The sequence below is a fragment of the Sphaerodactylus townsendi genome, linkage group LG04 (assembly GCF_021028975.2).
Source record: "Sphaerodactylus townsendi isolate TG3544 linkage group LG04, MPM_Stown_v2.3, whole genome shotgun sequence".
NCBI lineage: Eukaryota > Metazoa > Chordata > Lepidosauria > Squamata > Sphaerodactylidae > Sphaerodactylus > Sphaerodactylus townsendi.
Window position 1 is genome coordinate 146,734,153 of NC_059428.1, and position 131,345 is coordinate 146,865,497.

The following is a 131,345-nucleotide window of genomic DNA, read 5'->3' on the forward strand; positions in this document are numbered from 1 at the left end:
GCAATTAGAGCATGCATCGCTGATGAAGCCAGTATGTCAGGAGAAGCCGAAGTTTTCCCCAATTCATGTGTTCCCCGCAGGGAGGGTCCAGTGAATTCTAAGACGATCCTTTCTTTCCAAATGAATTTTAGTTCATGCAACAACAACCATGGCATGCCCAGAACTATGGAGTGTTTGGCCACTGGCGCCAGAATAAAACTAATTTTCTCCCAATGGTCCAGCGCAGCGAGGAGAACCGGTCATGCGTTTTGAACTGGGCCGGGTCGCCGATCCCCGAGGACTGCCGTCCATTTTGGGTGAATGGTATGGAGCTTAGCCAGGGGGGACTCGGTCTAGACCTAGTTCCTGCGCCACCTGGGAGCCGCATTAAACAATGTCGGAGCACCCAGAATCTACAAGGGCTGAGGCTATAATGCGAGTATGTATAGCGAGGGTTGGCCAGAAGCGGCTTGAATCGTAACAGGGCCGCTGCCTTCACTCCCCACCGCATCTGGAGTCGAACCCCATATCCATGAGGGGCTGAAGAGAGGCAAACAGCTGCTTCCCTCCTCCTCTGGAGTGCGCCTTCGGTAACTCCCTTAGACGAGCCCGTTGAGGGCGGCCAGGATTTGCGTGGTGGCTTGGTAGATGGTAAGGGTGCGTCGGCGGGCTTGGTTGGCTTCTGTTTTTTTTCGACAGTTGGCGGCTAGATGACCCGGTCCTCCGCAGGTAAAGACACAATCCCAGACGGGCGACGGCGCTCGGAGGTGAAGTCTCGGTAGAGGCTGCTGGGCTTTGGCTTGGGAGTCGCAGCAGGAGTACTTAGCGGCGGGTTTTGGGCGTGGGGCGGCCTGCACGGTGAGCTGCATTCTCAAACGAAGACGCCACCTGGGACCCTGCAAGCCGCATCCAATCAGCAATAGTGCGGGGAACTGTAATTAGAAAAACACCGCTTCACGAAGTTTTGCCGTCGACAGCATCCTGAAGTATTCGACATTTCACGCGTTCAGGGCCACCTAGGAGGGAGCCGAAAGCAGTCAGCCAAGCACGAAATTCATCGGGCAAATTTCTGCAAACGAAGCGGTTGTCTTTGCTGGAATGGATTTGATGGTGCGGATGGCTTCATTTTCAGCACCCGGATCTTGGAAGCTTAGCCCTTAAGGTTTGGAGGAACGCCGGCACCGCGGCGCAGTAAGGTTCCTATCTTGTAGGTTCAAAAGAGTCACAAACCAGTCGGCTGCTGCCCCATCCAGGACTGAGCCGATAGTCCCGTATTTTTCAAAGCGCTCAGACCGGTATAAATCATCATTGCGAACCTCCATGTGGGCATCGAAGCTGCAAGATGAAGCGTAGGGAAGTTTGGAAGCGGTCCCATCGAAACGGGCAGGTATTGGAGGTCTGTAGAAAATCTCCATGGCTCTTTACACGGTGAGGGGCGGCGGTTATGCAGGTTGAGCGGGTTGAGGCAGCGGTTGCTGGGGCCGGAATCGGTGGAGGTATCAACGCCGGTGCCGCTGGTGTTCCGGTGGGAGCCGGTCCTTGGAAGGTGGCTGGACCCAGCAGCGCCGGGCCTCCTCTCCATACCGCCTAAAATCGCGTGATAGCGTAGACTCCAACTTGGGCTGTCCTAACTGCTGCTTCTTCAGTTCCCTCTCCAAGGTTGCCAGCTCTCTCTCCAGCGAGTCAATGTATCCTGGTGTGCATGCAAAGCTGCTTTCTCCCGCTCCAATTTAGCCAGTTCCCGTCCCGCTGAACAGCTGCAGTAAGTTCCACTTTGTGTAATGCAAGGCCTGGAACACTTTCGTGTTGACGCTAAAGTTCAGTTTGGAGTGTTCCAGGACTTTATCATGGACTGATAGGATTCTGCGCGATATTGCCGTTGGAGTGCCTCTTTGGCAACGGTCCAATTCGAAGTTGGACTTCGGCGCCTGCTGCTCCCCGGCTCTCTGCAGGTTTTCAATGCCTTCTTTGCTGCAGCTGTTCCCGTTCCTCTTCCCATAGCTGGCGTTCACGGGCCCATGCTTCTTGGGCATCTCGCAGTCGGCCCACTTCCTCATCCCAGCTCTCTTTCGATGGGAGAGGGAACAGATCCGGCTGGGAGAGTGCAGGCTTTCCTCCGGACTCCTCGCCGCCTGGACGCTGGTGTACCGTGCCCAACTGTGGCTCCACGGGGTATCTCAGGTGCCGCCGTTGCTCCGGGATCAGGGGGGTCCCATCGGAAGACCTGCACGGATACCCCTCCCAATCCCCTGGTATAGTCCCAGTGTCACTGGTGGTCTTCGATCGGGCCCCAGTGCTGTGCCACGGTGGTTCCTTTTTTGGGAGCATCACCCTCCAAAATAATACCGGAACTTAGGAATCGCTCACCGGACTCCTGCTGCCGCATGAAAGCAGGTCAGGCCCGTCTCCCTGCGTGACAGGTTGCATCTGAGGCTTCGTAATCCATACCGAAACGGGTAGATATATCCGATCCACAGGCGCTCGATCCATAGACAGCGCCCTAAACGACTCATGTACAGTCTCCATGGTCGCCTCCTCGTCCCTCGCCCCAACGAAGGGCGGGAAGACTCGTGGTTGATAATGAAGACGGGAAAGAGTTACCAGCGAAATCTGCTCTCCCGCCGGGTTCTCCTCCAACTCCAGAAGGGAAAGCTCGGAGCCCTCTTTGGGGGCTACCGCACCTTCCACAGAAATATTCAACCTCTCCATGCCGAGACACCAGAGGTCCACTGCACTAGGAAGATAGATGAACTAAGATTCCTGCCACAATGTAAGGAATTCCATAGAAGCAGAAATAAAAGGCTTTTTTGGTGTAAAAGACCGTTTATTCAGACATCCTAGAAAGCTCACATACACGACGCTGGCAGGAATAAGGTCTTCCGGGCCAGAAACACAGGTTATAACTCTGTTCATCCCATCCCTCCTCCCTCGGATTCTATGGGAACGGGAGGTTCCCAGCTCCCCTTCCAGAGATAAGGTCTCCGCTGCAGAAGCTGGCCCATCGCCCGGGTTGTGGAATGTAGTCAAGGCCAGGCGGCTGACCCGATCATCAACACCATTGAATCCTTTACACTCGGTCTCAAAAAGGTTCGCCATCACTGACTTAAATGGAAGACCACCAGGGTTGCTAAGCGGAGGCAGACAACGGCAAAACACCCCCTGTTTGTCTCTTTCCTTGAAAATCCCACCAGGTTGCTTTGAGTCGGCTGTGACTTGATAGCACTTCATACCCAAACATTGTCTGCACGTCATGCCTTCACAACAATTAAGCTCTTCTCCATTGTGTGGCTTTCAAGCTCCTTTCCCTTCCTCTCCCCACAACAGACACCTGGTGAGGCAGGCAAGGCTGAGAGAGTTCCAAAGAACTGTGACTAGCCCAAGGTCACTCAGCAGGAATGTAGGAGTGTGGAAACACATCTGGTTCACCAAATAAGCCTCCACCACTCAGGTGGAGGAGTGGGGAATGAAGCCCAGTTCTCCAGGTTAGAATCCACCTGCTCTTACCCACTACACCCATGGTGGCGAACCTTTGGCACTCCAGATGTTATGGACTACAATTCCCATCAGCCCCTTCCAACATGGCCAAGACCACCAGGGTTGCTAAGCAGAGGCAGACAACGGCAAACCACCCCCTGTTTGTCTCTTGGCCATGCTGGAAGAGGCTGATGGGATTTGTAGTCCATAACATCTGGAGTGCCAAAGGTTCGCCACTACTGCACTACACCATGCTGGCTCCCACTGCAAAAGTTATGAGGAAGCACACTGTACAGTAGCCCCCCAGTATGAATTGGATTACTAGAATACCATCACATTAACTAGCCAAGGGAATACAGGGATGTGTCAATAATTCTTTATGATGCAGTTCAGGGTGCCAGTTAGTGATAATCTTTTCATTTTGTATAACACCAAGGACACACTTTGTGTTAAACGGCACTCCTGTGTACCAATGGATTAATTCATTTATTGACATTTATATACCACTTTCTACATTTGAAAAGATTTCAAAGCTGTCTCTACACCCGATCTCAATGGTCAATAAGAGGGAAATAAATGTATAAAGTTGGGTTGGGGCTAAAATTCATCATGGTAGCCATCATCATAACTAGACGTGGAGAATATGCGGAATGCTTAGTTGCCAGACTTGGCTACAGGCTACCAAGAGGCAAGTGATGAGGGATGACCTGCTGATTTGATTTATCTGTCACTTTTGCCAAAAAAAAAAGCACTGAATGATTTCCATTCTTGAAGATGACTTGAGAATGTAAGACAATATGTAGGTGTGCATGGATGTACAGAAAGAATACAGAACGGGGAAAATATTCTATACCATCCCATCTGCGGAAGCGGTATTTACAACCAGTGGGAGCCTTGTATGGGTACTGGGGGTCCCAGATTTAATGCAGCCTGAGTTTACACTTCTGGTGCTGATTTGTACAGTTGCTGCTCATGTTGCTCGTATAACTTCTTCAAAACAGCTCAGAGTGGCATATATGGTCATCTATCCTCTCTTCTAGCCTCACAACAATCTTGTAAGGTAGACCAGGCTCTGTGTGTGTGTGTGTGAGAGAGAGAGAGAGAGAGAATTCCATGACATTTACGGAGAAGTTAAGAGCATAAGAAAGAACCTGCTGGATCAGACCAGAGTCCATCCAGTCCAGCACCCAGCTACTCGCAGTGGCCCACCAGGTGCCTTTGGGAACTCACATGCAGGAGGTGAAAGCAATGGCCTTCTGCTGCTGCTGCTCCTGAGCACCTGGTCTGCTAAGGCATTTGCAATCTCAGATCAAAGAGGATCAAGATTGGTAGCCATAGATCGACTTCTCCTCCATAAATCTGTCCAAGCCCCTTTTAAAGCTATCCAGGTTAGTGGAGTAGTAAAGGTACGTACCTTTCATCAAACTTGTTTTGACAGTTTTTGGGGGGGGGGGGGGGGGGGGGGGGGAGGGGGGGGGGGGGGGTGGGGGGGAGGGGGGGGGTGGGGGAGGGGGGGGGGGGGGGGGGGTGGGGGGTGGGGGGGGGGGGGGGTGTGGGGGGGTGGGGGTGGGTGGGGGGGTGGGGGGGTGTGGGGGTGGTGGGCGGGGGGGGGGGCGGGGGGGGGGGGGGGTTTGGGGGGGGGGGGGGGGGGGGGGGGGGGGGGGGGGGGGGCCCCCGGGGGGGGGGTGGGGGGGAGGGGGGGGGTGGGGGTGGGGGGGGGGGGGGGGGGGGGGGGGGGGGGGGGGGGGGGGGGGGGGGGGGGGGGGGTTGGGGGGGCGGGGGGGGTGGGGGGGGGGGGGGGGGGGGGGGGGGGGGGGTGGGGGGGGGGGGGGGTGGGGGGGGGGGGGGGTGGGGGGGGGGGGGGGTGGGGGGGGGGGGGGGTGGGGGGGGGGGGGGGTGGGGGGGGGGGGGGGTGGGGGGGGGGGGGGGTGGGGGGGGGGGGGGGTGGGGGGGGGGGGGGGTGGGGGGGGGGGGGGGTGGGGGGGGGGGGGGGTGGGGGGGGGGGGGGGTGGGGGGGGGGGGGGGTGGGGGGGGGGGGGGGTGGGGGGGGGGGGGGGTGGGGGGGGGGGGGGGTGGGGGGGGGGGGGGGTGGGGGGGGGGGGGGGTGGGGGGGGGGGGGGGTGGGGGGGGGGGGGGGTGGGGGGGGGGGGGGGTGGGGGGGGGGGGGGGTGGGGGGGGGGGGGGGTGGGGGGGGGGGGGGGTGGGGGGGGGGGGGGGTGGGGGGGGGGGGGGGTGGGGGGGGGGGGGGGTGGGGGGGGGGGGGGGTGGGGGGGGGGGGGGGTGGGGGGGGGGGGGGGTGGGGGGGGGGGGGGGTGGGGGGGGGGGGGGGTGGGGGGGGGGGGGGGTGGGGGGGGGGGGGGGTGGGGGGGGGGGGGGGTGGGGGGGGGGGGGGGTGGGGGGGGGGGGGGGTGGGGGGGGGGGGGGGTGGGGGGGGGGGGGGGTGGGGGGGGGGGGGGGTGGGGGGGGGGGGGGGTGGGGGGGGGGGGGGGTGGGGGGGGGGGGGGGTGGGGGGGGGGGGGGGTGGGGGGGGGGGGGGGTGGGGGGGGGGGGGGGTGGGGGGGGGGGGGGGTGGGGGGGGGGGGGGGTGGGGGGGGGGGGGGGTGGGGGGGGGGGGGGGTGGGGGGGGGGGGGGGTGGGGGGGGGGGGGGGTGGGGGGGGGGGGGGGTGGGGGGGGGGGGGGGTGGGGGGGGGGGGGGGTGGGGGGGGGGGGGGGTGGGGGGGGGGGGGGGTGGGGGGGGGGGGGGGTGGGGGGGGGGGGGGGTGGGGGGGGGGGGGGGTGGGGGGGGGGGGGGGTGGGGGGGGGGGGGGGTGGGGGGGGGGGGGGGTGGGGGGGGGGGGGGGTGGGGGGGGGGGGGGGTGGGGGGGGGGGGGGGTGGGGGGGGGGGGGGGTGGGGGGGGGGGGGGGTGGGGGGGGGGGGGGGTGGGGGGGGGGGGGGGTGGGGGGGGGGGGGGGTGGGGGGGGGGGGGGGTGGGGGGGGGGGGGGGTGGGGGGGGGGGGGGGTGGGGGGGGGGGGGGGTGGGGGGGGGGGGGGGTGGGGGGGGGGGGGGGTGGGGGGGGGGGGGGGTGGGGGGGGGGGGGGGTGGGGGGGGGGGGGGGTGGGGGGGGGGGGGGGTGGGGGGGGGGGGGGGTGGGGGGGGGGGGGGGTGGGGGGGGGGGGGGGTGGGGGGGGGGGGGGGTGGGGGGGGGGGGGGGTGGGGGGGGGGGGGGGTGGGGGGGGGGGGGGGTGGGGGGGGGGGGGGGTGGGGGGGGGGGGGGGTGGGGGGGGGGGGGGGTGGGGGGGGGGGGGGGTGGGGGGGGGGGGGGGTGGGGGGGGGGGGGGGTGGGGGGGGGGGGGGGTGGGGGGGGGGGGGGGTGGGGGGGGGGGGGGGTGGGGGGGGGGGGGGGTGGGGGGGGGGGGGGGTGGGGGGGGGGGGGGGTGGGGGGGGGGGGGGGTGGGGGGGGGGGGGGGTGGGGGGGGGGGGGGGTGGGGGGGGGGGGGGGTGGGGGGGGGGGGGGGTGGGGGGGGGGGGGGGTGGGGGGGGGGGGGGGTGGGGGGGGGGGGGGGTGGGGGGGGGGGGGGGTGGGGGGGGGGGGGGGTGGGGGGGGGGGGGGGTGGGGGGGGGGGGGGGTGGGGGGGGGGGGGGGTGGGGGGGGGGGGGGGTGGGGGGGGGGGGGGGTGGGGGGGGGGGGGGGTGGGGGGGGGGGGGGGTGGGGGGGGGGGGGGGTGGGGGGGGGGGGGGGTGGGGGGGGGGGGGGGTGGGGGGGGGGGGGGGTGGGGGGGGGGGGGGGTGGGGGGGGGGGGGGGTGGGGGGGGGGGGGGGTGGGGGGGGGGGGGGGTGGGGGGGGGGGGGGGTGGGGGGGGGGGGGGGTGGGGGGGGGGGGGGGTGGGGGGGGGGGGGGGTGGGGGGGGGGGGGGGTGGGGGGGGGGGGGGGTGGGGGGGGGGGGGGGTGGGGGGGGGGGGGGGTGGGGGGGGGGGGGGGTGGGGGGGGGGGGGGGTGGGGGGGGGGGGGGGTGGGGGGGGGGGGGGGTGGGGGGGGGGGGGGGTGGGGGGGGGGGGGGGTGGGGGGGGGGGGGGGTGGGGGGGGGGGGGGGTGGGGGGGGGGGGGGGTGGGGGGGGGGGGGGGTGGGGGGGGGGGGGGGTGGGGGGGGGGGGGGGTGGGGGGGGGGGGGGGTGGGGGGGGGGGGGGGTGGGGGGGGGGGGGGGTGGGGGGGGGGGGGGGTGGGGGGGGGGGGGGGTGGGGGGGGGGGGGGGTGGGGGGGGGGGGGGGTGGGGGGGGGGGGGGGTGGGGGGGGGGGGGGGTGGGGGGGGGGGGGGGTGGGGGGGGGGGGGGGTGGGGGGGGGGGGGGGTGGGGGGGGGGGGGGGTGGGGGGGGGGGGGGGTGGGGGGGGGGGGGGGTGGGGGGGGGGGGGGGTGGGGGGGGGGGGGGGTGGGGGGGGGGGGGGGTGGGGGGGGGGGGGGGTGGGGGGGGGGGGGGGTGGGGGGGGGGGGGGGTGGGGGGGGGGGGGGGTGGGGGGGGGGGGGGGTGGGGGGGGGGGGGGGTGGGGGGGGGGGGGGGTGGGGGGGGGGGGGGGTGGGGGGGGGGGGGGGTGGGGGGGGGGGGGGGTGGGGGGGGGGGGGGGTGGGGGGGGGGGGGGGTGGGGGGGGGGGGGGGTGGGGGGGGGGGGGGGTGGGGGGGGGGGGGGGTGGGGGGGGGGGGGGGTGGGGGGGGGGGGGGGTGGGGGGGGGGGGGGGTGGGGGGGGGGGGGGGTGGGGGGGGGGGGGGGTGGGGGGGGGGGGGGGTGGGGGGGGGGGGGGGTGGGGGGGGGGGGGGGTGGGGGGGGGGGGGGGTGGGGGGGGGGGGGGGTGGGGGGGGGGGGGGGTGGGGGGGGGGGGGGGTGGGGGGGGGGGGGGGTGGGGGGGGGGGGGGGTGGGGGGGGGGGGGGGTGGGGGGGGGGGGGGGTGGGGGGGGGGGGGGGTGGGGGGGGGGGGGGGTGGGGGGGGGGGGGGGTGGGGGGGGGGGGGGGTGGGGGGGGGGGGGGGTGGGGGGGGGGGGGGGTGGGGGGGGGGGGGGGTGGGGGGGGGGGGGGGTGGGGGGGGGGGGGGGTGGGGGGGGGGGGGGGTGGGGGGGGGGGGGGGTGGGGGGGGGGGGGGGTGGGGGGGGGGGGGGGTGGGGGGGGGGGGGGGTGGGGGGGGGGGGGGGTGGGGGGGGGGGGGGGTGGGGGGGGGGGGGGGTGGGGGGGGGGGGGGGTGGGGGGGGGGGGGGGTGGGGGGGGGGGGGGGTGGGGGGGGGGGGGGGTGGGGGGGGGGGGGGGTGGGGGGGGGGGGGGGTGGGGGGGGGGGGGGGTGGGGGGGGGGGGGGGTGGGGGGGGGGGGGGGTGGGGGGGGGGGGGGGTGGGGGGGGGGGGGGGTGGGGGGGGGGGGGGGTGGGGGGGGGGGGGGGTGGGGGGGGGGGGGGGTGGGGGGGGGGGGGGGTGGGGGGGGGGGGGGGTGGGGGGGGGGGGGGGTGGGGGGGGGGGGGGGTGGGGGGGGGGGGGGGTGGGGGGGGGGGGGGGTGGGGGGGGGGGGGGGTGGGGGGGGGGGGGGGTGGGGGGGGGGGGGGGTGGGGGGGGGGGGGGGTGGGGGGGGGGGGGGGTGGGGGGGGGGGGGGGTGGGGGGGGGGGGGGGTGGGGGGGGGGGGGGGTGGGGGGGGGGGGGGGTGGGGGGGGGGGGGGGTGGGGGGGGGGGGGGGTGGGGGGGGGGGGGGGTGGGGGGGGGGGGGGGTGGGGGGGGGGGGGGGTGGGGGGGGGGGGGGGTGGGGGGGGGGGGGGGTGGGGGGGGGGGGGGGTGGGGGGGGGGGGGGGTGGGGGGGGGGGGGGGTGGGGGGGGGGGGGGGTGGGGGGGGGGGGGGGTGGGGGGGGGGGGGGGTGGGGGGGGGGGGGGGTGGGGGGGGGGGGGGGTGGGGGGGGGGGGGGGTGGGGGGGGGGGGGGGTGGGGGGGGGGGGGGGTGGGGGGGGGGGGGGGTGGGGGGGGGGGGGGGTGGGGGGGGGGGGGGGTGGGGGGGGGGGGGGGTGGGGGGGGGGGGGGGTGGGGGGGGGGGGGGGTGGGGGGGGGGGGGGGTGGGGGGGGGGGGGGGTGGGGGGGGGGGGGGGTGGGGGGGGGGGGGGGTGGGGGGGGGGGGGGGTGGGGGGGGGGGGGGGTGGGGGGGGGGGGGGGTGGGGGGGGGGGGGGGTGGGGGGGGGGGGGGGTGGGGGGGGGGGGGGGTGGGGGGGGGGGGGGGTGGGGGGGGGGGGGGGTGGGGGGGGGGGGGGGTGGGGGGGGGGGGGGGTGGGGGGGGGGGGGGGTGGGGGGGGGGGGGGGTGGGGGGGGGGGGGGGTGGGGGGGGGGGGGGGTGGGGGGGGGGGGGGGTGGGGGGGGGGGGGGGTGGGGGGGGGGGGGGGTGGGGGGGGGGGGGGGTGGGGGGGGGGGGGGGTGGGGGGGGGGGGGGGTGGGGGGGGGGGGGGGTGGGGGGGGGGGGGGGTGGGGGGGGGGGGGGGTGGGGGGGGGGGGGGGTGGGGGGGGGGGGGGGTGGGGGGGGGGGGGGGTGGGGGGGGGGGGGGGTGGGGGGGGGGGGGGGTGGGGGGGGGGGGGGGTGGGGGGGGGGGGGGGTGGGGGGGGGGGGGGGTGGGGGGGGGGGGGGGTGGGGGGGGGGGGGGGTGGGGGGGGGGGGGGGTGGGGGGGGGGGGGGGTGGGGGGGGGGGGGGGTGGGGGGGGGGGGGGGTGGGGGGGGGGGGGGGTGGGGGGGGGGGGGGGTGGGGGGGGGGGGGGGTGGGGGGGGGGGGGGGTGGGGGGGGGGGGGGGTGGGGGGGGGGGGGGGTGGGGGGGGGGGGGGGTGGGGGGGGGGGGGGGTGGGGGGGGGGGGGGGTGGGGGGGGGGGGGGGTGGGGGGGGGGGGGGGTGGGGGGGGGGGGGGGTGGGGGGGGGGGGGGGTGGGGGGGGGGGGGGGTGGGGGGGGGGGGGGGTGGGGGGGGGGGGGGGTGGGGGGGGGGGGGGGTGGGGGGGGGGGGGGGTGGGGGGGGGGGGGGGTGGGGGGGGGGGGGGGTGGGGGGGGGGGGGGGTGGGGGGGGGGGGGGGTGGGGGGGGGGGGGGGTGGGGGGGGGGGGGGGTGGGGGGGGGGGGGGGTGGGGGGGGGGGGGGGTGGGGGGGGGGGGGGGTGGGGGGGGGGGGGGGTGGGGGGGGGGGGGGGTGGGGGGGGGGGGGGGTGGGGGGGGGGGGGGGTGGGGGGGGGGGGGGGTGGGGGGGGGGGGGGGTGGGGGGGGGGGGGGGTGGGGGGGGGGGGGGGTGGGGGGGGGGGGGGGTGGGGGGGGGGGGGGGTGGGGGGGGGGGGGGGTGGGGGGGGGGGGGGGTGGGGGGGGGGGGGGGTGGGGGGGGGGGGGGGTGGGGGGGGGGGGGGGTGGGGGGGGGGGGGGGTGGGGGGGGGGGGGGGTGGGGGGGGGGGGGGGTGGGGGGGGGGGGGGGTGGGGGGGGGGGGGGGTGGGGGGGGGGGGGGGTGGGGGGGGGGGGGGGTGGGGGGGGGGGGGGGTGGGGGGGGGGGGGGGTGGGGGGGGGGGGGGGTGGGGGGGGGGGGGGGTGGGGGGGGGGGGGGGTGGGGGGGGGGGGGGGTGGGGGGGGGGGGGGGTGGGGGGGGGGGGGGGTGGGGGGGGGGGGGGGTGGGGGGGGGGGGGGGTGGGGGGGGGGGGGGGTGGGGGGGGGGGGGGGTGGGGGGGGGGGGGGGTGGGGGGGGGGGGGGGTGGGGGGGGGGGGGGGTGGGGGGGGGGGGGGGTGGGGGGGGGGGGGGGTGGGGGGGGGGGGGGGTGGGGGGGGGGGGGGGTGGGGGGGGGGGGGGGTGGGGGGGGGGGGGGGTGGGGGGGGGGGGGGGTGGGGGGGGGGGGGGGTGGGGGGGGGGGGGGGTGGGGGGGGGGGGGGGTGGGGGGGGGGGGGGGTGGGGGGGGGGGGGGGTGGGGGGGGGGGGGGGTGGGGGGGGGGGGGGGTGGGGGGGGGGGGGGGTGGGGGGGGGGGGGGGTGGGGGGGGGGGGGGGTGGGGGGGGGGGGGGGTGGGGGGGGGGGGGGGTGGGGGGGGGGGGGGGTGGGGGGGGGGGGGGGTGGGGGGGGGGGGGGGTGGGGGGGGGGGGGGGTGGGGGGGGGGGGGGGTGGGGGGGGGGGGGGGTGGGGGGGGGGGGGGGTGGGGGGGGGGGGGGGTGGGGGGGGGGGGGGGTGGGGGGGGGGGGGGGTGGGGGGGGGGGGGGGTGGGGGGGGGGGGGGGTGGGGGGGGGGGGGGGTGGGGGGGGGGGGGGGTGGGGGGGGGGGGGGGTGGGGGGGGGGGGGGGTGGGGGGGGGGGGGGGTGGGGGGGGGGGGGGGTGGGGGGGGGGGGGGGTGGGGGGGGGGGGGGGTGGGGGGGGGGGGGGGTGGGGGGGGGGGGGGGTGGGGGGGGGGGGGGGTGGGGGGGGGGGGGGGTGGGGGGGGGGGGGGGTGGGGGGGGGGGGGGGTGGGGGGGGGGGGGGGTGGGGGGGGGGGGGGGTGGGGGGGGGGGGGGGTGGGGGGGGGGGGGGGTGGGGGGGGGGGGGGGTGGGGGGGGGGGGGGGTGGGGGGGGGGGGGGGTGGGGGGGGGGGGGGGTGGGGGGGGGGGGGGGTGGGGGGGGGGGGGGGTGGGGGGGGGGGGGGGTGGGGGGGGGGGGGGGTGGGGGGGGGGGGGGGTGGGGGGGGGGGGGGGTGGGGGGGGGGGGGGGTGGGGGGGGGGGGGGGTGGGGGGGGGGGGGGGTGGGGGGGGGGGGGGGTGGGGGGGGGGGGGGGTGGGGGGGGGGGGGGGTGGGGGGGGGGGGGGGTGGGGGGGGGGGGGGGTGGGGGGGGGGGGGGGTGGGGGGGGGGGGGGGTGGGGGGGGGGGGGGGTGGGGGGGGGGGGGGGTGGGGGGGGGGGGGGGTGGGGGGGGGGGGGGGTGGGGGGGGGGGGGGGTGGGGGGGGGGGGGGGTGGGGGGGGGGGGGGGTGGGGGGGGGGGGGGGTGGGGGGGGGGGGGGGTGGGGGGGGGGGGGGGTGGGGGGGGGGGGGGGTGGGGGGGGGGGGGGGTGGGGGGGGGGGGGGGTGGGGGGGGGGGGGGGTGGGGGGGGGGGGGGGTGGGGGGGGGGGGGGGTGGGGGGGGGGGGGGGTGGGGGGGGGGGGGGGTGGGGGGGGGGGGGGGTGGGGGGGGGGGGGGGTGGGGGGGGGGGGGGGTGGGGGGGGGGGGGGGTGGGGGGGGGGGGGGGTGGGGGGGGGGGGGGGTGGGGGGGGGGGGGGGTGGGGGGGGGGGGGGGTGGGGGGGGGGGGGGGTGGGGGGGGGGGGGGGTGGGGGGGGGGGGGGGTGGGGGGGGGGGGGGGTGGGGGGGGGGGGGGGTGGGGGGGGGGGGGGGTGGGGGGGGGGGGGGGTGGGGGGGGGGGGGGGTGGGGGGGGGGGGGGGTGGGGGGGGGGGGGGGTGGGGGGGGGGGGGGGTGGGGGGGGGGGGGGGTGGGGGGGGGGGGGGGTGGGGGGGGGGGGGGGTGGGGGGGGGGGGGGGTGGGGGGGGGGGGGGGTGGGGGGGGGGGGGGGTGGGGGGGGGGGGGGGTGGGGGGGGGGGGGGGTGGGGGGGGGGGGGGGTGGGGGGGGGGGGGGGTGGGGGGGGGGGGGGGTGGGGGGGGGGGGGGGTGGGGGGGGGGGGGGGTGGGGGGGGGGGGGGGTGGGGGGGGGGGGGGGTGGGGGGGGGGGGGGGTGGGGGGGGGGGGGGGTGGGGGGGGGGGGGGGTGGGGGGGGGGGGGGGTGGGGGGGGGGGGGGGTGGGGGGGGGGGGGGGTGGGGGGGGGGGGGGGTGGGGGGGGGGGGGGGTGGGGGGGGGGGGGGGTGGGGGGGGGGGGGGGTGGGGGGGGGGGGGGGTGGGGGGGGGGGGGGGTGGGGGGGGGGGGGGGTGGGGGGGGGGGGGGGTGGGGGGGGGGGGGGGTGGGGGGGGGGGGGGGTGGGGGGGGGGGGGGGTGGGGGGGGGGGGGGGTGGGGGGGGGGGGGGGTGGGGGGGGGGGGGGGTGGGGGGGGGGGGGGGTGGGGGGGGGGGGGGGTGGGGGGGGGGGGGGGTGGGGGGGGGGGGGGGTGGGGGGGGGGGGGGGTGGGGGGGGGGGGGGGTGGGGGGGGGGGGGGGTGGGGGGGGGGGGGGGTGGGGGGGGGGGGGGGTGGGGGGGGGGGGGGGTGGGGGGGGGGGGGGGTGGGGGGGGGGGGGGGTGGGGGGGGGGGGGGGTGGGGGGGGGGGGGGGTGGGGGGGGGGGGGGGTGGGGGGGGGGGGGGGTGGGGGGGGGGGGGGGTGGGGGGGGGGGGGGGTGGGGGGGGGGGGGGGTGGGGGGGGGGGGGGGTGGGGGGGGGGGGGGGTGGGGGGGGGGGGGGGTGGGGGGGGGGGGGGGTGGGGGGGGGGGGGGGTGGGGGGGGGGGGGGGTGGGGGGGGGGGGGGGTGGGGGGGGGGGGGGGTGGGGGGGGGGGGGGGTGGGGGGGGGGGGGGGTGGGGGGGGGGGGGGGTGGGGGGGGGGGGGGGTGGGGGGGGGGGGGGGTGGGGGGGGGGGGGGGTGGGGGGGGGGGGGGGTGGGGGGGGGGGGGGGTGGGGGGGGGGGGGGGTGGGGGGGGGGGGGGGTGGGGGGGGGGGGGGGTGGGGGGGGGGGGGGGTGGGGGGGGGGGGGGGTGGGGGGGGGGGGGGGTGGGGGGGGGGGGGGGTGGGGGGGGGGGGGGGTGGGGGGGGGGGGGGGTGGGGGGGGGGGGGGGTGGGGGGGGGGGGGGGTGGGGGGGGGGGGGGGTGGGGGGGGGGGGGGGTGGGGGGGGGGGGGGGTGGGGGGGGGGGGGGGTGGGGGGGGGGGGGGGTGGGGGGGGGGGGGGGTGGGGGGGGGGGGGGGTGGGGGGGGGGGGGGGTGGGGGGGGGGGGGGGTGGGGGGGGGGGGGGGTGGGGGGGGGGGGGGGTGGGGGGGGGGGGGGGTGGGGGGGGGGGGGGGTGGGGGGGGGGGGGGGTGGGGGGGGGGGGGGGTGGGGGGGGGGGGGGGTGGGGGGGGGGGGGGGTGGGGGGGGGGGGGGGTGGGGGGGGGGGGGGGTGGGGGGGGGGGGGGGTGGGGGGGGGGGGGGGTGGGGGGGGGGGGGGGTGGGGGGGGGGGGGGGTGGGGGGGGGGGGGGGTGGGGGGGGGGGGGGGTGGGGGGGGGGGGGGGTGGGGGGGGGGGGGGGTGGGGGGGGGGGGGGGTGGGGGGGGGGGGGGGTGGGGGGGGGGGGGGGTGGGGGGGGGGGGGGGTGGGGGGGGGGGGGGGTGGGGGGGGGGGGGGGTGGGGGGGGGGGGGGGTGGGGGGGGGGGGGGGTGGGGGGGGGGGGGGGTGGGGGGGGGGGGGGGTGGGGGGGGGGGGGGGTGGGGGGGGGGGGGGGTGGGGGGGGGGGGGGGTGGGGGGGGGGGGGGGTGGGGGGGGGGGGGGGTGGGGGGGGGGGGGGGTGGGGGGGGGGGGGGGTGGGGGGGGGGGGGGGTGGGGGGGGGGGGGGGTGGGGGGACAATTCCCATCAGCCCCTGCCAGCATGGCCAATTGGCCATGCTGGAAGGGGCTGATGGGAATTGTAGTCCATAACTCATGGAGTGCCAAAGGTTCGCCACCACTTATCTAGGGCAAGAGCATTTTAGCGGCCATCACCACCTCCTCTGGCAGCAGATTCCAAACACCAATCACACGTTGCATGAAGAAATGTTTCCTCTTATTACTCCTAATTCTTGCCCCCAGCATTTTCTTAAAGTGCATGCCCCCTGGTTCTAGGATTGTGAGAAAGTGAGAAAAAAATTCTCTCTGCCAACATTTTCTACCCCATGCATAATTTAATAGACTTCAATCTAGACCCCCCCCCAGCCGTCTCCTCTCCAAACTAAAGAGTCCCAAACACTGCAGCATTTCCTCATAAGGAAGGTGCTCCAGTCCCTCAATCTTCCTCGTTGCCCTTCTCTGCACTTTTTCTATCTGTTCGATATCCTTTTTGAGATGTGGTGACCAGAACTGAAGACAGTTTGCCTTTTTCGCAGCTGCCATGCATTGAGTTGACATTCCCCTGGAACGATCAACTAAGACACCCAAATCCCTTTCCTGGTCTGTGACTGATAGCACTGATCCCTGTAGCGTGTATCTGAAGTTTGGATTTTTTTTGCCCCTATGTGCATCACTTTACATTTTGCTACATTGAACTGCATTTGCCATTTCTCAGTCCACTCCCCTAATTTATAAAGGTCCACTTGGAGCTCTTCGCAATCCTTTGCAGTTCTCACCACCCTACATAATTTGGTATCATCTGCAAACTTGGCCACCACGCTACCCACCCCTACTTCCAGGTCATTTGTGAATAGATTAAAGAGCAGTGGTCCCAAAACGGATCCTTGGGGGACACCACTCCCTACATCTCTCCATTGTGAGACCTTCCCATTTACACCCACCCTTTGCTTCCTGTTTCTCAACCACTTTTGAATCTATAGGAGGACTTCCCCTCATATTCCCCTCTTCCCTCTACCCACAGCCAGCCCACCTAGTCTTACCCCCCCCAACTCCCTTGTGCTGCCTGCCCCACTGCAAACAGTGTCAGTCAGGGTTAGTTCTTGGTTGGTCTAGGACAGGGATCTTCGTCTGGTTCTTCCAGGATAGTTTGAGTGGATTGGCCTCCTATCAGCCTCTGCCAGTACGGCTTGGCGGCATGGGCTATTGATGGGAATTGTAGTTCATGAACATCTGGAGGGTAACTATGCGGAGGCAGGAGATGACAAGCGGCCTCTGTCAGTCGGTTGCCATGACAGCCCCATGGGGGGTCAGCATAAGTCATCTGCAATTGGATGCCACTTTTTAACATCAGAGGCAGATTCTGCCCCACACGTTGGTGACTGGAGCTGTTGCTGTTGAATCTGGATTCATAGCCACAGGTGCTTGAAAGGCAGCAGTGTGCTGGGGTCTGGTTCATGTAAAAGGGCAGCCTGAGAGAGGGAAGGAAAAGAAATTGTGGTTGGGCTGTGTGGCGAAACATATTTGTGTCTCTGGAATGTCTAAATCCTCCCAATCTATGGTACCTGGTTGGAGAAGGGGAGGAAGCAAAAGAAAAAAAGGGGGGGAGGAGCCATTTCTCCGCAGGCTGCAAGAGAACAGGTTATGTGCCCACTTTGAAATGTGTCTCTCTTGCCTTCCAACGGTTCACTGGAGCCCAGGAGTCCGACAACAGAGCAAAGCGAACAGAAAGTGAGTTGGAACCTCAGTTCTGGGTTACAGCTGAGATCCTCCACAGCTGTGGGCGAAAATTTTTCATGTTCATCGGCAAAGAGGTCCCTGCTAGCAGACTTGGGGGTGGAGAGTTTCAGGTTTTGTTTTAACAGGGTTCATTTAGCATTTCATTTCATAGTTCATTGAGCCTTAAATGTTTCCCAAGGCTTGAAAACCGTCGCAGGGTTCGCGGTGGGCAAGCCTTTGTGATCGTCCCGCTTCCGGTAGGCAGGCTGAAGGGCAAAACTTTCTAATACTTCCAGTGCCAGGTTCTTAAAACCTTTCAATTCCTTTTCTGACACCTGCCCCCCACATAAGACTATTTTCCCTTGTACAGATCGCAAGGCCTTCATGTAGGAGAACGATGCTCCTCTAAAGGGCAACAAATACCTGTATGCCTATGTTTTAAATTTTGTGTACACATGGGCACCGATTCAGCAATTTCATATTAGGGTTTGTGTGGCTGCACAGAAGTGAATATCATCGACTCATAGAGTTGGGAGAGACCCCAAAGGCCATCCAGTCCAACCCCCTGCCATGCAGGAACACACAATCAAAGCACTCCCGACATATGTTCATCCAGCCTCTGTTTAAAAACCTCCCAAGAAGGAGACTCCACCACGCTCTGAGGCAGTGCATTCCACTGTCGAACAGCCCTGATGGTCAGGAAGTTTATCCTGATGTTTAGGTGGAATCTCTTTTGCTTCACTTTGAACCCATGACTCCTGGTCCTGGTCTCTGGAGCCGCAGAAGACAAGCTTGCTCCATCACCAGCATGACATCCCTTCAAATATCTAAACATGGCTATCATGTCACCTCTTAACCTTCTCTTCTGGCTGCCAGAGAGGTAGTTGTTTATTTTAAAGTGCCAGTCTGGTCAGTCAATTATGAGACAATCTATCCTGATGCACTATTTCTACTTTGAATCTATCAATTCTGTCCTCTAGCTTTTTCCTGAACCCAGCTGCCCTATGGGGCAGGAGAGTTTATGTAATGCGAGTGCTGTGGTGTGCCACTGAAAACTGGGCCACGGAAAGACATATCTTGAGACGGCATCTGTTCAGTCCAGGATATTTAGAAACGTACTGGAGGGGACTGAGACACCGCTTAAAATTTACTTTAGGAAATGAAAACATTAAAGAAAATGACACATGTCTCCCTGTATGAATTCAGTTCTGGAATAATATGGTTCTGTGGCCTTTTCTTTAAAAGGCAGCATTCTGTGTCCTAAATACCTCTGGGTTGAGCATTGGACTCTCATGGAGGTTTCTGACAATCACATGTATTTAAAACATGCTTGAAGCACCTGGAGAAGAATCTGGTGGCTGAGGATGAAAGTGATCAGTTGAAGGAAATTGAGGCCCTGAAGGTAAAAGGGGAGGGGAGGTTTGTTTGGGGCAAAGACAGTTGAGCACCAAGTGATGACATTCCCAGGAAGGCTCTATGGCTTCCTCTTAGACCAGGGGCCCCAACCTTTCTGAGCCGCCAAGCACACTTGGAATTCTGACAAGGCATGGTGGATGCGGCAAAAAATGGCTGCCACATAATAGGCGTAAGCAAGAGGTGGAGCCAACCCCACAATGAGTGCCAAAGCTTTAACTTCAGTCACACAAGTGACAGCAGCTACTGCCAAAGCTACTGCACAGCCAATCAAATCTCCAATAATGACCAGTAAGGAAATCCTCAAAGCTAAGCTAAAAAATCCCTACCTGTCTCCCCCCTCCTCCTGGGTAAAACAATTCTGGTGGCTTTCGCCAGAAAAGGTATCAGCAGTGGGCAATGGGGCCGCCTGCGTCTACTTTCATATACCGGAGACCCCCGTTTTATTAATACTCCAAAGTACACTCCCAGGAAACGTGTATGTAAAAGAATTTCTGCTGGGATTGCACTTCAGTATCTCAGCTTCGATAGTGAGAATGCTTCTAAGGAATAATTATGTACATTGATATTTTGTACCAAGGACCACATTTGGTGTCCTCCCATCATGCAGCTGGAACGCATGGGGTTGTTTCCTGAATGAGGCTGTGTGGACCTAGTTGTAAGCATCTGATTGAGAATCTTGCATTGCAATGCTACTAGTGGCCTGGTGGTGGTAGCAGAGAGTCAACTGTATTTGTGTCAGACAGAGTCCTCAGCCTTTGTGAGCCTGGGAAGACCTGTGGAATTCTGATCCAGGGCCACAAAATGGCTGCCATGAGAAGCAGAGCCAACCACAAAATGTCAGGGAGCGAGGTTACGCATAGCTCTTAGTGGTAACTTCACCACTGACAGGATGTCTTTTAGAATTACAGCCTTTTCTCAAAGTCTTGACTTGGATAGCACAGCCTAGCGGCCAGTGGTGGCGAACCTTTGGCACTCCAGATGTTATGGACTACAATTCCCATCAGCCCTTGCCAGCATGGCCAATTGACTATGCTGGCAGGGGTTGATGGGAATTGTAGTCCATAACATCTGTAGTGTCAAAGGTTCACCACCACGGGCCTAGCCTGATCTCATCAGAGAAGATAAACCTTGGCAAGTATTTGAATGGGAGACTTCCAAGAAACACCATGGTCGTGACTTAGGTTGAGCAATACCTTAGATATTCGGTAAAATTCGGATTCAGGCTTATTTGGGCATAAAAGTATCTGTTATCTTTTCCTTCACTGAGTAAATGGTTTAGCTCAACACAGGATATATATTTTTTGTATGTGTGTCTATGATTGTAGCAGTAGGACTGGTGGTGTTTTGTTGATTCTGTTCTCAGAGTCAAGGAGGATCTCCCAGAAGAGGATGAGGAAACTGAGGAGGAATCTGATGATGAAGCAGAAGAGAAGTCTGACAATGGAGCAGAAGAGAAGTCTGATGATGGAGCAGAAGAGAAGTTTGATGATGGAGCAGAAGAGATGAAGTCTGATGAAGATGGCAGTGGTAAGGAAACAGGCAAAGAGAGTGACTGTGAAGATGACGAGGATTATGAACCAAATGAGACCAGTCATGATTTTGATAGGGTGATTCCTGTGGAGCTAGCTCTTGAAAACTTTGGAGAGTCTTTGGACTTTAAGATCTGGGAAACAATGCTGGAGGGTATTGAACTCAGGAAAAAAAAATAATTCTTTCCCCAGGACAGTAAAGTGCTGTTGGTAATGAGAAAACTAAATTCTTGGGTCAAACCAGTGACTTTGGTTTTGTTACCTAACCTGCCAAAAGGATCACCAAAGAAAGCTAGAATATTAAATTGAAAATACAGTTTTGCTTTTGCATGCCTTTATGCATCTCCAGTTTCTTTAGAAGATTATTACTGCCTTAATGAGAGATTGGCAGAGAGGGCCGAAGGCAGGGGCCCTCGGGACCCAGCAATTTGAGGACATCCAGGACATTCTGGTTTCTGTATGGTGGCAACGGAGGAAACAGGGGCTACTCGCGTGTGGTGAGAGCACTCAGGGGAGACGAACTCGGCTGCAGATTAAGACCTGTTTACAGCAGCAGCAGCAAAGCCCTTTCCTTCGACCCCTAGGCGGCAGCGCGGGGTCAGTGGCAGAGTCCCTTGGCTGGCACCCTATAGAATACCTTCAAGTAGGAACCCTCGGGCGGCAACTCCTGGAGGACATCCAGGCTTCCATATGGTGGCAACGGAGGAGATGGGGGCTGCTCATGAGTGGTGAGAGCACTCAGGCAAAGCGAAGCACTGCAAGTTAAGACTCTGTTAGCCAGCAGCAGCAGCCTCCTTCGACCCCCTAGGGTGGCAGCAGTGGGTCAGTGTGGTGGCAGAGTCCCCTGACTGGCAATCCCATCGAAACTCTACTAGAGTCTGCTACTGCTGAACAAGAATCCATGTATGACAGCTGCAGAACTCTTGGCATTACTTTGTTGTCAAGGAAGGGTTAATCTCATATAAGTGTCCAAACAGCTGTGGACACTGGTTGAACTAAGATCTTTATATTCTGCTACTCCCTTCCAGTCTTCTGTATACAAGCTAGGAACTCTGTTTCTAAATTCTTTAAGACTAAACTCTGCAAAGGGATAGAATCGACTGATGAATAGCGGAAGATAGGGTGTAAGGTGGTCAGAACAGTTCCCCTTCAGTTGTTATATAATATTTGTTCTTATGGTGGTAATGGGGTAATAAGTTGTTTAGTGCTAGCTTAAAGATGGAATTAGCTTAGCTTAGTATATAGGATTTGGTATTGGTTACTGAGTTAGGTTTGTATTGTGTTATATTGTTTTTAGGTTATTGGCTAGTTAGTGGGTTTTGGATTTATTAGTGATTGTATTGTGTGGAAGCACACGAGTCACAAGAAAGCCATCTTTTAAGAACTAATGTTCCTAAATTTAACATATTGGTCTTCCTTTAAAAGAGGGATAAGATGCAGGAATAGTATTGTGGTGTTATGTCTTGCTGTAATGTGTATGATGTGTATGATGCAGTTATATTTTATTCATCATTCAGCCTTTATTTGGCATAAACAGTATAAAATCACATCTAAATCGCATCAAAATACAAACTTGCAACATATAACAAATGAAGTTGATTCATGCATACTGTTGCTTATGGGATATTTCCAGCAGAAAGTTTGCAGCCATTTTTCAGAATGTAACATTAGAATTGTTTAATAAGAACAATCGTCTGCTTAGTTCATCCAGCTCGCCAGGTATCATAGAAAGCAACCTAGAGTATTTGACTCTAATACTTGCCAATTTAGAACAACGGAATAATTGGTGAGTTAATGTTTCTAATTGATTTGCACCACATGAACACACCCTTTTGCACATTTCTAGATTGTTATATCTACCTCGTAGTATGGCAGAAGGGAAAACATTGAAGCGAGCGAGTGAAGTTATATTTTATGCTAAGTGCTAATATGCTTTTGCTGTTTGTTATTCGGTTAAGAAATGTTAATATTATCGACATGCTGTTTCGTGATGTTTGATAAGCTGGGGTTATGGTTTTGGTGTACTTGTGGTTGTTCATATTTATTTATTGCTCATATTTGATTCTGTTATTCTGTTTTGTTGGTTGTTAGCCGCTCTGAGCCGTATGGGGGAGAGCGGGGTACAAGTCCAATAAATGAAATGAAATGAAACACTCTTTGAGGATTTTTGTTTTATTTTTTGTAACTTCATTTAAGGGTAATTGTGTTATATTTTTAACGTTATGCAGGGAAAGCCAATAGAAAGTCTTCATTGGGAGTTAAATGTCTACAGCTGGTCTTGAAAATCTTCTATTGGTGATGGTGTCTTCTATGCAGTTAAAATGTTACAGGCACTAAGGGAAAACTCTGTGGGTCTGCATAACATTTGTTATTTCAAGAGGTTAAATAAAGCATCAGATGTGAAACAAACTGTTCACGGGTACTTTGTGTCAAGGTTCTCACTGCCATTTTGGCCTTGCCTCAGCCCTCTGAGGCAGGGTAGGAGCCGGATAAATATGCGTGCATTTTCTCTACAGAATTATGGCACGATTTTCAATATGGCTCATTTTAAAACACAAGTCTATAGTACTGACATGTAGAGAAGCAGCTGAACAGCACTTTAAAGAATTGTAACATCCCTTTGGATAGTAGAAATCCTTTTGGAAAGGAAGGCTGTGATTAAATTCTTTGCAGTTCTTGACCAAGGAAATGAATTATAAGTTTTAGTTCTCTGGCAATACTGAACAGCCTGTCTCACCATTCATGCAGAATTATGCAAAACATTGACTTCACTGGGTCTGGCTGCATTTACGTCCGCACTGTATTGGGGGCCTTCCTTTCTGCCTCCATGTTGTTGGTAAGCATAAAAGCTAGGAAATGTGGAGACAAGGAAGAGGGTTACATTGAAACTTAGTGATATTAACCTTCTCTTACTGCTTGTCTGTCTCATGAAACAGTTGGGCTACAACTGGGATCATAGCAGCTACAGATAAAGCTGGAAAGGGCTTTAGATAGACTGCAGGCCCCTATTTCCCAAAGTGGAGGATGTATATTGCGTGCACCTGCATGTTACAATAATAGGTGGAGGTGCAAAGGAACTTCCTGGGTAAAGTTATTTACACTTCAGTTTCTTCAGACATGATGATTCTATGTGGCCTCTTGCTAAAGCCACCTGGCCAGGGAGGGGGGGTCTCCTGGGTCCAGCTGGGCGCCTGGGGGGGGGGGCAGGGGAGGCGGGCCACAGTGGGGAAGGAGCAGCAGTGGCGTAGGAGATTAAGAGCTCGTGTATCTAATCTGGAGGAACCGGGTTTGATTCCCAGCTCTGCTGCCTGAGCTGTGGAGGCTTATCTGGGGAATTCAGATTAGCCTGTGCACTCCCACACATGCCAGCTGGGTGATCTTGGGCTAGTCACAGCTTCTCGGAGCTCTCTCAGCCCCACCCACCTCACGGTGTTTGTTGTGAGGGGGGAAGGGCAAGGAGATTGTCAGCCCCTTTGAGTCTCCTGCAGGAGAGAAAGGGGGGATAGAAATCCAAACTCTTCTTCTTCTTTCAGTTTTGCGCCACAGACTCATCTGGACCTGGTTGGGGGGCGAGATTCAGCTGGAAGAGGGTGTGTGAGCGTGTGTGCGCGAGAATGCTTCTGGGGGGGGGGGGGCATCCAGGCTTCCCTCCATTTCCCAGGACCCACGAGCCTCCCAGGGCGCGGTTTCCCTGCTGCTACTCGCAGAAGTTGGCGCCTTGTTTTGTGTCTTGGCTGTTGTGGAAGTTACTGGGGTGCAAAGGGCTTTGGACTTCTCCCTTTCCCTGCTCCTTCGCCCTTCACGGTAGATCTTGGGTGGGGGGGGGGGAGGAAGAAACTCCCCTTTCCTGTCCTTTTCCAGAGCTGCCCTCTGCTTTTGCCTCTTCCAGGACCGGGTATGGGGTTTTTTGTTGTTTAAACGTTTTTTTTAACAATCCTCTTCTTCTGTAATGAACCAAGGAAAGTCCAGTCAAAAGTAACTTTAGAAAAGTTATTTAATAGCTGGCAATCAGTTCTGAAAGCGTGACAGGCGAATTCTGGCTACCCAGAACTCAGTAGCAAGCCTTTATTGGCATAATAGACAACAGTAACATATACAATGCAGAAGATAAATGTTAAGTGGAAGGAAATCTACTGGCATTTCGTAATTTCAAGGAGAAAGTCTGCCACTATAGAGGAGAAGGAGGAGGAGGAGAAGAGGAGGAGGAGGAGGAGGAGGAGTTTGGATTTATATCCCCCCTTTCTTTTCTGTAGGAGACTCAAAGGGGCTGACAATCTCCTTGCCCTTCCCCCCTCACAACAAACACCCTGTGAGGTGGGTGGGGCTGAGAGAGCTCCGAGAAGCTGTGACTAGCCCAAGATCACCCAGCTGGCGTGTGTGGGAGTGCACAGGCTAATCTGAATTCCTCAGATAAGCCTCCACAGCTCAGGTGGCGGAGCAGGGAATCAAACCCAGTTCCTCCAGATTAGATACACGAGCTCTTAACCTCCTACGCCACTGCGAGAGAAGGATCAGGATTGTCCAGCAAGTAGTGTAATCTAAATAAATCGGGGGGGGGGGGCTACCCAGAACTCAAGCGGTAACTTAAAACAGCCCGAACTCCTCTTCCCACTCCATTAAAGAAAACAATTCATTTTCGTACAGAGAAAGTTTCCCAGCAGATAGCAACCAGACAGTGAGTAACCAGGTCTGGGCGAACAGATTTTGGCGGCCGAAGAGTAAGATCCAAGGACATCCTGAAGGAAAACACCAGCACCTGACATCTTCCTCCCACCTCCCTGACTTGCTCAGAAAAAAGGGACTTGTGGAGGGGGGGTGGTTTACCTGGAGGCTTGTGAGTAAAGGGGACACTGGACTGGTTTGGGCAGCAGGACTTTACATTTTCTGGAATCAGGATCTCAATTTTTTATCTCAGAACTCACCCAATCCCCGTCAAAGGTAAACTCAACCATCGCAATTAAACAGTTGCCCCCCAAAATCCCTCTTCTAGTCAACTAAAAACAACCTCTTGAAGTGCAAACCTGGAAGCGTATACTCTGAAGTAAATCCCACTGAATTCAGTTACTCCCAAGTAAGTGTGTTTAGCTGGGCTGTTAAGAGGGGGTCAGCTTTTCTCCTTTCATTCTCCCCACAAGGCTGCGCTTTGTAAGGGTTCAAATAAATAGACATGTTTCCCTTAAAAAGGAAAGGGAAAAAACGTAATTAAAAAAGAAACACACTGTTCCAATTGGTTGTAATATGAAATATTTCCACTTTCCCTCTGGGTGAGAGAGTAGAAAAAATTGGCTGTGTGGGATCGTGCTGAAGGAAAAACACTTCCAGATAGGCCAAGCTTTCATTTTTTCCCCTGGGCCTTTTATTAGTATTATAGTTCATTCTGTAACTGAAAATCTCATTGCAGATGAAATATTAATTGCAATTGGTCTGCACAGATAAAAGTGAAACAGCACAAGTGGTTAACCACAAGAAGTTCACATTTAGTAGCTTTTTGCTCAGCTGCTGCTAGGCGGATCCTTGGAAAGGAACACAGAAGAAGAAGAAGAAGAAGAAGAAGAAGAAGAAGAAGAGGAAGAAGAAGAGGAAGAGGAAGAAGAAGAAGAGGAGGAGGAGGAGGAGGAGGAGGAGGAGTTTGGATTTATATCCCCCCTTTCTCTCCTGTAGGAGACTCAAAGGGGCTGACAATCTCCTCGCCCTTCCCCCCTCACAACAAACACCCTGTAAGATAGGTGGGGCTGAGAGAGCTCCGAGAAGCTGTGACTAGCCCAAGGTCACCCAGCTGGCGTGTGTGGGAGTGCACAGGCTAATCTGAATTCCCCAGATAAGCCTCCACAGCTCAGGCGGCAGAGCTGGGAATCAAACCCGGTTCCTCCAGATTAGATACACGCGATCTTAACCTCCTACGCCACTGTGTATATGTATGGGGTGGGGGGCTACATTAACAAAATCACACACATAATTTTTTTTAAAATATAGGCATATGCAATATTTATATAGTTATGCCATGCTTTAAAAATAACTTGCATGGGGGCAAGAAAGTTGGTCATATCCACTTGCCACATTATGTAACTTTGCTGGGGGAGGGGACATTTATTGTTATCATAATACCCATCATTAGCAAAAAAAATTAAAAAACAGAGCCCCCCCCCCCATCCCTGGGGACCTGAAATGGCCTTAACATAACTTAGACGCAGGCAATTTGACATGTGATCAGAAGAATGGTTTTTCTTTTTCGATCCCTCTGGACTTTGCAATGTGAATTTCATTTGGATCATGAAAGTGAGTGGTACCTCTTTCCATATCCTGTTCTATGGGAATCAAATTCATAAGTGTTTTTAAAATCAGAGATGTCTGGGGTGAATAACTTGCCTAAATAGGTTCCACATAAAGCCCCCTTCCCCAGGCCAACACAAATGTAGTTATGCCAGCTTTCAATGGGCTAAGAGAGTGTAGTGGTCAGAGCATCAAACTTGCACGTGGGAAACCCTGGTTCAATTTCAAAACCTTGGGCCAGACCCTCTCAAGTAGGTTCTAGCTCACAGAGGGTTGCTGTGAAAATAAAATGGAAGAAAAAAAGGATAATGTCAGCTGCTTTGGATACCCATTGGGGGAAAATGTGAAGTATAAGTGAAGTAAATAAAAGGGAATTCAGAAAACATAACTAGGCACTGCAGGTTTCAGAAACCTAGTTATGTTTTCTGAATTCCCTTTTATTTATTTATCCATGTCTGTGTCTGCGTAGTTATCTTCTTTAGGACGAAAGGCTTAAATCCTAAGGGCAAAGTATGGGTCGACAAGGTCAAGAATGGTTTTAGAGCTGGCAAAGGTGTAAAGGGATTGTATCTGAACGTGCAAGCACATCTATCTGTTGGAATGGGTGAGTGGTAGGTGGTAGGTTTAGGTCAAGCAAAATAAACGTCACGCATGAATAAAGCTTGCATGAACCTGGAGGACTCCTTGCCACTGGATGGTATGAGACTTGCTAGCTCAAGTTGCTCTTTGAAAAGACTGATGGCCGCAGACTTTCGCCCCCCTCGCCTCTCACAGTCATGGTGGCCCCCCCCCCCACAGTCCTCGGGGAATAGAGGAGGCAAGCCAGGAAGTTTGCTCTGCAAGGGAGACGGGGCCTCCTGCCCCGTTCCTGGTCCCACACACACCCCGCCTGGGCTTGAGACCGTGGAGCGTTGCCTGCACATGCTCAGTGAGCTTTAGTGAAGTCCTGAAGTAGGAGAGCCAGCCCTGACTTTGCTGCTCCCCATGGATCGAAGATACGAAGCCCAGTGTGGTTCCTCACCCCTTCACTAAGTGCCGCCTAATCTCTTTCATACAGTTGGTTCATATGTTGTGGTGACCCCCAACCCTAACATTGATCCATTTTACAGATGGAGAACACTGATGCAGAGAGTCTTAGGTGACCCCTGGGAAAGGGCCATTCGGCCCCCAAAGGGGTCCAGACCCCCAGGTTGAGAACCACTGGTTTGGTGGCTCCTGGATTTATCTAGGTCAGTGGTTCTCAACCTTCCTAAAGCCAAGACCCTTTAATACAGTTCCTCATGTTCGGGTGACCCCCAACCCTAACATTGATCCATTTTACAGGTGGGGAACACTGATGCAGAGAGTCCTAGGTGACCCCTGGGAAAGGGCCGTTCGGCCCCCAAAGGGGTCACGACCCACAGGTTGAGAACCACTGGCTTAGCCCTAAATCGGGAGGCATTTGAATGGTCACCAGTGGCGTATTTGCAACAATTTCAGTCACGCGGGGGCGCCAAAATGCCCCCCCCCCGACTGCATCAGTTTAAGCAATGGCCGTGGCGGGGGGGGGGGCGGGAAAGGGGTCGGGGTCGGGGGCCTTCGGCAGGGGCTGCTGCTGCTGCTGCTGCTCCCGTTGCTGGAGGTTCGTCGTGGTCGTCGCTGGGGGGACTCTGGCCGCCAACCCTCCCTCGCTGGGAGGGGAGGGGCTGGCAGTGGAGGAGCGCTCGGCTGGGGGGTCCTGGGGGGGGGAGCGGTGGGTCCGTCGCTTGCAGGGGGCAGGAGGAGGGGGCAGCTGCTGGCTGGGTGGGTGGGGGCAGTTCTGGTCCCGGGAAAGGGAGACATGCGTGGGGCAGATCTTTGCTCAATCAGGAGGAGGAGGAGGAGGAGGAAGGCTCCCTGCTCGCGCTGCTGGAGGTTCGTCGTGGTCGTCGCTGGGGGGGACTCTGGCCGCCATCCCTCCCTCGCTGGCCCTGCTGGACGGGGAGGGGAGGGGCTGGCAGTGGAGGAGCGCTCGGCTGGGGGGTCCTGGGGGGGGGGAGCGGTGGGTCCGTCGCTTGCAGGGGGCAGGAGGAGGGGGCAGCTGCTGGCTGGGTGGGGGCAGTTCTGGTCCCGGGAAAGGGAGACATGCGTGGGGCAGATCTTGTGCGCCCCTTCGCTCAATCAGCAGGAGGAGGAGGAGGAAGGCTCCCTGCTCGCGCTGCTGGAGGTTCGTCGTGGTCGTCGCTGGGGGGACTCTGGCCCAGCCCCACTGTGCATGGAGGGTGCCCCGCCTCCCAGTGCCGGCAAGCCCCCAGAGCAGGAGGCCGGGCAGCTCCGCCCCCCTCCAAGCCAGCGCGTGGCCACTCGCCTTCTCCCCACCCGGCTGGCTGGCAGCACAGAAGTGGTACCTGCAGACCCAGGTAAGCGCAGGCCGGCCTGGCGATGGGGCGGGGCGCTCTGCTCCGGAGGGCATCGGGGTCTTCAGGTGGGGTGTGAGGTTGAAGGGGCAGCCTGCTCCCCTCCCCTTCGGGGGGAGTCCCTTCCCTGCGGAAAAGAGGCGCTGCCCACTCCCCTCCATGCGTGCCAGAGGCCAGCCCGTATGGGGTGCTTCCCCCCCCCCCATGCATTTCCCCAGCCCCAAGAGCCTCCTTCCCCTCAGCTGGTGCAGGGGGCTTGGGAAATGCAACCCCCCCCCCCTCCGTGCACCGGCTGAGAGGAAAGAGGTAGTTTTGCGCGGGGTGTTTTAAAACTTTTGCAAGCCTCGTGGGGCAGGGGGGGGGGTTGCCAATCCTCCCCCCCCCCAGCTGCCCCGCGAGGCTTGTAAAAATTAAACCCACCCCTCAGCTGGTACACGGGGGGGGGGGGCTTTGCATTGCCCTAGCCCCCTGCCCCAGCTGAGGGGAAAGAGGTGAACTTGCGGCTGGGTTTCCTCTCCTTCCATTAAAAAAACCAACCAACAGTAGAAGGGCTCTTTTCTCCTTTTTGTGAATGGAAGGAAGCCTCCTGCCAGAGGGGAGTGCTGGGCGGGGGCAGGGGCTACCCCTGCACAATTGTATCTCTCCCCCCCCCCCCATTACACCATCTTGATCCAGTCTCGGCTGCCCCCGCTTTGTTTTAACGCAACTTTCTATTTTCATCCCACACTCACACACACTGCAACTGTAACCTCAGCTTGTGGGTTCAGTGGGGCAGGACTTGGAATGAGTTTGCAGCAACAAATTTTAAAAAAACAAAATGGTGTACTTTCTCAACATATAACATCAAACATCAACATTTAACATCACACTTCAAGGTCCTGTTCAGGTTGCATTTTCAAGTCCTTATATTTACAGTCTACTGATAACTGCCAAGTCCAATTCTTCTCTGCAAGTGGGTTGGCTCCTGAGGACTCCAAGGGCTTGATGAACAGGATTCAACACGATGAAGGTTTCCAGGAGAACCCTCACCCATTACAACCACAAAAAGAAACCCTTAACAAGGTGTTAAGGGCTTATACAACCAAGGTCCGAGTCTGGTAGCCTTGTCTCCTCCAACTACATGAGGTCTGCTGAAGCCTCTTGCTGCTTTGAGTCTCCACCCGTTACTGGGTCAATGTAAAGGTTTCAGTGGTGTTGATTCTCTTCACAGCCAGCTATTGGCCTTGACTGGAGTCTCCAAGATCTTCGGGCGGGGCAACCAGAACATAGCGAAAGCAACCACACTGTTAGAAGGCTTATCTCACAGAGCGAGATGAGAATTCTGTTCCCATGAGAATGGGACTGGCGAAACCGGGAGGGGGGATGGAACGGGGAATGTTATAACCTGTAGTTTTAGCTGGGAGATCCCATCTCCTCACGCCCGTGAAATACTGCAGCGTGAAGCTTTCTAAAGATGCTCTGGAATAAACGGTCTTTTAACCAAAAGCCTTTTATTTCTGCTCTATGGAATTCCTTACATTGTGACAGGAATCTATCTTCATTTTTCTTTTAAATCTCAGTGGATCTCTGGTGTTCCGGCATGCAGAGATTGAATATTCCTGAAACTGTGGAAGGCACGGTAGCCCCCATAGAGGGTTCCGAGCCTTCCCTTCCTGATTCGGAGGAGCCAGCGGGAGAAGCAGGGTCTGCGCTGGTAACTCTCTCCCGCCCCTCGAATAATCTTCAACACGAAGTCTTCCCCTACTTCGTTGGGGATGAGGGATGCCGGATGCGACTCGATGTAATGGATTTGCATGGAGGCGTTTTGGGGCGGCTGGCTGTCTATGGATCGCCGTCGGCGCCTCGTGGATCCGGATCTCTACCTCGTTTTCGTGGATTACAAACTCCCAGATGCAACCTGTCTCGAGGAGATAGGTCTGACTCACTCTTCATCGCGGCAACTCCAGGAGTCAATTGAAGCCATTCCTTGACTTCGTGCTTTTCCGATGATGCTCCCAAAAAAGAGCCCACAGTGATGTAGTATAAAGCGCTGGGGCCAGCACTTCAAGATCCGGATGCTGAAAATGAAGCCATTCGTATTCATAAAATCTATTCAGCAGGGCAACCCGTTCTTTTGCCGCCAATTTGCTCAAACGTGACTTTTCGTCGGGCGGGCCGGCTGCTTTCAAAGCTTCCTCCTATGAGTGGCCTGAACGCATGAAATGTGAGTACTTCTTTGACGCTTATCGATAATTAAACTTCGGGAAACAGTGCTTCTATCCGCATCCCGCTGCAGAGCGTCACTACTGAATGGATCGATTTGGGATCGTTATAAGTAGCGGCTCGTCTGGATTCACGCTTCGCTCGGTATCACGCCGAAACTCCCGCTACTCTGACCGCAAAACTACCGCGAAGTCAAACCCACGGCCGTCTCCACCGTAAACTACCTCCTCGAACGCCGCTTCGACGCTTGGGATTGTGCCTCCATTGTGGAGGGCCAGGCCATCTAGCCAACTGCCCGAAAAAAAAAAACAGGAAATCCACCCGCTCGACCCCATAGCCCCGCCACTCTCCCTCTGCCAAACCAATTACCGAGAGTCCGGTCCTCCACCGATAGCCGGGCTCTCATCCAAAGCGCTTCCACCGAAGATGGCTTTTCGAGGAGGGGGAAGTAACAGTTTTGTCTCTTCTTCCGCACTCCATGGACATGGGTCCTACTCTCAGATCCCGGGGTGAGTGAAGGTAGCGCCCCATTACTATTCAGCTTCCCTGGCTAACCCGCTACATTGTCAGCAGATCACCTAGCCCTCAGCCCTCGTTGATTCTGCTGGCTGCTCCCATTGTTTAATGCGACCCCAGGTGGCGGCTGAAGAGCTTCGGCTTAGATCGGATCCTCTTAGTGAAGCCCATCCGTTTACGCTTACTCAAATGGATGGCAGCTCCACTTTCGGTGAAAGGCCCAGGGCCTTCGATTTAAAACGCAAATCCGTGTTTCTCCTCGCTAAGCTGACTATTGGGAGAAGAGATTCGGTTCCTGTACTCGGTTCTGTTCCGTGGCCAAACACTCCATTGTCTTGGGCATGCCATGGTTGTTATTACATGAGCCAAATATCATTTGGAAAGAACGAATTCTAGGAATTTACGGTGATCCCCCTGGGTGAGGGAACATATGAAGTGGGGAGAAAATCCACCTCCCACAGAACTTGTATCTTTGGTTTCCTCTGCGTTGCACACCTCAATGACTTCCAACCCCACAGACATTCCACAGGCTTATCGAGATTTAGCCAGAGTGTTTCAGGAACAGGAGTGCGATCAATTACCCCCCCATAGAGATACTGATTGCAAAATTATACTTCAGCCCGAGCCCAACTACACTCAAAAGGTAGAATACCATCGTGATGAGCCCCAGCTAAGAGAAGGAGCTCGCGTGCCTTTTTTCCAGATAAAAACCTTGCTCATAGCGGTTTCATACGACGGGCCACCAAACACACCCACGCCGCCCCTGTTTTATTCGTGAAGAAAAAGGACAGCTCCTTGAGACTGTGTACTGATTATCGTGGATTAAATGCTGTTTCTATGTCCAATAAATACCCTTTGCCCTTAATCAAGGACCTTTTAGATGCTTTGGGCAAGGGCCGGATTTTTACTAAGTTGGATTTGAGGGAGGCTTATTATAGGAGTCCAGAATCGCAGAAGGCTGCGAACATTTGACAGCATTTAATACTAAATTTGGACAATATGAATACTTAATAATGCCCTTCGGATTAGCTGGAGCCCCCGAGCTTCATGGCCTCTTTATCAACGTAAGTTTTGCATGATTTATTTGTATAAGGGGGTGGTGAAATTAGGTGGTAATTTAGATGATGTCTTAATTTATTCGCAAACTATGGAAGAGCAACTGTAGGACCTTGGATTTAGAAGTATTGCAACGCTTAATACTTGATCAACTCCCTCTTGCAAAAATTATCCAAGTGCTGTTGTTTCATCAATCCTCCATAGACTATTTGGGCTAGTAGGATCTCATCCGGATGGTTTAAAAAAATGGATCCTGCAAAAATAGAAGCTGTCCTCCAAATGGCCTCGCCCCCACCAACAACAGGAAGGAACTACTGAAAATCTTTCCTTGGTTTTGCTAACTTTTATCGTGACTTCATACCCCAATTTGCTGAACTGGCCCTTCCACTTACAGACCTTTTACGCACCAAAGGCAAGGATTCACAGGCTGCCAAGCCCGGGGCCCCCCTGCCTTGGTCTCAGGAATGTCAATCGGCATTCCAAGCGCTTTGAAATCGGGGCCACTTCACGTGAGAACTCTATCTTTGAAACATTCCCCGACTCGACCTCCCTTCGCGGTGGGGTTCAATGAGAGATGCTGGCCGGACAAAGGCATTGCCGGCGCGCAGCCCTCTTGCCAGAGAAATAAAAGATGGTAAGGAAACTTGTTCGTGTGCTTATTTATCCAAAAAACTTCTCCCGCCCGGAGCTCAACCGACCGTAGGGACATGTAGGGACAAAGAGACGCTGCTATCAAAAGGTTGCTCCTTAAAGCACTTTGGCGCCATCTACATTGAGGGCGCCAACACCCTTCCAAGTTTATCGGATCACAAGAACTTTACGCCTCTTCCACTTCAAAATGTTCGCATGGGCAATCCGCGCTTGGCTGATTTTTTTCTCCTGTTTCTCGCTCACTGTTCATTTCTTTTTTTCCTGGAAAACTAATGTAAATTGGTTGATGCGCTTATCTCCGCTTCTCCCCCGTAGGTGGAGGGGGGGGGGGTGGTTCATCGCTACGTGATATCCTCACGCGACTGTGGCCTCTCTCCCCAGTTAGGGTTGGCTGTCACTGGTCTCTCTGTGACCTCCTCCGGCTTCCTCCTTCTTCAAGTTCGGCCACCTCACTACATCGCCTCCCTTCCCTATATGGGAAACTCGAGGGATAGGCGGGGCTCCGCTAACTACCAGAGGGAGGAGTGGTGACTCCCAGTTGGCGCTTTGTGTGGATGGGCGCTTGGAAGTTGCTGGGGATTGTTGGTAATGCGCTCTCCCCCCCCCTTCGTGAAGCAGGATCTCGAGAGTTCGCCATGATGCCTCGCCGGGCTGGACATTTTGGCTTTCAAAACGCGGCATTTAGCTCCGCCGCCAGCCTTCACAAGCCTGGTGGCGGCCATGCTAAAGACATTGAGGCTTATATCAAGGGGTGTTCTGTTTATGCAGAGGCTAAATCCATTCCGGGAAAGCCCCATGGACTGTGTTAAAGCCTCTCCCAGTTGCCTCCCGGCCCTGGGAGGTTATCTCAATGGATTTCATTACGGATTTGCCAGAAAGCCAAGGCAACACAGTTTTGTGGGTGGTGGTGGACCTGTTCTCCAAACAAGCCCATTTCATCCCCTGCACCACCATTCTCCGCGCCCTAAATTGGCAATTTACTGTTTATCCAACATATCTATCGCCTACACTCTCCCTCGCCAAGGTGGTGTCCGGATCAATGGGCCCCAATTCATCTCCTAAGTTTTGGAAGGCTTTCCTTGGGGTTTGTTGGGGCTACCAATTCGGCGTTGCCGCCTTCACCACGCTCAAAGTGACGGAGAGTCAGAGAGGATCTAAACAGAACTCTGGAACAGTACTTTACGCTTGGCGCACAGCACTATGACTAATCACCAGGACAATCCATTGGTGTGATTTAATTCGCTTGCTTTGCAGAATATGCGCGCATAACAATGCCATTCATAGGTAGCACGCAAAACCCCTCTTGAGTTCATTCGTGTCTGGTCGCTTTCTCCTTCCCACCACTGCCCCAACTACCCATGGAGGCGCTGCACCCTCCGGAGTTCCAGCAGTGGATTTCATCCCTGGCTGAGGGGTGGAAGACGGTCCAGACTGCCTTGCAGCAAGCCAAAGACTCTCAAAAGTTCCAAGCGGATAAACATCGTTCTGATTTCCTTTTGCGCAGGTGGGGGCTTCTGGGTTTATTTGTTCTACCAAGAATCTTCTCAGAGACGACATATACCCTTTCAAAGCTGGGTAAAAAATTCGTGGGACCTTTAGGAATTACAAAAGTAATCAATGATGTTACTTTCGCCCGCTTGATCTACAAGGCTTCCACCTCTTTAAGTAATATCCATCCCGCTTCATTCCTTTCCAGTTTGCTCAAGGAGGCTCCCGCTTCCGATGCTCTGGCACTGGTATCCTCCGGAGATACCCCACTGACTATAGTAATTGATGGCCACAAGCACTGCTAAGTGAAATTGACGCTTATTCTGACTCCTCGCTTTAACCGCAATCGCTTTGCAATATTTGGTTTCCCTGGTGGGGTGGGTATTCCTCTGGCCATAATCAATGGGTGTACTCGGAAAATATCAATGCCCCCTCCCTTGTTTCTGCTTTCCATCATGCCTACCCACAGAAACCCGGGGGGGGGAGGGATTTCTCTTAAGGGAAGCAGAGTGTAAAGGTTTCAGTGGTGTTGATTCTCTTCACAGCCGTTTGGCCTTTGACTGTCTCCAAGACTCGGGCGACGGGCCAGAATCCGCAGCAACCACACTGTTAGAGGGCTTATCTCATACAGAGCTTAGAAGATGAGAATTCGTTCCCATGAGAATGGGACTGGCGAAACCGGGAGGGGGGATGGAACGGGGAATGTTATAACCTGTAGTTTTAGCGGGAGATCCCATTCCTGTCACGCCGTGTGCGTGAGCTTTCTAAGATGTCTGAATAAACGGTCTTTTAACCAAAAGCCTTTTATTTCTGCTCTATGGAATTCCTTACAGTCAACCCATTCTGAGCATGGGGGTTACACAACCACTACTAAAGTGCAAGGCTTCCGTGTGATTATTTTACTCCTTGCCCGTTGCAGGGGCTCTTTTTTAGGGGTTACTCTCCCCTCCCCAGCTGCAGCCGGAGAAAGCTCGCACAATTGCCCCGGGGGGAACGGGTAAAAGTGGGCAACTATATAACCAGAAACGTGCGGTCTCTTTTCTTCATGGGTTGTGTCTCCTCATCTTCCTGCCACTATCTAGGTCAGTGGTTCTCAACCTGGGGGTCGGGACCCCTTTGGGGGCCGGACGACCCTTTCACAGGGGTCACCTAAGACTCTCTGCATCAGTGTTCTCCGTCTGTAAAATGGATCAATGTTAGAGTTGGGGGTCACCACAACACAAGGAACTGTATTAAAGTGTCGGGGCATTAGGAAGGTTGAGAACCACTGCTCTAAGCTGTGCAGTTTTGGTCAGAAATTGGTATGTGTGAACTGCTTTGGAGCCCCTGTAAAGGTTTGCTAATCTGTAAAAGCAAGAAGGGAGATAAACCTGGGACCCCCTTCTCCTGAGCAACCTTCCACAAGAAAGGCTGCAGGGTTTCCCAGTGGTTCTTGCCTGAACACTCACCCCTACCTATGGAGACAGGTAAGGAAGTAGATAGGATAACAAGGCTCTCGGTTGAGGTTCCTGAAGAGAGTCCAGGTGGGGGAGTTCCCTTCCAAATGCTCTTCTCACAAGGTGTTGGTTTGCTGGCTGATCCTGAGTACACTTTTCTCCATCATCCTTTTGTGCTGTGCAAGTAAATAAAATATGCGCCTTGAATCCAAATTGCACTGTTGCGCATTTCAAACGATGCCTTTGAAACCCAGGCTTCTCTTAAGTGTACTGTATACATCATACATCGATGCTTGCTGGGACGTGCCAACAGATATTGGCCACTGCTTCTGAAATGAAAGCACTGAAGATGAGAAACAGACAGATGGAGACAGGCAAGAAGAACGTGAAAACTAAATAAGACAGTCACTTTCTTCAACTTTTAGTCCTGCAGAGAGGGGGGTGTGCGTGCGTGCGTGCGTGCGTGCGTGTAATGGACAGGTTCTTCAGTTAAGCCTTCGTCTCTCCCCCCAAATAAGAACATAAGAACAAGCCATCTGGATCAGACCAGAGTCCATCTAGTCCAGCACTCTGCTACTCGCAGTGGCCCACCAGGTGCCTTTGGGAGCTCACAGGCAGGAGGTGAAAGCAATGGCCTTAAGAACATAAGAAAGAGCCTGCTGGGTCAGACCAGAGTCCATCTAGTCCAGCACTCTGCTACTCGCAGTGGCCCACCAGGTGCCTTTGGGAGCTCGCAGGCAGGAGGTGAAAGCAATGGCCTTAAGAACATAAGGAAGAGCCTGCTGGATCAGACCAGAGTCCATCTAGTCCAGCTCTCTGCTACTTGCAGTGGCCCACCAGGTGCCTTTGGGAGCTCACAGGCAGGAGGTGAAAGCAATGGCCTTAAGAACATAAGGAAGAGCCTGCTGGATCAGACCAGAGTCCATCTAGTCCAGCACTCTGCTACTCGCAGTGGCCCACCAGGTGCCTTTGGGAGCTCACAGGCAGGAGGTGAAAGCAATGGCCTTCTGTGGCTGCTGCTGCTCCCGAGCACCTGGTCTGCTAAGGCATTTGCAGTCTCAGATCAAAGAGGATCAAGACTGGTAGCCATAGATCGACTTCTCCTCCATAAATCTGTCCAAGCCCCCTTTAAAGCTTTTAAATCTGTCACTTGCTTGCCTCTTGTATTATCCCCAGATATTCATCATAATTTTATTTGTGAGCTCTTTTCCTAAACCAAACCCCTATATATTTGTATTATCCCATGTTTTAAAAATCCAATTGATCCCTTTATTTTAAATGAAATCTGCCATGTTATGCAATAGGGGGTTGGCAGTTATGTTGTGTAAGTAGGATTTGGTGGCTAAATTTTTGACAAATCACACTGTGCAGTGCTGTCTTTTAGAGAACAACTGATCACACACATCCCCCCCACCCCCTAACCTCCTGATCTCATCTTTTCTCAGAGGTTGGAGTTTTTATCCTTCTGTAGAACTTGTTCCACATTCAAAACATGTATTGCCTTTGAAATGTGTTTTTTCCAACTCTACTGGTCCACATAAAATACTTAATACTTGAGTTGTGGAGGCTTATCTGGGGAATTCAGAGTAGCCCAGGTACTCCCACACATGCCAGCTGGGTGACCTTGGGTGCTAGTCACAGCTTTTTGGAGCTCTCTCAGCCCCACCAACATCACAGGGTGTTTGTTGTGAGAAAGGGAAGGGAAAGGAGATTGTAAGCCCCTTTGAGTCTCCTATAGGAGAGAAAGGGGGAAAATAAAAACAAACTCCTCCTCCTCTTCTTCTTCTTCTTCTTCTTGTTCTTCTTCTTCCTCCTCCTCCTCCTCCTCTTCTTCTTCTTCTTCTTCTTCTTCTTCTTCTTCTTCTTCTTCTTCTTCTTCTTCTTCTTCTTCTTCTTCTTCTTCTTCTTCTTCTTCTTCTTCTTCAGGTTTGGCTACAGCATCAATTTTCATACTTAAGAGGCGACATGATAGCCATGTTTTGATATTTGAAGGGATGTCATATTGGTGAGGGAGCAAGCTTGTTTTCAGCTGCTCCAGAGACTAAGACCAGGAGTCATGGGGTCAAGGTGAAGGAAAAGAGATCCCACCTAAACCTCAGGAAAAAACTTCCTGACAGTCAGGGCTGTTGGACAGTGGAATGCCCTACCTCGGAGTGTGGTGGAGTCTCCTTCTTTGGAGGTTTTTAAAGAGAGGCTGGGTGGCCAGCTGTCAGGAGTGCTTTGGTTGTGTGTTCCTGCATGGCAGGGGGTTGGACTTGATGGCCCTTGGGGTCTCTTCCAACTCTATGAATCTAGTTCAGTGGTGGCGAACCTTTGGCACTCCAGATGTTATGGACTACAATTCCCATCAGCCGCTGCCAGCATGGCCAATTGGCCATGCTGGCAGGGGCTGTTGGGAATTGTAGTCCATAACATCTGGAGTGCCAAAGGTTCGCCACCACGGAATTCTAGTTGAACACATGAAACTGTCTTCTACTGAATCTGGCTATTTTCCCAGCAAAGTCAGCATTGTCTACTCAGGCTGGCAACTGCTCTCCAGGGTCCCAGACTGAGGTCTTTCCCATCACTCACTGTGTGTTCCCTTTAACTGGAGATGACCAGGATTGAACCTGGAATCTTCTGCATTCAAGTCAACCTGCCTTTACCGAGTTAGAGCCAATGTTTTCAACCAAAAGCATGACAAATGTCATATTCAACATCAAAATATATTGAAACTATGTATTTGGAGGTAAAATGCTGGGGGTGCCTGCTGGCGGCGGGTGAGGCGGCCTCAAGAAGAAGAAGAAGAAGAGTTTGGCTTTATATCCCCCCCTTTCTCTCCTGCAGGAGACTCAAAGGGGCTGACAATCTCCTTGCCCTTCCCCCCCTCACAACAAACACCCTGTGAGGTAGGTGAGGCTGAGAGAGCTCCGAGAAGCTGTGACTAGCCCAAGGTCACCCAGCTGGCGTGTGTGGGAGTGCCCAGGCTAATCTGAATGCCCCAGGCGGCAGAGCTGGGAATCAAACCCGGTTCCTCCAGATTAGATACACGAGCTCTTAACCTCCTACGCCACTGCTACACCAAGAGGTTTAATACCCACTTGCACTGGCTTGGAGCTGTTTCTCAGGTTAACAACCTACCTCATAGGGTTGGTGTGAGGACAAAATTTAGGAAAGAGAGTTGGTGGGGAGAGAGCCATGTATGTTTTGCTGGGTGTGTGTGTGTGTGTGTTTTGTGAGCTGGTGCAAAAGAAATCATTGTTTGGGTGTAGTGTGGGAGGGTGGCCGCCCATACAGGGAAGGGGGCTTTTGTCCCCGGGCTCCAGTTTGCCTAGATACGTCTCTGCCTCTGATGCTCCTCTGCTGGGTGTCAAACTCCAGCCTGACGTGTGCAGCAGCAGCAGCAGCAAGCCTCTATTGGCACAGACAACAGTACAACAATAGCACAAAACAGGTTTAAAAAACACAGATCTGCAGTATAGGAAATAAATATTAAATGTAAGGAAATCTACTGGTGTTTAGTAATTTTCAGGAGAAAGCCTCTGCTATCATACAGAGAGAAGGATGTGGCTTGTCCAGCAAGTAGTGTAATCTTAGGCTCATTCCGCACATGCAGAATAATGCACTTTCAAACGGCTTTCAGTGCTCTTTGAAGCTGGGCGGAATGGCAAAATCCACTTGCAAACAGTTGTGAAAGTGGTTTGAAAATGCATTATTTTGCGTGTGCGGAAGGGGCCTTAATGAATCGGGGAGATCGGGTAAGTGTAAAAGAGTAAGATTCACACTGAGCCCATGCATGATATGTATGGGGGGGGGAGAGGGGTTGGGGTGTTTACTCGTGCATTTGTCATTTCATTTGTTACTGAAACTAGGGAGAGCGGAGCCACTCACCTGACTCACCAGCGACATGTCCGCAGCAGGTGGAAGTGCAGCCCCCCTTGACGGGAAATTTGCGCAAATGATCATCGACCGTGGTAAGTGTTTGTCTTTGTGTGGGAGGGAGCAGTGGTAGGATTCAATCATTTAACAGCCGGTTCTGAACTCCCAGTGGTGGGATTCAAGTCATTTAACGCCCGGTTTGCTGTTCTAATGACCGTTTTCAGTATAAAAAAAAAAATACCGAAAGGTCAAATCTTTCTGTCTGTTTTGTGATCATTATCCCCAGAGATCCCTAGATGTTGCCAAATTCTTGGCACTAGTGCAACACATTCGCCGCAGATTTTAGTGTATATGTATATATAAATATAAGTATATGTGTATATGTGTGTGTATGTGTGTATATTAAAAAACCATTGATAATGTCTGATTTATTGAACGTGATTCTCCTCAACCTCTCTGTTGTATTTTAAAGTCATGCCAATAAAAGGTTGATGATGATGATGATGTCTGAACACAACAATCACGCATCCCATGCCCCGTGATTAGAGGCTTAGCCGCAGTCCTCTCTATGACACGCACCCCCACGCCAAAATGTTGTGTTTGGTGCACATATCCAAACCACAGATCTGACTGTAGTGAGCATGCGAGCTGGCAGAAATGGCAGCATCTTTCCCTCAGTTTAAAACCTGGATGAATCTTTGTACGTAGGCCATCTGTGCCCGTGCCCCAAGCAAAGAACGGCCCTCCTGGGTCCGCCCCCTGCCAGCCAGGTGCAAGCCGGCTGTGACCAGACTCAGGCGCGCAGCTGCAGGAGTTCTCTTAATGATGCATCGCCTGTTCACAACCAATGTACAAGCAATGATGTAGTGCCCCCTCTCTGCTTTTTCCATCAGGGTAACCCTCATATTGAGGGGCCCTGCCGTCCCTCCTTTTTGGGGAGGGTTTTAAATATGGGTTTCCTGGACGCCTTTCATTGCATTAACTGCTGTTTTACGTGGAGTTTTAGTAAGTTTTAATGATTATTAAATGGATGGAGCTTATGTAATTTGTTATTGTGTATTTGTATGGTCTGCTCCTCTATTCAGAATTGTATTAATTTTATGTTTCTCCATCTCGGTTGGGCCTGATTTTTGGATACCAACACAGGCCCTCCTGTTTCCCTCCCACTCTTTTTAGCCGTGGATCGGGCGCCGATTTTATGAAACTGCTGCTGATATTTTATATTTTAAATTTTAAATGTTACACTCAAACTTTGATCTTAAACTGGTAATAGATTAAGGCTTACGTAATATGATTGCTGTTTGAATGACAGCCATGTTGTGAGCCGCCTCGAGCCCTTCGGGGGGGAGGCGGCCTATAAGTCAAATAATAAAATAAAAGGTTGTACACCGCCCGGAGCCCTTCGGGGATGGGGCGGTATAGAAATCTAAGTGATGGATGGATGGATGGATGGATGGATGGATGGATGGATGGATGGATGGATGGATGGATGGATGGATGGATGGATGGATGGATGGATGGATGGATGGATGGATGGATGGATGGATGGATGGATGACAGCGGTGTTCATCTGTTTGATTCCTACTTTGTTTCAACCAACCCCTCCTCCTTTCCCTTCCAGTGGACAAATTGGAGGAGGAGATTCGAGTGGACGAACACCGAATCTGGAAGGCAGCCATGAAGATTCAGCTGCTCTTGGGCAAGTTGATAATGTCTGAACTTATTTATTGAACTTGATTCTCCCCAGCCTCTGTGTTGTATTTTAAACTCATGCCAATAAAAGGTTGATGAAGATGATGTCTGAACACAACAATCCAGTAGGTTTGTTTATGGGAGACACAATCTAAGCATCTCAAAAATGAGACCCTTATTAGCCACGTACCTGAAAACCACTTACGATAACTCTTGTAGTTCCCTTACTGCAGTGCTGGGGGTGGGAAGAGAAAAGACAGAAAGACATTTCAGACTGACTGCACTAACTCTACCATGCAACACTCAACACGGCCACTTCACCAAGGGTGGGAGCAGGAAGGGGGGGGTCCGAAGCAGAGGAAGGTGAGTGGGTTCCTGGGGGCTGAGCCCATGCGTGGGGGATGTGTGTGTGAGTGAGTGATATCTATGGGGGGAGGGGTTGGTGTGTTTACTCGTGCATTTGTCATTTCATCTGTTACTGAAACTAGGGAGAGCGAAGCCACTCACCGGATTGCCAGCAACCTAATACTGTTTTCTGGACTTTGACAGGGCCCTCAGGAGAGCCCCCCAATGATCTACTTTGGGACATGTCCACAGCAGATGAAAAGGCAGCCCTCCTTGACTGGGGGGCTAGAGCAAACGATCATGTCCACAGCAGATGGAAGGGCAGCCCTCCTTGACAGGGGGCTAGAGCAAACGATCATCAACCGTTGTAAGTGTTTGTCTTTGTGTGGGAGCAGTGGTGGGATTCAAGTCATTTAGCAGCCGGTTCTGAACTTCCAGTGGTGGGATTCAAGTCATTTAACGACTGGTTTGCTGTCCTAATGTTTTCAGTATAGAAAAAAAATACCGAAAGGCCAAATCTTTCCGTCTGTTTTGTGATCATTACCCCCAGAGATCCCTAGATGTTACAAATTTGGCTTAGTGCAAATACATTCGCCGCAGATTTGAGAGAGAGAGAGAGTGTATTAAAAAACCATTGATAATGTCTGATTTATTGAACGTGATTCTCCTCAACCTCTCTGTTGTATTTTAAAGTCATGCCAATAAAAGGTTGTTGTTGATGATGGTGTCTGAACACAACAATCATGCATCCCATGCGACGTGGCGCCGCAGTCCAGAGGCATAGCTAAGGAAAATGGAGCCCGGTGCTCCCCCCATGTCCGTTTGTGGGGGGGGGGGTTTCTTAGTTTTTTTTTCAGTTTGTGGCCTGTAGGGCATGTTTTAGGATAGCAGCATCAGACTTCAGGATATTTTAGAGATTCTCCTGATGACAATTAACCGTTTAGGAGTTTGTTCAGGTTCATGCCATGGATCCCCAAAATGTAGCCCCCATCTCCCATTAGGGGCTTCCCATTGGAAACAATGAGGGATGGGGGCGCCCTCTTTGGGAGTCCATAACTTTGGACCCCCTGAACCAAACCTACCCTAGCTTGGGTGGTATCATCAGGAGAGTCCCCCGAAAACTCCCTGAAAGTTTGGTGCTGCTAGCCTAAAAACGGCGCCCCCTGCAGGCCAAAAACTGAAAAACACTAACAAATTCAAAAAACAAACCTGGAAATTTTACATGTTCTCCCCAGTCACAAGACTCGTGCAACGCCACTCCCTGCTCCTTGTAGTTGGCCTCTGCTGCAGTCATGTAGAAACCTGCTTGGACAACACGGATTCACACACATCCTCATTATTTTTGCAGTCATTCTTTCCAAAATCACCACCTCTCAGATTCCAGCTGAGCTAGTGGGTGGGGAGGAGGGTTGGGGAGGCTAGGAATGGGAGAAATGGGGTGGCGCAGGAACAGAAGGCCTCTACTGGGCACCCAAGGACCTAGCTGGCCTTTTGGGGTGGTTGGGGGAAGAGGGAAGGCTTCTGCCTGGCCCCCAACAGTCCGGGTTGCGCCCCCATGCCCGCTTCCACTCCTATTACCTTTTGGAGGCTCTGCTTCAGTTTAAGGCAGCTGACACCGCCTGAGGTTTCCCTCCCCCTCCTGCCTGGCAACTTCTTCAGCCTGGCCTCTTGTCCTCCCTTGGGGCCTCTTAAAGGAAGAAGTCCCTTTAAGGGAAAGGTCCTTTCCCTTTAAGAGCCTGGGTTTTAAGGGAGGGGCAGAGAGGCCAGGCTGGTCACAACCGGTTCTGCAAACTAGGAAAAAAACACTTAGCTGCAGGTTCTAGCGAACCGTCTGAATTCCACTTTCGGGTGGGAGGTGTCAGAAACGTTAAAGTGTATGGAAACAATCCCTTTTCCTTTCCCAGGGATTCTGGTGGCTGTTGAGGGTAACCCTCCCTAGGCAGGGGCCCAGCACAAACTCCCTGACCTTTGAAAAGATATCGCCATGCAACCCTCAGCTGGGAAGCCGCCAGTTTCCGTGGCACCCCTCCCTCTGACACGCACCCCCATTCCAAAATGTTGCGTTTCGTGCACATATCCAAACAACAGATCTGACTGGAGTCCTGTGTTCAGTTCTGGTCGCCACATCTCAAAAAGGATATTGAAGAGAGAGAAAAAGTGCAGAGAAGGGCAACGAGGATGGTTGAAGGATTGGAGCACCTTCCTTATGAGGAGAGGCTGCAGCTGCTGGGGACTCTTTAATGGAGAGGAGACGCCTGAGGGGGATATGATTGAAGTCTAAAATTATGCATGTAGAAAATGTTGACAGGAGAAATTCTCTCTCTTTCTCAATAAATACCAGGAACCAGCACTCCAGGCCACTGCGAAAGTAGCAGAGAGCTGGACTAGGATGGACTTTACCCATCCCAGCTGGCTTGTTCTTATGTTCTTATGACTGTAGTGAGCATGCAAGCTGGCAGAAATGGCGGCATCTTTCCCTCAGTTTAAAACCTGGATGAATCTTTGTACGCAGGCCATCTGTGCCCGTGCCCTAAGCAAAGAACGGCCCTCCTGGGTCCACCCCCCCTCACCAGCCAGTAGTCGGCTGTGACCAGGCTCCAGTTAACGCCGCACTCCAGTTCTGTTCATGATGCATCTCCTGGCAGCCCCCTCCAGGGCCTTTATACCTGTCACACCTGTTCACAACCAATGTACAAGCAATGATATAGTGCCCCCTCTCTGCTTTTTCCATCAGGGTAACCCTCATATTGAGGGGCCCGGCCGTCCCTCCTTTCTGGGGAGGGTATTAAATATGGGTTTCCTGGACGCCTTTCATTGCATTAACCGCTGTTTTACATGGAGTTTTAGTAAGTTTTAATGATTATTAAATGGATGGAGCTTATGTAATTTGTTATTGTGTATTTGTATGGTCTGCTCCTCTATTCCACATTGTATTAATTTTATGTTGTACATTGCCCGGAGCCCTTCGGGGATGGGGCGGTATAGAAATCTAAGGAATGAATGAATGAATGAATGAATGAATGAATGAATGAATGAATGAATGAATGAATGAATGAATGAATGACAGCGGAGTTCATCTGTTTGATTCTTACTTTGTTTGAACCAACCCCTCCTCCTTTTCCTTCCAGTGGACAAGTTGGAGTGGTGGATGAGAAGGATCAGACGGCTCACCAGGAAGCTGTAAGGAATTCCATAGAAGCAGAAATAAAAGGCTTTTGGAGTAAAAGTCCGTTTATTAAGACATCTTAGAAAGCTCAAATACACGCAGTGGCAGGAATGACACTTCCCTACTATGAAGCTACAGGTTATAATACCAGTCACCCTTCTTATCCCCCTTCCTGCTCCCTATGGGAACAGAGGCTTCATCTCCCCGCCAAGAAAGATAAGGTCTCCGGCCTGATGCATCTGGCTCCATCGCCTCGGCTGTGGAATGCACTTCCAAGGTTACCTCACCATCAACACCATTGAATCCCTTTACACTCTGCCTCCCTAAAGAAGACCCCTTCCCCAGGTTCTGAAAGCGAAAAGCGCCGCTGCGGAAAGCAGAGCAATAAGGGTGGGGGCTCTAGCCAATGTTTTCGGGAATAAAACCCATTGATTATAAATTCCAGAGGAATATCCCACTCAAGAAACTAAATATTGCAAGCTGCCATACATTAAAGCAGAGTCCAGGATAGCTGGCCAATTTCGTGAGTGTTTGTGGGCCATCAATAATAGTCGGTGGGGCCTTCTCCGGGCTGGTCGGTACAGTGCATCGAAGCTGGAGCCTCCCTTGAGCAAGCTGGAATGGGAAGACAGGATGGATGTTACTAAGAGAGTTAGGCAAATCTAAACGGCAGTGAGCATCATTAATCACTTTTAGTAATCTGAAAAGGTCCCACAAATCTCTTTGCCAAGCTCTTGGAAAAATTTATGCACGCTCTCTAAGATTTTGTAGATAAATACAATTCCAGGAGCCTACACGCGAGAGGGAAACTGAAAGCGGTAGTTTATCCGCCTGCAGTTTTGGGAGTCCTTGCTTGTTGTGGTTATGTCTGGACCGACTTCCATCCCTCGCTAGGGATGAAATCCATTGATGAAATTCTGGGGTCCAACGCAGCTGCGGGCGAAGTTGCGCGTAACGCGGAAGCTGAGCCATCAGACATAATTTCAAAGGGGGGTTTTCTTTGTTCTACTATGAACCGCGATTGTTATAGGCGCATTCGCGAACGGGAATTAAGTTCGCACTACAATTCGTCTTGGTGGTAGTTGCGTAACAACGTGAAATACTCGGCTCTAGGGTTCTGTTCGCTTCTCTCCGGCCTCACCGCCTACTTTGAACGTGCGGTAGGGCGGCGACAATGGCCGAATGGCCTCAACCCCAACAACCCCAAAACGCTTCCAAAACTTTGAGATGAATTGGGGCCGCTGGCCTGGAGACCACCTTTAACGGGGCGAATGGAGACGTAAACATGTTGAATAAACAGCCGCATCAACTTAGGATGCCGAGGGGATGGAAGCACATGGAATAAAATGGCTTGCTTAGAGGAGAGAATAAGTCTACTTTTCACTCACCCATAAAACTGTGTTGCCATGACTTTCGGGCAAGTCTGTAATAAAGTCCATAGAGATGACCTCCCACAAGGGCTGGAGGCTACCGGGAGAGGCTCTAACAGTCCATGGGGCTTTCCCCTGAATGGTCTTGGCTTTTCCCTGCACAAAACCGAGCAGCCTTTTAATGTATGCCTTCATAACGTTCTTTATGCATTAGCGCCGCCACCAGAACTGCTGCCGGGCGGCTAAATGCATGAGTTCTAAAAGCCAAAATGTCCAGCTGAACGGGCATCGCGGGCAAGCCCGCATGAACCTGCTTATGCGGAGGGGGAGGCATCGCATTCAACATTCCCCTCCGCCAAACTCCATTACTCCTCCTGGGAACGCAATTGGGAGTCTCCTTCGGCTGCTGGAGGTTGCAGGCAGCCCCGCTTCCTCCTCCAGTTCCCTGCAGGAAAGGAGAGACGAGATCGGGGAATGTCGGGGGCGGAGGAGAAGCTGACGCTTGAGATCGGGTGACAGCCAACCCCAACTGGGAGGGGAAAGAACAGTGCGCGTGGAATGCCTCGTAAGGCAGCCCCACCCTCCCCGGGTGAAGCGCCAGTAGCGCTGTCAGCTAGTTCTGTTGGTTTTCCCTGGGAAAAATGGACTGTAAAAGAGAACGACGAAAAGAAATCGGCCCAACGTAGTTGTTTCGCGGACATCTTGAGGGGGGGGTGGAAAGAGCTGCCAGGTTTTGTATGATCCCACTCAAATCCTTGAAAGGGTGCTTGAGCCCTCCAGCCAGTGGCTGCTAAGTGGGAGAGTGCGTTACTTTGATGGGCTGCAATCTCTCTTTGTCTCCCACAGTCCAGTTGAGTTCGCACCAGAGAACTCTTTTTTAGACAAATAAGCACACGGAACCAGCCTACCATCTTTAATTTTTCTGCAACAGGCTTGCCTCAGAAGTGCTTTGTCCAAGGCAATCCACGCGAACTACAAACGGGAGATCTGGGTCAGGGTGCTTTAGGATAGGTTCAGTGGTAAAAGCTAAGATTTTTTAACAGTTGAAAGGCTGTTTGACATCTCCTCAGACCAGAGCGTAAATTCTCGGCTTATGCGGGATAACAGTGGATCCTTACCTTTAGTGCGAAGAGGTCTGTGGAGAGGGAGAGTTAGTTCCAGCTGTAATTGGGGTATAAAGTCACGAGTAGAAAATTCAGCAAAAAACCAAGAAACGTTCACTGGAGTTCTTTATGTGCTGGTGGGGCAGGCCATTGAGGACTGGCGCCTAATTTTAAGTAGCAGGATTCATTTTAAGCTTCTCCCCTCAGGCGCAGATCCGGGTAACCCGGCAAATAGTCAATGGAAAGTCTGATGGAAACACGCATTTGGAGAGTTTAGCAAAGAGGAGAGTTGGTATCGCTGTTAAGCGCGCTTTCTAATACCTTCTCGGTAATCAACATTATTTCATGCTCTTCTATGGTTTGGTGAGTAAAATTAAAACGTCATCTAAATATACAACAACTCCCTCCTTTGTACAGTAAATCAAGTGGAGGAACTTCAGCTGATAAGGGCCATAAAAAGTTCGGGGCCCAAATTCACTTAACCTTAATCGGCATTATTAAATATTCAAACTGTCCAAAATCCTTTGTGTTACAACGCAGTCAGGGTGTCTCATAGCCTTCAGCAATTTTGATTCTTCTGTAGTAAGCTTCTCTCAAGTCCAAATTTAGTAAAATGCGCCCTTTGCCGAAAGTGCCATCTTAAAAGGTCCTTTGATCAAAGGCAAAGCGATATTTATTGACAGGAGACCGTGATTGAGACTCCTCGGATAATCTGTGCAGTCGTAGAAGATTCCATCTTCTTTCTTTTGACAAACAAAACGGAGCAGCTGCAGGTGTGTTTGGTGAAGCTCCGCCGTGATGAACCAAGCGAAAGCAAGGTTCTTCTTGTCTAAGAAGCTGCACGCGGAGTTCCTTCTCCTCATTGGGACTCATATGCGTAGATTCTACCCCTTGGGTAGTTGTGCCCCTGGTTGTATGACAATTCCATTACAGTCAGCGTCTCTGTGGGGTGGCAACTGATCGCATTCTCGCTGCTCCTGAAAAAATCCTCTGGCTAGATCAGCGATATGCAGGTGGGATGCCTTCAATAGAATCGGGAGCAATCACTGAGGAAGCCAGGGAGGGGATGTGTCCAGGGAGACGCTGGGCTTCTTCCCAATTCATGTGTTCACCGCAGGGAGGGTCAGTGGAATTCTAGGATTCTTTCTTTCCAAATGAATTCTTGGTTCATGTAATGGGAATAACCAAGGCATGCCCAAAACTATGGAGTGTTTAGCTACTGGCTTTCAGTAAAATAAAATTCATCTTTCTCCCAATGGTCGGCTAACGGAGGAGAACCGCTGCGGTTTTGTACTGGGCCGGTCCTTCGCCTCGGTGGGCTGTCATTCATTTGGGTGAAAGGTACGGGCTTAGCCAGGGGAATTCGTCCAGACCTAGCTCCTCCTCCGCCTACCCAAATGCGATTACAGCAATGGGAGCAGCCGGAATCTACAAGGGCCGAGGCTATAATGCGAAAGTGTGTTTAGCTGGGTTGGCCAGAAATGTTTGAATAACAGTAATGGGAGCTTCTGCCTTCACCTCACCGCTGGCCATAGGAGTCAACGGCCCATGTCCATGGGGCTGAAGAGCAAGGCAACAGCCGTTTCCTCCTCCGGGTCGCCTCGTAACTGCTTTAGACGAGCCAGTGCGGAGGCGCTGCCCCTGACCCGGCGGTGGTTCTGGCAGTGACTTGGAGGCGCTGGAGCTGAGCCGTTGGTTTTGCTCTGGGACAGTTACGGCTAGGATGACCTGGCCTCTCCGCGAGTAAAGAGCACAATTAACCCCAGCCTCGGCGACGGCGCTCAGAGGTGGTTTCGGGGAAGGGGCCAGTTGGCTTCGACTTGGTGGATACAGTAGTGGTTTTGCCGGGCGGCCTCCTTGACGCAGCTATATTCCAAACGACGCTTTCACTTGTGGACCCCTAACTGGATCCAATCTGCAAATGGGTAATGAGGAACCCAATTAAAAAAAGAGACCGCTTTCAATGAAGCTTCTTTGCCGTCCACAACATCTGAGAAGGCGCATTCGCATTTCATGCGCTCCAGGCCACTCCAGGAGGGAGTCGAGCAGCCGCCATCGCAAATTCAATGGGCAAAATCTGCAAACGGGCGGTTGCCTTGTTGGATGGTTTTGATGGTGCGCGGATAGCTTCATCTCGGGCGCCTCTGGATCTTGAAAAGCCGCCTTAAGGCTTGGAGGAATGCGGGCACTGCGCGAGAGTCCTCATCCTGCGGATCCAAAATAGTCACGAATCCAGTCGGGTTGCTGCCGGCTCCCATCCAGGACTGAGATTTTCGATGTCCCGTGATTTTTTTCGCTGGCCAGACCGGTATAAATCAATCAGTAGTCTTCCCATGCGTGCATTGAGCTGCAAGATAAAAGTAGGGAAGTTTGAAGCAGTCCCATCAAAACGGGCTGGTATCGGAGGCCGATAGGTATTCCGCTGCGGACGGCTCTTGCGCCTTCGCTGGGGAGGTGGGTTGCGCTGGCTTGAGCAGGTTGGGCAGGGCAGCTGTTGTACGGGGGAGCCGGAATCGGGCACGGCGGCATTGTCACATGGGTTAGTGGCAGGACCCAGACACGTGGCCCCTGGCACCGGGCATGATCAGGTAACAGCATAAACTCCAACTTTAGTTTCCCCGGGTCTGCTGCCTCTTTAGTTCCCTCTCCAACGCAGCCAGCCCTCTCCCCTTGGCGCAGCCATCGCATCCTGGTGCGCATGCAAAGCAGCTTTTTTCTCGCTCCAATTTAGCCAGTTCAACTCCGCTTAAGGGCTTCCAGTGAGCTCTACTTTGGCGCATGCGCAGAGCCTGAACGCTGCTAAGCCGCTTGTAAATCCAGTCTGGAACGCTTCCAGGACTTTGCTCATGGACTGATCGATTTCACATATTGTAGTTGGAGCCGCCGCCCTGGCCCGGTCCAATCTCGAGCTGGACTTCTTTATGCGCTGCTGTTCCCCGTCCCTCTGCAGGTTTCAAGGCCTTTGCCGCAACTGTGCCCTCGCTCCTCCTCCCATAGCTGGCGCTCCACGGTTCCATGCCGCCATGCGCCCTTCTGCAGAGTCGTCTCCACTTCTCATCCCAGTCCTTCTCGGGATGGGAGAGGAAACCGGTCCGCTTTCGGGAAGGGCAGGTTTCTTCGACTTTTCTGCCGTCTGGAAGCGAAAGGTAATGGAGGCGGCATCAGAGTCAGGGCCAGAAAGCCACCGTGGTGTATTCCTCGAGAGGGCACCCTGCGGTGCTGCTGCTGGCCCGGATTAGGGGTCCATTGACAGCTGTAATGGATACCCCTCCCAATTCCAGGTTTATCCCGTGTCCTTTGATCTGGCCCCAGTGCTAGTGCCACGTACGGCCTCTTGGGAGCATCACCAAAATACGAGTCCAGAAAATCGTTCCAATGGATTCCTGGCTGCCGCGATGAAAGGCGGTCAAGCCTGCCCCTCTCCATGACAGGTTGCATCTGAGGCTCTGTAATCCACACGCAGAACGGTAGATCCGATCCACAGCCGGATCCATAGACAGGCTTCCAAACCACTCATGGAAGTCCCTATGGTCGCCGCCACGCCCCTCGCTCCAACGAGTAACGGAAGACTCTCTCGTGCTGGATAATGAGACGGAAAGAGCCACCAGCTTAGGCCCGCTCTCCTGCTGGTTCCTCCAGATCAAAGAAGGGAAAGGTCGAGCCTCTCTTTGGGGCTACCGCATCTATTCCGCAGTAACATTCAACCTCTCCATCGCGAAGACAAGAGGCTGTCCACTACATAGAGAGAGTAGATGAATTAGGATTCCTGCCACAATGTAAGATGAATTCCTCCATAGAAGCAGAAATAAAAGGCTTTTTGGAGTAAAAAGAAGTCCGGAGCTATTAAGACATCTTTAGAAAGCTCAAATACACGCAGGAATGGCAGGAATGAAACACTTCCCGCCAGAAGCTACAGGTTGAATGTATTACCAGTCAAATTCTATCCCCTTCCTGTTTTTTCCCTACATGCGTAGAGACAGAGGCTTCATCTCAGCGCTAAAGATAAAGGTCTCTGGCCGATGCATCTGGGCTCCATCGCCTGGCTGTGGGAGATGCACTCAAGGTTACCTCACCATCAACACCATTGAATCCCTTACAGAAGCTAACCAAGGATGCTAAACAGCATCCGATACTGCGGGTGGGACAGCGTACAACTTAGCTTGCACCTCTATTGTGATGCCACCAGCACAGCTATTTTCGTAAATTTTGGTTGGGTTCGTTCTGTGCGGGTGGGGTGGAGCGATGTTTGGGGAGTTTTGCGGTCACTATTTTGAGCAATTGTTGAATTAGTAAATAAAGTTTAACTGATTTTCCAAACCTGTTCCTTTTTTTTTCCTGAAAAAGGGGGGGGGCACCAATCACATCACACTCATCGTCACAAAGTAGGCTAATTCATAAGAACGTGACCAGGCTCAGGCTCAGGCCCCCCCTCGCATTTTCAATGTATGCCCCCTGGTTTCAGTATTGTGAGAGAGAAAAATTTCTCTCTGTCGACATTTTCTACCCCATGCATAATTTTATAGACTCCAATCATATCCCCACTCAGACGTCTCCTCTTCAAACTACAGAGTCCCAAAGGCTGCAACCTCTCCTCATAAGGAAGGTGCTCCAATCCCTCAATCATCCTCGTTGCCCTTCTCTGCACTTTTTCTATCTCTTCGATATCCTTTTTGAGATGTGGCGACCAGAAACGAACACAGTACTCCAAGTGCAGTCGCACCATGGCTTTATATAAGGGCATGTCAATCTTTGCAGCTTTATTATCAATCCATTTCCTAATTATCCCCAGCATAGAGTTTCCCTTCTTCATAGCTGCCATGCATTGAGTTGACATCCCCTTGGAACTATCGACTAAGACGCCCAAATCCCTTTCCTGGTCTATGACTGATAGCACTGACCCCTGTAGCGTGTATGTGAAGTTTGGATTTTTGCCCCTGTGTGCATCATCAATTTTACATTTTGCTACATTGAACTGCATACTTTAAGCCATTTCTAATAGACCACTCTCACCCTAATTTATCTCAAAGGTCCGTTTAGAGCTCTTCAAGCCAATCCTTTCGCCGGTTCTCACCACCCTACATAATTTTGATATCATCTGCAAACTTGGCCACCACGCTACCCACCCCTACTTCCAGGTCATTTATGAATAGGTTAAAGAGCACTGGTCCCAAAACGGATCCTTGGAGGACACCACTCCCTACATCTCTCCATTGGGAGAACTTCCCATTTACACCCATCCTTTGCTTCCTGTTTCTCAACCAGTTTTTAATCCATAGGAGGACTTCCCCTCTTATTCCTTCATTGCTGAGTTTTCTCAACAGTCTCTGGTGAGGAACTTTGTCAAAAGCCTTTTGGAAATCCAAGTAGACAATGTCCACTGGTTCCCCCTTATCCACATGCCTGTTTACACCCTCAAAGAACTCTAGTAAGTTTGTAAGGCAGGACTTGCCTCTACAAAAGCCATGCCGACTCTTCCTCAGCAGGTTTTTCTACATGTTCTATAATTTGATCTTTAATGATAGATTCTACTAATTTACCAGGAACAGATGTCAAACTGGCTGGCCTGTAATTGCCCCTAGATCCTTTCTTAAAGATTGGGGTGACATTGGCCATCTTGGGGAATATTTCTTGCCGTGATTCTCCTGTTCAGCCAATCACAACTAAGTGTTTGGGGCATGTGCAGAAAGGGAGACCCACGGCGGGGAAAAGACGCCTTTAAAAAAAACTTGTATACGAAACAACGAACATACATATAAACGGCGCTTAGTTATTACACACTGCTGATAGCAACGAAGTGGCAACATTTTTCCCATGTAGCGACGTAACGGCCAATCAATTACATTCCCTCCCAGTAGTTCCTTAATGTAGAGATCAGCTGTAATTTCAGGAGATGTCCAGGCCCTGCCTGGGGGTTGGCAATTCTAGATGACATGGCTTAGAGCGCATCATTCCCTTGTTCCTTTGCATCCTGACGCACACAAAAAAGATTCCCCCCAAGCCCTGAAACTAAACAAGCACCCTGAATAGAAGTCTTTTAATTAGACCCATTAGCCACAAAATGGCACTACAGTGCAAATATCCACATAAGAACATAAGAACATAAGAATGAGCCTGCTGGATCAGACCAGAGTCCATCTAGTCCAGCTCTCCTTATGTTCTAGTCCAAACCTGTTCCTTTTTTTTCCTGAAAAAGGGGGGTGGCACCAATCACATCACACTCATCGTCACAAAGTAGGCTAATTCATAAGAACGTGAGAAAGAGCCGCTGGATCCAACCAGAGTCCATCTAGTCCAGCACTCTGCTACTCGCAGTGGCCCACCAGGTGCCTTTGGGAGCTCACAGGCAGGAGGTGAAAGCAATGGCCTTAAGAACATAAGAAGGAGCCTGCTGGATCAGACCAGAGTCCATCTAGTCAAGCACTCTGCTACTCGCAGTGGCCCACCAGGTGCCTTTGGGAGCTCACAGGGAGGAGGTGAAAGCAATGGCCTTAAGAACATAAGAACATAAGGAAGAGCCTGCTGGATCAGACCAGAGTCCATCAAGTCCAGCACTCTGCTACTCGCAGTGGCCCACCAGATGTCTTTGGGAGTTCACAGGCAGGAGGTGAAAGCAATGGCCTTAAGAACATAAGAACAAAAGGAAGAGCCTGCTGGATCAGACCAGAGTCCATCTAGTCCAGCTCTCTGTTACTCGCAGTGGCCCACCAGGTGCCTTTGGGAGCTCACTTGCAGGATGTGAAAGCAATGGCCTGCTGCTGCTGCTGCTGCTGCTCCTGAGTACCTGGTCTGCTAAGGCATTTGCAATCTCAGATCAAGGAGGATCAAGATTGGTAGCCAGAGATCGACTTCTCCTCCATAAATCTGTCCAAGCCCCTTTTAAAGCCATCCAGGTTAGTGGACATCACCGCCTCCTGTGGCAGCGTATTCCAAACACCAATCACACGTTGCGTGAAGAAGTGTTTCCTTTTATTAGTCCTAATTCTTCCCCCCAGCATTTTCAATGCATTTTCAATCCACATTGTACAATGTAAGATTTCAGTGGCAACCTTCTTCCCCATCGATGGCATTATTTGATAAGGCTTTTCAGAGAGTTAAATAGGGAAGAGGAAACACTGCGTGTTCTCATCCCATTCGTGCCTTTGGCCAAACAGAGGGGGGAGGGTTTTGTACAGTTCCAAAAGCATGCAGAACCTGATTGATCAGAGGTCATATGGGAACCAGTGGCGTAGTGCCCAAGGGAAGGAGGGGGGACGACGCCCCGGGTGGAGCAGTGGTGGAGACGTGGCAGGGCCGTGGCAGGGGCAGGTGACGCTGCAGCAGGGGCGCGGGGCGCGCACACGCCCCAGCGCAGTTTCCCTTTTGCTCTGCTTCTGTTGGGAACTAAAGATGCGAAGGGAAGAAAAGTCTTTTCTCAAGCCAGCTCTTAGAAATGATGCTTCTGCAAACGCGCTCTCGACTCTCCCTACTCGAAATAAATGTCTTCAACACATGGTATAGTTTGCAAATGTATAAAATGTGCTAAAGACAGCAAAGGGATAAAAAGGGCTTTGAAAATGGGAAGGCGAGGAGTGCGGAAACACATCTGGTTCACCAGATAAGCCTCTGCCACTCAGATCTAGGAGTGGGGAATCAAACCTGGTTCTCCAGATTAGAATCCACCTGCTCTTAACCACTACACCGTGCTGGGCATGAAGCTGACTGGGTGATTTTGAGTGTGGCCTACCCCGATGGGTCGTTGCAAGGCTAAAATTGGGAAGCCTTCCCGTCTCCGCTCGCAGGCTAAAACTGTCCTTGGGTTGCTGTCTCTGCCTAACGTGAGATCTACAAAACTGGGATGGAGCTGGATCCCATCCACATCTCTTTGTTTTAATTCAACAAGCTTGAAGATCGGGAGTTGCGCCTCTGCCCCAGGGCAGCTCCGAATGCCTGGAACCGCTATTCTCATTTTTGGTTTAATTCAGTTTATTTGGTTTATCAGCTGTCCTTCCCCAAGTGGGGTTAGAGCAGCGTGCAATATCCATTCCACCCCAATGAAATCAATGAAACACTTCGATGATATGTCAGCGCCCATTCAAAGCACCCCAACCCAGGTTCCCCCAGACGCAACAAGGAACAGACCGAGACAGATGTTTTCTTTCCAACAGGAAGGTGTTTACTTAGCTCGGGGGTCTGCAACCTGCGGCTCTCCAGATGTTCATGGACCACAATTCCCATCAGCCCCTGCCAGCATGGCCAATTGGCCATGGTGGCAGGGGCTGATGGGAATTGTAGTCCATGAACATCTGGAGAGCCACAGGTTGCAGACACCCGACTTAGCTTGTTGCTTCACAGGAACAAAACAAAAACCGCTGTGCAGATAACACAAGCTCCGCTCTCCAACTCACTCCTCTCTCCAACTAAGCAACCACACACACACTCTGTCTGAAGCCCCTGTTATATAGGTATGGCTCAGTGCCAAGGCACATACCTCTACCTGCACCTGGCATCCGGCTGGACCTTTTCCTTATCTTAGCTCATCTTAGCTTGAAGGTCTTTTGCCTCGGGGGCAGCGAATGCTACAAGTTTATTTCATTTCCTGACATTATATCCTGGCGCCATAAACTTCACTAAGGGATAACACTATGAATGAAATGTTAAAAGAGGCCAAACCAGTCTGATTTACAAGAGTGCAACTTTTTGAATCTCCCTCAGTGCCAGCTTTTTTCCCACACGGAGCCAAGCAAAGACATCCCTCTCTCGGGAATTCTCCTCCTTCATCTGATGGCTTGCTGCCTCCTTGATCCTGAAGATTTGGGGCAAACTTTTCCTAGACAGCTGAGTTCCTTCTCATTCCCTGCTCCATGAAAGAAAGAAAGAAAGAAAGAAAGAAAGAAAGAAAGAAAGAAAGAAAGAAAGAAAGAAAGAAAGAGGAGAAAAATAATAATTTGGATTTATATCCGCTTGTTCTCTCCTGTAAGGAGACTCAAAGGGGCTTACAATTTCCTGTCCCTTGCCCACCCCCACAAACACCTTGTGAGGTGGGTGGGGCTGAGAGAGCTCAGAAGAATTGTGACGACCCCAACGTCACCCAGCTGTCATATGTTGGAGTGCACAAGCTAATCTAGTTCACCAGATAAGCCTCCACAGCTCAAGTAGCACAGCAGGGAATCAAACCTGGTTCTCTAGATTAGAGAGCACCTGCTCTTAGAAGGAAGGAAGGAAGGAAGGAAGGAAGGAAGGAAGGAAGGAAGGAAGGAAGGAAGGAAGGAAGGAAGGAAGGAAGGAAGGAAGGAAGGAAGGAAGGAAGGAAGGAAGCTTTCTTCCCTGCGTCATGATCTTATTGGGTGTCCCTGCAGGGTTTTCAAGGAAAGATGTTCAGAGGTGGTTTGCCATTTCCTGCCTTTGCGTAGCAACCCTGGACTTCCTTGATGGCCTCCCATCCAAGTACTAAATGAGGGCTGACCTTGCTTAGCTTCTCAGACTGGATGAGATCAGGCTATGCAGGCAATATCGGTGAATGCAGAGTCAGGAGGAAAGTACAGATATTTCTTGGCCTAAAACTGGAAAATCAGAAGTGGGTATGGTGGGAAGGGGCGTGCCCTCTAGCACCGCAGCTTCCGCACGGCCCGGGAGAACCATTTCCTTCTCTCCATGCTGCCACTGTCAGGCCCACGAGGTGACTAGCTGGCCATGGCCAGAACCAGGGGCGTAATGCCCATTGGGCAAGGTGGGCAGCTGCCCAGGGCACAACCTTGTGGGGGGGGGCATCAAAATGCAGGGTTCGTTTTTGGGTCTTTTTAGTGGTTTTCCATTTTTGGCCTGCAGGGGACGCAGTTTTTAGGCTAGCGCAGGGGTAGGGAACCTGTGGCTCGAGAGCCGCATGCGGCTCTTCTGCTCTTGCACTGCGGCTCCACGAGCCGAGCCGCCAACCCCATCCTTGCCTGCCCTGCAGGCAGCAGGGCAGGCGCTAACTTCACCGGGTTGCCCGCTGCTGGCTGGGCCGCTGCTTCGCGGAAGCCTTCTCTCGCCTCGCCCCCCATTGGAGCGGGGCAGGCGCTTTTCTGGCGGCCGGCAAGGCCGAGCCGCCAGCTTCATCCTTGCCCACCCTGCAGGCAGCAGGGCGGGCGCATGAATTGCCCATGGCCGGCTGGGCTGCACCGCGGGCTTCCCCTCTCGCCCACCCCGTTTGAGTGGGGCGGGCGCTTCCCAGCAGTCGGGCGGCAGGCTGGGCGCTTCCACGGGCTTCTCCTCTTGCCCGGCCTCCGGCTTGAGAGGGGCGGCGCTTTCCCTGATGGTACCGGCGCAGGCCGAGCTGCTGGCCTCATTCCTTGCCCAAGCAATTCTGCAGGCAGCAGGGCTGACGTGATCCATGCGCTTTCTCAGAAATGAAAGTGGCGTATGTAGGTAAAAAACCCCAATATATACAGTGTTATCTTTATTTTAAATGTCAAAAATTATTTGCGGCTCCAAGTGTTTTCTTTTCCCATGGAAAACGGGTCCAAATGGCTCTTTGAGTGTTAAAGGTTCCCTACCCCTGCGCTAGCGGCACCAAAATTTCAGCGTATCAAAAAAAATGGTGCCAAAAAAAAATTGGTCATGTGGAGTGGCCGCCCATGGCGGGGGGGGGGAGGGGGGGATCCAACTCAGGTTTTGCCCAGGGCTACAGCTAGCCTTGTTAAGCCCCTGGCCAGAACCGCAGCCCCTGGTCCCTCAAGTGTCTCTGTCCGCCAGCCACAGAACGAGCTTCTTCTGTTCCTCCTCTGCCCAGCTGTCCTGTTTGTATAAAGTGCGGCTCCTGGTTTCTGGGACCACCTCCAGGTCTCCTTCCACGCCGGTCAGGGATCGGGTGCTCATTTTCAGTGCTGGGGGAGAGAAGGGTTGCCTGTCAGCAGTTCTGCTGGAAAAAGTAGCTCTCAGTTTATAACAAAGGCCCGTTCCGCACACGCAAAATAATGCGTTTTCAAACCACTTTCACAACTGTTTGCAAGTGGATTTTGCCGTTCCGCACAGCTTCAAAGGGCACTGAAAGCAGTTTGAAAGTGCATTATTCTGCATGTGCGGAATGAGCCAAAGTTAAGTTATGGGCAACTAATGAACCGAAGGCCGCTTGCAACCTTTAAAATCCTGCTGCTTTGACTGTAAGAGTTCTGTACGTCCTTTAGTAAAATGAGACCTCTGTAGCTACTAGCTGAGCTCTTGAGCCCCTACAGAATATTCACAAACATTTCAACTACACAGAACGGCTTTCTCTCAATGTGAACTTGCTTGCTTCCACCAATAAAACTATAAGACCCAGTCTCTTGCACCCCACAACATCTTCCTCCGGATCTCCACTGACAGGCAGCAGGTTGGCGCTTAGATAGGCAAGTGGTTTGTGTGCGTGGGCAGGGAGAGCCAATCAGCATGACTTTTTCTCTGCCACAACATTGTCGTGCAGCTAGCGGGCACACCGCAGCCTCCAGATGCAAGGGAGCTGGGTGAGTAGCTAAGAGTCACCCTTGCTGTTGTGTGGTCCATCAGAAAGGCCCAAGCACCACCAAGGATCTTCCAGCTGGAGGGCATCTTTGAGGTCATTTAGTCTGACCCGCTCTTCCACGCAGGAAATCCAGCACCTGAGCGTGCACAGATGCCTGTGAAGCCTCTGCCTTGAAGACCTCTTCTGGCATGCAATGTAACCTCTGCGGTTCCCACGGCAATTTCTCTACCTACCCTGTGTCTGCGGAAGACAGTTCCTGCCAACGTCCTCCCTGCAGTGTTGACCTGCAGCTTCTTTCTGGTGGTGGACTATTACCAGCAGGTCAACCTGTCAAGGTTGTTCTCTTGTATCTCGGCTTCTCAGGTAAGCCTTGCAGAGTCTGGGAGGGCTATTCAGTTGGTACATCTTTCTCCCAGAATAGGAGGGAGTCAGTTTTTAGTCAGGGGGGTGATCTGGGGTGTCTGTTCTTTGAGGCAGCCAGGCTGTACTTCTGAACCAAAGAGGAAGGTCTTTTCATGTGTGTATTCATGTGGCAGCAATCTATAGAAATAACATCACATCTGGGATTATTATAACCCTGTTACTCTTTGGAAATGGCCACATATGGCTCTTTCTGTAGCTTAACGACATGGGGAGAAAACACAGTCTCTTTCATCAAGCTTTCTGCTTGCAGAAAGTGATTTTGTTTTGTCAACAGCAAAGTAATATTCAAAACCGGGATCCTCTGCCTGTAGTCCGAAGCCCATTTCCCCACTTCGAGGCTCTGCTGCCCCATGTGAACCAGGCTGCACCGCTCCAAGCTGGAAGGAGATCGTGTTTTTAATATTCCCCTAGGAAAACAACCCCCCAAAGAGAGAATTTTAATCCAGCAGGGGGTAAGATGGACCAGGATAACTCTGTCTCTGATGTGCTTTCATTTAATGTCCGGTATGTTTTTATCTGGGGGAGGCATTTGGAAAATATTATCTCCTCTCCTCCCTTGAAGGGATGTGGTCAGTTCTGTCATCTCAGAACTCTTCTGGTTTCTATAGTGACAACAATAATAATAATGTTGCACTGAGCGCAGGGAGAGACCTTCATGTGTGACAACAACCTTGTGAGGTAGACTAGTGTGATCACCGTATTCCACATGGGGACTGGCATCAACGTGCCTAAAGAGTTGACATCACAGGACACCCAAGACTCGATTCACTCAGGCAGGGGGACTGAGGTGGCTGAGGCCCACAGTGGGAGGCCAAAATGCAACCCTTCAGATTGCAGCTAAAGGATTACATCCCCCCACCAAATTTCCCCTTTCCACATGCAAAGGCTATGCTGAAAGCTTTTCCCCTGAGATGCTATTTTTTTAATTGCAGGGAGAGGGCTTTTTTAAAAATTATGTATTGATACAGACAGGGCTTGATTTGTACATAACCTCAGGGGAGACAAAAGCTCAGTGCGTCCTCCAAACTAGGTTGCCGCTGGGCCAGTGGTCCATGTAGTTTTGCATTTGATTTCGCGCTCTGTTTCCCCCGAAGGTCTACAACTAACCTCCCCAGTTGCTGACCCCGAACACGAAGTTTCTGTAGGATCAGCATGGCCTGGAGCCATAAAGGCAGTGGTGGGATCCAAAAATTTTAGTAACAGGTTCCCATGGTGGTGGGATTCAAACTGTGGCATAACGCCAATGGGGCTGGGCGGGGCACACGGGGGCGTGGGCAGGCATTCCGGGGGCGGGGCATTCCTGGGCGGGGCTGTGGCAAGGATGCAGCCACTTCGCCGGTCCTTGGGTGGGAAACGAATGCATGCAGGCGCAGGCTGCCACGCACGCCGGTGCACCTTCTGCTAGACTGCTTCAAGTTCTGCGCGCTACTGCTGAGAGGAGGGGCGTAACTAAGGCAAAAATCACGTGGCAAAATCCCCCATTAGTAACCCCCTCTCGGCACACACAAATAATTAGTAACCTACTCTCGGGAACCTGTGAGAACCTGCTGGATCCCACCTCTGCATAAAGGGACCTCCCCTTCCATGACTGTTTTCAATCCCCTTTGAAAGCTATCTTAACCTAGTGATCCCTGACATCCTGTGGCAGGGAGTTACACAAGCTACTTCCTCTTTACCCAGAAATGCTATTTTTGTTTGGAACATGGATCTTCCCAGCCCTAATCTGCTACTCTGACTGCTTTACATTTAGCGCCGGCTCCAGGTTTGGTGCGACAGAACTAATAATCCTTGTGCGCTCCCCCCACCTGTCCCAGCAGAGATGCCAACCTCCAGGTAGGACTTGGTTTAAGTCTGAAAGATGAGTTCACATTGAGAGACCCCAGTTTTTAGGAACCCTGCAAGCAGTAACCTCTGTAACCTGATTATCCCCATGCTAAGTATTTTGCCTCCACCCACACACCGCATAGCATCAACACAAGCTCTGGACTCACAAATTCACCAGTCAGGGCATCTCTGAAACCAGAAAAAAAATGCTTTATTGGAAAGGTACAAAATAAAAAGTCATCGCAGCATACCATTTACAGCAATAAATTAACACTTGTGGGTTTTGTCCAAAGAGCAAAGTAGGTGGGACACGCACACACGCACACATCCACGCACCAAGTGTATACGCCATACATACAAAACAGGCACCCCACGTTACATGATATATCAATAATTTATTTCGTAATAAAAAAAAGCAGCACGAAAATAAATATTACAATGAAATTAACTGAGTAGGCCACAGAAGACAGGATGAATAGGCGATTTTGACACAAACAACATTTGTATCATTGGTTTGGTTTGGTTTGGAGGGAGGGACGGGGGAAGCGGTCAGATTTGCCGTCGGAGGGAAACAAACTCCGACAAGACTGGGTTTTGAAAACGAGGACGCAAGCCACGTTATTGAAATGATTTTTTTTCAGCTTTAAAAAAAGACAAAAATTTAAAAGTGACGAAGGAGAATATTTACTCCTTTTGTAGGCTCTGAACACACCAATAACCTAAGTTCATCTGTTCCTAGTAATAAGACCCACCCTAGTTACCTCCGAATACTTTTCCTACTGCCGTCCTCTCACACAAATGCTTGAACAGCTGAGCCGGGCAAATCAGAAGGCCCCTCCGCACAGGCAGAATAATGCAATTTCAATCCACTTTCACAACTGTTTGCGAGTGGATTTTGCTATTCCACACAGCTGCAAAGTGCATTGAAAGTGGATTGAAAGTGCATTATTCTGCACGTGCGGAAGGGGCCTAAGAGTTAGACTGAGCATTACCGTGTCTCTCCGAAAATAAGACAGTGTCTTATATTAATTTTTGCTCCCAAAGATGTGCTGTGTCTTATTTTCAGGGGATGTCTTATTTTTCCGCTCCACAGCTGCATGCTCTGGTGTTCTGTTCGACGGGCATGCTTCCAAACAAAAACTTTGCTACGTCTTACTTTCGCGGGATGTTTTATTTTTAGCACTTCAGCAAAACCTCTACTACGTCTTATTCTCAGGGGATGTCTTCTTTTCGGAGAAACAGGGTAAGTGGATTAAGGCGGTACCACTCCTCTGTGCGTTAGGAATTTATTTCATTTTTTTACAATGTACCTCCCCAAAAAAAGAGCTAGGTTCCAGTCCAGCGGCATCTTAGACACTCATAAGACTTTCACGATATAAGTCAACTTTGGCTGAGTTCCAGCTCCTAACGTTTTGCCCGCATCTACGGCATGCTTCTTCAGAGGCCCATGATGGCAAGATGTGTTTCTCTTCGCGGCGCAGCACCTTCGTCAATACGTCGGAGCTCCGACTCTCGAAAACGTACGCCCCATAAATCTAGTCGGTCTCTGAGGTATCACTGGATTTGAAGCTGGGTCTTCTACTGCAGCTCGAAACAGCGACCCTCTGGAACTGTCTTGCTTGTTTGAAAAAAAACAACCCTGTACCCTTCTCTCTAGCATCTGCTAAAACAACTTGCAAAGGATGAAAGCTAGGAGCAGCTTTCTGGCAACCAATTTTTTTAAAGATCAAACAGACCTCACACCTCTGCTGTCTGAAAATGATACAGCCCTGAAAGCTTATTTGAGTCATGTATGAAATGGGTTTACTCTTAAGCTTGTCTGTTGAAGGGGAGGTGGTTTGGGCTGGGCTGCTACGCAGACAGAACCGGTCCAACTAGGAATGAGCAGGCCGAACGGATCCTTCCCAAATCGAACGTGATCAACTGTGCCTTGTTTCAAATATACTGAGACTGAAGGTATGAGGTCCAGTGGTTTGAGGGAAAAGTTACCACCCGAACCCAACGTGGTCAAAACATCCAACGCGCGGAAGTACGGGCGTGTTCTTCTGAGCTTCCCGTACCACCTTCCAGAGCTCAGAAGTGGGAGAAAAAACTGGATCGTTACATTTAGACTCACGTTGCATGGACAATTTCCATTGCTTCCCCTTTCCCACTGATGTCCCCCGCCGTGTTGTTTTTTAGGGACTGCTATATTACAAGGGCAGTATTCCCTAGTAGGGCAGAAGCAGAGAAATGATGTCTTAGTGGAAAATCTAGCCTTAATCTTCCACAACAAAAGTCTTACAACTGGGGTATGGCAGCCAATTTGGGCCCTAGAACTGGGATTTTCCAGACAGTCTAGCAGGGGTCTGCAACCTGCGGCTCTCCAGATGTGCATGGACTACAATTCCCATAAACCCCTGCCAGCATGGCCAATTAGTCATCCTGGCAGAGGCTGGTGGGAATTGTAGTCTGTGAACATTTGGAGAGCCGCAGGTTGCAGACCCCTGGATGGAACGGTCTAATCGGACCCATTACCCACAATGCTTCAGGTGCAGGGGAGAGGGTCTATTGGAAATCCTTCTCCAATGAACAGGAACTAGAGTGGTACTGCATCTTGGAAACAAACAAGTAAACAATCCCAAACCACTAAGGAAGACGGCGAAATAAACCCAAGAAAACAACAGGGAAGCCGAATGAGGCGAGGGGGCGTTACAGAGTCGGTTAAAAGTTAGCCAACGCGATCCGTGGCCATGTGCCAATCAAGTTTCAGCTGGACATGGGGGTTATTTTTTCATCATGTGAATGTACACCCCCAAAACCCTAATGTAAGGGCACAGCAATGTGGGTGTGTGCTGCTACACACAGAGTAAAAGTTACATACAGGGTAATTTTTTGAATCATGTGAGAAGCACAGAAGGAAGTCTTAAGGATGGAAAGGACACCTCAGACAGATGCTTCTGGGAACCAGAATGCAACCTGCTCTTCAGAAGACTCTGTTCTTGGAGCAAGAGGAGGAAGATAAGAATTTGGAAGATCTCTGGGAGACATTGAGTTGGACGGCACTGACCAACGTGCCAAGCGGATGGGGACAGGGAGGGGGAAAATAGCTTGCCTTCTTTCCTCCAGTGGCCCGTGACATCTGGATCACACCATCCTAGAAACCTAGAGTTGGAAGAGGCCCCAAAGGCCATCCAGACTGACCCCCTGCAATACAGGAACACACAATTAAAGTACTCCTGACAGATGGCTGTCCAGACTCTCTTTAAAAACCTCCAAAGAAGGAGACTCCACCACACTGCTAGGTAGTGCGTCACACTGTCGAACAGCCCTTCCTGTCAGGAAGTTTTTCCTGATGTTTAGGTGGAATCTCTTTTCCTTTACCTTGAATCCATTGCTCCTGTCCTAGTCTCTGGGGGAGCAGAAAATAAGCTTGCTCCCTTTTCAACATGACATCTCTTCAAATATTTCAACATGGCGATCATGTCACCCCCTCACCTTCTCTTCCCCAAACTAAACATCCCCAGCTCCCTAAGTCTCTCCTTGTAGGGCACGGATTCCAGACCTTTGACCATTTTGGTCGCCCTCCTCTGGACCCATTCCAGCTTGTCAATATCCTTCTTGAATTGCAGTGCCCAGAACTGCACACAATATTCCAGGTAAGGTCTAACCAATGCAGAATAGAGAGGTACAATTACATCCCTCGATCTTGACATTATACTCCCATTGATACAGCCCAGAATCGCATTGGCTTTCTTGGCCGCCGTGTCACACTGCTGACTCATGTCCAGTTTGTGGTCTACTAAAACTTCCAGACCCGTTTCACGCATACGGATGTCCTGGATGGTTGTCCGAGATAACCATAAACTGTTCTCCCTTTCCCAGCCCTACCCAAAGCACATGGGATTTTATTAATAAGAAAAGTTGTCATTGTCAAACTTAGAAAAAGAACCTTTCACACGCAAAAAAAAGTATGATAAAATATTTATAATTATGCATTTATTATATATATATTTATATATATTATATATATATTCATTTATTTATGTTTATGTCTCTCATAGATTCATGTGGTCCTTAAACTGATATCCAATATGGATTACTTACTATGGTTACAGTATCAGCGGTTTTTAACATTTCAGCTCTTGCTCCGCAATGAACTGCAAGGAAACAGATTCCTTTTGTTCATTTGTTTACTGTTTACCCTGCAGAAACTGCTCAAGATAGACTATGACTGTCTCCATTAGAGATCTCTTCCCTGTCTACAGAGAATTTCCCTAGCTCGGTCAAGTTGTGGGGCAGCACGGACCTAACCATCCCAATGTCAGTTTCCGCACTTCCTTAGGATGTACGTGTGTGAACATTCTGCGTTATATTACTTGGCGGGGATGAGGTATGGAAAATGGGTGGAAGGCAGCTACGGGTCAGATTTGGAGGAGTCCTGAGAAACCCTTAGATGAGAATTTCAAGGTTGGTTTCCCACAAGCGACCGAGTTTGCAACAGCTATCGAGCGGTTGCTCTGCCACAATCTTGTTGCAAAAGGGTAAAATGCACTGAAAATGCTCGCAAGGGCTTCACAGCTTCACAATGAAAATGCTCACAAGGGCTTCACATCCAAGTTATAACCTGGCCATGCCGCAGTCTCCGTTTCCCCTCCCACCTTGATCAAAAGGAAATCCCGCAAAATACAAAGATAAGAAAAGCAGAACGCACGTAAGTGGAACTCCAGCACTGAAGGAAAGAGCATACCCAGAAGGGACCAGGACTCCTTTAGAGTAGGGTGGATGTGTAAAGCAGCTTTTTAAGAATCTCACTCCTGCTGCCCGAGTTCACTCTACTTTTCACCCTGCCGCCCGAGTTTACTTCCAACCAGGGTTATCTCCGCCCACTCTAGTGTTCAGCAGCTACGAGATAGCCCTGGACCTAGGTGGAACGGTGGTTTTCATGGTCAATACAGGAACAACCCTGCAGGAGGGAAAAGAAATAGAAGCATTCAAGCATCCCCAGTGGCTTTAGCTTGTCTGTTTTTCAACGCTCACGACCGTGCACGGAATCTAACCCACACTCCTTGTCGGCTTTAAGGAAATTCACAGAGATCTGGGAATTTTCTGAAATACATTAACGAGGAAATCATAGCAACACTCATATTTATAGATATATAGACGATATCTTTTTTTCCCTTCCTCGACATTTGCCGAGCGAGTCAAAATTGGCACAGGGTGGGGTGGGGGGAGGCGCAAGCTGTCTTCTAGAGAGTGACAGAAAGGCTGGGGAGAAAATGAGGTAATTCTAAGATGTCACACGTTTTGGTAGGCGCTCAACTCGTCTGGATGATGGCTGTGTTGGTTTTCTTTCTCTTGGGGATACTGTAAGCACCGTCGATGCTAAATGGGAATTAACACGCCGTCTGATGTTGACAATGATTTGTCAGTAGTATCCCACACTACTGGAGCTCATGGGATGGTATTTTCAAGACAGGATGGGTACACAATAGGGTTGTGGCAAAGGAACTCTCTTAGGGCCCTTCCGCACATGAAGAATAATGCACTTTCAATCCACTTTCAATGCACTTTGCAGCTGGATTTTACTGTGCGGAATTGCAAAACCCACTCACAAATAGTTGTGAAAGTGGATTGAAATTGCATTATTCCACATGTGTGGAAAGGGCCCTAGACATACACCTGAGCTTTGCCCATACTACGCCATCAGTGTTAGTAACTCTTGTAATATAACACATCCTGGTCTTGTGCTTACCATCCTCAGTAACAATCTTACGACAGAATAACAGAGTTTTAGACAGCAGGTACTTTCTTAGCAGCATGTAACCCAACTGGGAAGAGGAAAAGAAGAAGAACTTGGTACTATTAGTTTTATCTGTGGCTGTTACTTGGGGCTCTCGACAACCAGTGGTTAGCTATCGACAACGGATTCTTCCATTCAAGCCTGCCACTCAAGTCTGCATAAGGGGTGGATAGTTTGTTTAACAAGAGCACTAAAATAGGCAAAAACAGACGCATGCGTTGTTGTCGTCGTATTTGTTCCTGGGCTGCACTTCTGTGAACGAGATATGAAATGTCTCTCGTTTTTAAAAGACTGTATGAAACGATTGAAAAAAAAGATATGAAATGTCTCTCGTTTTTTAAAAACAACATACTAACCCATTTGCCCCGAAGTAGCAAGCCAGGAAAAAATACTAAAGTACTCTTTCCCTCAATATGCGACAAGCGTGTGCTCGTGTCCGTGGAGGGTACGTTCAAACATTCAAGCCCCCATTTCCAGTTTGAATAGGTACCACCATGCAGAAAAGAAATCTCATTCTGTTTTAGGGCTCCTCTCAAAATGGAAAGGCATTCGGGAGAATCCCCTTGGGATTCCAAAATACCCCAAAAGATAGCCAATTTGTCTTTCGGGCACAACGCAAATGCAGAAGAGGGTCTCTTCACTGAATCCTAACCCCCGTTGGCAATCCTGTTTACCCCCCCAACCCTGCCTGCCACATGAAAATTCATTTACAAACCAACCCTAGTCATCAAGTGTGTCTCTCTTTCCCCTGCAAAGTGCACAAAACTCAACTTCCTTCACCTCAAACGTCCTCTTCACAACCTTGTCCTGGATCAACTCAAAACACAGTTTTTAGCCTGGCTTCCTGCCAACTGCTCTTTTCTTAGTCACTGAGCTAACATTCTCTGGCCATTCCTGTCTCTGTCCCAGACTCACAACCCATCACTCACACTTGACTTTGCAACAACCGCATTTTAGGGTGATACCTTCCCGGGCTGTTTATCTTGACCTCTGTAACTCATAACGGTCAATTTGTTGAATGCTGATTTCCATTTTTACCCATTCCTCACTGTGCATTGTTTCATACAGAAGAAGAAGAGTTTGGATTTATATCCCCCCTTTCTCTCCTGCAGGAGACTCAAAGGAGCTGACAATCTCCTTGCCCTTCCCCCCTCACAACAAACACCCTGTGAGGTAGGTGGGGCTGAGAGAGCTCCGAGAAGCTGTGACTAGCCCAAGGTCACCCAGCTGGCGTGTGTGGGAGTGCGCAGGCTCATCTGAATTTTCCAGATAAGCCTCCACAGCTCAGGTGGCAGAGCGGGGAATCAAACCCGGTTCCTCCAGATTAGATACACGAGCTCTTAACCTCCTACGCCACTGCTGCTCCTACAGTTAAAGAACACCGTAAGGTGATCTTGTAAAGTCCAAACGAGGCACAAACTACGGCTTGCTAGCAAAATGGAAACCACAGTTCACAAATCCAAATATGACACCAAACCGCATGTCCTTCCTACCGCATTCTTACAGCTTCCCAATTTCATTCGTATTTACATTTTTGAAGCCCTTAAAACACACCATGTCTGAGCACGACCTACCACACTAAAGCCCACTTAACCGTCCCCCATTCCTGAATTTCAGTACTTCACCCACCCACTGCCACCCACTTCCCACCTTTCTTGAGAGCCTCCCGTTTAATCTCCTCTGCAGCACTGTGGAGCTTGGGATTTCAAAAGCTGGTGTCGTTTTGGAAGCAGTTAAGACTACACAAAAGATACCCACTTCACAGGTGTGTAATGGGGAAGCAGCAGACAGCAGGTTTTGCACCAGAGAGGCCCTTCCATTTTTTGCTGGACCACATAACAAAACACACAGCGCTCGGTAAACAAGGTGGGCATTAACCCATGAAGGGTTTCTGGAATTTGACAGACAAAGGCAGGCCGGCCCTACCAACATTCGGAGAGCAAACTGCTCCAGAGCCGACCATACCCACCCACAGATGGAAGCAAAGGGACACGCTTATTGTTATATTTTCCCAAAGGAGAAAGATGCCATCTTTGTTCATTTATGTTGCCCACTGGGTCCGCCAATGCGTTTGTTTGGTGGCTTAGTTTTATTAAAAAATGCTCCAGAGGATACTCCGGCGTTGTCTCCTTCGAAGAACTTGCATGGAAGAGTTGAGCGAGACTTCTCGACAACAACGAACTGGGGACTCCAATCTTGGCCAAAAAGGGTTCACAAAATTCTACATCCACAGTTTTCCTCCATTACAAGCATTCCACTCTTGGTTTTGGAAAAGCAGGATTCCAGGACAGTGATCCTTGAAGGAAGCAGGTTCTTCTGGGGCGGATGGCATCCGAACCTCCAGCCCCAAAAGCCGAACACTAGGACGCTGCCGAAAACGGCACCGAACAGGACGAAATTTCCGCTGACTTCACAATGGTGATGACGCTAGTGGTGGCGACTCTGGCCGGCGTGATCGGGCCCCGGGCCACCGTGCGAGCGAAGGTCTGCAGCGCCTCGTACTTCGAGCGGAGGGAATCCAGCTCGACCTTCATGCTGCTGTTCTCCCGGGCGAGCTTCTCCACCTCTTGCTGCAGCTCGACGCGCTGCCGCTCCAGCTCCTCCTTCTGGGTCACCCGCTTGATCCGGCAGCTGGCGGCATAGCCCCGGTTCTTGAGTGTGCGCCGCCGCTGCTTCAGGCGGATCACCTCCTCTTTCGTGAGGCCCCGCAGGTGCTGGTTCAGCTCCCGCACTGACATCGACACGAGTTCATCGTCGGTCAGCACCGGGGCGTTCTCTCCCGACTCCTCCTTAACCTGCAGAGACCAACGGCACAGTGGTCATGGCAGAGGCAAACTGTCACGCCTAACCTTGATGTCCTGCCGCTAAGCTCTGAACAGATCTGGATAAAGTCAGAAATATGGGTGACCAGATCCCACACCCCTGCCAACCGTGCCGCCCTTCAGAACGGGCCATTATTTATGTATTTGAAACATTTATTACAGGGGTCTGCAACCTGCGGCTCTCCAGATGTTCATGGACTACAATTCCCATCAGCCCCTGCCAGCATGGCCAATTGGCCATGCTGGCAGAGGCTGATGGGATTTGTAGTCCATGAACATCTGAAAGGCCGCAGGTTGCAGACCCCTGATTTATTAGCTGCCTTTCTACCTTACAGAAACCCTGCACTCGACACAGCTTACGAAGCAAATAAATACTTAAAAACTACTCAGTAATTTTTTTTAAATGCTGGTAGGCAGAAGAACAAATCAGCTAATCAAATACCTTTGTGAATAAAACTGTCTTCAGAGGCTTCCTAAAGACTGACAGTGAGGGGGCCAGGCATACCTCCTGGGAGAGATTGCTCCATAATCATGGGACCGCCACTAAAAAGGCCCTATCTCGTGTATGCATCAATTTATTAGGTGATCGTAGGCCCAAGACCCAACAGGGAGGTCTGTGTCAGTGATGGCGAACCTATGGCACGGGTGCCAGAGGTGGCACTCGGAGCCCTCTCTGTGGGCACGCACACACAGAGTTTGTCATGTGGGGGGTGGAAAAAAGCCCCAAACACACACGCATCTAGGGAGGCCTGGGCCACTGAGCACGACGTGCGCGCACCGTGGTGAGCAGGGAGGACTCAGCTGGCGGGCCTGGTGCCTGCGCTCCACATGGCTGCTGCCCGGGGGGGGGGGGGCGCAGAGGAGGCAGAGATGCTAGAGAGGCACAGAGCGGTGCACGTGGAACATGTTGGAGGCTAGAGCAGGCTGGCCCCTGCTCGAGCGGGTGGGGCAAAGGAAGAGGGAGCCAACTGGTTTTTTTCTAAACTAAAACCTCAGCATTCAGGTTAAATTGCTGGGTTGGCACTTTGCGGCAAATAAGTGGGGTTTGGGTTGCAATTTGGGCACTCGGTCTCAAAAAGGTTCTCCATCACTGGTCTATGTGGACAGGGAAGGGTAGATAATCTTCATCAAAGTACCCCATAATGCTGTCGTGTTCAGAGGTCTGGAGTAAAAACTTTAAACAAGGCAAGTTAAAAACAAAAGAGCCATGTTAGCATACAGCTAAACAGCTGGTTTATAGTGCAATCATACAGAGTTCCTCCATTCAACTCAAGGGCCATCCAGTCTAGCCCGCTGCCATGCAGGAAGACACAGTTAAGGCACCTTTGAGAGATGGCCGCCCAGCTTCTGTTGAAAAACCTCCAAAGGAGGAGACTCCACCACTCTCCAAGACAGTGTATTCCGCTGTCGAGCAGCCCTGACGGTCAGGAAGTTCTTCCTAATGTTTAGCTGGAATCCCTTCTCCTGCACCTTGAATCCATCACTCCGTGTCCTAGTCTCTGAGGCAGCAGAAAACAAGCTCGCAGTCTCTTCGACAGGGCATCCCTTCAAATATTTAAATGTGGCTATCAGATCACCTTCTCTTCTCCAGACTAAACATCCCCAGCTCCCTAACACCAGATTGTGTGCACACTTGTGCTGCTAACTGCAAATCAACAGACCGTAAGACATTTTCGGAGCCCTGAGGGACTGGCTATTCCTCGCCCTGTGGGAGTTTTAAGTCGTAAGGGTCTGCTCGTAAGAGTAGGTCCTTCGTTCCCAGAAGCCACATCAACCTCAGGGTGACGTTTGAGAGTAGCCTTCCAAAACCCCGCCTCCCCCAGGGATGAAAAAGGGCCGTTTGACTATAATTTGGACACTAATCTAGAAATCCGGATTTGATGCCCCACTCCTCAAAATGAAGCCTGCAGGGTGACCGTGAGCCAGACACCGTTCCCTGAGAACTCCGAGACTTGCGAAGAGCTCCAAGCGGACCTGGATAAATTAGGTGAGTGGGCTCAGAAATGGCAAATGCAGTTCAATGCAAAGTGATGCACATAGAAGCAACAAATCCAAACTTCACATACACGCTACAGGGGTCAGTGCTATCAGTCACAGACCAGGAAAGGGATTTGGGCGTCTCAGTTGATAGTTCCATGGGAAGGTCAACTCGATGCATGGCAGCTGTGAAAAAGGCAAACTCTATGCTGGGGATCATTAGGAAAGGCGTTGAGAATAAAACTGCAAAGGTTGTCATGCCCTTATATAAAGCCGTGGTGCGACTGCACTTGGAGTCCTTGTGGTTCGGTTCTGGTCGCCGCATCTCAAAAAGGATATTGAAGAGATAGAAAAAGTGCAGAGAAGGGCAACAAGGATGATTGAGGGACTGGAGCACCTTCCCTATGAGGAGAGGCTGCAGCGTTTGGGACTCTTTAGTTTGGAGAGGAGACGACTGAGGGGGGATAGGATTGAAGTCTATAAAATTATGCATGGGGTAGAAAATGTTGACAGAGAGAAATTTTCCTCTCTTTCTCACAATACTAGAACCAGGGGGCACTCATTGAAAATACTGGGGGGGAAGAATTAGGACTAATAAAAGGAAACACTTCTTCACGCAACGTGTGATTGGTGTTTGGAATATGCTGCCACAGGAGGTGGTGGTGGCCACTAACCTGGACAGCTTTAAAAGGGGCTTGGACAGATTTATGGAGGAGAAGTCGATCTAAGGCTACCAATCTTGATCCTCCTTGATCTCAGATTGCAAATGCCTTAGCAGACCAGGTGCTCAGAGCAGCAGCAGCAGAAGGCCATTGCTAATTCTACTCCTCCTGCCTGTGAGCTCCCAAAGGCACCTGGTGGGCCACTGTGAGTAGCAGAGAGCTGGACTAGATGGACTCTGGTCTGATCCAGCTGGCTTGTTCTTATGTTCTTATGTTCTTATGACACCTTACAGGACATACAAACGGGATATTAAAAACAACTCTTCTTCCGGCTGGGAAATCCAGGGTCGTATCCGGAAGTCTGTGGCTGGATCTGGATGTTATAAGCTGCCAGACTGCGAGTCAGGCTCTGTGGCCATCTTGCAGGGGAAAACAGCAATTCCTAGAGGCCCAGAAGCGCTCGCCAGCCCTGAGACCCCAAATGCTTCCAACTGGAAATGCCAGAGGATTCAATAAAGGCTCTGCATTTTCAAAGAATGAGCTGTAAAGCAGCCCTTTCCTGCAGCCATGTACGCAATTTCCTGAAAATTCCCACGAATGACATAAAGCCTTGGCTTCGCTCCAGTTCATGTTGTTCAAATCCAGCTAGGAAAATGTAACGTTTCCTTTTTTAAAAAAAGAGCGCCCTATTACAGTGGTACCTCGAAAATCGACGCCTTCGATCATCGTCGATTTCAGTAACCGACGATTGCCAGGCACCGATTTTCGCACTCAAAAATTGTCTGATTTTCAGCGGCCACCGAGGGTACGCAAACGCTGTTGCACGTACGCAAACAGCGTCCCTCGAAATACACCGTTTTCGGAAATTGCCGATAATCTCTGGACCGATTATCGGCGATTTTCGAGGTACCGCTGTATTTTTCTGAAAACGCAGTACATTTCGACAAGTAACATAACAAAGAATTGGCTACGATGAAGGGTCAGACCCTGGTTTTATTTTGGTGGCCCCCAAGTGAAAGCTGTAACTTTATTTTCTTTGTGTTTTTTTGGGCATATGTGATATTGTACCTGTTTTAAAATTTATGTATGCTGCTATGAGCCGTATTGGTCGGGGGGGGGGGGGGGGGTAGCTTATACGTATTTTAAGAAAATAAATCTGAATGAGGGCGAGAGAAAAGGATAAGCGAAAAGCGGAGGTCTCCAATCTGGAGAACCAGGTTCGATTCCCCACTGCTCCAGGAGTGGTGGACTCTGCTGTGGAGGACGGGGTTCGATTCCCTGCTCTTCTACATGAGCGGCGGACTGTAATCTGGTGAACTGGGTTTGTTTCCCAACTTCACCACAGGAAGCCTGCTGAGTGACCTTGGGCCAGTCACAGTTCTCTCAGAACTCTCTCAGACCCACCTACCTTCAAAGGTGTCTGTTGCAGGGAGAGGAAGGGAAACGAGGCTGCCAGCCGTTCTGAGACTTCATATGGTTGAGAAAAGTGGGGTATAAATCCAAACTTTTCTTCTGATTCAGAAGAATTGAGCACTGTGTTTATCTCAACCAGCTCTTCACCAGAGCAACCTCCTGTTTCCAGACCCCAGCCTACTGTCCCTGCACGGGGAGGTTTTACTTAGCTCCAGCGGCCTGCGCTGCGAATCGGCCTAGCTTGATTTCGAAATCGGACAGAGCTTACCTTTAATGTTTTGTTCGGTTTGGGATTCGCCGTCATAACCTGGGCGCAGTCTCCTGGACAGAATTGCTCAGAAATCGCGACTGGGAAGGGAAAGAAAAAAAAGGGGGGACACGTTAAAATACCCTACAGGTTTGGAAACCAAATATCCCCTCCTCGCCCAGACAAGAAACACCTCAGACATTCCAAACTAGTTTTGGGGAGAGGTCTTTCACGTCACCTATGACCCGAACCTTACACCTGGACATGGTGGGAGTTGAACCGGGGACGTTCTGCAGGCGAACTTGAGGCTCCACCATGACCCCCTCCTCCAAGGAGAGTAAGATCCAAACGGAATGAACAGATACCTTCACAGAGGTAGGGAAGCACCCTCCAATTTATTAGAATCGTAGTATCATAGAGTTGGAAGAGGCCCCAAGGGCCATCAAGTCCAGCCCCCTGCAACGCCAAAGACACAGCCCGTGTGGAGTGCCATCAAAGAAGCCCCCCCCCCCAAAAAAAACCCTCTGCTCCCCAACCCTGCAAGCATTGCATGGTCACTGCCCCAAGTTTGAGAAGATGACAAAGAAGAGTTTGGATTTATACCCGGTCAACAGATTACAAACTCCTTTTCCTTTCCTCTCCCCGCAACAGACACCTTGTGAGGCACGTGGGGCTGAGAGAGTTTGGAGAGAACTGTGAGTAGCTCAAGGTTACCCAGCAGGGTTCATGTGGAGGAGAGGGGAAACGAGTCCAGTTCATCAAATCAAAGGCCCCTCCCGCACATACAGAACAATCCACTTTCAATGCGCTTTGCAGCTGTGCGGAAGAGCAAAACCCACTTGCAAACAATTGTGAAAGTGGATTGAAAGTGCATCATACTGCATGTGCGGAAGGGGCCCGAGTCCGCCACTCACGTGTAGGAGTGCAGAATCAAACCCAGTTTTCCAGATCCGCTACTTTTAACCACGGCACCATTCTGGTTCTCAAGATGTTCCTTATTGACCCCAGATGTGTTTCCACGCTCCTACATTCCTGCTGGGTGACCCTGGGCTAGTCACAGTCCTCTCTGAACTCTCTCAGCCCCACCTGCCTCACAAAGTGTCTGTTGTGGGGAGAGGAAGGGAAAGTGGCGTAGTGGCATAGGAGGTTAAGAGCTCGTGTATCTAATCTGGAGGAACCGGGTTTGATTCCCAGCTCGGCCGCCTGAGCTGTGGAGGCTTATCTGGGGAATTCAGATTAGCCTGTGCACTCCCACACACGCCAGCTAGGTGACCTTGGGCTAGTCACAGCTTCTTGGAGCTCTCCCAGCCCCACCCACCTCACAGGGTGTTTGTTGTGAGGGGGGAAGGGCAAGGAGATTGTCAGCCCCTTTGAGTCTCCTGCAGGAGAGGAAGGGGGGATATAAATCCAAACTCCTCCTCCTCCTCCTCTTCTTCTAAGGAGCTTGTAAGCCACCTTGAGTCTCCTTACAGGAGAGAAAGGTGGGAATAAATCCAAACTCTTCTTCTTTAAGGCCTTTTCCAGTCCTGGTTTGGGGAGGTTTTTATGTAGAGATTCTAGGATATAACCTGTATTTTTTTTTTGTTAGCATGCAAAGCAGGGGCTCTTCCCCAAACCACAAAACACAGCGTACACCTGGGGTTGACACCTGTGGTGGCTAGCCTGGAAAAGAATCTCATGGTCCACAGGGGCAGTGGCGTATCTGCCTAGGGATGGGGGGGAGGGTACCCTCTGTCCCCGGGCGCCATTAATCTGGTCATGTGGGGAGCGCAAAATCGGCCCCCCACTTGACCACGATGAGGGCAAAGCAGAAGGAAGTCCTGCTGCCCTGTTGTCTTCAGGCGCCCTTGGCCCTGCCCCTGTCTTCATCGACATGGGTGGGGCTAAGGAAGCCCAAGGGCACCGCCTCCCAAGCCTCGTCCCCCCCGTCCTGGTTCCCAGCTCCCAGCTGGCAGTCCCTTCTGCCCTTCCCTCTGGGGAGAGCAGAAGGAACTGAAAGGCTCCGTCCTTGGCTCCTTTGCTTTTATAAGCATGGGGTGGGGCTTGGGAGTGGGGCTCCACCCCTCGGGGTAATGGCCCTGCTCCCAAGCTTATGAAAGCAGAGGAACTGAGGACAGAGCCTTTCGGTTCTTTCTGCTCTCCTGAGAGGGAAGGGCAGAAGGGACTGCCAGCTGGGAGCTGGGCGCCAGGACAAGGGGGCGAGGCTCAGGGGGCGGTGCCCCCTGGCATAGTAGGGGGGATACCCAGAGAACATCTGTCTCCGGGAGCCATTTTCCCACCATACGCCTCTGCACTGGGGCTCCCCAAAAAAGGGTCTACTCCAGTGGTGGCGAACCTTTGGCACTCCAGATGCGATGGACTACAATTCCCATCAGCCCCTACAATTGGCCATGCTGGCAGGGGCTGATGGGAATTGTCCATAACATCTGGAGTGCGAAAGGTTCGCCACCACGGGTCTACTCCATTGAAACAGCCCACAGAAAAACAAACCAGGACACAAGGAAGGAGCCACAGAGCCACGGGCTGAGTGCATTTAGCAAGGACCTGGGGCAAAGCTGGGACAGATGAGGATAAGGACTATCTGTGTCTGTCGGCCCTTTCTGCTCCAGCTTTCCTCTAGAAATCTCCACCGGTTCGGGGGAGACCCTTCCCAGCTCCCACGCAGCACTACTACGACGCCAGCGTTGCGGAGTAGGATCCGGGAGACCCGGGTTCGAATCTCCACTCAGCCACGGAAGCTCGCCGGGTGACCTTGGATCAGCCGCTTTATCTCAGCTCAAATCTGCCTTCCCAGGGCTGAGGCCATGAGGAGGAGGTGGAGAATGGGGAGAAAAGCAACGTTGGATGCTGTTTTGAGTCCCCGCCGCCAGATGCGGGAGAAAAGCAGGGTATAAATAGAAGAAGAAGAAGAAGAAGAAGAAGAAGAAGAAGAAGAAGAAGAAGAAGAAGAAGAAGAAGAAGAAGAAGAAGAAGAAGAAGAAGAAGAAGAAGAAGAAGAAGAAGAAGAAGAAGAAGAAGAAGAAGAAGAAGAAGAGTTTGGATTTATATCCCCTCTTTCTCTCCTGCAGGAGACTCAAAGGGGCTTACAACCTCCTTTCCCTTCCCCCCTCACAACAAACACCCTGTGAGGTAGGTGGGGCTGAGAGAGCTCCGAGAAGCTGTGACTAGCCCAAGGTCACCCAGCTGGCGTTTGTGGGAGTGTACAGGCTAATCTGAATTCCCCAGATAAGCCTCCACAGCTCGGGTGGCAGAGCTGGGAATCCAACCCGGTTCCTCCAGATTAGGTACACGAGCTCTTAACCTCCTACGCTACTCCTGCTCCTATAGGTAAACACAGGTAAACACAGGTAACACTGCTGCTCCTATAGGTAAACACAGTCATAATTAAATAAGACTGCAGAATCCAGGCCCCAAGGATAAGTCCCAGGAGCAACCTTCAACAAGACAGTTTCACCCTGGGCCTTATACATTTCTTGATGGAAATCCAATTCCCTCTCCCTACCCGAATTTTTTTTTTTAAAACCCATAGTTTAAAAAGTGGTGTTTCTGAATAGGGGACAACCTCGCCTCCTCTGCCTGCCCCACCTTGATCTGTTTGTCCAGCATATTCGATTCGCCCCCAAACCCGAAAGGACCCCTGACCTTCCTTCCCTTCTGTACCGAGTTAATCGCAACAGAGACAGCAGTTACAAGTGGCTCGCAACAGAGACAGCAGTTACAAGTGGCTGACTGTTTTCACGGAAGCCGGCGAAAGTGGGATTTTTACACCAATTTAGTCCAGAAAACGGAAACATGGTTTTCCAAACGTGGAGAACTTTTGATGCTCGACCCCTCTCGATACACAGGTCGCAACAAAGACGGCCATTGACGGTGACCCCTTCTGATGCCCCTGCTGAGAATCTGACCCCTGTTGAACCGTCTCTCTGACCCTACCCCCGCCTGTGCCTTCCCCCTCCCCGGAAAAAAAGCAACGATCCCTTGTCAAGGCGGCAGCCACGAAGACGCACAGGAAAAGCCACAAGACGAGAAAAACAACAACGAACAGGTTGCAGGAGAGGAAAACCACACACGGATTATACACACGGCTGGGCACGGTTTTCTCACCCCCTACGGCTGTGGAAAGGGCTTTTGCCGATCTCCCAAGCTGTGAAGAGGGCAGAGGGGGCCACAGACGCGACGCTGGCCCTTTGCTCTCGCCCGGGGCACACTTGAGGAAACTACAGCCCCCCCTCCCCTTTCCAACCAGCGCAGAGCAGACGGTCTGGCTGTCTAGACCTCACGCCACAGGCTCTCCACCTGCATCGCGGGGCGACGGTGCCGGAGCGCCTGCTGTCGCGCCACCGCGGCTACCTACCGCCAGAGAAGAGGGCAATGCAGCGATGACATCACGGTGCCACCCGTGGCCACACCAGCTGGGCCTGGCACACGGAGGACAATTACTCCTGGGGGGGGGGGGAGAAAGCAGCGCACAGGGACGGAGTGGACGGGAACAGGTGAACATCTGGACAGACAGCTCTGTCCCCCCCCTCTACCCCCTCCCCCCAAAAAACTCGCCTGCATCGTGTCACACGTTCAAATCATTCATAAAAAGAGTGGGGGGGAACCCCAGCGAAGCATGATTCCTTTCCGATAGTTGCCATGGTGACCTTGGGAAAATAGCCAACCCCAGACGGTCGCCATGGAAACAAGCGAAGCCCAAAAGCTAGAGGATGTTTTCAGGGGTCATCTCTGTGCAAAAGTAGGGAGAAAAGGGGGGCAGAGGATAAATAGACTCTGTCCTGGTTGGGATGTCGCCCCGGGGGGGGGACACAAGAGGGGGTGTCGGAGGAGAGCCGGGGGGGGGGGGGCAAACGGAGCAGCTCCAGCGGCCGTTCTTGCTTGACTTGCGGCCAGCAGTTTGGGCACAGCACAGCATCCCGAGAAGGAAGGACAGCCTGGAGGAGGGGGAAGGTTTTGGTGGGCACATGTCAACCCTCCCCTAAGCCTCATCCTTCTTGTCCAAACCACCCCTATTCCCCCCGCCCCATTTACAGCTTCTTTAAAGACGCAAATACGGAATGGGTGCAGCGGTGCCTCTGAGCATGTGAAGAATGCCTTTCCCGCAGCAGCTCCCCTGCGTGTTTTGGGATTAAAAGAGAAAGGCTTCCTTTAAAACGGCCTGCCGTCCCTCAATTTAAAAAGCTGTTATGTCTGACTTCCTCCTTTCTTTCTTTGTTATGTTGGGAAACCTCCAGCCGAGCTTTTCAGCCGTTTTTTTCGACTTGGTGTTTTTTAAGCTCTTTTAGTGGGAACGGGTACAGAGAAAGGCTGTCAGAACGCCCGAAAGCCACCCTATATCACAGTGGTGGCGAACCTTTGGCACTCCAGATGTTATGGACTACAATTCCCATCAGCCCCTGCCAGCATGGCCAATTGGCTATATCAGAAAGGTCCGCTTGGAAACAGAACAGACCTTACAGCCCGAACAACACGCATGAGGCTTGGAGAGGAAGGAACAAACGCACTGAAAGCAAAACAAATAAACTCCAAACCCCCCCATGGTTGAGCTGAAAGTCGGAAGACAGAAGGCCAAGAGAGTCCAGAAGATAGATCTATACTTTGTGCCTGGGATAAACTGAAGGGCGCTTAGTTACAGCACACGGGCACCTTACAGAGAGTTCCCCCCGCCCCAAATTTGCAACCTGAGCCGGGGAGAGCTGGCAAGAAAGTCATGGGAGCAAATCCAGCCATGCTGCACCTAGCTGCAGACAAAACTCCTAGGCAGGAGGGCCCAGCACCAAAGAGTTTGTGGAAAAGGTAAACATTGGAGCGAGAAGGGGGGGGGTCGCCACCACGAGGGGGGTCCCAGATGGGAATAATCAGAGGTGTAAGAAAGCAGGGAAGTTTTTTTTTTCTTTAATGGAGAATTGGAAGAGTAGCGGGCAGTACGGAAGCAGGAGAGAAGGGCAGTCAGCCAAGGGTGGGGCAGGGCTCTGGAAAGCGTGCCCTGCAGCTACGGTCACCCCTTGGCCTCGAACTCAGGGTTACCTTGAACGTGCAGAGCTGGGCCCAGACCCTCGGGCATTCCTCTGCCACTCTTCTCGCCTGCCCTCATGGCTGGTCGGCGTGGGGCGCCCTCGGGGCTCCCTCGCTGCGCCTCCGAAGAGTTTCTGGACTGGGCATGAAGGTGGGGTGGCTGGGAAGCAGCTCCGCTGGACCTTTTGGGAGAGAAAAGTCAGGGAGGCAGAGTGGCATGGAGGAAGCGGCCGGCCCCCCCTTACCCGCGTGTCCTGTCTGCGCGCACACATACGCTTGCTGGCAGGGGGAGCATGCGATCTGTCCGTGCCATAGCTGTGCAGTGAGTCACCAGATGTTTACTGAGCAGGGGAGAGAGAGACACACACACACAGAGAGAGAGAGAGCGCGCACTGGCGTTCCCACAGAACCAGACAACATTTCCTCCTCTTCCTCCACCCGCTCTCCCCCCAATCCCTAAAAGGGAAGGGACCACGCCGGACTCTCCCTGTTCTTGGCACGAATACGAAGAGGAAGTCGCAAGGCCGCCAGCTGATGGGGAGCGCAAAGAAGCCGCACTGGGGGACGCCGAGTTCCTCTTCCCCCCAACTTTCTATTTTGGGAAGGAAGAAAAACACACACAAGAGAATCTCACAGCTACACCCTGTGACTTCCGCCTGCCTTCGCATCACCTGTCGCATTTAGTGATCTTGTGCCTCTGGCTGTTGCGTATTTTGCTCGGCAAGGGGTTTTTTTGGGGGGGGGTGCGCTCCCCCGCCCTCGTCAAAACAGCCACGGGTTGCAAAGACAGCATTATAAGAGGAAGAGAAAAAGAGTTGGATTTTTACCCCCCTTCTCTCCTGTAAGGAGACTCAAAGGGGCTTACGATCTCCTTTCCCTTCCTCCCCCCCACAACAAACACCCTGTGAGGTGGGTGCGGCTGAGAGAGCTCCGAAGAACTGTGACTAGCCCAAGGTCACCCAGCTGGCGTGTGTGGGAGTGCACAAGCTAATCTGGTTCCCCATATAAGCCTCCACATCTCAAGTGGCAGAGCGGGGAATCAAACCCGGTTCTTCAGATTAGAGTACACCTGCTCTTAACCACTACGCCACGCTGGAATTAGCTTCCTTGGGGTGTGTGGGGGGAGATAACAGGGGCACACTGAGGGATACTGGCACTTTAGTTACATCCCTTTAATTGATGCAGATATGCACCAACAGTACTAGCTTTCAAAGAAGCGTAAGAACTCAAGAAGAAGAGTTTGGTTTTCATACAGACTTTCTCTCCCGTAAGGAGGCTCAAGGTGACGTACAAGCTAGCAGGCTTCATGTGCAGGAGCGGGGATTTGAACCCAGTTCTCCGGATTAGAGAGTACTGCTCGTGTGGAATGTCATGAAGAGGGAGAAAGTTTGTTTTCTGCTACTCCAGAGACTAGGACATGGAGTAATGGATTCAAGATGCAGGAAAAGAGATTCCACCTAAACATTAGGAAGAACTTCCTGACTGCCAGGGCTGTTTGACAGTGGAATGCACTACCTCGGAGGGTGGCGGAGTCTCCGTCTTTGGAGGTTTTTCAAGAGAGGCTGGATGGCCATCTGTCAGGAGTGCTTTGATTGTGTGTTCCTGCATGGCCGGGGGTTGGACTGGATGACCCTTGGGGTCTCTTCCAGTTCTATGATTCCAATATGTTTCATTCTGCATAAGCACGGAGGGGAGACAGGGAGCAAAAGCAGAGAGACAGGTGAGTCATCGTGTTTACTGTTCCAGGGAAAAGAAGCAGAAAGCGTTCATCCAACTGGCCGGTTTCCTGCCTTCCTTCCCTATGACCAGACCCCGGCGTGGGCAGGAGCCACCAGACTGAACACAGATCTGTGCCAAGATACGGCTCTCTGGAGTGGGCCAGGGAATGTCCACAGAGCACGGTCTGGTGAGCAGTTTGGCGCTTGTGATGACCAAGAAGTCGGATGCAGGGGACTTGGGAGGGAAGGGGGGCGTTGACGGAGAGGATCCGGGGAGGATCTGGTGAGCACCAGCAGAGAGACATCAAACCACAGATCCCTCTGCCCAAGGCGGGGGTTTGCACACCGTCTTGAGGGGGACCTTCTTGGGTCTTGTTGGAAATTTACTAGTGGATTCATAGAATCATAGAGTTGGAAGAGACCCCAAGGGGCCATCCAGTCCAACCCCTGGCCATGCAGGAACACACAATCAAAGCACTCCTGGCAGATGGCCATCCAGCCTCTCTTTGAAAACTTCCAAAGAAGGAGACTCCACCACACTCCAAGGTAGTGCATTCCAGTTTAGGTGGAGTCTCTTTTCCTGCACCTTGAACCCATGACTCCCGGTCCTAGTCTCTGGAGCTGCAGAAAACAAGCTTGCTCCCTCACCAACATGACATCCCTTCAGATATCTACACATGGCTCTCATGTCACCTCTTAACCTTCTCTTCACCAAACTAAACATCCCCAGCTCCCTCAGTCTCTCCTCTTAGGACATGGATTCCAGACCTTTGACCATTTTGGTCACCCTCCTCTGGACCCATTCCAGCTTGTCAATATCCTTCTTGAATTGTGATGCCCAGAACTGCACACAATATTCCAGGTGAGGTCTAACCAATGCAGAGTAGAGAGGTACAATTACATCCTTCGATCTTGACACTATACTCCTATTGATACAGCCCAGAATCGCACTGGCTTTCTTGGCTGCCACAACTCACTTCTGACTCATGTCCAGTTTGGGGAACAGATAGATCTTTCCGAATCACGGGCTAAGAGATAACATGGAGATGAGAAAAGAGATCAACCGGTCCCACTGTCATCTGGAGAACCGCTGTTATTGAAAATAGACAATACTGAATTCTAATCTGGCGAATGGGGTTTGATTCTCCGCTCCTCTACCTGAGTGGCAGAGGCTTATCTGGTCAACCAGATGTGTTTCCGCACTCCTGCATTTCTGTTGGGTGACCTTGGGCTAGTCACAGTTCTCTCAGAACTCTCTCTGCCCCACCTACCTCCCAAGGTGTCTGTTTTGGGGAGAGGAAGGGGAAGACACCTTGTGAGGCAGGTGGGGCTGAGAGAGTTCTGAGAGAACTGTGACTAGCCCAAGGTCACACAGCAGGAATGTAGGAGTGCGGAAACACATCTGGTTCACCAGATAAGCCTCTGCCACTCAGGTAGAGGAGCGGGGAATCAAACCCCCTTCTCCAGATTAGAATCCACCTGTCCTTAACCGCTACACCACCACCCTGGCTCTCTGTCCTTTTTCAGACCAGCGATAAATGCCACCCAGTTTGGCCCTGGAAGCCCATCTCTCCCGCAAAGTTTCCACTGATGTCGAAATCCTCTTTTCCAGTTTCTCTGCAGGTGCAAAAAGGGTTAACTTTTCCTCCGCCCTGCTGATAAACACACGCTGCAATTGGCTAACGGGGCTGTCCTTCACGTTTTAGGAAGTGGCTGCCATGGGGAAATCTTCCCCGCATTACAGCTTATATAGAGGAAAATAAGAGGGACGCACAGCTGGCAGGATCCCCTCACCCGAGGAAGCCACAAGGTAAATTGCATTAAATGTTGGGCTGCAGGTTCTTCGAGGGCTGGCTAGGCTAGTGGTTAAAGCAAGACCGCAGGCATTCGAGAAGCAAAACGGAAAGGGGGGCTTGGAATTCCTCCAAGCAGGCATGACTTCCCACCCTGTCGGGCTGGAATATCCTTGTCTTTTCCTGAGCCCCATCTTTAAAGCTCAGCTCAGCTCTGCTTACTCGCTGCCCCCTGTCCTTGGGACCGGAGTGGTGGGTTGGTTTGCCAGGATCAAATCCCCAAAGGCCCCTTTAGAGGCGACAATTACGAGTCCCGGTCAGAGAGAAGAAGAAAATGTTTTTTTGCAAAGCGGAAAGGTGACACCGCTTAGAATAAAAAGCAGCGTCTGGAAGAAATCTGGGTTCCCACAAGCTGGAGGGTGGGTGGTCCTCTAATGGGGGGGGGGAGAATTTGGGGCTTCTAATAATGACACTGCATTTATCTGGTACTTTAATTCATTGATGTAACGTTTCTGAATGCTGCGCAGATGTCATCTTGGTAATCTTCGGCAACAAACGTGTAAGGCCCGTGTTCGGCAACCAACGGGTTATTTCCCCGATTGTAGGGCTATGCACCGGAGAATGCAAACCCCTTCGCCCACTCGTACCTACCTGATATGCTCCCCCACCCCCACAACAATTTGGTGTCCATCCATCTGCCATCTGCCCCGCCAAACAGCCAGCTCTGGTGGATGCTACTCACCCCAAACAGTGTGTGTGTGTTTTAATATTTAAATAGAAAAAGGGCAGAGAAGGGCAACAAGGATGATTGAGGGACTGGAGCACCTTCCTTATCAGGAGAGGCTGCAGCGTTTGGGACTCTTTAGTTTGGAGAGGAGACGGCTGAGGGGGGAAATATTGAAGTCTATAAAATTATGCATGGGGTAGAAAATGTCGACAGAGAGAAAGGTTTCTCTTTCTCACAATGCTAGAACCAGGGGGCATCCATTGAAAATGCTGGGGGGAAGAATTAGGACTAATAAAAGGTGTTTGGAATATGCTGCCACAGGAGGTGGTGATGGCCACTCACCTGGATAGCTTTAAAAAGGGCTTGGACAGATTTATAGAGGAGAAGTCGATCTACAGCTACCAATCTTGATCCTCCTTGATCTGAGACTGCAAATGCCTCAGCAGACCAGGTGCTCAGGAGCAGCAGCAGCAGAAGGCCATTGCTTTCACATCCTGCCTGTGAGCTCCCAAAGGCATCTGGTGTGGGCCACTGCGAGTAGCAGAGTGCTGGACTAGATGGACTCTGGTCCGATCCAGCTGGGCTTTCGTTCTTATGGTTGTAAAGGCCCATTTTGCTTCACCTCCTGCAGGTGAGCTCCCAAAGGCACCTGGTGGGCCACTGCGAGTAGCAGAGTGATGGACTAGATGGACTCTGGTCCGATCCAGCAGGCTCGTTCTTATGTTCTTAAAGGGAGGGTTGTCGGGTTTCCCGAGAGCGGCTTCTTTCTCCTTTTTACAAAAAAAATAGACAGACCGATGGAGATGCAAGCCAGCATGCCGTAGTGGTTAAGAGCAGGTGAACTCAAATCTGGAGAATCGGGTTTGATTCCCCACTCTGCCCCTTGAGCTGTGAAGGCTTATCTGGCGAACTAGATTAGCTTGTGCACTCCAACACATGCCAGTTGGGTGACCTTGAGTTCTCTCAGAACTCTCTCAGCCCCACCGACCTCACAAGGTGTCTGTTGTGGGGAGAGGAAGGGAAAGGAGCTTGTAAGCCACCTTGAGTCTCCTTACAGGAGAGAAAGGTGGGACATAAATCAAAACTACTACTCCTCTTCTTAGTTGTGTTTAAGAGCTGTTCCTTCATGGGTTATAAAACACAGAGTTGTATCACCCCTATAAATTTCTTCCCTCCTTTCCTTTCCACTAGCTCCCCTTTTCTTGTTTACATTCTTAGGCATCACGATTATTGATGCTGTTTGATCATCTTCTTAGATTAAAAATTGTAAACCGCTCGGAGTCTATATAACAAGGGAGAAGCGTCTAGAAATGCAATACTGTCACAAGCAATGCCATACCACAAGTCTGTGGGGAACTTCCCCCGATATGAACACGGGACATAGATCACAGAGGCCTAGATTGCTAATGCTACATGGCCACAAAGCTTGAGCCGTCTTCTATTTCAGCCTAACCTAACCTACCTCGCAGAGTCGTTGTAAAGGGTCACAATGAAGATAAGAGAACCACTGCATGCTCCTCGGAAGGACAGCGGGAGGGAAAGTGGTTCTATCAGAGTCTTAGGATACGGTCACTTGACGCTTTCCTTCCAAATCACATAGTAAAAAGGTATCATAAAAGCCCTTCACAACCCCCTATTTCCGACAGGGCCCTTGCTGAGTTCTACTTATCTGCAGAAGTGGCAGAGAAATTCTGCCAGGCCAAAGCAACCCCCAAAAGTTGCAACTCTGCTCATAAATAATTATTACAAACGTTCAACTAAAAGAAGCAGATAATTTTGCAGGCTGGTTCTGGCGGGTTTTCCGGGCTGCGTGGCGGTGGTCTGGTGGATCTTGCTCCTAACGTTTCGCCTGCATCTGTGGCTGGCATCTTCAGAGGTGTATCACAGAGAGAAGTCTGTTTCACACTGTGTCTAAGTGAGAAGGGAACGTTTTGTGTGGTATATTGTCCATGTCCCAGGGTGGGGAACCAATCATTAAGTGTTTGGGTGGAACTTGCTATGCAAAGGTGTGGTTGAGTGCACTGTATTGCGGGTGGGATTATCAGTCCATTTTTTAAGTACTGGGACAATATACCACACTAAATATACCACAATATGCCACACTAATTTTGCAGGCTGTTCGTCGCAGCAGCCAGCACAGAGTTTCCCAGACAAGAGACCCGGAATGCAGATCCCCCCCCCCCCCTCCCTGGATTAAAATAGCTGGTAAGATTTAGAGGTCACACTGCAATCCTCAACAGACTTGAGCAGGCTTGAAACTATAATTGTTCAGGGCTGCAAAGCAAAAGAGAGATGTCTGAACATTCCCTTGGACAGCTCCAAACGGGCACTCTCGTGCAACGTCAGAATAGCAACTTTGCCTCGCAGTATCCCAGCCTCATCTCCGTCAAGCCCATCTTTATAAACAGAACCAAGATTTTGGGGGTTTCACCACACCCAGCAGCTACAGGATCCCAGCTCTGTCAGGGAATCTCAACCCATTTCCCTTCCCCGTCCCAGCACGACTTTCAAGCCGCAAGACGGCACAGTCCCGCTGTACACCACGTTGGTCAGACAGCACGTGTGTACAGATTGGGTGGGCTTCGCTTCAAAAAGGATGTAGTTGGAATGGCACAGGTGCAGAGGAAGGTATCGAGGATGACCAGGGACCTGGAGATGGTTAGACTGGATGGCCTCTAGGGCCCCTTCCAACTCGAGGATGACCAGGGACCTGGAGATGGTTAGACTGGATGGCCTCTAGGGCCCCTTCCTACTTGAGGATGACCAGGGACCTGGAGATGGTTAGACTGGATGGCCTCTAGGGCCCCTTCCTACTCGAGGATGACCAGGGACCTGGAGATGGTTAGACTGGATGGCCTCTAGGGCCCCTTCCAACTCGAGGATGACCAGGGACCTGGAGATGGTTAGACTGGATGGCCTCTAGGGCCCCTTCCAAATTAAGCAAATGCTTAATTTTTCAAGATGTGCTTTACTGAAACCTCTTGCCTTGGTGTGACTTAGAGGACAACTTTCTGGGAACTGATGAGATTGTGGGTCAATACCCAGTCCACAGCTTTATAAATACGGGCAAACTATTCAAAGAACTGTGGACACCAAAAGGTGGGTTTGGGGACTTTTAGAGAATCCCACAGGGGCCCGGCCGGATCTCTTTCTCTCAGCTTTGAGGACCATGGCACTGCATTTTTGTGGAGCCGTTGTTTTGACCAGCACAAGCCGCAGAAAGCATGCCGCGAAGAAGAATAAAACAGCTGGGTAAGGTTCATTTTTAAATCTAAGGCCCCTTCCGCACACGCAAAATAATGCGTTTTCAAACCACTTTCACAACTGTTTGCAAGTGGATTTTGCTATTCCGCACATCTTCAAAGAGCACTGAAAGCAGTTTGAAAGTGCATTATTCTGCATGTGCGGAATGAGCCCAAGTAAACATTGGGGAGAAAATCAATTTCACCCCTCTTGAATTTACTAAACAACTGTCTAAGTTGTCTTTTTAAAGCACTAAGTTCTCGTAGTCTGTAACTATCAAAAGTTTTGGGCTTCCAATACTCAACAATGCAAGTTTGCTTTGAAAGAGCATCGGCGATGTTCTGCGTTAGTGCTTCAAATAATGTAATAAGATTTTCTGTAGGAAATGCATTTTAAAAATCCAATCTAAAATCCTGAAACTGTCTGCTAAACAATAGACTTTCAGTATCTTCAAAGGAGTGATTTTTCCACACGATTTTAGGATTCGGAGTCAGGAATTGGTAGTTATCCTTGGGGCTTTCCCCACTACAGAAGGGAGCTAAGGTCGACTCAGTTCCCTTCAGTGGAGGGCGATTCCAGGCTGTCCCCACAGCAACTGAGTTGCCCCCCTGGAACCGAGCTAAGTGGGTGGGATCATCTTGGTGCCTGTTTCGCTCCTCGATCGTGATTGGCGCTTGTGTTACGGCGGGAAACGGGAGCGTTCTTCTTCTTTTTTTTACAGTTTTTACAGTTTACAGTTACATATGCTTTCTGCCCACCACGACTCTCCCGTTCTGCGCATGCCACAAAAGCGGCTCGTGATTGGTTGAACAGATGAGGTGTCGTTTTGATGCTTCCCCACTTCGAAGCTTCGAAGCGGTATCGACCTTGTTCCAGCAGAAAAGTGTAGTTCATAACTGCGACAAGGATGTCGCAGTTCGGGGGTGGGGGGGGACTGAGACAAAACAATGTTGAGCTCAGTGGCAGTGGGAATTCACTGAGGTGAACCTAGGTGGAAACCAGTTCAACTCTGTCAGTGGGGAAAGCCCCCTTATGTACATGAAATCCCAACTCCAGACACAATACTAAGGGCATATGATCGCTCCATGGTTGGAATTCTACCGAAAAAAATTTAACATCTCTAAGTTCAGGATACGGTATTAAAACATAATCAATAACACTATTACCCAAGGGGGAAACAAAGGTATAACTGCCCCAAATACGAGGAAGCTAGGACCAGACTTTTGACTTTCCTTCCTTCTAGGTTTAAGGAATACTCTGTTGCTGGGAAGTTTGCATTCCTACTAAACAACTCTTCTTCTGTGATTTTAAATTCTGTAGCCAGGTTCCTTTTAGGAACTTTGGAATAATACCTGTGATGGTTTTATGGAGGGGTCTTCAAACTATGGCCCTCCAGATGTTCATGAACTACAATTCCCATCAGCCCCTGCCAGCATGGCTAAGTGGCAGGGCTGATGGGAATTGTAGTTCATGAACATCTGGAGGGCCATAGTTTGAAGACCCCTGGTTTTATGTATGGAACATTTGCCTGGATAATGCTGGTTGTTATATTGGTATTATGCCTAATAAAGGTTTCATGTATGTATGTAAAAAATAAAACCGCGATCCAGAGCTGGAGTCCTACTAGTGTCTATTCAGTGTGGGTTAATGACAGGTAAGCTCAGCCTAAGCAGCAAATGACTAGAGCAAGTTAAGGTGAAGAGAAGCTCTGGAAACGTCTCACGAGATCCCATGTGAGCGTGTGCGTGACTGAGCGACAGCTCCCCCAGTTTCGGGATTTCAGCACCGCAAAGCTTGGCAAACGTCTCATGTGATCCGATGTGAGCGTGTGCGTGATTGAGTGGCATCTCCCCTAGTTTGGGATTTCAACACCAAACAGGAACAGAGATTGCAAATCACAGGCACAAGATGGGATGGGGGTGGAGGGAGGGATTCCCTCTTGCTTTGCAGTTTCATCAAGTCCAACTCCCTGCAATGCACGAACCGATAATCAAAGCACTCCTGACAGATGGCCATCCAGCCTTTGTTTAAAAAACCCCAAAGAAGGAGACTCCACCACACTCCGAAGTAGTGCATTCCACTGTCCAACAGCCCAGACAGTCAGGAAGTTCTTCCTAATGTTTAGGTGGAATCTCTTTTCCTTCACCTTGAACCCATGACTCCTGGTCCTAGTCTCTGCAGCAGCAGAAAATAAGCTTGCTCCCTCACCAACATGACATTCAAATATCGAAACATGGCCATCATGTCACCTTTTAACCTTCACCAAACTAAACATCCCCAGCTCCCCAGGAGCAGCAGTGGCGTAGTGGCTAAGAGCAGGTCCACTCTGATCTGGAGGAACCGGGTTTGAATCCCAGCTCTGCTGCTTGAGTTGTGGAGGCTTATCTGGGGAAGTCAGATTAGCCTGTGCACTCCCACACATGCCAGCTGGGTGACCTTGGGCTAGTCACAGCTTCTTGGAGCTCTCTCAGCCCCACCTACCTCACAGGTAGTGTGTAAGGATCTCAGTCGTTCTTGTTTCCCTTACAGCCTAACCTGGCCTTGACGGAGATTCTTTTGGCCGGGCGTCCGGCCAGGACCTGCACCAACCTTGTGAGAATGCTTATCTCGCTTCTGCATAGTAGAATTCCGTTCTCATGAGAACGGAGTCGGGGGGATGGGTTAGTCAGCACATGCAACCCACAGTTTGAGCCAGGGCTGTTCATTCCCTCAAGCAACGCAAGTGTGTGCTTTCCAGGATGTCTGAATAAACGGACTTATAATCAAAAGCCTTTTTATTTCTGCTCTTTGGAATTCCTTACATAGTGAGGGGGGAAGGGCAAGGAGATTGTAAGCCCCTTTGAGTCTCCTACAGGAGAGAAAGGGGGGATATAAATCCAAACTCCTCCTCCTCCTCCTCCCTCAGTCTTCCCTTCTCATATACCTTTAAAGCAGGAAGGTGGGGATTTTATCATCCCAAAACATGTCTAGGCCCCTTCCGCACATGCAGAATAATGCACTTCCAATCGACTTCCAAAATTGTTTGCAAGTGGATTTTGCTATTCCGCACTGCAAAGTCCAGCTGCAAAGTGCACTGAAAGTGGATTAAAAGTGCATTATTCTGCATGTGCAGACGAGGCCTGAAAAGTACTAGAAGTACTATTTAGCGCCATCCATGAGCGCGGAGCTTTACAGAACTACTCAAGCGACAGAGACAGAGAAAAAGCAACAGCTGTTCCCTAAACCAGGGGGTGCACAAGTTAAATATTATGTTGGGATACCAGGCTTCTGTTTGTCACCCAGATAGGGAAGCTTTAGCAAACTGGGAAAGAGTTACAATAAACTCTAACAGGGTCTAACAAGAAGAAGGCGGCTGATTTGAAAACAAAGAAGTGAACAAACTTTGCTTGCAAGTTTGGTAGATTTACTTCTGTGGCCAAAAGGCATCTAGGTTTGTTTGTTTATTGAGTTTAATCATTCATAGAGGCCACGAACTGTAGATTTACTTCGAAGACCAAAATGCCTCTAGGTTTGCTTGTCTGTTTATCTCACTGAATAATTTGTAAATTAACACCCACAAAGACATGAAGCTGGCCTTCCACTGAATCAAACTTTAATTCACAGATACCCTTAAACTAAGCTGACCAGACGCCCCGCTTTTGGCGGGACAGTCCTGCCTTCAAACAATTTGTCCCGCGGGTTATTTAAATTGTCCCGATTTTTGGGAGGCTGCCGCACTGACTTCTGGGGTGCAAGGCAGTGCGGCAGCCTCCCGCATGCGCGGCCTCAGGAGCACGGCCTTCTGGGGCTTGCCGTTTCTCGCCCTGTGACAGGGCGGGAAACGGCAAGCCCCAGAAGGCAGTGCGTTCCTGCGGCTGTGCGCGCATGTGTGCGTGGCCGCCTACCCCCCGTCCCGGTTCACAAAGGTGACCATCTGGTCCCCTTACCTTAAACTAAAGTGTTTTGATTCTGTGTTCCTGCATTGCAGCAGGTTGGACTTGATGGCCCTTGTGGTCTCTTCCAACTCACTGATTCTATGAACTCAGAAGGAAAAGAAGAACCCTGCAGCGTCTCCGCCCCACCCGTCCCTATCTAATAAATGAGGACAATGGATCCCCAGGGCTAAATAGGGACCTGGGTTTCTTATCTCAGTGGAGGTGCTAATCTTCTGCTCTCAAACATTTCTCCTTTGCTCTAATTAAGGCGACTGCAAGATACCTCTGCACTCTTTAGAACATAGGTGTCAAATTTGCGGCCCACCAGATGTTATGGACTACAGTTCCCACAATCCCCTGCCAGCATGATGCTGGCAGGGGATTATGGGAACTGTAGTCCATAACATCTGGAGGGCCGCGAATTTGACACCTGTGCTTTAGAAGCATTCTTTATGGCTCCCCTCCCAGCTTCTGACTAGGATAAAAGATTCATATGCAATCCTAAAAAGAGCTACTCCAGTCGAAACCTACCGATTTCAGTGGGCATAGGGCGGCTGGCATAACTCTCCACAGACTGCGCTGTCAGATCCCAATTTTTATTTTTATTGTTGCTGGGCAGAATAAATTCTCAAAAGCTTACACCCTGAATCTCTGGCTGGTCTCTTAGGGGTTACTGGTCTTCTATTTAACTGTTCCGCTGTAGATAACTGTCAAAAGGGGATTGGACTCTCCAGAGCTTATACTTGGCAATGTTTGTTAGTTGCTACGGTGCTTTCAGACTCCAATCTCACTGTCTGATCAATGAGACTGCCATACATGCGTACATACACCCGATTCTCTTTATTACTCAGGGTGTGGTGGTTGCAAGGTCACCTTAGGATCAGGAAAAGCCACGTACAAATCCCCGCTTGGCCACAACACTCATTAGATGGGCTAGGGCCAGCCACTCTCTGCCAGCTTTGCCTATCTCACAGGGCTGTTGTGAGGAGGAAAAAATAAAGGGAGGATACAAACAAATCAAGAGCCCCGTGGCGCAGAGGGGTAAGCTGCAGTCCTGCAGCCAAATAAATTAAATATATACATTTATAGAAACGTTTATACAATGCACACACATTATATATGGAATATATATTTAACTATATTTATACATTTGTGAATATATGTATATATACAGATATATATGTGTGTGTGCCAGTGCATATGCGTTTGTGTTTGTTTCTATCTACACATATTTGAAATCTATATATCTATATAAATATAGGCACTCACATATAATTACTATATATCTATATATAGACACTCATATCTATATAAATATAGACACTCACATATAATTACTTGTGAGTGCATTTGTGTTTGAAATCTGTATGCATTTATATATATGCACACAAACATGTATACATGTGTGTGAGTGCATTTGTGTATACACACACAAATGTATACGCACACACAAACTCACACAAATGTATACATATACATATGTCTGTGCGTGCGTGTATATAAATTCATATATATACACACACATGCGTGTGTGTTTGTGCATGTATAGACATACAAACATATATACAAGTATATACACACACACGTGACGATGTATAAACATAGTTAAGTATACATTTCCGCATACAATGTGCATATTTCCTCTCTATCTCACACACACACACACATATATATGCATGTATGTTTGAATTAGACATTTCCACAATATCACATAAATACTAGACGACAACTGGGTCAACCTGACTCGTGAAAAAAAGGCAGAATGCAAATTGAATAAATATCAATGCAAATTGAATAAATATCAATCAATATTTAATATTAATATTTAATATTAAATATCAATCAATCAATAGTAATACTAATACTTATAATCAATATATATTATTGTCTATCTATTAATAATAACCTCTGAATAATTAATAGTGATTAATATTAACAATTATGATCTCATCCATAATAGTGTCCGTATCAATATCAGCAATAGATATTGACATGATATTGACATCATGACGACAGCAGCTCCTCTCAGCAGAGACCACGTGCCGGGCCGGACCGTGACTCAGCACTTTTCCTGCTCTCCTCCGCAAGGGTTTAGGCTCCGCCCCCTCGGTCGCCAGCCTACCGAGGGTGCGACAGCCGGAGAGCAGCCGCCCAATCAGGGCCTTCCCCTCCTGGCCCCGCCCCTGGGGCGCCCTATTCTCTTACCTCAGGCGCGGCGGGAGCGCGCTCGGTGTTTCTGCGAGGAAACCTGAAGCGGGCGGGCTCTTCTCCGCCCTAGGAGTGAAAGTGAAGGGCTGGGAAACAACCACCTCCCCAAGTGCGCGGTAGGCTCCTCCCCTTCTCTGTCAGCCAATCGGGCCGCTCAGGAGGCGGGGCTTCACGGCATAGGCTCCCCTGCTTTTGCCCTGGCTTTCCCGCCTCTGGAACTTGTCATTCATAAATCGAGGAAGCGCGGGAATGGCGGCGGGCCCATTCATTCATTCTGGGGAAGGGTCGGGATTGGCTTGATTGTAATCCTGCGTTGCTGTGGCAACGGCTGGAAAAAAAGCAAAACTTTAAAGTTGCCCTAAACTGAATCAGGTATCCAAGAAGATTAACGAAAAGGCTAATAATAGAATAAATATGAACGCAGTGTGTTAAAGCTCTCCAGATGTTCATGGACTACAATTCCCATGACCCCCTGCCATCGTTATGATTTAAAGCTGGGGTGTCTGACTGACCATCCAGATGTTCACGAACTACCATTCCCATGACCCCGGCCATCATTATGCTTTAAAGCAGGGGTGACCAACTCTGGCCCTCCAGGCGTTCATGTACTACAATTCCCATCATCTCCTGCCAGCATAAAAGCAGGGGTGTTCAACTTGAGCCCTAGAGATGTTTGTGGACTCCAGATGTTCACCATGCTGGCAGTGATTGGGGGTCCATGAACATCTGGAGGCCAGAGCTGAACACCCCTGCTTCAAAGGCATCAAGTCAATGCTGACTTATGGGGACTCCTTACTGGGTTTTAAGGCAAGAGGCTTAAATGAGGTGGTTTGCCATTGCCATAGCGACCCTGGACTGCATCAGTGGTCTCCCATACAAGCACTAACCAGGAATTAACAGCTTTAGAGCCCCAAAGCATTGAAAACATTGAAACCCCCATATAATGTGTATGTAATTCAAAATGAAAACAATAGTAAACTAATATATCTAAATATAGATATATATTCCATTGTCCCATTGCTTTTTTGCCTTGAAGGTACATGGTATTTTTACTTACACAAATCAAACAGGAAATTTTCTTCTTCTGTGTTTTTACAGGGTGGTTCCCTGGTCATCTACACATTCCCTGCAGCAAACTGGGTACTCACTTTACTGTACATAATTGGTATTTCTCCGTAGTTCTTACCTGTCTTTTCAGGGGTGTCACAGTAAGGTTGCAATCCCACACACGCCTGCTGGGGAACGAATCCTGTTCAATTCGGGATGTAATCCATGGATAAACATAGCAGGGGAGTTTTTTGACCCAGCGGTACTTGCTTCCAACAGCGTGGCAATATTATTTTCTCTTTGTGGCGTTCTCCGCCTTGGTCAAAATGCTGACCTTTACCTTAGTTCTCTCTGTTTTGCTTTGGAAACAGATCTGAGAGAGTTGCTGACGTGCCCCGGGTTTCAACTTGACGTTTCCTTTCGCAATAAACTTATCAGGTCCAAAAGCGTCCAAAGCACCAGGTATATATATATATTTTAAAAGGTAGACCTCTTTTGATTAAACCAATCTGGGGTTAAGGACAAGACATTTAACTACCTTTATTTAACTACAAGACATTTAACTACATTTAACTAGGAGCAGCAGTGGTGCGGTGGTTAAGAGCAGGTGCATTCTAATCTGGAGGAACCGGGTTTGATTCCCCGCTCTGCCGCCTGAGCTGTGGAGGCTTATCTGGGGAATTCAGATTAGCCTGTGCACTCTCACACACGCCAGCTGAGTGACCTTGGGCTAGTCACAGCTTCTCGGAGCTCTCTCAGCCCCACTTACCTCACAGGGTGTTTGTTGTGAGGGGGGAAGGGCAAGGAGATTGTCAGCCCCTCTGAGTCTCCTGCAGGAGAGAAAAGGGGGATAGAAATCCAAACTCCTCCTCCTCCTCCTCCTCCTCCTCCTCCTCCTCCTCCTCCTCCTCTACCACTACTACTACTACTACTACTACTACTACTACTACTACTACTACTACTACTACTACTACTACTACTACTACCACCTTCTGGACCAGATGGATACTTTTCTAAAGCTGTAGAGGTTAAAGGGGTGTAACTCTGGTGGATTCCGCACAGCATATTTATAACAAGTTACAGTCATTATAAATACACCTGTTTTCCTTTTTTCCCCCGTCCTCATGTGTGCCGTTTACGCGTTCAAAGCGATTTGAGCCCGTGGAAACAATTCGGGGGTGCTTTTGTACCTTCAAATGGAAGCACTTCTCTTTTTGAATCTTTTCCCTACGCATGCATTGAAAAAGTATTACTATTATTATTAACCCTAATAGTACTATTAAGCCAAATATTAGAATCATGGAATCATAGAGTTGGGCCACTGAGGCCATCAAGTCCAACCCCTCTGCCAAGCGGGAAGACACAATCAAAACACCCTTGGCAGATGAACATGAAGCCTCTCTTTTTAAAAAAAAACTTCCAAAGAAGGAGACTCCACCACTCTCCAAGCCGGCGTAGTCCACTGTTGAACAGCCCTGACAGGCAGGAAGTTCTTCCTAATGTTTAGGTGGGATCTCTTTTCCTGTCCCTTGAATCCATGACTTGGTCTCCCATTTGCAGTCTTCACATAGACTAAAGTCCTGGTCTCTGGAGCAGCAGAAAACAAGCTTGCTCCCTCTTCAACATGGCCTCCCTTCAAATATTTGTAAACGTGGCTATCATGTCATCCTTTAACCTTCTCTTCTCCAGACTAAACACACCCAGCTCCCTAAGATTTGGAATCCAGACCTTTCACCATTTTGGTCGCCCTCCTCTAGACCTGTTCCAGCTGGTCAATTCCTTGGTTTGAGAAATACGTGTGCATGTGTTTTAAAGGAACCAAATTTAATATTTTCTTCTTTTTTAAATTTTTTATTAAAGTTAAAATAAATACATATTGTATAAACATATTACAGTAAATAACAATAAAAAGCAAGAAAATAAAATAAAATAAAGAGTCTTATTGTCTAACATCTTTCCGGCAGTCCAACACGATTCCTAATTAAATTTATACAAAATGATTCTCATCTCGTTAAACTAAAGTGACTTCACAAGTGAACTCTGTTGACTTTATCTTCGTCCAATACGTTGTTGTTATCTGTCGTTCTAAATTTTGAAAGAAAAACAATCATATACTTGTGGCTTCTATCTCTAAAAAAGAAAAATAACCTCCTCGAATATCCCTTATATGTCTTCCTATCTTTTTTTTTTAATCAAGCCGCTCGGAAGAGCCATTTTATCCATCAGTACATCATTCCAGATGTTTAGACTGACAATATGGTATAAACAGAGGTGGGCTGAACCTGTTTAAAAGCAACAGCTGGAAAAGTAACAGCAAAGCAATATTATTTCTTTTAAGAGGTGACTTGCTGGAGGGATTTTATTGCAGAGCAATTTAGCTGTTGCAAGCCCAGGAGAACTTCCTTCCTTCCTTCCCCCAGGCCTTTTCTGACACCATATCAGGAAAAAACACACGTGTGGGCATGGTTTGAGGGTTTGCATTCTCTTTTTAAGCTTCCTGAGAAAAGGCTTGGGTGGAATGCGGCATATTGGCAGGATAAGATTGGCACTTGTCAGGAATGCTGCTCGGAAAAGGCAGAACCAGATATGATGTTGAACTCCGACGGTGGCTGTTATCACGAGATTTTAATGTCGGTCCTTTTTTAGTAGAAAGTGTTTTTTTTAAAAAAAAAAGAACTTTGAACAGGACTTTTTGGTGCTTGAGACGGAAAATCTGAATGGTGTTTTCCCCCCCCGCTACAAATTAATTTGGGACCCAATCCCCCAGAAAGTTCCCCAGCAAAACAGAGAAGGGCATTTTGTGCTATTGCTATTCCTCGTGGCGGGCATTACGCAAAACATCCCATCGGATTGGGTGGCACAGGGCCAAATGTATTTGCCACCCAGCCAGCCTTGACAACACCCAAATTCTGCTTAACTGCTGGCTATAACATAAAGATATAGGAAATATAGGATATAGGTTGCCAGAGCCTTAGCAGATGGAGGCCCACATGAAAAATAATGCACTTTCAATCCACTTTCACAATTGTTTGGAAATGGATTTTGCTATTCCGTGCAGTTAAATCCAGCTGCAAAGTGCATTGGAAGTGGATTGAAAGTGCATTATTTTTCATGTGCGGAAGGAGCAGCAGTGGCATAGTGGCTAAGAGCAGGTGCACTCTGATCTGGAGGAGCCGGGTTTAATTCCCAGCTCTGCCCCTTGAGTTGTGGAGGCTTATCTGGGGAATTCAAATTAGCCTGTGCATTCCCACACACGCCAGCTGGGTGACCTTGGGCTAGTCACAGCTTTTCGGAGCTCTCTCAGCCCCACCCACCTCACAGGGTGTTTGTTGTGAGGGGGGAAGGGAAAGGAGATTGTAAGCCCCTTTGAGTCTCCTACAGGAGAGAAAGGGGGGATATAAATCCAAACTCTTCAAACTCTTCTTCTTCTCTGCCAAAGCTCTGGCAACCTATATCCTACATGTCACATTACGGCGAGATGTGTTTCTCTCCGAAGCCCGATGTGTATTTTTAAACGCTCAAGCATTTCAACGTTTTTGTGAATTCGTTGCCGTGGGGGACCACGATCAGGTGGAGGGGCAGCATAAAATTGCTCTAAAGGAAACAAACAAACAAAATAATATCAATGGTCGGCTGGAATTTCGTTCAGTGACCTTTATGTCCTTCTGTCTCATCCCTTGCACAGGAAATGAAATCCTATCAGAAGTTAGCTGCCGAGGACCCCCAGGCCACAGAGTTGGGGGACGAAGCCACCGATGAACAGCCCTTGTGTCACCAGAAGTTGTCGGCGTGGTGGATGGGCGGGGGCCTCCTGATGGTCGCTGTCTTGCTCAGCGGGGTGACCGTTTGGGTCCTTGGGCAGATTTGGTGGAGCCAGCACGTAATAGCCCCTCTTACGAAGTGTGCCTCGGTCCCCGAAAACCTGCGCTTTGACTGTTACCCAGAAAGGGGCACGGTGGTCACGAAAGAACTTTGCGAGAAGCGAGGATGTTGCTTCGTTGAAACCGACCGGGCCTCGGGCAATGCGAGGGGGGTCCCGTGGTGCTTTTACCCCCAAGATTTCCCCAGCTACACCTTGGGGAGCCTGAATGAAACACAGTTAGGGACGGTGGGCTTCCTGACTAGGCAGACGAAAACTTATTATCCGAGGGATATCGAGACGCTGCAGCTCTCTGTGGAGTTTGAAACAGATACCCGGTTGCATGTCAAAGTGAGTCATTTTTTGTGGTCGTTTGACCTCTCCCTGCCATGTTTCCCAGTCTGCATTGCCGAGGCTTCCACACGAAGATCTGTGGTTATACTCTTGCCCTTTCCCCACTCACCTTTGCCCGAGGGTTGCTGCGGGCAATTCCCGGCACGCGCAATTCCTGGCGCTACTCTGGAAGCCCTTAATGACCACTCGCTACTTCCAAAGCGGGTCGTCAAAAGGCGCCATTTGAAAAGGCGCCAGAAATTCCGCGCGTCGAGGGGGCGCGAGAGAAGCAGCGTTGGGGCGGCTGCGTTCTCCCCGCCCCTGAAGTGGGGAGGGCAGCTGAACCCTGCGCTACTTTAGGAGAGTAGCGCGGGGCTTAAGGAAAGTGGGGAAAGGGCCTCTGTCTCAGAAAAAGGCGTTTAATATGGTTAGTTGAGGTGCAGCTGTTGAGAAAACTGTCCACGTTAGAAAATAGTCCCAAACGAATATGAGAATCTGCACAGCCTTGCTGGAGAGAAGTTCTGGTTGGCCTTGCCCAATTTATAAAACACTGGGTGGGCACCACTTTGCAGACCCTGATGTATACAATTCAGTTCAGCCAGTGTGGCGTAGTGGTTAAGAGCAGGTGCGCTCTAATCTGGAGAACAGGGTTTGATTCCCCACTCTGCCACTTGAGCTGTGAAGAGTGTAGAGCAGGGGTGGGCAATTATTTTTTCCATGGGGCCGCATAAGAAACAGAAAATATTGTGGAGGGCCGGGCCAAAAGGCAGGGGGGCCAGGCTGTCAGGATCATCCGGCGGGCCGGATGTGGCCCGCGGGCCGTATAATGCCCAGGTCTGGTGTAAAGGCTTATCTGGTGAATCATTAACTTGTGCACTCCAACACACGCCAGCTGGGTGACCTTGGGCTAGTCACAGTTCTTCGGAGCTCTCTTGGCCCCACCTGCCTCACAGGGTGTTTGTTGTGGGGGGGGGGGCGGAGGGAAAGGAGATGATAAGCTCTTTTGAGTCTCCTTACAGGAGAGAAAGGGGGGATATAAATCCAACTCTACTTCTTCTGGTTTTTTCTGTTGACCTGAGTGGGTGGGATGCGGGGTTTGGTCTCTTTTCTGTAGATCACTGATGCCACTAGCCCTCGGTATGAAGTGCCAATCGAAGTTCCTCAGGTGACCAAGAGAGCGCAGAACCCTGTGTACACCGTGGAGCTCTCCAAGGACCCCTTCGGGTTGATTGTGAAGCGTCGGACTTCTGGGGCTGTGCTGTAAGTCCCGTTCCCTCTTTGTTTGACACCTTTCCAGTAGGAAAGCAAATCAGATTATCTTTAGCTATCCCCCCTCTCCGAGAGGGGGCTCGGGTGGGGCTGTCAGCAACCCAGTGAAAACTTGTACATCTCCCAGAGTTACAGCTGAACCCCAGACTGTAAAGATAAGTTTCCCTGGAGACCAGAGCTACTCTAGAGAGGGGGCTGTAGGATATTAAGGCCCCTTCCACACATGCAGAATAATGCTCTAGAAACTTAAAGAGGACTAGAAACTTAGGAGGGGGCATTTTTAGAATTCCAGAAGAAACTGTGTACCTTCTTAATATCCCCTCTCCTAGGACTAGAAACTGAGGGGGAAGACTAGAAAAGGGGTTTGCAACCTGCAGCTCTCCAGATGTTCATGGACTACAATTCCAATTGGCCATGCTGGCAGGGACTGATGGGAATTGTAGTCCATGAACATCTGGAGAGCCGCAGGTTGCAAACCCCTGGAATAGAAGCTTAGGGGGAGGACTGGAAACTTAGGGAGGACTGGAAACTTAGGGGGAACAGGCATTTTTAGGACTCTAGAAGGGACCGTGCAATCTCTTAACATCCTCTCTCCTCCTCTAGGATAAACACAACTGTGGCCCCCTTGTTCTTTGCGGATCAGTTTCTCCAGATTTCGACTCTCCTGCCTTCCAAATTCCTGTACGGGCTCGGGGAACATCAGAGCAACTTCCTCCTCGACCTGGATTGGAACACTTTAACCTTTTGGGCTCGAGATATCCCTCCCACGGTACCATTTTATGCACAATTGCCCAGTCTAGCTACACCCAGTTGTGCTTGCTGTACATATGCACATATGGAGCTGCCTTAAATGGAATCAGATCCTTGGTCGATTGAAATTCGTATTGTCCGCTCTGACTGGCAGCTTCATTCCACCGTATGTGTAAATAAATTCTAAATTAGTTTTCTCTATATCCGTGGTGGCGAACCTTTGGCACTCCAGATGTTATTTTTATTTATTTATTATTTAAATTTATAGACCGCCCAATCCCCAAGGGGCTCTGGGCGGTGCACAATAGACTACAACATAATGGACTACAATTCTGGGCGGTGCACAACATTATGGACTACAATTCCCATCAGCCCCTGCCAGCATGGCCAATTGGCCATGCTGGCAGAGGCTGACGGGAATTGTAGTCCATAACATCTGGAGTGCCAAAGGTTCGCCACCACTGCTCTATATGGTTAATCTGGAAATGATATTCGGTAAGATAGGAAAGAAAGGAAGGAAGGAAAGAAAGAAAGAAAGAAAGAAAGAAAGAAAGAAAGAAAGAAAGAAAGAAAGAAAGAAAGAAAGAAAGAAAGAGTGAGAAAATCCAAAAGAAGTGAAATGTGGGCTGATTTGCTTTGCTGTCCCTGCAAAGTGCGGGAGAGGAAAGCCACGTTGTACCAGACTTCCGAAACTGCAGAGATTCTCTAATCTGAGGGCGAAGGGAGTTTGGAAGAGGGAAAAAATCGTGCGCAACGGAGAATCCAATCCAATGGGAACAGACGTTCAGTGCGAACGAGACCACAAGTACATAAACAGCCCAGGAGTTCAAAAGCAGATAGTTAAAACAAGACTGCTTTTAAATTTTATCTTTTTGGTTTCCAGGAGTCCTGCAACCTCTACGGCGTTCACCCGTTTTACCTGGTCATGGAAGCCGATGGAAGCTCCCATGGAGTTTTCCTTCTGAACAGCAATGCGATGGGTGTGTGTTCCTTTTGTGGGTTTGGGGGAATGGGCCAAGGTGGGTGGATATTCAGAGGAACGAAAGAAGCTTGTCATTTCCCAGTCCGAATATTTAGAGCGCTCGAGCATACGAACACAAGAAGCTGTCTTGGGCTGAGTCCGGCTGTGGCTCCATTCTCTGCTCTCTGGGACAACACAAAAGCAACTTTTTAAAAAATATGAGGTGAAGACAGAAGCAACGTTTTAATACAGGGGGAAGACAGAAGCAACATTTTCATACAGGGGGAAGACAGAAGCAACGTTTTAATACAGGGGGAAGACAGAAGCAACATTTTCATACAGGGGGAAGACAGAAGCAACATTCTGAGAGGTAACTGGTGGAGTCTCTAATCCTTTAGGATCATTAGTGCCAGGACCGTGGTGGCGCAACGGTCAGCCACCAATGGTCCTAAACTGTGATCCACCAAAGTTCTGGAGTAAGCATAAGCATAAGCATAAGCATTTTATTGTCATTGTGCACCTAATAAACGCTTAAATTTACAGCAGCATCTCGGCGTACACAATTCCCCTAGACCTGGCTAAGCAATTCTGGTGACCTCATGCAATTTCTTGTGACTCATTAATACTCATCCTCCCAACGCATCCCTACATAGCCCCAAATACATCAATATGAAGCAGCGGAGTTTAGCATAGCCACAGCTCTAGAGTAGAAGCTGTCTCTAAGCCTCTTTGTCCTAGTTCTGAGGGCCCTGTATCGTAAGTTGGTTCTACAACCCCCCCTGCTAAACAGCTGGCCATGGGCAAACATAGAATCATAGAGTTGGAAGAGACCCCAAGGGACACCCACTCCAACCTCCTGCCATGCAGGAACACACCATCAAAGCACTCCTGACAGATGGCCCAAAAGGGGAGGGGTGGTCTAGAGAATTAATAAACAATAATTATTCTTACTAAGTGCCCGACGATGTTCTGAGGCTGTCACCTCAGGAACGCGGGGTCGAGAAAGCGATCGAGGGAAACGAGGCAGGCGAGCTCTCTTTCTGGAGCTGAGGCATCTGTTTCCTGCCTCTTTAGCAATTACCGGCCGGGTTAACTGCTCGCTGCAGCTGCTGCACCCCGACCACAGGGCCTTGATGCTGGGCCCCGGCTGGTGGTTTCGTTTCGCTGACCCTCCCTTTGGAGGTCTTTGCCCTTTGGCTGCGCGGAGACAGCCCAATAGCTGGTAGAGGGAGGGAGGGAGAGAGAAAGGGGTCGGTCAACGGCAGGATTTTCAAGATTCTGGCCTCGAAGGAGCCAAACTTACCAGCAAGGTCAGGAAATGTGAAAGAAGCAGAGAGCTCAGAAAAATAATAATAAAGACTTCTGTTTTCTACCAGTTTCCTTCTCCCAGATAATGAATTATGTTTTTTTTTAATGGCTCGAACCTCCAGCCAGCCCAGAGGAGCATCTTTTAAATGATGTTCAAGCACTGCAAATGGTGGAAGGGGTCAAAGGTGAGGGGTCACGGGGCTGCTATTTGTGGTTTGAAATGTGGGTGCTCTTGTGATATTTGCCCAGAGGTGGCGTTGCAGCCGACACCTGCTCTCACCTGGAGAACCATTGGGGGCGTTCTGGATTTCTACATCTTTTTGGGACCGGATCCCAACTTGGTTGTCCAGCAGTACCAGCAAGTGATTGGTGAGTTATCATCCCTCAAGGAGCTCCATAAGTATTTCTGTTATCCGTTTTATCCTTGAGACAACCCTGCAAGGTGAGGCTGAGAGACAGAAAGAATGTGAGTGGACCAAAGTCACCCAATGATTGAGGTGAGATCTGAACCATACGCCGATGACTCCTAGACTGCCCTGTCCACAGGGGGGGGGGGGGGTCTAGCTTCAGACTGTCGGAATTAGCTCTTCCTAAACCGCCTGCCTGTGTGCTGAACGCCTTCCCTTTTTTGTTCCAGGGTTTCCAGCCATGCCGCCGTTTTGGGCACTGGGGTTCCACCTCTGCCGCTGGGGATACAAAACAAGCAATGAGACCTGGGAGATTGTAAAGGCCATGCGCAATTATCAGATCCCCCATGTAAGTAAGGAAGGAAGGAGGGAGGGAAGGATAGAGAAAAAAGAAGGGGGGGAGAAAGAAAGAAAGAAAGAAAGAAAGAGAGCAGAAGGAAGGGAGGGAGGGAGGGAGAGAAGGAGAGGAGGAAAAAAAGGGAAATAGAAAGAGAGAGAAAAGGGCGGAGAGGAGAGAAGGAGGAAGGGAAGAAAGAAAGAAAGAAAGAAAGAAAGAAAGAAAAAAAGAAAGGAAGAAAGGAAGAAAGGAAGGAAGGAAGGGAAGGAAGGAAGGAAGGAAGGAAGGAAGGAAGGAAGGAAGGAAGGAAGGAAGGAAGGAAGGAAGGAAGGAAGGAAGGAAGGAAGGAAGGAAGGAGGAAAGAAAGAAAATAGAAAGAGAAAAAGGAGGGCAGGATGGAGAGAAGGAGGAAAGAAAGAAAGAAAGAAAGAAAGAAAAGAAAGAAAGAAAGAAAGAAAGAAAGAAAGAAAGAAAGAAAGAAAGAAAGGGGGAGGGAGGGAGGGAAGGAAGGAAGATAATACAAAGAGAGAAAAAAGGAGGGAGGGAAGAGAGAGAATAGAGAAGATAGAAAGAAAGAAAGAAAGAAAGAAAGAAAGAAAGAAAGAAAGAAAGAAAGAAAGAAAGAAAGAAAGAAAGAAAGAAAGAAAGAAAGAAAGAGGAGGGAGGGAGGGAGGGAGGGAGGGGGGGAGGGAGGGAGGGAGGGAGGGAGGGAGGGAAGAATTGGTTCAGACTCCTCTGGGTCTTAATTTCCCCTTTTCTAGCAAAACCTGAACCTGACATCCAGCTCAACAAAATCACTCTGCGCCAGAGACCTATCACCTTGGTTCGTTTGTTTTTAATACGTTTGTTTTCGGCAGGACGTCCAGTGGAACGATATCGACTACATGGACAGCTATCGGGACTTCACCACGGACGCCAAGAACTTCGACACTCTACCCCACCTGGTAGAAGACCTGCACAAACACGGACAGCGCTATGTGATGATTCTGGTAGGGTGGTCTTTCTGTCCCTCCTAGCAGAGACATGCTCTCCACCCAGCACATAAGCATCATGAGTATTAAGAATGTGTAAAACTGGTTTATTGGACTGAATATATAGCTCATCATTCTTTCCTTCACAAAACCTAGGAGAATTTCTGTCCCATTGCCGAATCAAAGCCGTTCAGCTTTAGTAAGGTGCCTTCTAACCTGTTCCTGGGTGCTGATTGCTACTTCTTTTGCTTGGGTAATATCATGTGCTATATCACCGTATTTTGCTATATCTGTTAAAGAGACCTTTGATTCTTGAAAACTCCCCTCCCCAAAAATCTTATTGGTCTCTAGGGTGCTACTGGACAGCTGCTACTGGACAGGAATAAAACTGCAAGGATTGTCATGCCCTTATATAAAGCAGTGGTGCGACCGCACTTGGAGTACTGTTCAGTTCTGGTCGCCACATCTCAAAAAGGATATCGAGGAGATAGAACAAGTGCAGAGAAGGGCAACGAGGATGATTGAAGGATTGGAGCACCTTCCCTATGAGGAGAGGCTGCAGCGTTTGGGACTCTTTAGTTTGGAGAGGAGACGTCTGAGGGGGGATATGATTGAAGTCTATAAAATTATGCATGGGGTAGAAAATGTTGACAGAGAGAAATTTTTCTCTCTTTCTCACAATACTAGAACCAGGGGGCATGCATTGAAAATGCTGGGGGGGAGAATTAGGACTAATGAAAGGAAACACTTCTTCACACAACGTGTGATTGGTGTTTGGAATATGCTGCCACAGCAGGTGGTGATGGCCACTCACCTGGATAGCTTTAAAAAGGGCTTGGACAGGTTTATGGAGGAGAAGTCGATCTATGGCTACCAATCTTGATCCTCCTTGATCTGAGATTGCAAATGCCTTAGCAGACCAGGTGCTCGGGAGCAGCAGCAGCAGAAGGCCATTGCTTTCACCCCCTGCACGTGAGCTCCCAAAGGCACCTGGTGGGCCACTGCGAGTAACAGAGTGCTGCGCTAGATGGACTCTGGTCTGATCCAGCAGGCTAGTTCTTATGTTCTTATGTTCTTAATCTAGCTGGTCTTCCACACACCGACATGGCTACCTTCTGAAATTAGCTTTGTAAATAATCCCCAAGATCCAAAGACCTTTGTCTCAGCTCCTGGGTTTTTTTATGTTCCCATTATTTACTACTCAGAGGAAGTTCCCCTGAATCATATGAGAATTGATTCCAAAGAAATTGCATGTTAGAATGATAGCCATGTTTAGATATTGGAAGGGATGTCATGTTGGTGAGGGAGCAAGCTTGTTTTCTGCTGCTCCAGAGACTAGAACCAGGAGTCATGGGTTCAAGGTGAAGGAACAGAGATTCCACCTAAACATCAGGAAAAACTTCTTGACAATGAGGGCTGTTTGACAGTGGAATGCACCACCCCGAAGTGTGGTGGAGTCTCTTTCATTGGAGGTTTTTAAAGAGAGGCTGGATGGCCATCTGACAGGAGTGCTTTGATTGTGTGTTCCTGCATTGCAGGGGGTTGGACTGGATGGCCCTTCGGGTCTCTTTCAACTCTATGACTCTATGATAGCATTGAGCTGTAAGGCTTACCCAGGAGGCCTGCGGTAATTTAGTAGGATATTAGAAATTCTTTTTGTTCTTCCTTTCCCCCCCTTGGAACAGCTGACCAGAGATGTGGGCTGCACTGAACAGATCTTAGACCTCTGAACTATCTAGAAAACTTGTTGAGTGTTCTCTCTATGACTTGGTTTCACCTTCCCCTTTTCCAGGATCCCGGGATTAGCAGCACTAACCCTCCAGGCTCTTATTGGCCTTATGACGAAGGCGTGAAGCGTGGAATATTCATCAACACTACCCAAGGGAAACCTCTGATAGGGAAGGTGAGAGGGACGTCAGGGAACTCATCCTTGGGATTTCAGGTGGCAGATATTTTTCCTCAGCCTTTTGAGGGTTTTTTTTTTTAATCCAGTCAATTCTACTGGGGCAAATGGATGCTTCATTCTGGCATGGGACTTGCACTTTAGGGTTCCTTCTGTATCCTGCGTATCAACACAGTGCCTTCTAATTTTCCTAGGTCTGGCCCGGCCTCACGGCTTTCCCTGACTTCTCCAGCCCGAACGCTCACCAGTGGTGGTTGGAGAACTTGAACCGTTTCCACGCCCTCGTTCCCTTTGACGGCGTTTGGATCGTAAGTGCTGTTCGTGTTTTCCTTGAGGAAAGGGGTGACTTGTAGCCCTTTTGATCCACACCAGTTCAGACCTGTGGCTTACCCAGTCTAGCATCTCATCTCACACGGTGGCCAACAACAGGGCGTAGAGGCCAAGTCCTTCCATTGATAAGGGTCTCAGAAGACCCATACTGATCGATAACAAAATACCAAAACAGGAGGACTGGATTTTGAAAGTCACGGAGTACTCACAAACGGCAAAACTGATGTCACTAACCAGGGACAATAGCACAGATAACTTTCCAGAAAATTGGAAACCTTTTGCAGAATACCTTTCGAAAACCTATTCAAATAGAGGAACAATAGTGGGGTTTGAAATCTGACAGAAAACAGCAGAATGTAAATATTACAATACTTTTAACACGAAAATAATCAAACTTGTGTTTTTAATTATATGCATGAATCTGGAGTTTACTTTTGATCCAAGAGGAGGTAGCTGGAAGTCCTCGTAGGGTACGCAATGGGTTGTAGTTTGTTTTAAGTTGCTTTTTCCTTGTTTTTTTGCTGTTTCCGCGTGTGTGTTTTTATGTGAGAAAAATAAAAATCATTAGAAGGAGGAAGAGGAGGAGGAGGTCAATTTTATTGACGGCAAAGCTTTCTTATTGGAAATGCTTACCTTGTTCCATCCTGTGCTTTCCTAGATGAGATTTTATGTGAATCCTCCTGTGTGAGAGGAAAGAGTAGCTCTCGGTGGCTGCCCTTTGAACCGTCGGCCATTTTAACGCCCCTCCGTCTCTTTCTTCAGGATATGAACGAGCCGTCCGACTTCATGGATGGATCCCAGGAGGGCTGCCCCCAAGGAGAACTGGATCGCCCACCCTACACACCTGGTAAGAAAGGTGATCCGGTAAACTCTGCAAATGCCATTCCTCAACATGGCACTTCAGTCCTATATTTTATCCGCACAACAACCCTGTATTTGCTGAGAATGGCGCCTGCTCTCGGTTTTTCTGCCATGTCCTCCTCTCCTAATCAGCCTTCCGTCTCCTTTAGCCGTAGCAGGAGGGTCCCTTTCTGCCAAGACGATTTGTGCCTCGGCCAGGCAGAGCACCTCCATCCACTACAACCTGCACAGCCTCTATGGGCTGATGGAGGCCAAAGCTACCGCCAGGTAAACAGCCACTGCATGCCCTATTGAGAGCAGATCTCCAGTCTCTTTGCTGTGCTAGAGGGCCTGCTCACTAGAGGGTCCTGGAGGGCCCACTAGAGAAGAGATTTTGCCCCTTTAAGGGATAGGTTTGCTCATTTCCTGTTCCTCCACAAAGGATGGTTTGGTCACATCCTGTTTCTGGAGGACCTGCCAGAGGGGAGATTTTGCCCACTATAACAGATAGGTTTCTCGTTTCCTGTCTCTGGAGAAACTAACTGGGGAGATGTTGCCTCCACAAGCATTGGTTTGGTCACATCCTGTCCCTGGAGGCCCATCAAAGGGAAGACTTCCTGTCCCTGGAGGCTTACCAGTGTGGAGATATTTCCCCCACAAGGAATAAGGTTCTTCTCATTTCATGTCCCTGGAGGCCTACCAAAGGGAGCTGTTGCCTCCACAAAAGATGGTCGCTCCCTTCCTGGATGCCTACGGAGATATTATCCCCACAAGGGATGGCTTCCTCACTTCCTGTCCCTGGAGCCCACCTAGAGTCAAGAAATGATCTGGCTCGGTTCTCATAACGCTTCTTCAAGCTCCCCTTCATGACAGGGTCTTAAAGACCAATATTCTAGAGAACTCCACCACTGGGAGAAACCCTTGGTAGATCCCCAGTTGAAGAGATTCTTCACCCACACCCTCTCTGTTCCTATCTTCCAAGCGCTTTGATCAAAATCCGAGGGAAACGGCCTTTCGTCATCTCGCGCTCCACCTTCCCGAGCCAAGGGAGGTATTCGGGACACTGGCTCGGAGACAACCGGAGCACCTGGAAGGACATGTTCTGGTCTATCCCAGGTCTGTACCTAAATCAGGCACATATTTGGGCCATCCTCAAAGTTGGGTGTGTAACTCTCCACAAACACCCGTTTTCCAGAGGTGTGAGGTCCTCATGTAGACTAGAAAACTGGGGATTTCCCACCTTCCCTCCAGGTTTGCTGAGCTTCAGTCTTTTTGGGGTCCCGCTGATTGGAGCTGATATCTGCGGCTTCTCGGGGTCCACCTCAGAGGAGCTGTGCGTTCGCTGGACGCAGCTGGGCGCCTTCTACCCTTTTGCACGAAACCACAACACCATGAACGAGAAGGTAAGGGCCGGGCAAAAGAGCGGATTGTTCTAAATCAGCGGTTCTCAACCTGTGGGTTAGGCTACATCCTCCTCCGCTGCCCTCACTTCAGAGAAATAAGAGCCAAAATACTAGACCCCATATTAAATAACTTCAGGGGCTATCCAGAAAATGTATGTATAAGGAAGCTCCTGGAAGACAAAAATCCAAACTGGTCTAGACTGGTTGCCAAATTTTGTACATTTGTTATAAAGAAACGCAAACCAGTGAGCAGGCAACTGATATTGTATTAGAGACACAGATATATGAATATATGGCTCACAATCATTATTAATTATTAATATTATTACTATTATTATTTTAATCTAGGATTGAACAAATGGGAGTGCAGACAGGCCGAAAGACAATAAGTAGGCAAGCCCACGCATATACGAATAATTTTAACTTGAGTGACTTATTTTAATGCTAAGTTATGGATTGGATTCATTTTAACGCTAAGTTATAGATTGGATTTATTTTAACGCTAAGTTATGGATTGGATTTTTTTAACGCTAAGTTATAGACTGGATGTATTTTAATGTTAAGTTACCGTATGTATGGGATAAGTGAAACAAATTAGGCCTCAGTGTTGATTTTAGGGTATCTTTACACAATACAACCACACCGGGGACCAAGGCCGAGAGCGTGTGAAGTAGAATTTGTTGATCCTTGACTGTAATTTGCTGTATAGAATTTGTCGGTCCCTGACTGTAATTTGCTGGTCTTTGACTGTAATAAATTGAATTGAATCCTGTGGGTCGCAACCACTTTGGGGGTCGAACGACCCTTTCACAGGGGTCGCCTAAGACCGTTGGAAAACACATATTTCCAATGGTCTTAGGAACTGAGACACAAATAATTTTATGGTTGGGGGTCACCACAACATGAGGAACTGTATTAAAGGGTCGCAGCATTAGGAAGGTTGAGAACCGTTCTAAATGTTCTTAGAAAGTAGGCCTGGCCAGGTAGGGATTTTTTCTGTTGCGGAGACAAGAAGGGAAGGCATTTACACTTGGGCGAGTCACAATTTTCTCAGCTCTCTCAGCCCCACCTTCTTCACAAGGTGTTTGTTGAGGGGAGAGGAAGGGAAAAGGAGTTTGGGTGCTGTGTGGTTTCCGGGCTGTATGACCGTGTTCTAGCAGCATTCTCTCCTGACGTTTTGCCTGCATCTGTGGCTGAATGCATCTTCAGAGGATCTGGATTCTCTCACGTAAAAGTGTACGTTCTAGGCGGTTATAGATGTGGTGAGCCTGTGGATCCTCTGAAGATGCCAGCCACAGATGCAGGCGAAACGTCAGGAGAGAATGCTGCTAGAATACGGTTATACAGCCCGGAAACATCACAGCACCCTAGTGATTAAGGCCGTGAAAGCCTTCGACAATACATTGAAAAGGAGTTTGTCAGCCACCTTGAGTCTCCTTACAGGAGAGAAAGCAGGATGTGAATCCAAATTCTTCTTCTTCTTCTTCCATTCAGGCCCAGGACCCCACCGCGTTCAGCCCTGCGGCACGGACCGCCATGAAGGAAGCACTGGAGACCCGCTATGCCCTCTTGCCGTTTCTCTACACCCTTTTCCACCGGGCGCACCTGCAGGGCGACACTGTGGCCCGACCTTTGTTTTTTGAGTAAGTCTTGTGTGGCGCAAAGACAGGTGTAATCCATGCTTCAGTAAAAAGCACGTCCTGCGATAGAAAGGGACACAAATGTACACATGGACCTGCCTTACGCTGCATGAGGCCATCAGCCCATCAAGGGCAGTTTTGCCTACTCAGACGGGCAGCTGCTCTCCCGGGTCTGAGGCGGAGGTCTTTCATGTCCTCTACTGGCTGGGCCATTTCTTTTTTTTAATTGTTTTTATTGCTCAATTTCAAAAAGAAATACAAGAGGAGGAAGTTTGAAACACACAAGTATAGCATAGTTGGAGAAAGAAAATTGATACAATAATTATACTATACATTAAATCAACTCCGTTCGTGGGTATTCTCAAGAAGAAGAAAAATTTCATGTGTATTTATCACATTTGTCATAATTAAGTACCCACCATATCGCTTCCCCTCTTCCCCTCCCACTACTCCCTCTCCTCCCCCCTTCCCCTGGCTTCCACTCCAACTGACTCGCGTACAGCGAGCCTTACTTTATTATTCTCTATAACTACATAATTAAGAAAACATCTGCTTTGTTCAAAGTAAAAACAAAAAACAAAACTGTCTTAGGAAAAAAAGAACCTTCTATATGTTTAAAAAAAGGAAAGAAAGAAGGGTTTTTTTCCTCCTAAGAAGTACATTTCTAATTTGTTATAATTATAATACTATGTCTTATTTATAATGGATCAATTACAACATTATAAGAAGACGAAACAAAGTCTGACCACGGCTGCCATATCTGCTGGTAATATTTTGATGACCTGTTATTTAATTGAAAGGAGAGTCTGTCCATTTTGTTTAGTTGCTGGGCCGTTTCTTGAGTGGCTGAACACACTTGAGTATGCCCTATGGTGGACCAGACCATCAGTCCATCAGAGTCAATATTGCCTGCTCAGACTGGCAGCTGCTTCTCAGGGTCTCAAGCAGAGGTCTTTCAGGTCACCTCCTTCAGGTCCTTCCAACCAGAGATGGTGGGAACGGAACGGAGGAGCTTCTATTTTTATTTTCTCAATTTATTTAATTTAAACCCCACCCTCCCCCAGCTGTGCCGGGCCGGGGGGGGGGGGTGCACCGCTGTTTCCCTAAATGGCTGCTTTAAAGAGCTAAAATTAGATCTAAATATGTCCATCTACACCCTCTCTTCCAATCTGAGTTAACAGATTTGATTAGATTATTTCTCTTGTTGAATAACTCTGATTCTGTTTTTTGTGAAGAGGTTGCAAGCTTTCTTATGGAAATAATCCAGAGCCAGTAATAATATGTATTTATCTGAGGTTATCCTTGTTGCCTTCTAAAATGTTTATGTTTGTTGTGTTTTGTTGCTGTTGTTCTATGTATGCCAGTAAAGGCTTTGCTTTGCTTGCTACTTTAAAGAGCGGACTTCATACCCTGAGGAAGTTCCTCCCCAAACCACGCCCTCTCCAGACTCCCCCCCCCCCCCAAATCTTTGCAAACTTAAGAGTTCACAGCCCCAGCCAGGAATACTTAGAAATGCCACGGATGAGTCCGAGATAGTTTAACCAGAAGCTAACCGTCTCTTTCCCCACTCCAGATTCCCCAAAGATGGGTCTACCTACTCAATAGACAAGCAGTTTCTCTGGGGGAGGGGGCTATTGGTGACCCCGGTTCTGGATCCTGGCGCAGATGCCGTGGTTGGCTACTTCCCAAGAGGCACGTGGTACGATTACTACACGGTAAGGGCGTGGCCTAGCATCGGTGTCAAACTCGTGGCCCTCCAGATGTTATGGACTACAGTTCCCATCATCCCCTGCCAGCCTCGTGCCTAGAGCTCAACCACGCTGGTCTCGTTTCTCTGCTTGGACAGGCATGGCCGAGGGTGTGCTGGTCCCCCCTCTTAATAGTCTTCCTCAAATGGGTTTGAGCCTCTCTTGAAATCCTATGAGGGCTTCACTTCCTTCCAACCTGACGTAGGATTTCACTTTGGCCGAGTGACTCCCAGTGGCGATTCTGGCACCCCCTGCTGCCACTTCCGGGAGATGCGTTGCCTCCTCTGTGGATGGGGGAACCCTTTTCCTGACTTCGTTGGTCAGAGTCGGGGTCCTGGGAATTTTTTTCTCTCTCGGTTTCTTTGCACTGCCTCAGCAGCTCGGACTCTCGTTGCCCCCTACAGGGCTCGCTGGTGAACAGCAGCGGGGAGAACCTAAAAATGGCGGCCCCTCTGGACCACGTCAACATCCACCTCCGTGAGGGGACCATCCTGCCGACTCAGGTGAGATGGAGTGGCTGACTCCCCGTTCCTGCTCGTGTGGGGCTGGGCAGCTGAAGATACTTGCTAGTGTAACCTCAGCTTGTGGGTTCTGTGGGGCAGAACTTGGAATGAGTTTGCAACAACAATTTTTAAAAACAAAATTTTTAAAAACAAAATGGTTTACTTAACAAATAACATATAACATCAACATTTAACATCACACTTCAAGGTCCTGTTCCGGTTGCATTTTCAAGTCCTTATATTTACAGTCTACTGATAACTGCCAAGTCCAATTCTTCTTTGCAAGTGGGTTGGCTCCTGAAGACTCCAAGGACTTGAGGAACAGGATTCAACGTGATGAAGGTTTCCAGGAGAACTCTCACCCGTTACAAACATAAAAAAGAAACCCTGAAACAATAAACTCCAACATTTACAACATAGCAAAAATAAACTACCACCTTCCCAGTAGTTCCCAACAACATTGCAGTTACCTTAACAAGGTGTTAAGGGCTTATACAAACCAAGGTCTGAATCTGGTAGCCTCGTCTCCTCCAAACTACATGAGGTCTGCAGCCTTCTGCTGCTTTGAGTCTCCACCCCTTTCTGGGTCAACCCATTCTGAGCATGGGGGTTACATTAGCAGAGGCTTAGCTTTCGAAAACAGTGTCCAGGGCAACCCCACGGCAGAGCGAAAAGCCTCGGGGAAAGCGCTCCGTGCATAATGGAGCTAAGACTGTCCTTGTGGTGCCTGATCCAAACGTCACACGGTGATCGGCTTTTATCCTTCAGAAACCAGCAGACTGCACTTCGGTGAGCCGCAACAACCCCCTGCGCCTGATTGCGGCCTTGTCGCAGAACTCCAACGCCTGGGGAGATCTTTACTGGGACGACGGCGAGAGCTTGGATACCTTTGAGAAGGGCGACTATTCTTATCTGGTGTTCAACGTCACCCAGGTAAGAGAGCCCTCTTAGGTAAGGTGACCAGATGGTCACCTTTGTGAACCGGGATGGGGGTAGGCGGCCGCGCACGCGCACTCGCAGCCACAGGAGCGCACTGCCTTCTGGGGCTTGCTGTTTCCCGCCCTGTCACAGGGCGGGAAACGGCAAGCCCCAGAAGGCCGTGCTCCTGCGGCCGCGCACGTGGGAGGCTGCCGCACTGCCTTGTGCCCCAGAAGGCAGCGCGGCAGCCTCCCAAAAATCAGGACAATTGAATTAACCCGCGGGACGTGGGACAAATTGTTTGAAGGCGGGACTGTCCCGCCAAAAGTGGGACATCTGGTCAGCCTGCTCTTAGGACTCAGAGCCGATTCATTCAGTCTGTAAAAGGCTGATGGTGAGTTTATGAAGCCTCAATTTGCCTCCGGGCCATCCAGGGCCAGAAGAGCGTTTGAAACCCCTTGATCTCCAACCCATTTCACTGTGTGAAACTGCACTGCTTGCTTTGAAAGGAGAAACACGCCCTCCCCCCATTTTTGGCATTCCAATAGCAAAGCAGGGAACCCAGTTCTAATTGGATGTTGAAGAGTTAAACATCCTTTCCCTTCGTTGCAGAGACCCAAGGCAAATTGAGGCTCCAGAAATTAGCAAGCAGCTAAAAAGGGGGTGGGGAGGATGGGAAATTATTTCCGCCTAACAGAGGGAGCGGCAGGGGGATGGCAATGGAGCCAGTTCTGGTATTGTGGTTAAGAGCAGGTGGATTCTAATCTGAGGAACCGGGTTTGATTCCCCACTCCTGCACTTGAGTGGCAGAGGCTTATCTGGTGAACCAGATGTGTTTCCGCACTCCTACATTCCTGCTGGGTGACCTTGGGCCAGTCACAGTTCTCTCAGGACTCTCTCAGCCCCACCTACCTCACAAGGTGTCTGTTGTGGGGAGAGGAAGGGAAAGGAGCTTGCAAGCCACCTTGAGTCTCCTTACAGGAAAGAAAGGTGGGGTATAAATCCCTCCTCTTCCTCCTCTTCCTCCTCTTCTTCCAGAACACCTTCATTTCCACCGTCCTGCATTCCAACATGGAAGCGACTTTAATCACCGTGGAGGAGTTGACAGTCTATGGGGTCCAGGATGAGCCAAAGGCGGTGACCATCAATGGGAAAGAGGCACCCTTCTCCTATTCGGCAAACCAGGTAATTTGCCACCAGGCTGTCGGTTTCTCCCGAGGAGACCCTGATGCGGTTTTTCCAGATTTCCATCCAAAGCTGGTTCCACCCAGCTTGGGTTTTTCAAGCTAGATCCTGTGGGTGGATTTCTTGCTTCTCCAGTGGGTCTTGGAAGTCGGGGGTGGCCAGATGGGATCCTTTGGTTTGGCCAGATTTAGACTGACTAAGGTTCAAACCTTGGCTCTCTTGGGAGCAGGGGTGGTGGCCCCCCAGCCTTTTTGTGCCTGAGGGCACCTCGGGAATTCTGACGCAGTATGGTGGACACAGCGGCCAAATGGCTATGGCAGCCTCCCTTCAAAAGTCTTGTCCTGTGCGGGACGCGGGAAGCAGTTTTGAAAAACTGGCACAGCCAATCAGAAGTCCGACTTGGCCCCGCCTACTTTCCAGAAACAGTTGGCAGGGGGCGAAAAAGGTGCCAGCGGGGCAGCAGTGGCGTAGGAGGTTAAGAGCTCATGTATCTAATCTGGAGGAACCGGGTTTGATTCCCAGCTCTGCCACCTGAGCTGTGGAGGCTTATCTGGGGAATTCAGATTAGCCTGTACACTCCCACACACGCCAGCTGGGTGACCTTGGGCTAGTCACAGCTTCTCGGAGCTCTCTCAGCCCCACCTACCTCACAGGGTGATTTTCCATTGTGAGGCAAGGGCAAAGGAATTGTAAGCCCCTTTGAGTCTCCTGCAGGAGAGAAAGGGGGGATATAAATCCAAACTCCTCCTCCTCCTCCTCCTCCTCCTCCTCCTCCTCCTCCTCTTCTTCTTCTTCTTCTTCTTCTTCTTCTTCTTCTCCTCTTCCTCTTCCTCCTCCTCCTCCTCCTCCTTCTCCTTCTTCTCCTCCTCCTCCTCCTTCTTCTCCTCCTCCTCCTCCTCCTCCTTCTTCTTCTTCTTCTCCTCCTCCTCGTTGGGGACCCCTTAACTATTTGATGGGATGGTCGTGAAGGTTAAAAGGGGTTGAAGCTTAGTCAAGGGGAGGGACAGCCCTTGGGGGCCAATCAAACAACCTGCTAAAACTGGAAAGATCGCCAGTGGATCTCATCTGATGGAAAGCAAGGAGGTTTTTTTCTTTTATTTATTTATTGAAAATATTTTTTTCTGTCCCCTTTCCCTCCGATCAGAGTCTCCAAAGCGACAAACGCTTTGAACAATTGAAAAACATTTAAAATGATGAAATGGTCCCATAAAAGCGCATAGGCCTACTTTATCAGAACACACAGGAGCCTTTTCCACGTTGCCCCATCCGTGGTCTGGGGCCCTGCTGCCAATCGGTCAACACCGGCGGTGGTTCCTTCATCAGTTTGGCTGCCCCCAAAGAAGGGGGCGGGGATGAAGAGGAGAAGAAGGGGCCATATCTTACACCACCCCAAATGCAGAGGTCAAAAAGATGAACCTCACAAGCTAGCTTTTAAAAAAAATTATTATGATCCTAAATCCAGGTACGAGGCCAAAGGCCACGTGACCTCCCATCTTTATGCCACAGGGCTCAGAGCAACTTCCCCCAAGTTACCAGTGGGACTTCCCGGCAGATGCTGGCAGACAGAGACGTCTTGACACCCTGTAGCTGCCACCAGCTTCTAAATCCCATTCTTTGCTTACAGGTCCTCTCCGTGGCCAACCTGCAGCTGAGCCTCAGCCACGGCTTCTCCATACGATGGATTTGAGGTCTCCCCGGTTGTACGCATGCACTGTTGTGAACTGCAGGAATCTGTTGCTCTCTCTGTGCCCGTGGGGATCGTCCGGCCCAGGTGGCTGTCCCAAAAAGACTTTCTGCGGCTTCCCCTTCCAAGCGGAGGTTCATTGCCGCCACAAGTCTCGGTCTCGCTTTCGTGCTTTTAACCCTGCAAGCATCTTTTGCACGTTGCCGACCATCCCACAATTCACCCTAAGTGTCCGACGGGGCTTTGTGGTATCGTCCAGAAGGGAAGAGTCCGTCGCATTGGCCGGATTCGAGTTCACAGGATGTAACACGTTTTTGGGACGCTGACCTTCAGTCGCCAAATATTGGTGCCTTCTGCATTTCAGACGCTGTCGTTTCGTGGCGAAAGGGAATCGCTCGGCGGGAGGAAGAGGGCTTAGCTGCGTTTGAAGTGTTGGACGCAAACAGACGCAGGGAATTCCAGTTTAAGGGATCTCAGGTAGCAAAGCTGGGAGAAGACACAATGGAATGTATCCACTTTTGAGTCCAGGGCAAGACGATTTGTTGTCGTGACTTAACCCTCTCCGTTTCCCGTGGGTTGTTTAGGGTCCCAGTTGTGAGAACTGGGCTTAAAACCCAACCAGTCTAAAGTCAGAGTTTCTTTGCCAGACTTGTTGAGTCTGTGGGCACCTTTGGAATTCTGACACAGGGTGTTGGGCGTGGTCCCAAAATGGTGGCCCCAGGAGGAGGAGCCAACTACAACATGGTGATCCCCGGAGGCGGAGCCCACCGCCAAACGCCAGGGAGTGAGGTTACGCAAAACTATAATAGCGACGCTTCAGCAGTTCAAAAACAGGAGCTGTTTTTGACAGGATGCCTTTTAAAACAAAGAGATGGGTTAAAAATATTTTTTCTTGCTTGCGCACAGCTTACCTGCAGCCCACTATGAAGATCCAGGTGCAGCCCCACCCAAAGATAGTTTGCCTTTAAAAAAAATTAAGTGCCCAACCAATCAAATCTCCAGTGGCCAGTCAAGAGCTTTGCTGGGCAAAAGTCCTACCAGCTTGCCGGGGGGGGGGGGGGGGGAGGGGGATAGCAATGCCCCAGGGCCCGACCGGTCTGAAGTCTTTGTCAGTCAAAAGGGGACAGCGTAGCATGGAGCAGAAATAATCCCCAAACTACATCCCATCTCAATGCCCCAGACACCTTCTGACCGGAACAGTCTCTTAATGGCCAATTTTGCCAAAGAGTGTGGAAAAGCTCAGCCAAGCTAGGCAAAGTTCAATCCTCCAATGAGTTTGCTCAGGTGCTCCAGGTGGGGCTCAGGTGTCCTGGAAGGTCCCGTTCAGCAAGGCCCAAATCGACAGCCACACGCCAGCCCAGATACAAAGTCTCAAAACAATTCTTTGATATAAACAAGAACCGTTTCAAAATCCCCTTTACATAAAGCTGGGAAAAACTGCCTTGTGAAACACCCCGCATAGAATCTCTGTCCTTACCTCTGGGGCTGCGTGTTGGCAGCCAATTTGGCCTCTGTGTGAATGTCTACCACGATTTAAAACGCTCAGGAAATAAAAGGAGAAAAACCTTTGACTGCACTATTTTTGTATGGTCGCCCCGTCCCCTTTATGCACAAACCCGAATTCTCCCCGCTTCGCGTCGTCTGTCAGTAGAACCAGCCGCTTCTCGATATTGTGTATGGCGGGGTGGGGAGTATATTCTAATTGATGCAGAGGTTTGGAAAGCAAATCGAAATGAGAAATGATCCGATTCCTTAGCGTTGCCAGCTCTGAGTTTGGAAACGCCTGGAGATTTCAATGCACATGTAATTGCCTTTCACTGAATCCAATCGCTGGTCCTTGAAAGTCAGTATTGCCTACTCTGGCTGGCAGCTGCTCTCCCGGGTCGCAGGTGGGAGGACTCACTTCCTGCTTGGTCCTTTAATGGGAGATGCCAGGGAAGGAACATGGAACCACAGCCGTTCCCCAGTTTGGGAGGGGAACTTGTGGGAGTCTATGGTATACCATAGAGTTTGCCCTCTGAAGCAGACAATCTTCCATCTCTGTAGTTTGAAGATCTGTGGTATTTCTGGGAGAACTAGAGGGCCCAACTAGAGGTTGGTGGCCCTAGTTCAGATGTTCTTGAGTCCTCTACTAATTAAACTTTTATTTTTAAAATGTCCAATTCCTCCCAAACTTGGGCCCACTCCTGTAGCAGGCTGCAGCGTTATGATGCCTCTCTAGAATATATTCTTTGCACTGGGATTTCAGCTCTTTGGTGTAAGAGCCGAGATCTACCTAATCTAGGTTTCTGTTTGCATTGGTGGGCAGCCCTTTGTAGCCCCACCAACAGGGCATGATAACAATAGGATGGACTAGTGTCCAGTGGTTAGTGCACTCTGCAACAGAGGTCCCAATCTCAGTGCCCGGCATCTCCAACTCAAGGGTCACAGGTCCTGGGAAAGAACTTGTCCATTTTCTTTCTGCCTCTACAAGGTAAATTGCACATGCATGCATGTGCCACAATTTGCATTGGGGCCATGCAGAGAGGGGAACTTAACCCTTCAGTTGCTGTGACCCATCTTTCCCGCATGACATATTCATAATTTTCAAATCTGTAGTCAGGAGGCAGAGATGGGTCTGGATGTGGATATCTCTGCACACTAGAAATATAATCAGGAACCCAGGGGGTTGGCTGTTGTGGGTTTTCCGGGCTGCGTGGTCGTGGTCTGGTCGTTTTTGCTCCTAACTGTAGCTGACATTTGTAGAGGTATGCCACGGGAAGATGTGTTTCTCTCCATGGTACACTTACACATCTTGCCATGACATGCCTCTGAAAATGCCAGCCACAGACGCAGGTGAAACGTTAGGAGCAAAATATACCAGACCACGGTCAAACAGCCTGGAAAACCTACAGCAGACGGTATCACCTAAAGTCTGGTAACCGTAAAAGTGACAGGGGTTTAGGAAAGAGCTTTGGAGACACTGGATTTCTTATCAATACACCTTGCTAGATTGTTTCTTTTTCTGTACAGATTCTGTGCCAATAAATAAAATACAAAAGTTGAAACCAAAATTCACCTTGAAGTCTTTTTCTTTGGAGCTCAGCCTCTGTCCAATTTTCTTGTACCGGCATAGTCTGCGCCAACCTGTCTATTGAAGAACCCCTGAATATGTGTTGTGGAATCCCTGTATGCTGCAGAGGATCCTGGGAAATAGATCCAGCTCCAGCAGGGGGCTGGTTAGTGTTCAAGTTAGAACTCAAGCCTCCCCCACTGTTCTACCTTGCAGGGGTAGCGGAAGGCACATTTGTCCATCCTGATTTGTTCTTCACATTGAGGAACCCTTTTGAATTGCTGGGGAGTATATATACACACAGATACTTTATAGATGCAGAAGTTTCTTATTTTATATATTTTAATTATTTTTATAGATGCAGCTCTCCTTTTTTGCACCTTTGTTATTTTATAGATGCACAATTATCTTATTTTTAAATATGTTTTATTAGTTACATAGATGTCCAATTTTTTTATTTTTAAAATGTTTTAATTACTTTACAGATGCAGTTTTCTTATTTTTAGTATATTTTAATTATTTTTTATAGATGCACAATTCTCTTTTTATAGCTTTGTTATTTTATAGATGCAGAATTATCTCATTCTTTCTTCAAATATATTTTATTCCTTTTATAGATGCCCAATTCCCTTTTAAAAATATTTCTTTTGTGTTATAGATGCACAATTATCTTTTTAAAATATGTTATTATTTTATAGAGGCCCAGTTTTCATATTTTTAAAATAGTTTCTTTATTTTAAATTTAAAACCGATTCAAGAAACTTGCAAGAGGCCGTTCCCTGGCTCGGAAACGGTTGCAATACCAACGCTGGCCTCTGGGTGGCGGTGCTGACAACTTCCCCCTTAGCCGAAGGTGGCCAAGAAGGTGTAGTTCCGCCCTGGGCCCGATAGATGGCGCAAACCTCCAAGAAAAGCGCCACCTAGCCTCGGGTTTTTGTCTTCCGGGTTAAAGAACACGCTCTACTTCCGTTTCCGAGATATCTGAGCTATTTGTTGTTTTATTTTAAACTAGGGTTCTAGCAATGCTTTGGAGCGAATTCAGGACGGGAAGCCGGGAAGCGGGAGGATTTTGTCCCACGTTCCCCTTTCCTTGACGTCACACCCGTAGCCCCGCCCCTCAAGCCCGCTCCCGTTGGGATTAACCCGTCCCAGGATGAACCGGCCGAAGCCCGCGGCCGCGCGCCGCCCCAGCGCCGTCGCCAAGCCCTCCGGTGAGTGCGTGCACGCGCCTTCCTCGCTTCATTCATGCGCGACCCTGTCATGCCATTGCAAAGCTGGGTCCTTATTGTTATTGCTCCCTATTATTGCTAATGGAGGAGTCCTGACCCCTTTTCCCCGCCCCAAATAGCTTTTCTTTTTGCAAAGCTGCACAACAGCCTTGCAAGGTAGACCAGTGCAGGGCATAAGCTGGGGTCTAGTGCAGATCTGGGCTGGGGGGCTAGATGGTCATTTGGCATAATTTCTAAGTCTCCAGGGTGCCCCAAGACTTGGCATGGTTTCGTGGTGGAGCATCCTAATTCAAATCCTGGCTCACATCATGGGAGTTTGCTGGGTGTCTTTGGGCCAGCCACGCACCCTGCTTGATATTTGGCCCCCACAGAGAAGACCCTGCCTTTTCAAAGAAGGCAGTCCCAGTCCATACAGATATAAGAATCACCCGTTTCTTCCACCCCCTAAGATCCCCTCCCAAATTATCTCCTAGGCCCCTTCCGCACACGAAGACTAACGCTCTTTCAATCCACTTTCACAATGGTTTAAAAATGGATTTTGCTCTTCCGCACAGTAAAATCCAGCTGCAAAGTGCAGTGAAAGTGGATTGAAAGTGCATTATTCTGCATGTGCAGAAGGGGCCCTAGTCAGTTTCATGAGAGTTCAGTCAGTTTCTCTGCAAGAATTGCATGTTTGTGTGTCTCTGTTAAACTCGCAAAGCCCTGCTGGTTTACTCTGTTTGCAAAACTTACACGAAAACCCTTGATTGGAATTTCTGTAGGGTGATATCTATATTACTGGGGTCTTTATTCTACCATAGCAGAAGCCCCGCTCTGCCTGTAGATCCCATTGCAAATAAACCCCACCGAGAAGACCCTGCCTTTTCAAACAAGGGGAGCTCCACATTTGACCCTTGGCTGTTTTTGAAGTGCTCTGCCCCTCTGAATCCAGCCTGGCTCCTCTTCCACTTTCCTGGGGAGCAATTTCTTTAAAGCAGTGATGGTGAACCTTTTCGAGACCAAGTGCCCAAATTGCAACCCATAACCCACTTATTTATACAAAGTGCCAACATGGCAATTTAACCTGAATACTGAGGTTTTAGTTTAGAAAAAACTGTTGGCTCCGAGGTGTGCATTACTCGGGACTAAGCTTGGTGGTAGTCAGTGGCTTTGCTTTGAAGCAACCGTGCAATGCTTCGAATGGGTAAATCACGACCCTAGGAGGGTTTACTCAGAAGCAAGCCCCATTGCCAGCAACCGAGCTTACTCTCAGGTAAAGGATCATGCTTTAGTTCTTCACATGAAAATCAGTGGGGTTTAACAGCACTTAAAAGGGTTACCTACCCTGCTTCCCCAAAACTAGGTCTTAGGTTTAATGCTAATAATCGAGCCCAGTGGCCCAGGCCAGCCTAGATGTGTGGGGTGGGGGGGCGACTCTGTTTGCGCATGCCCACAGAGAGGTCTCTGCGTGCCACCTCTGGCACCCGTGCCATAGGTTCGCCACCACTGCTTTAAAGGGTGGCATGTTTAAGGACACCACTTCCTTTTTCCCCAGTCCATACAGATATAAGAATCACCCCTTTCTTCCACCCCTAGGATCCCCTCCCAAATTCTTTCCCAGCCAGTTTCACGGGAGTTTCTTATCTGCCAGAATTGTCTGTTTGTGTGTCACTGTTAAAACAAACTCGCAAAGCCTGGCTGGTTTACTCTGTTTGCGAAACTTACAGGAAAACCCTTGGTGGGAATTTCTGTAGGGTGATATATATTGCTGGGGTCTTTAGTTTACCATAGTAGAAGCCCCTGAGGTTGCCATTTGCCTGAAGTTCCCATTGCAAATAATCCTAATCTTGCCCAACCCAGTGACATCTTTTTCGTCACTATAAATAACTGCTATTTTCTAAAGACCTTTCTTTAAGTATTGTATAAGAGAAAAACCTATATACATGGTGAACTATGACGTTATGGTCTGAGTACATAAGAATAAAGCATTTTATTCATACATAATATATATGTGTGTGGCTGAGTGTGTATATGCATACATATACATGATACGCACACATATACTTGTGTGTGTGTGTATATACACTCACACGCATATATGAGCATATATTTTCAAATTAATATAAGTATCATTTTAACAAGCTGATTAAAGAACTTTTTGATTGAGCCCCTCGGGGACAGGGCGGTATAAAAATCGAAATAATAAATAAATAAATAAATAAATAAATAAATAAATAAATAAATAATAACACCGTTTTCCCTATGTACAGAAAATTATTAGTATATGTTTATTAACTCTTTTTAAAGAAATGTAATGAATGAAAATGTCACCAGAAATTACTGGATCTCTTAATGATTAATGACTAAGGTTGTTTTTATTCAATATACCAGCTAATGTTGATTTATCACCATTAATATGACTGTGAAGCTTACAGGATCATCAGTGCAAATCCATTTTATATAATCATTTTTTAAAAAATGTATTACTGTTATTATTGTTCCTACTGTTATGTTTGTCTACTGACTTATTATTATTTTATTGTCTTTTCATATAATTCTTTCTTGGTAAAATAAAAATTATTTTTTGTTGATAAAATAAAATATATTTTTTGAAAAAAGAAGAAGACCTTTCTTTATGGCTTTTCCCCAGAGAAGGCACCTAAAAGTATCCCGCAGACATCTCTTCTGAGAGCCAGTGTGGTGTAGTGGTTAAGAGCAGGTGGACTCTAATCTGGAGAACCGGGTTTGATTCCCCACTCCTCCACCTGAATGGCAGAGGCTTATCTGGTGAACCAGATGTGTTTTTGCACTCCAACATTCCTGCTGGGTGACCTTGGGCTGGTCACAGTTCTTTCTGAACTCTCTCAGCCCCACTTACCACCTAAGGTGTCTGTTGTGGGGAGAGGAAGGGAAAGGAGCTTGTAAGCCACCTTGAATCTCCTCACAGGAGAGAAAGGTGGGATATAAATTCAAACTCTTCTTCTTCTCTGCTGACGGCTCTCCGATTTGTCTCCCAGGTCACCCTCCGCCGGGAGATTTCATCGCCTTAGGCTCGAAAGGCCAAACCAGCGAATCCAAGGCGGCCACGGCTCTGCTCAAGCCCGCTTCGGCGGGGTTGCCTTCCGAGCGCAAGAGAGATGCCTCGGCCAGTTTGTCCGGCCCTTCTGGGCTCACCAGCTTGGCCAAGCGCCCCAAGCTCTCCTCCACGCCCCCGCTCAGCGCCCTGGGACGCTTGGCAGAGGCTGCTGTGGCTGAAAAGCGGGCCATTTCCCCCTCTATAAAGGAGCCGTCTGTGATCCCCATTGAAGGTAAGTCAGGAGAGGTCATTTGCCTTCTATATTTCCAGTTTATTTGCATTTCTCCGCAATGGGAGCTTAAATCAGCCTGTGACATCGTTCTGCCTTTCTCCATTTTATTCTCACAACAACCCTGTGAAGTAGACTAGGCTGAGAGCATTCATGTCTCCTCGTTCGGCCCTCTACCCTCCCTCTCTGGTCCTCTACTGACTTTCTTTACCCCAAGTCTTTCTCCTAATTTATTTTATTTTAATTTAGATATTTATGCTCTGTGTTTCTCTCCAATGGGAACCAAAATTGGTTTACTCTCCTGCCCTGGAGAAAGGCTCAAATTATATCAATGACTCAACATTTTCCGATTCCATACTAATATTGATGATATCTAATTTCTATATTTGTTCAAGCAGCCTTGTGCTCTGGGGTTTCTAAGGAGGTGTCAGGAGCGAACTTGGTTATAATGAATACATATTTTTGCAGGGGAAAAAATCAGAAGGCAGATATAAAGCACGGGATGGCCCAGGCTAACCCAGTCTTATCAGGTCTTGGAAGCTAAACAGGGTCAGCCCTGGTTACTATTCAGATGGGAGATCACCAAGGAAATCCAGAGTGACTACTCAGAGGCAGGCAATGGCATCTCTGTTAGTTCCTTCCCCTAGAAACCCCGTAGTCACTACAGGATGGTTTCAGTTTTCATGTACAGACACTCTAAATATGCATGTTGTTAGGTCCTGAACCTTAAGCCGATAAACTGACTCTGTATTGTTGATTGAAGCACCAAAGCTAGTTCTCTCAAACCTGGCATTTGCCATCCCCTTTATCCCCTGTAGTGAGCCCCCCTCCCGCTTTCCCAAGAAGTTGTCAAAAATTGGAGCTAAGCCCCCCCCCCGCCCCCGAGGTCGCCAGTATATAGTATGAGAGAGCCACCTGGCTTCCTGCCCCCATGAGATAACGGTGTTACAACAGAGTAACAAATTGAATTAAATAAGCTTAAAGAAGTTCAAGCTGATACAGAAAAAAATCAGAAAGATCTTTATTCGGGGAGCCACACTAAAATGGCTGTGTATTCTCACTTTTATAGTATTAATGACAAGCAATATCAAAATGGCAGCAAAGAATACACCCCAAAATGCCCACATCATCAATCAATCTCACAAAAGGTGAAGATTTTCCCTATTCCCACAGCCTTTTGGGGTTGTCCAAGATCCCCATTGGAAGATGTCATTATTTCACTCTTTGACATTACATAGACCAAAAACCTTTGTTCCTCTTATCATGTATGTTTCAAGTTGCCCTATTTCTCAGACAAAGAGCCTGAACTTTCTCATAGGCCTTCCTATTGTTCTCAGGAAGAGGGCAACTTTTAAGGTATCTCTTGGGTACAACAGGATCTCAAAAACAGTTTAGCTTGCACATTTTGTATAACTGTGAACAATGGGACATTTTTGGAGTTATTAGGCTATCCTAGCAATAGGAAATAATAGGTTTTAAGGCCTGCATAATTTCTTTGGTCAGCAGCATTATGGTTGCCATCTCTCCATTATAGGAAAAATAATGGAGGGAAAGAAGAAATAATCTTTCTTGTTATATCCAAAACCTTTTCCTCTTTCTCTTTCTCTACTTTCTCCTTTCCCTCTGTATACATTCTTTTCCCCTCTTTCTGCATTCTTTCTTCTGCGCCTACAACGGCTGCAATTCTGTTTCTCATGGGACCAGCGTGTCAGAGGAAAGCCTAGTTATCTACAAAGCGTGTGAAGCCATAAAGTAAAGATCAAGGAAATAATGTCCCAGATGGCAGTTGTAACATATAGAAGGTTGGGTACATATATCTTTTAGCAGCACCGATTAATTGTTTCAAGCAGTTACATTGAGGTAGGAATGCATCCCAGTCATATAGATACCATCCCCCTGACAAGTGTATGCCTTCTATGCTTGTGTGGATTCAGACTTTGAACCCAAGACTCATTTGTTAAAAGGGGTTCCTTGTTTCTGTTTTAAGAAGGCAACTGTGTCCTTTTCCGCAGTCCTGAAAACTCTGTAATGTTCAGTTGGGTTGGTTTAAGAGCAAGGAATGGAATAGAATACTTTATTTACGGTCAATGACCAATTATTAGAGCAAGGAAGTTAACGGGCCTGTCATCGTTCTTCGACCTTAAACCGCCTGTAAGCCCATCCTGGTTTTAATTTCCCGCTTTAATTAAACCTTCCACCCGTCTTGCTGGACCGAGAATCGCGAGGAGCGCCAGAAGCTGAGAACAGCAGCGACCGCATCGAAGGGGTGTTGTGTGGGGCGGTGAAGCAGCTGAAGATGAACCGGGCCAAGCCGGACCCCACGCTGTACCTGAGTTTGATGTACCTTGCAAAGATCAAGCCGAACATCTTCGCCACAGAAGGCGTGATCGAGGTAAGGGCCGGATTTAACCTTGTACTTGTAAGGTTGTTTCGGTTAGCTAGAGTCTCGCTTCAGCCTTGGCACTACATTCCTGGTTCTGGGCGTCTTGCCTGGAGCTATCATCATCTCTTGCTTAGCCTTGCCGCTTTCCTGCTTGCTACTGTCCTGTGTGAACTGGCTCTTGGGAATAGTAAGGTGGGAAAGAAGGTTTGTTTATGTTGGGGTTTTCACGGGAAAACTCAGCCTGTAAAAAGCGGCTGTTTGGGAGAGCCTGATTAGAATTCGCATTGTCTGTAGAAGATCATGATTGCCAGATCAATAAAGAACTATTAAAGTTACTGTTGGCCTGGACTTTGCTGATTCCTTACAGTGCTGCAGGATTAGAAACATGATGGTTGTGGGGTGGAGGGAACTGATTTCTGGAAGTCATTTGTAATTCTGGGATATCTTCTTGCCACGTTGGGAGGCTGACAACGTAAGTCGAGATCTAGAGTTCCGCAACAGGAAGGAAGAATCCATGAAAATTGTCCCTCCTTAGTGGAAACTCTGTGGACTTCAGCCCAGAGGGACTTACTTCCTGGAAAACATACTGCTCTCCTACGTCCATCGGCATGGTTCTGCTTAGGATCTCTGTAGGCCTTGGAAGGCTGCGGGTTTCCCATGAAGCATTTCTGTCTTATCCAGGCCCTGTGTAGCCTCCTCCGCCGAGACGCCTCCATCAACTTCAAGGCCAAGGGGAACAGCCTGGTCTCCGTCTTGGCCTGCAGCCTCCTCATGGCGGCCTACGAAGAGGATGAAAACTGGCCCGAAATCTTTGTCAAGGTGTGGTAGAATCGGAGGGGAGGGGGCGGCCTTGCTGCCGGCGGCCCTGGAAGGATGGGGAAGGGGAAGAAAGGGGAACGTTCCGACCTAATCTTCTTTATTTATGAAAATTATTTTTCAAAAAATTATTAAAACTTTAAAAATTATTTATTAATTTTTTAAAATACAAATTTAAAAGGGAGGCGGCTGTGAGTTTTCTGGTTCTTCGCATCCTTATCAGCGGCCCGCTTTGTTCACAATGTTCCTGTGAACTCCAGAAGCGTGAATGCCCGTACATCAACCGAGGACAGGACAGGCGGGAATTGTGGGCCTTTGAGGCTTTCCCCTTGGGCTGGAGTCCTGGCTCTCTTGGAACGCAGAACCCTCCCAGACATTAAAACGGAGACAGAGCAAGTTCTCTTTGGGCACGATGACCGGAGAGGGATTTGTTTTTCTCTTCTTTGCAGGTGTACATTGAAGACTCCCTGGGGGAACGGATCTGGGTGGACAGCCCGCACTGCAAGACCTTTGTGGATAACATTCAAACGGCATTCAGCACCAAGATGCCTCCCAAGAGCATTTTGCTCCACGGGGAGGTTGGGCGCGGCGGCGGCGGCGACCTAAGCGCGGGTAAGACAATCCTTGGGTAATAAAGGAGACTGGTGGTAGTGTGGTTAAAGCTGGACTGGAGTGGGCCCGTAGCAACATATTCATTCATTCATTCATTCATTCATTCATTCATTCATTCATTCATTCATTCATTCATTCATTCATGTGACTTTTATACCATTCTTCCCCTTCTGGGCAGTTTCCAACTTTCATAAATACCAATCAGTACAAGTAAGCATATGCAAATAATAAATGCAAGTTTAAACTGGTAACATTTTAACCACTTGAAATTCAAAATGTATTAAAGTTAGATTTTAAGATTTAAATTGGCTGCTTTTAATACAGTTATAAATAAGTGCCCCTTCTCTCTGGAAACATGGTGAACTAGATGTGTTTCTGCACTCCTACATTCCTGCTGGGTGACCTTGGGCTAGTCACAGTTCTCTCAGAACTCTCTCAACCCCATCTGCCTCCCAAGGTGTCTGTTGTGGGGAGAGGAAGGGAAAGGAGCTTGTAAGCCACCTTGAGTCTCCTTACAGGAGAGAGAGGTGGGGTACAAATCCAAACTATTATTCTTTTTCAGGTGAAGGCTGTGAATGTGAAGAACTAGGGGGGAAAGGATAGAGGGGAAAACCGGGGAAGGGAAGGAGAGAAAAGGGAAGGGAAAGGGGAGAGAGAAGGGAATTCAGAAAATGTGTGACAGGCACAGCCACAAAATGGCTGACTCAAAATGGCCGCCATGGCTTACCGTTATTTGAATGAAGCGTTTTTCTCGGCCCGCCTTCAGGAAACAGCCCGCATCCCTCGGTGCCAGAGGAGGAAGACAGCCAGAGCGAGCTGTTGATCGCGGAGGACAAGATGAGCCCAGAGCAGGAGGGACAGCTGATGCCAAGGTGCGAATCCCTTTTCCTCCCACGGGGCTGTTCGGGAACTTCCGGCTCTGGCCTACCCCTGGAACCCGGAAGGTGGATTACCCAAAGTAGCATTTGTATGCAGTGTCCTCTGCTTTTTAAAACATACGGGCATCTTCTCCCTGCTGGCACTGTCTGATGGAATGTATTTATTTATTCATTCAATTTATTAGCCACCTTTCTTCCTTACGGCGCTCGAGGGGCTTACCATATAAACAAAGCAGAGCTCGTTAAAAAATACATAAAGCCAAATGTTAAAATTGCAGTTCAGGACCGTTTCAAGCGTGGTCCTAAATAAAACTTTCGCCAGCAACCGACTAAAGCACAGGTGTCAAATTCGCGGCCCTCCAGATGTTATGGACTACAATTCCCATCAACCCCTGCCAGCATCATGCTGGCAGGGGATGATGGGAACTGCAGTCCATAACATCTGGAGGGCCGCAAGTTTGACACCTATGGACTAAAAAGGGGGGTCAGAAACATCTCCCACAGTCATGGGGCTGCCACTGAAAAGACCCTGTCCCGTGTGCCCAACGAATGAGCTTCTTTGATTGGTGGATGGTTGGAAGAGTCTCTCCCTGTGAGTTTAGTTCCTGGGGAGAAGCCACTCCTTCCGATCCAAGCCACATAGAGCTTCCCCTAATAAAAGCGAAACCCACTATGTAAATGTCGGATTGTGTCGGCTCAGGTACGACGACCTTGCAGAGAGCGTGGAGGAGTACGTCCTGGACATGCTGCGAGACCAGCTGAACCGGCGCCAACCAATGGACAACGTCTCCCGGAACCTCTTGCGCCTCTTGACGGCCACGTGCGGCTACAAGGAGATTCGTCAGATGGCTGTGCAGAGGCTGGAAATGTGGCTGCAGAACCCCAAAGTAAGCGTTTAGGGTGGGCGTTTCAGAGTCTAGAATGTTTAATGGTTTTAGGATTGGTTTTATAGCGGTTCTACTGGGTCACACAGGATTTTACGGTGGCTTTTATTGTATCCCACCCTGAGACTGCCCCAAAGGAGGGGAACAAACCTAAATAATAAAATGATAATAGATCAATATTTGTTTGGTTAGTTCTGCGAAACTCCGATCACCTTAGAAAGCCTGAAGCACGGCATTTTTCTTGGGTTTTATGTTTACGTCCTTGTTCCTTTAAAATACTTCCAGACTGTTTGTTGACTGTGAACATAGTTATTTGTTTTTGTAGAGGTGTAGACCTCTTTCTGTTATATGCTAAATTCCAGAGGAACTAAAATATCAGTCTCTATTATGAAAATCTGCGCGCTTGAAGTGCTTGGAAGCATTCACCTTTGTGAAACCCAACGTACCAACCTTCATATCTCCAGTGTTCCCACAGCAGTGTGCTATATGACTAGTCGCTATGAAGAAGAGTTTGGATTTATACCCCACCTTTCTCTTCTGTAAGGAGACTCAAGGTGGCTTACAAGCTCCTTTCCCTTCCGCTCCCCACAACAGACACCTTCTGAGGTAGGTGGGTTGAGAGAGTTCTGAGAGAACTGTGACTAGCCCAAGGTCACCCAGCAGGATTGTAGGAGTGCGGAAACAGATCTGGTTCACTAGATAAGCCTCTGCCACTCAGGTGGAGGAGTGGGGAATCAAACCCGGTTCTCCAGGTTAGAATCCACCTGCTCTTAAGCGACATACGCCTCTGTGTCTTTCATTGTTTTAAAGCTGCCGCAGCCATTTTGTGACACTCTGGAGAGAAAGGGGGGATATAAATCCAACTCTTCTTCTACTAGAATTTCAGAGGTGGAAAAAGTTGGGGTCTTCCAATATAGGCGTTGTCCCCCTTTGCTCGGCCACCTTCGCTCCTTTTCTGGCCCTGGGCCGAATGGAGCGTGGTTTCCCCTGTGACGAAAGCAAACCAATCCCTGTTCCCTGCTCCTCTTCAGCTCACCAGACCTGCCCAGGAAGGTTTGCTGAGTGTGTCGGTCTCTGCATAGACTACACTGGCACCCACAGCTCTGATTAGCGTGGAGGGTGAGTCTCCAACCTGGCGATAAAGATCAAAGTCTGAAGGCCAGAGTGCCCCTCCTTAACTACCACATGCTGTGTGTCCATTTGAGAGTGGCAAGAGCGGACCTCGTTGCCCTTCTCTTCACAGATGTCACGGGGATTAACAACAGAAAGGGTCATGGTTGCATCCTGTCGGGAAGCTGAAAGAGATCTGAACACAGAACTCTGGGAAGACAAAATTAGAGAGTGGCCAAACCGACAAATTTTGTATGCAGACGTTCAAAACAAGAGTTCGATGAGAAACGGGAGCTATATTTTTTATTTGAGGGTGAATCGATCATGCAAGACCAATAATAATAATAAGATTATTCATTTGTGAAGGAGTAAGAGGCGAGAAACTGATTAATTGATGC

At 51.9% G+C, this 131,345-nt stretch overlaps 3 protein-coding genes and 1 long non-coding RNA gene across 9 annotated transcripts in view; 3 read left to right on the plus strand and 1 right to left on the minus strand.

Moving 5' to 3' along the window:
- The first annotated feature begins 28,153 nt into the window (after positions 1-28,153).
- On the plus strand, positions 28,154-41,104 carry LOC125432074. The gene is made up of 3 exons (XR_007244392.1): positions 28,154-28,200; positions 39,398-39,499; positions 41,026-41,104. It is a non-coding gene; the product is annotated as an uncharacterized LOC125432074 (long non-coding RNA).
- Positions 41,105-67,906: 26,802 nt separating this feature from the next.
- MAFK (MAF bZIP transcription factor K) lies at positions 67,907-93,368 on the minus strand. Of its 4 annotated transcripts, XM_048493456.1 has the most exons (5): positions 93,301-93,366; positions 79,975-80,041; positions 79,713-79,882; positions 73,707-73,786; positions 67,907-69,359 (listed from the first exon to the last, which is right to left on the minus strand). In XM_048493456.1, the coding sequence occupies exons 3-5, from the start codon at positions 79,777-79,779 to the stop codon at positions 68,925-68,927; spliced, it is 582 nt and encodes a 193-aa protein (XP_048349413.1). In that variant the 5' UTR covers positions 79,780-79,882; positions 79,975-80,041; positions 93,301-93,366; the 3' UTR covers positions 67,907-68,924. The 4 variants fall into 4 exon arrangements, with proteins under 4 accessions (XP_048349413.1, XP_048349414.1, XP_048349415.1 ...); XM_048493457.1 differs by lacking the exon at positions 79,975-80,041 and having other exon boundaries at positions 93,301-93,360; XM_048493458.1 differs by lacking the exons at positions 79,713-79,882; positions 79,975-80,041 and having other exon boundaries at positions 93,301-93,368.
- Positions 79,464-119,752, plus strand: LOC125430994 (lysosomal alpha-glucosidase-like). 2 transcript variants are annotated; one of them, XM_048493454.1, is made up of 21 exons: positions 79,464-79,481; positions 83,125-83,228; positions 98,036-98,560; positions 99,657-99,802; positions 100,415-100,580; positions 101,445-101,541; positions 103,080-103,199; positions 103,468-103,586; positions 104,432-104,563; positions 106,338-106,448; positions 106,643-106,756; positions 107,541-107,625; positions 107,789-107,906; positions 108,601-108,734; positions 108,870-109,021; positions 110,516-110,664; positions 112,235-112,376; positions 112,814-112,912; positions 113,681-113,845; positions 114,869-115,015; positions 116,640-119,752. In XM_048493454.1, exons 3-21 carry the CDS (start codon positions 98,039-98,041, stop codon positions 116,700-116,702), a joined length of 2,781 nt encoding a protein of 926 aa, XP_048349411.1. In that variant the 5' UTR covers positions 79,464-79,481; positions 83,125-83,228; positions 98,036-98,038; the 3' UTR covers positions 116,703-119,752. The 2 variants fall into 2 exon arrangements, with proteins under 2 accessions (XP_048349411.1, XP_048349412.1); XM_048493455.1 differs by lacking the exon at positions 79,464-79,481 and adding an exon at positions 94,722-94,812.
- An 11,141-nt stretch (positions 119,753-130,893) lies between these two features.
- INTS1 (integrator complex subunit 1) overlaps positions 130,894-131,345 on the plus strand; it is a 38,285-nt gene continuing 37,833 nt past the window's right edge. For both annotated transcript variants that reach the window (XM_048493483.1, XM_048493484.1), the window contains exon 1: positions 130,894-131,035. In XM_048493483.1, the coding sequence (XP_048349440.1) occupies positions 131,023-131,035 (13 nt within the window). In that variant the 5' untranslated portion in view covers positions 130,894-131,022. The remainder of the gene's footprint in view (positions 131,036-131,345) is intronic.

Bases quoted from the DNA above. Each gene is read 5' to 3' on its own strand.
- MAFK (XM_048493456.1), bottom strand. From the start codon at position 79,779: ATGAGGGCAGGCGAGAAGAGTGGCAGAGGAATGCCCGAGGGTCTGGGC. The intron at 73,787-79,712 runs GTAACCCTGAGT...TTCCCTTCCCAG, and splicing joins CCCAGCTCTGCACGTTCAAG to TCGCGATTTCTGAGCAATTC. The intron at 69,360-73,706 runs GTAAGCTCTGTC...TGGTCTCTGCAG, and splicing joins AACCGAACAAAACATTAAAG to GTTAAGGAGGAGTCGGGAGA.
- LOC125430994 (XM_048493454.1), top strand. From the start codon at position 98,039: ATGAAATCCTATCAGAAGTTAGCTGCCGAGGACCCCCAGGCCACAGAG. The intron at 101,542-103,079 runs GTGTGTGTTCCT...ATATTTGCCCAG, and splicing joins TCTGAACAGCAATGCGATGG to AGGTGGCGTTGCAGCCGACA. The intron at 103,587-104,431 runs GTAAGTAAGGAA...TGTTTTCGGCAG, and splicing joins GCAATTATCAGATCCCCCAT to GACGTCCAGTGGAACGATAT.